The sequence below is a fragment of the Syzygium oleosum genome, unplaced genomic scaffold, assembly GCF_021117445.2.
Source record: "Syzygium oleosum isolate NSW1041296 unplaced genomic scaffold, Sole_v2.1 Sole_v2.25, whole genome shotgun sequence".
NCBI classification, from domain to species: Eukaryota; Viridiplantae; Streptophyta; class Magnoliopsida; order Myrtales; family Myrtaceae; genus Syzygium; species Syzygium oleosum.
Window position 1 is genome coordinate 1,006,208 of NW_026607509.1, and position 111,179 is coordinate 1,117,386.

At 41.2% G+C, this 111,179-nt stretch overlaps 11 protein-coding genes across 18 annotated transcripts; 4 read left to right on the plus strand and 7 right to left on the minus strand.

Annotated features, from left to right (window-relative positions):
• Positions 1 to 1,925: 1,925 nt before the first annotated feature.
• On the minus strand, positions 1,926 to 6,996 carry LOC115674553 (nuclear transcription factor Y subunit A-1-like). Its single transcript, XM_056302843.1, has 6 exons — positions 6,796 to 6,996; positions 4,755 to 5,067; positions 3,909 to 4,024; positions 3,548 to 3,619; positions 3,142 to 3,300; positions 1,926 to 2,594 (listed from the first exon to the last, which is right to left on the minus strand). The coding sequence occupies exons 2-6, from the start codon at positions 5,002 to 5,004 to the stop codon at positions 2,271 to 2,273; spliced, it is 921 nt and encodes a 306-aa protein (XP_056158818.1). The 5' UTR covers positions 5,005 to 5,067; positions 6,796 to 6,996; the 3' UTR covers positions 1,926 to 2,270.
• A 5,544-nt stretch (positions 6,997 to 12,540) lies between these two features.
• On the minus strand, positions 12,541 to 15,232 carry LOC115674755 (G-type lectin S-receptor-like serine/threonine-protein kinase SD3-1). Its single transcript, XM_030597254.2, has one exon. The coding sequence runs from the start codon at positions 14,980 to 14,982 to the stop codon at positions 12,697 to 12,699; it is 2,286 nt and encodes a 761-aa protein (XP_030453114.2). The 5' UTR covers positions 14,983 to 15,232; the 3' UTR covers positions 12,541 to 12,696.
• A 23,282-nt stretch (positions 15,233 to 38,514) lies between these two features.
• On the plus strand, positions 38,515 to 42,819 carry LOC115674742 (zinc finger CCCH domain-containing protein 30). The gene is made up of 2 exons (XM_030597240.2): positions 38,515 to 38,842; positions 39,974 to 42,819. The coding sequence occupies exon 2, from the start codon at positions 40,076 to 40,078 to the stop codon at positions 42,188 to 42,190; it is 2,115 nt and encodes a 704-aa protein (XP_030453100.1). The 5' UTR covers positions 38,515 to 38,842; positions 39,974 to 40,075; the 3' UTR covers positions 42,191 to 42,819.
• Positions 42,820 to 44,419: 1,600 nt separating this feature from the next.
• LOC115674743 (protein DETOXIFICATION 42-like) lies at positions 44,420 to 51,549 on the minus strand. Of its 2 annotated transcripts, XM_030597241.2 has the most exons (13): positions 51,082 to 51,548; positions 50,582 to 50,703; positions 49,298 to 49,519; positions 48,962 to 49,146; positions 48,618 to 48,753; positions 47,630 to 47,726; positions 47,415 to 47,515; positions 46,577 to 46,740; positions 45,676 to 45,747; positions 45,479 to 45,595; positions 45,284 to 45,379; positions 44,915 to 45,036; positions 44,420 to 44,743 (listed from the first exon to the last, which is right to left on the minus strand). In XM_030597241.2, the coding sequence occupies exons 1-13, from the start codon at positions 51,111 to 51,113 to the stop codon at positions 44,701 to 44,703; spliced, it is 1,509 nt and encodes a 502-aa protein (XP_030453101.2). In that variant the 5' UTR covers positions 51,114 to 51,548; the 3' UTR covers positions 44,420 to 44,700. The 2 variants fall into 2 exon arrangements, 1 of the variants encoding a protein (XP_030453101.2); XR_008814439.1 differs by lacking the exon at positions 44,420 to 44,743 and having other exon boundaries at positions 44,980 to 45,036; positions 45,284 to 45,369; positions 51,082 to 51,549.
• A 1,134-nt stretch (positions 51,550 to 52,683) lies between these two features.
• On the plus strand, positions 52,684 to 67,628 carry LOC115674741 (uncharacterized). Of its 3 annotated transcripts, none has more exons than XM_030597239.2 (24): positions 52,688 to 53,099; positions 53,210 to 53,310; positions 54,299 to 54,509; positions 54,896 to 54,977; positions 56,797 to 57,073; positions 57,333 to 57,435; positions 57,538 to 57,674; positions 58,847 to 59,020; positions 59,751 to 59,953; positions 60,046 to 60,189; positions 60,292 to 60,380; positions 60,693 to 60,840; positions 61,007 to 61,059; positions 61,536 to 61,591; positions 62,303 to 62,466; positions 62,856 to 63,046; positions 64,399 to 64,447; positions 64,542 to 64,614; positions 65,035 to 65,136; positions 65,339 to 65,435; positions 65,514 to 65,633; positions 65,709 to 65,923; positions 66,024 to 66,164; positions 66,945 to 67,628. In XM_030597239.2, the coding sequence occupies exons 1-24, from the start codon at positions 52,922 to 52,924 to the stop codon at positions 67,125 to 67,127; spliced, it is 3,291 nt and encodes a 1,096-aa protein (XP_030453099.2). In that variant the 5' UTR covers positions 52,688 to 52,921; the 3' UTR covers positions 67,128 to 67,628. The 3 variants fall into 3 exon arrangements, with proteins under 3 accessions (XP_056158799.1, XP_030453099.2, XP_030453096.2); XM_030597236.2 differs by having other exon boundaries at positions 52,689 to 53,099; positions 64,390 to 64,447; XM_056302824.1 differs by lacking the exons at positions 66,024 to 66,164; positions 66,945 to 67,628 and having other exon boundaries at positions 52,684 to 53,099; positions 64,390 to 64,447; positions 65,737 to 65,878.
• A 1,373-nt stretch (positions 67,629 to 69,001) lies between these two features.
• On the plus strand, positions 69,002 to 69,887 carry LOC115674744 (NDR1/HIN1-like protein 1). Its single transcript, XM_030597243.2, has one exon. The coding sequence runs from the start codon at positions 69,147 to 69,149 to the stop codon at positions 69,744 to 69,746; it is 600 nt and encodes a 199-aa protein (XP_030453103.2). The 5' UTR covers positions 69,002 to 69,146; the 3' UTR covers positions 69,747 to 69,887.
• Positions 69,888 to 78,189: 8,302 nt separating this feature from the next.
• Positions 78,190 to 79,155, plus strand: LOC115674699 (dehydration-responsive element-binding protein 2F). Its single transcript, XM_030597179.2, has one exon. It carries the CDS (start codon positions 78,190 to 78,192, stop codon positions 79,060 to 79,062), a length of 873 nt encoding a protein of 290 aa, XP_030453039.1. The 3' UTR covers positions 79,063 to 79,155.
• A 298-nt stretch (positions 79,156 to 79,453) lies between these two features.
• On the minus strand, positions 79,454 to 86,158 carry LOC115674698 (uncharacterized). 2 transcript variants are annotated; one of them, XM_056302930.1, is made up of 15 exons: positions 85,951 to 86,158; positions 85,718 to 85,822; positions 85,305 to 85,373; positions 84,638 to 84,727; positions 84,444 to 84,527; positions 83,966 to 84,130; positions 83,319 to 83,506; positions 82,799 to 82,871; positions 82,483 to 82,536; positions 81,884 to 82,141; positions 81,065 to 81,271; positions 80,851 to 80,954; positions 80,343 to 80,487; positions 80,033 to 80,167; positions 79,454 to 79,917 (listed from the first exon to the last, which is right to left on the minus strand). In XM_056302930.1, the coding sequence occupies exons 1-15, from the start codon at positions 86,047 to 86,049 to the stop codon at positions 79,741 to 79,743; spliced, it is 1,953 nt and encodes a 650-aa protein (XP_056158905.1). In that variant the 5' UTR covers positions 86,050 to 86,158; the 3' UTR covers positions 79,454 to 79,740. The 2 variants fall into 2 exon arrangements, with proteins under 2 accessions (XP_056158905.1, XP_056158906.1); XM_056302931.1 differs by having other exon boundaries at positions 85,305 to 85,369; positions 85,951 to 86,091.
• A 3,415-nt stretch (positions 86,159 to 89,573) lies between these two features.
• Positions 89,574 to 92,983, minus strand: LOC115674700 (uncharacterized). Its single transcript, XM_030597181.2, has 6 exons — positions 92,661 to 92,983; positions 92,502 to 92,552; positions 91,738 to 91,789; positions 91,601 to 91,659; positions 91,436 to 91,481; positions 89,574 to 89,915 (listed from the first exon to the last, which is right to left on the minus strand). The coding sequence occupies exons 1-6, from the start codon at positions 92,784 to 92,786 to the stop codon at positions 89,773 to 89,775; spliced, it is 477 nt and encodes a 158-aa protein (XP_030453041.1). The 5' UTR covers positions 92,787 to 92,983; the 3' UTR covers positions 89,574 to 89,772.
• Positions 92,984 to 94,844: 1,861 nt separating this feature from the next.
• LOC115674827 (adenylosuccinate synthetase 2, chloroplastic) lies at positions 94,845 to 98,790 on the minus strand. The gene is made up of 4 exons (XM_056302932.1): positions 98,397 to 98,790; positions 95,840 to 96,532; positions 95,379 to 95,690; positions 94,845 to 95,227 (listed from the first exon to the last, which is right to left on the minus strand). Exons 1-4 carry the CDS (start codon positions 98,706 to 98,708, stop codon positions 95,057 to 95,059), a joined length of 1,488 nt encoding a protein of 495 aa, XP_056158907.1. The 5' UTR covers positions 98,709 to 98,790; the 3' UTR covers positions 94,845 to 95,056.
• A 2,631-nt stretch (positions 98,791 to 101,421) lies between these two features.
• LOC115674725 (uncharacterized) lies at positions 101,422 to 110,131 on the minus strand. 4 transcript variants are annotated; one of them, XM_056302827.1, is made up of 15 exons: positions 109,982 to 110,131; positions 108,974 to 109,437; positions 108,627 to 108,720; positions 107,430 to 107,616; positions 107,215 to 107,344; positions 106,139 to 106,354; positions 105,970 to 106,056; positions 105,703 to 105,837; positions 105,318 to 105,431; positions 104,950 to 105,197; positions 104,767 to 104,847; positions 104,219 to 104,450; positions 103,213 to 103,311; positions 102,894 to 103,079; positions 101,422 to 102,022 (listed from the first exon to the last, which is right to left on the minus strand). In XM_056302827.1, the coding sequence occupies exons 2-15, from the start codon at positions 109,313 to 109,315 to the stop codon at positions 101,921 to 101,923; spliced, it is 2,253 nt and encodes a 750-aa protein (XP_056158802.1). In that variant the 5' UTR covers positions 109,316 to 109,437; positions 109,982 to 110,131; the 3' UTR covers positions 101,422 to 101,920. The 4 variants fall into 4 exon arrangements, with proteins under 4 accessions (XP_056158802.1, XP_030453072.1, XP_056158801.1 ...); XM_030597212.2 differs by having other exon boundaries at positions 107,086 to 107,344; XM_056302826.1 differs by having other exon boundaries at positions 107,086 to 107,344; positions 108,974 to 109,423; positions 109,982 to 110,094.
• Positions 110,132 to 111,179: the final 1,048 nt, after the last annotated feature.

Sequence of the window (111,179 nt, forward strand, 5' to 3'; positions counted from 1 at the left end):
ATGAGGATACTTAGTGAAGAACGGGGCCCGTTAATGCAGTTTTCAATTGGGTGGGCGATCCCCGTTGGATCTTTGAAGAAATGATGCAACTTACCAAAGCCATGAGTGAGGCTCAGAATGCAACACATTGATCGGATTCGGCCAACAGCTTTCGGTGATGGAACTGGGAAGCTTCCTAGAAATCGACAGGACAACTCGAACTGGAATCCGCCACCCAGAGAAGTTATCGTGCAAGTGGGGCACAGACAGGCCTCAGTGGGCAAGTGGGTCTGTTTGATTGCCCCCAACTTTTTTCCTCTTTACTAGCCCCCCCGGATGTGACTGTGAATCTGCCAGCTTCTCACGTCTCGTGAAGCGACCACTTCCTCCGGAGCATACCAGACGAGGCACACGTTACGCGCGAGAGAAGCAATTCAGGATGGCATTGATTGAGAAGTAACCGGGTAAATAAATAAAGTGTCCGGATACCGATAACAGCATAGAGTTTTGTGGTAAAAAATTTACCTATAATGGATTGTGCAGTGTCGTACAGTATCCGGGACACTATAGCAGAAAGGAAGAACATAATTTTATTTGAGCGAGCTCGAAGCATGCAAGACTAGGCAGGAATGGTACGCGAGAGTATTTCCGAAACGCCGAGGATGGAAACCACGGACTCTTCGATTAGTGACAAATCGAGAATGATTTGTAGGCTTGTCGTCGGTCTTTTTAAGGTGCTAAAACCAATTTCGGGGGCTCCCTTCTGTGAAGTATCGTGTAGTGTGTCAGATAAGAATGGCAACATTTTGTGCGTTAATCCGTTGGGTCTTGAACTTTCAACTCATACACGAGACACGTCCTCGGCATCCAGCGCCAAGAAAGTGGAGTGTTCCTGAATCTGAATCCTGGTGAATAAAATTGCCTTCATTGCCACCGAAAGAACCATTTGATCAGACCATCAATCTTACGGGCAACGGATAATTGATCAGGTCGAATCCCTAAACTCAGGAGCTGTCCGAAGACAAAAGGAGGGCGCAAGTTACGACATGAGTCCAGTATAACCATTTGTACAGACATCAGAACTAGAAGGTGACAACGAGATTGTTTCGCGTTAATTGGATTCGGCAACTAAATATCTTTCGATGAAAATCGTTCTTTGAATTTATTAGAGGAGATAGTTTCTATGGTGATTCCGGACAGGAAATATCACGGGTAGACAAGAAAATTAATAATCTTACTTCAAATGGAACTATATGTATATAAATTGCCTCGGAATTTAATCGACGACAAAGCTTGAGAACACAAAAATATGACGCCGGAATTTAATTGACGATGCGAGTCTATAAACTAAAACTATTGTACAGAAAAGTAAAGATAATTGAAAAATAACATGTTTGTTTGTTTGTTTGTGCGCGAGCGCAAGCCTGCGGTAGACAAAACCGCCGTGCTTATAGTGCTTGTGTCATAATCGTCCCTGAGCATCTCTCTGCGGTTATAGCCTTCCTTATCTCTAAAAATTTTGTACTCACACTCTCATGATGTCATGATCTTGTCCTCAAGCGGTTGCTCCCTTAAAATCGTGTTTTGTTACTCCATGACTTCCGACTTTGTTTCTTCATTCACCGGTGGTTTCAAATTTGAAAATTCATAACTGCTTCCTTATGCCCTCTAGGTGTTTGACCTTCTCTGAATGCCTCAATCGGCAATGCGTCACCCTTTTTAATCAATGTCTTTACTGTCTATCGCTAACCATACGTCATCGTATATTGGCAATTGATTAATGGTCATCGATGTACGTTAATATCGGCAATGATTCTTATAGTCATCGATAATGGCTCCCGTGTTCAATGATGACCTGCGCTCTAATCACGTGCCTGTTAGCCTATCCATGTTGACGACTTGGTCAACTTTTGGTGCGAACAAAGATATTAACATGATCACGCGAGTGACGATAAACATTTTGGCCTCTTTTCTCACAAGACTAAAAGACGGGTCGGTCATTTACGCTGTACATTAGAAGCACACCAATAGGCAACCAGTCCTGTGGCTCTGCATGCAGGATGCTGCTGTCCTCCCTTATGCCACTATCGATTGCTACAAAGCTTGAAAGAAAAAAGTTTGAAACTCGAATGTTTTTCCCACGGTCTTGGAGTAGCGAACCTGATTGCCCAGGGTTGTGCCATCATGTTCCATTTCCATGGTGCTGCTGCAAGAGGCTGTTCAGAGCTGTTTCCCGTCGCAATCTCCTCCAGCACATCATCCGGTGGATACAGGTACGAGGACAAGTGAAATCATGTATGATTCGGGAAACGGGTGATGCAGTTACCACTATGGTTTGCCCACGTATGAAGCGCATTTTGAGCACGAGGCAGATTTTCTTTGCTAATGAGACTGGTCGACGGGTCCTTGTTCGAAGATAGCAAGGAAGGTGCCGGTTTGGAGCTCGACAGATTGGATTCATTGGCTGAACCAGTTCTCCTAGAATCGCTGCCGATGCTACCTTCAGAAGTTGGATTAGTTGCAGCATTGTCTAGCTTCTTGGTATTTAAAAAGCGGCCTCCACAGCCTCTTGCTCTTCTCATAGCATGCAGATGTCGGGACTCGTGAAGATAGGGCTGGGAGGCAAGCCAATACAAGGCATCACCATGCGGAAGAAGTTTGTGATCAGTAAAAAGAACCACAAATGTCGCAGAAAAAGAGTCAGTTTACCGTACTTGTTTTACAAGTTACATGGTAGTGGCAGCTGCCATTTTCTCTAGTTGTTATGTTACTCCAATGCCTTTATTTTTTTTTATTTTTTATTTTTTTTTATTCTCCTTTACTTAAATGAATTTTGCAACAACTATATTAAGCTAGAAGTCCTTTCACATTCCTTAGTGAAGCTGCACCTCTCTGACTATAATTAATTCATGTAAGACCAAGACAAAGTTGACTAAGATCATGACCATAAACAACTGCAATACAGAATCTTCCAATTCATAAGCTCACTGCATTATAGACTCAGGTCGAGCCTATTCAAATATGGCATAATATTTGGGGCCAAAGAAGGAAAAGGGTTCTTGCATGAAAGTATGCAAATACTGGTAGGTTTTGGATATATAGTGTTGTTTAGGGTGATGAAGATTCTATTCGATTAAAGAAAGGGATACAACGGAGAATTACCTTTCTCGCTCTAATCAACTTCCTCTCCAGCTCAGCCTTGGCTCGCGACTGCCTTCGCCTCAAAATACCATGGTACTGCTTGGCATTCACATAAACAGGTTCCTCCGCCATAGGCAACACCAATCTCAAGGAATTGACCCCGAGATACTGAGAACGTGCCTGCACATAGTGCAATCGTCAATCTCATCAGTAATCCTCTATCTGCGTACAGCCTCTATGCCCTCTCACAATCAGCTCAAGGCTTGAAGTCTGAGTTCATATCTACCAGTTGAGTAGCACTAAACCAGCTAAAATAAGGTTGTTCATCATGGTATCATGCCATTCGTGCTCGTTTTGAGGGTCTCAATAGTAGGCAAAGATAGTACTAAGCTAAATGTTCTCAACAGCTGGCAAGAGGAGCACCTACCGATATCTGAGGTCCATATGCCGGCGTAACTCCATCATGGTATTGCTCAGAATATTCATATGGTCCACATGCCTGCATGGAAGTTTCTTATTAGAAACGAGGGGTAACCTTTCATAACTATTTCCAGAATATCCCTTATTTCATGTTTGGAGACTTCTTCCAGCTAGAAGAAGCCTATTGAAGTGCTCAATTGATAGGAATGAAGATTGCGGTGCGTGTGATTAACAGTTCATGAATCTGGCACTGTGCTACACATGGGAGGCACGTTATTGCCACACCACTACTCCCACAGACAAACAAGATGGATGTGTGTGTGTGTGTGTGTGTGTGAGAGAGAGAGAGAGAGAGAGAGAGAGATTACAATCGGGAGGCAAACTTGCTGGGACGGAGGTGTAGCATAGTCTGTCGATGTTGGTAGCAGAATCGAGACACCATCCATTGAATGTATCTGCTCTTGTCTATAGACTTCTGCCATCGTTGCCCATGTAAATTATAAAAGCTCATACGATCATGAAGACAGTAACAGTCCTTTTACTCTTACTTGACAAGCTAATATATCGTTGTAGAACCTTAAGGCCATGAGACACTCACATACTCAAGTACCTAGAAGCATTTGAGGAAAGTCAAGTCGACTTCTTAAGCAACACATTCCGACCCAAGCGAACTAATTTCACGAGCTTTATCTTGTAAACTTGCAAATAACTCTAGGAGATTGTAGTTTCCACTAATATGTAACTAACCAATCCTATGATGTCGGTGCACAAAAACCAACACAATATACAAATACATTCATTACAAGATCCGCGCAAACATACTTTCATGCCATATTCCTCACTCTCATAGTAAGAGACAAGATTTTTAATAGTCTACCGCAAAGATATTAACGGCCATCTTTCCAGGCCTGTATAAAACAGGAAGTCAGGTACAGGGAAAGAGTTCGAAGGTCTCAGCATCTAGACATTGCACATGTATAGCATTCGGCGGTTTAACTAATGCTTGTGCATACTTGAAGTTGAATTTTAAACATGACATAGCATGCCATGCAACAATAAACGTTTTCCTTCAATAACTTGGCATATGAGAAATAACATTAACAGTTAAAGCCACAAGTAAATGATGTGCTTGATTTTATGACTTGTCCAGCGAATTGCCGTGTGTAAAAATTCAATGGCCATATTTTTTTTTTCTTCAAACGCAGTGACATTACCTGATTGGGATACCTCTGCAGGATGCCTATGTTTGTCATCATTGCGAACCTCTGGAACACCTGTTGACCGTAATTCGATAACTTTAGTCCCTAAACCGATGTCTGAATTTTTCCATGCCGACGGATCATCCAAGCTTTTCAACATATCCACGAAGGGAGCGTGATGCCTCGTGTGGGTATAGTATGGATGCAAGCTGCCTCCATTTGAATTAGGATCTACTTCTAGTTTGTTACTCGTGTTTCTTTCCATCTTGCTTTCTTGTCTGAACTCTAGCACCAGCAACCAGCGGAAGAGTATTCACGGCAATAGTTCCTGCAGAGATGTGGGAAAAGTTTAGCTTTACGGAATTACTGATTCCAATGCAAGAATAAAATTTGCGATCCATAAGAAACTCGTGCAACGTCCTTTAAGATGGTTAAACAATTTGAATTCATCAACCGGCTCGGTGTTTGGATCAATTTGTAGGTCTAGGTGGGTCGGTGGCCTTGGTGGGAGTTCCCTGTATATTCCGCAACTAACACTGGAGAGGAAGGTAGCAATAATTCAAATCTCTGAATCTCCTCACTTGGATCCCTAGATAAATTCAGTTTTGTGTGCTTTGCCTCGAGGTGCTAAGCCAACCTATGGTGAGAGGATGTATTGGAGTATTTATGTATTGAGAATGATGAACAACAAAAATTTAGTACTAACTACACTTCCATCTACAAGTTTTAAGCTTTTAAATAGTTGAAGAATAATCCCAAATATTCCTATCCTAAAACTCGCGTGTCCAAGACATATGAAATGCTAATGACATTTCTCAAATCAAGCACTCGAAAACTTTATAAAGTACATCATCTCCAATCCTACTGGTGAAAAGAATTAACAATGTGGAGTCGATGATATACTCAATTATCAACACTAATGACTCCTAAAGCCGAAAGCGAAGAAACCGACGGTATTCCTAAACGAAAACATAAATCAAAAGCTGTTGCTAAAACACCAAATACGAATCATGCCATTTTACTCCCACTTAAGCTATCAAAAAGAATAAGAATGTTACACGCGTTGTCTAATTGGAAGCAAAGCAAATGCATGGATCACAACGGAACTTTAATTTTATTGCACTGTTAAGAGACAACCTTATTACTTGCAAGTGTGACCTTCTTAAACAGCTATTGTATAGATGAAAGAAAAAGCAGCTGTTGTATGACCTAACATCCATTTAATTTGAAAGCACAGAACTCAGGACCTCGAAAGAATGCAGTTCTTAAAAAAGTTGAAGATGATTTTCTGCTAAACACATAAACACGTTACATTGAATAGCTAAGAGCACTTCACATTGGATTCTCCCCTCAAGTCATTCAAGCACTAGACCACACCAATTCAATGTTCGCAATTCTGAATCTGTTTCGATTCGATTGATTGCCATACAACTAAAGTTTAAATTAGTAACCAAATCATGATATATATTGACACTCGGTTTGATCTAAATAAACACCAAACCACATAAGCAAGCAATTCATCTGAAAGATAGCGCAGAAATTGAATTGGGAGGGATCAAATCATCGCCTCGACTGATTTCTGTTCAACTCATGGCATGGAGAATAAAGGAAACCTACTCGCGAAAAATCCATTGTATGCACTTAAAAAGGCAATAGCTCCTTGATCCTCGTAGACATATGCACACCCACATACACACGATAACTCTCCACTGATCCAAGTACTAAAAACCCCATGCTATGCATGCAACAAGCGTACGTACATAATCGTACGCCTCATAACTTTAATTACGCTTCAATCAAAACATGGATGGCACACAAAGAACACCACGCAAAACCAGCAAGAGAGACGATCATTCGGAAAAATTAAAGCCATAACATACCAAATCGCCTAGCGAAGTTCTTGCGACTCCGAACTTCTTCCATCAACAAGAACTCCATCGACCCGAGTTTTGTCTCCATGCACGAAACATACATACATACATACATATCGACTCCACAGGAAGAAGAAGAAGAAAGAGAAAAGGACCAAGCAGAGGGAAACTCAGGAGAGTCTTACTGCTCCGACTCAGCACCACGACCAGCCAAAACCCAGAGTAGCTTCTCACGGTGGACGACGACGACTCGATCCCAGCACAGCAGATCGTCGATGATTCCGGCAGGTTAATGGGGAGTCGAGAGAGACAAGTGCAGTCTAGCAGCACAGCATCACATCACTGAGAAACACCAGCAGCGACCCAAAGAAGCAAAATGGGAGAAATATTCCATCAATTTCCGCGAGTAAATAAACAAAAGGGAGGGGGGGGAAATTTTAAATTAAAAAAAAAGGAAGGAAGAAAAGAACAAGCAAACGGAGGGGGGGTTACGTTGAAAAGTGAATTTGTGATTTTTTATTTAAATTTATTTTTCGAGGGGGGATCTATGAACGGACAGGTGGAGGTGCCCCGGGAACCACGTTTGGCGCTGGGCGTAATGACGTCAGTGTCCTTTTGCTTCCCCGGAGGGGCCAAGCCCTCCTCCGTCATCGGCGGGTGCATCTGACGTGATCTTCTCTCTTCGGTGACGTCATTAATAAATAATGTAAGAAATTGCGCGCGCCTATCCATCTCTCTTCCGTGGCGTTCACGGGAAGATGAAAGCGAAGCGTGTCTGATCGTTTCTTGACGACCGAAGAAAATCAGCTGAATTTTTTAAAAAGAAATAAGAAAAAGAAAAGAAAATCGTTGAGATTTTATGGGGGTCCTGAATAATTAAAAGGGTTAATACCGCGAAAAACCCTAAACTGGCACACCTATGATAAATTTATTAAAAACCCTAAATCGGTACGCTCAAGGCATATTGGCTCTCCGATAACTTCTGTCAAATTTTACCGTGAAATTGTTGGACTAGATAACTCATAAAAAGTTCACATGGAAATCCATATCGGTTTGGGTTAAACTTGTCACGGATTTATCAGTTTATGATTTTTTGTGAGGGTAAATTTATCGCAAATATATCAATTTGAGATTTTTCGTGGTTTTAACCCTAATTAAAATGGTTATAAGTCAATTTCCCATGCATATAGTCTAACCCACCCTAACGCTAGCGGACCTTTGTCGAGGGTGGTATAAGTCAATTACATGTGATTTTATAGGCCGAAATCCGTGCAATTCGTGTTCTTGGATTCAACGATGGCAAGTTAAAGAAAATGGGCTCCTTTGGTAAAAAAAATTGATTAGTGTTGTAATCAAGTCGGTTACTTGTGGAGGGGATTTTGACTAGATATGAGTGGTTTGTGAAGTTGGGCTACCTGCCTTTCTTAGATCATAGCGGTGCGGACACAATGTTCACGAGCTACTATGTTCATATGGGCAGTGCATCAATTCATTGATTGCCTTGAAGAAGCTCTTTAGTGATGATGATGGTGATGTTGTGCATGCCCATTTGAATCTCTGGCGCTCATTTGCTATTCATGGAAATGACAAGACAGATGAAATTGGAGTTTTTCCGATCTGGAAATCCTTCGAATTACCACTACTTAGCTCTTTAGATTTTCGTTTTTATGCTTCTTACGACGGCTCCTCGACCTGACACTCATCGTTAATTGGGTCATTGCCTGATTATCAGAGAGAAGACTTTCTTTTTCTTTTTCTTTTTCTTTTTCTTTTGATCCTGAGATAAGGCTTAGTAAGCTTTCGTTCCGCACTCATATTAGATGTTGTGTGACAGATCAATTGAGCATTTTGAACATGCATCACAAACAAGATCATGATTAGGTGTATGGTATTGAATCGATCCTATCAATGAATGAGTGCCGATCACTATCTTTTCTATAATAGAAAGTCGAATCAAATATGGATTGGCAAGTTGGGCAGCTCGAGCTCAAGATGTAATAACCTGATCTAATGAGGGTGGAGAGTGATCGCCGGGCAAAGGGTATGGACAAGCATTAGCTACTAGCAAGCTTCAAAGATGTGCGAAGAATGCAAGAACGAGTCGAACTATGCAACGTATAGAGGGAGAGCAATTTATATGTGAAAATTGAAATTAATTTACAATCGCGTCCTTTGATATAACGGCAATACTGAGTTTTGGAACTCAAAAACTAAGCGTATTTGGATGGAAGTACTCTTAGGAATGTGCTCACTTCGGCATAAGACGGGCCAAAATGGATAATACCTCGATTGAGTTAATCGAGAGTCGTCACGTAAGAAAAGAAAAGCTTGCTCGTTGTTGCCCATTCCGCACTCTATTGGGATTCAATTTTACGTGAGCTTAGCGAGCCGCTAAGTCCATAATCTTATGTCTAATTTAAAAAAAATCAAATATTATATTGAAAGATCTTTATTTTTTTTTTTTAATTTTGTGAATGATTGATTCGTCACAGAGCATCATGTCTCAAAACAGGTGGCCAAGAAAGAGAAACTAATGAGGTCATTAGCACCCAGCAGGAGGGGAAGGTGGGGGTTAAACCTGTCCCGATACATCATAATTAAACTGTTAATCACGCTGATTAGCGTCAACCCAACCTCGATCAATCAAGAAAAATCCGTTTTTTCTTAATAAATCGGCCAACTTCGAAAGCAGCCGTGTACTGTTCCCGCATCATGTCCCCCCCCCCCCCCCCCCCCACGTGTCCCCGGCGTGGAACGTTCGACTACAAGGACATGTGGGCCCCCCCCCCGCCCCTACACGGCACGAGGCCGGGACACGTGGTGCCCGATCCCGCGAGCTACCGCGAGTTAACGGCGACGGCGCCGTTAGGCTGTCGTGGCGTTAGGTGACAGGGCTTGTCCTTTCGTACCGGGCGGGGGGGACAGGCCACGCGCGGATCTCGCGGCGGCGACCGCGCAGCCCACCCACGTGTCCCCCCCCGAGCCGGGAGCGGCGACGGCGATCGCTCCACGCGGATTATTCGTAGAAGCTTTGGGAAAAAGGGGTGGTAAAGGAGCGGGTCCCGGCGGCGGACCACGTCCCCCCCCCTCGAGCCACGAGCGACGACCGTTGATTCTACAGTTTTGAGCATCGTCCGGTGCTTCGGACTCTTGCTCCACACAGCTGCAGGCTGCAGGCTGCAGGTTTGGACCACGAAAGGTGGCAACTTTGAGTTGCAGTACTAATCCTGCCCGCTTGACTGCTTCCGAACCTCGTAGACAGTACGTGTCCTACCAGAGCGGCGAGGGTTCCCACGAATCCTTTTGCGAATTGGTTCTCCCAGAGCATGCGGCGATGGTCGGATCGAATGAGAGGAGCCCCGTTTGATCTTATACATTTCTTAAAGTTTCGTGGGACACCACATGCTGCGTAGGAGTCGTGTATAAGAGGCACGTGAACGTAATTCCGACCCGTTAAAACTGAGCGGAATTGGTCCTCTCCACGGACCATGTAAGACCCCCCCTCCAAAACCTTCCGAGAGATTGCCCAGTGTTCAGGCACCAAGTGCATGTAGACGGGCACGGGTCAGGTTTTCTGTTCATGGGCTTGCCCCATCCGTGCTCGACGGGACGCCCCCCAAGGAAGATGATCAAGGCCTGTCCAGCCAATCCATTGATTAGGTCCGATTGTGGCCGATCATTCGACCCCTGCACGGCGCGTGATTTCCGCAGATAAAGAATTGCAAAGCTTCGAACGATTCGCAGGAAAATCTCAGTAGATTTTTTTCCCTCAAATGATTTACTACTTCTCCAATAAACACGAAGTCCTAATCGTCCGAAGAACGAGGTAATTCTACCCTGATCGTATTTTACACCCGAAATGCCAAATTTAACTGAAAAGGTATCAACTTTATTTTCGACCATAGAATTTTCTAGAGATCGATGTCTCGCTTTCTGTGATCATCCCTGTGTCAAACTTCCTTCCATGAACGCGTAGACATAGGCCTCCCATGAAAGCAAATCAGGAGTTTATGATTTGCAAACTCTAAGCATCTCCACACCCCCACCCAAAGCTATTAAGAAACTAAGCAAAGATCTACAAGAATGAAAATCATCTGCTACTTAGCTTATTTACTAAAGAGTCATTCAACCCATCATGAACTGCCTAATAGAGTTGACAAAGCCAAGAAATAGAGACAGAGAAGATCAAATAGACATGGAAGTTTACTCGGTGCATGCATACGTTGTTCAAACCTCTTGCTTCCACTCGCTCGTGTATGTTCCGGTAAAAATTTAAGCAGGAAGAAAAGTTTGCGGAGATTCACCAACCAGTTAAGAAGAATCAGACTTGCAGGCGCTGAAGCAAACGCTGGAACCCATAACTCTCAGCAACCCACGCTAGCAGAAGCAGAACCATATCAATCAACCCTACAAAACTACCAAGAACTACTCTCATCCGGCCTAATCTCGCAGTGTGCATTTTCGGTGCTGTCTATGGCCCAATCTTCGTGTTGAGTACCTAATTGCAGACTTGAAGTTTCAGTCGCCTCCTAACAAACCGAAAGGAATCAAAATATCCAGAAAAGGGCAGATTATGTCTATACATTACGGAATGCAAAGAGGAAGAACATGTCTATATCAGGGTGAGTGAAGAAGGTTGTAGGAGATTTTCTCAACGAGCCATTCGGAGCCGACAACGCCCTCCTCTTCTTCATTGGAGCTGGCGGACAAGACAAGATCTCCGGTATTCTGAACTTTTCGGCTCTCGGTGTACAACAATCCATTAGCGGGACATCTGTGGTTTTGCCAGGAGGTGCCATTAATGAGAAGCTCTCAAGCGTTGCTCTGCTTTTAGCGATAAATGTGAAATGATGAATCAGTCGGAGGACCGCAATTTTAGAATTTAACACGAAAGGAACGCAAATGGCTAATATAGAGTCGCTCGTCTCGTGGAACAGTTGGATCATTCATGGATTCTAGTTTAACTTTTGGGCCAAATAAAGAGTGTGACCTAAGAAAGAAGCGCCATTTTAGTGTTTTCAACCACGACTGCTTGAAAGTGTTGGAACCTGGCGACAACAACAATCCAAAGAACCTCTGTTTTTATCTGTTTGAATATTTGGGAAAGTTTCTTCGTTCTCTCAAAGTAAAACCCAAGAGAACCCTACAGCAGCAGCTAACTGCTTCCACTAACTAGCTGAGTAAAGACTCATTCAAAACTCCACCAAATCTAGATAAGAGAGAAGCAACTTTTCAGAATAATCCCATCATTTGTGACATAATACCAGTATGAAAAATGTACTCTTTCCACGAAAATTCGTTTCACGCATTGTCACAGCTTTTCTTTTGCGGGTTTTAATATTATCGATCATGATCAGATAGTGATCATACATAAGTTAGTATCTGCAGCCGAAGTGCCTTACAAAAAGCTGTTCTTTTATGATTAGTTCTTACTTTTTATCTGGTTCCTGTCATGCAGGGCAAAGTCAGGAAACGTCAGCTGGTAACGAGGGGACATGAAACCAGATGAAAGAGTGCATCTTCATACTGAGACATCATCGTCCGGTTTAGTCACAGCTAAATGTAAAGAAGTCCTTGTTTAAAACGTACACAAAAAGAAAATTATGCCAATCAGGACTAAGTTTCTCAAAGACTCCACCTGATGATGCATCAAGAAATCGAATATTGATTCGTACGTAATTGATCGAACATTCTCAGGTTCTGCACACTACCGGGTTCCAGTACTATTTTTTTTTTAAACCATTGCTTCATCTATCTTATCTATGGAACAGATGGAGCAGCAGCACCATCAATACCAAGAAAAAACGAAGCAGTGACATGAGAGTGACAGTTCATATAAAACACATCCACAAATGCACGCATGCGCGTGTGGAGAGAGAGAGAGAGAGAGAGAGAGAGAGAGAGAGAGAGAGATTTTACAATTGCTGAACTTGAGAAGAGATATCAGCACATTTGCTTTATACAAAGATCTTATACACCCAACAAGGGCAAGTCAATCAGAGGCCTAATTCCAGCTGAAAAGCTTAGTCAATCCTACCACAAAAAAGAGAAGCAAGAAGGGAAAAAACTTCAGAGGCAACAAATTTCTATGACTCTGAGCCAGACCTGGAAGATTCTTCTTCCTGCAATGGCCTCTCGTGAGAAAAAGGAGGTGGTGGGAGGTCAACCGTCAAAGTACCCTCCAACACCTTAACAACCTCCCCCATTGATGGTCTCAACCGTTCATCGCTTTGTAAACACCAAAATGCAATCCTCATGACCCGGTTCAACTCTTCTAAGCTAACCTCGCTCTTTATTCTTTTATCTACCACCTTCTCTACCTGCCCAACCATCATTTCATTGTAAGCCCACTCACTCACGCTCTTGTGATCTCGACATCCGCTGACCAAAGCAACCACCAGCTTCCCAAAATCCTCCGCATCACTCTCGGCCGATATGTCAGGGCTTAGTGCTTCACTGTGAATTATTGAGAGCCCAAACTCAGAGACCTTGGCATCTAGATTCTCGTCCAGCACAATGTTTTCACATTTCAAGTTCCCGTGACTTATAAAGTCTCTACATTCTAAGTGCAAATAAGACAGTGCCTTTGCCACGCTCAAAGACACTTCCATTCTCTTCTTCCAAGTTAATCTCTTACTCAGCTCAGGGTCTTCGATGTACTTCTCCAAAGAGCCATTTTTAGCATATTCGTAGACCAAGTACCTGTGAATAGACTCGCAACAATAGCCCTCCAACTTTATGAGATTTTTGTGATGAATGCTTCCCACTCTCAAGACTGCAGCTCTAAACTTCCTCTCAGCCACAGTTGCCTCCACGTCTTTAATTGCAACAGGCTGCCTATTTGGGAGCATGCCTTTGTACATCTTCGGCCCAATCTGATGCTTAAAGTTTCCAGTGAGTTCTTCAATCTCCATGAATGAAAACACAAGCAAGCTCTTTGAGTAAGGATCTTTATAGGCCAATGCGGGTTTCTTCCAAATCCAGTTACGCCTTTTATAAATATAGAACCCGACAGCCAACTGAATTGCAAGAACTGTAACGAATGTTCCAGATGCAGCTCCGGCAAGACAAGGAATGCAAAGCCTATAAGATTTGTTGACAGGGATAGGCGCCGGAGACGGTCTCGGACGAATTGGGTCAACGGCAATTGGGTCCAAACACTTCTTAACAAAAGATATCGAACTTAAAGATGGGTCCGTATAACCAGTGATATAACGAGAGGTCTTGACTAGGCATTCTGCCGATCCATCGTTAGTAAATGTTGCAGCTGTACAGAGTGGGTCCTTCAGGCACAAATCTTTGCATTGCTGTAGACTACTTAGGACAACTGAATCATTCACTGGATACATCCCATGAAGAAAAGTATGCTCATAAGAAAGCATGATAGAACCAGATTTGCATCCCTGCTGATTCGGAAGCAGACATTTCGGGTAAGTCGCGGAACCAGACTTAAATGGGCACACACAATCAGGTAAGCCTGAACTGTTGAAAAAGCATATTCCATAATCCCCACAAGTTGCAAATACATTGCATTGATTATCAACCGCTTGCCAGACTGATATCCAAGCGGCTGAAGCTTCTCTCCATGAGTACATACGTAGATTACCATCAGTATCTAGCCTGAGAAATCGAAATTTCACGGTCTCACTGTGATCTTCCCCGAAAAGAGAAAAAATAGGCCTTGAATACTCATTTAGAAGCAGCAGAGCTCCATTAGCCATGAGGACAGCACTAACATTTGAATTCGAAACGCTTCCAAAAGTCCAATATTTGATATCAGACTCCCATCTCAGTTGTAACTGACCAGACTCATTCATATAGAGGCTGTAGTAACTAGACATTGAATTCACCTTCTGTGCTCTGAGTGTTTCAAAGACCGATAATGTCTGCCCTGGGAGAAGTGTGTTAGATGGACTGTCAAAACTCTGCCAAACTCTGTCCCCCTTGTCATTGAGAAGGACAAAATTGCCGTTATCATGTAGAACGGCCGAAACTACCGCCAATTGACTTGTTTTACTGCTCCAAGCGATGGTGCTTACCGAGGAATCAAACAGGATGAGTTCTCCATCTTGGGTGAGCTGAAAATAAGACTTGTTTCCAACCATGATGTCAGCTCCAGCAGCCCAAACCACCTTTTGCTCATAAGCAGGAATAGATTTCGAATTGAAACGGATGCCGACGCTATACTGAAATGACTGAGGTGAGCTGTTATAAAACCCAAGTGCGAAATCCCCATTGGAGGAGACCCAGAAGTTATTATCTTCAACAGAAAGTTTTGAACCTAAGGGAACCTCTGAAACCACAGTCGAAGGTAGCAGGAACCCAATGGAGAGGTAAATCCACAAATACCAAAACTCAACCTGTTTAACCATACTTAGATGCTAAGATTTGAGAAGAAGGTACATACATGTACCAAACGGCCCCACAACTAAAGCTTCAGGATAAGCCGAAGTGACAAGCACCAGTCAGAGAGTAATCATGTAGAATTAGGCAAGATGATGACAAACCTCAAAATTGTCAAAGCAACCGTAATGCAGATGGTAGCCAACAATAATTCCAAGAAAACGGCATCTTCCGACCACAGCAAATCAACAAGGAATTTCTCCGACGTAGGAGCACATTCCGAAGTGACAAGCACCAGTCAGAGAGTAATCATGTAGAATTAGGCAAGATGATGACAAACCTCAAAATTGTCAAAGCAACCGTAATGCAGATGGTAGCCAACAATAATTCCAAGAAAACGGCATCTTCCGACCACAGCAAATCAACAAGGAATTTCTCCGACGTAGGAGCACATTTCAAAGATAATTAGGTGAAATCAACCGAATTTGAAGAATCCCATGGCGGTTTCAAGGTGAAGCGAACACAGTTCAACGGGAAAATCCAGTCGTCGACGTTCGGTACCTGAAAAGGCAGTCAAAATCAGCACCCAGAATCAAGAAGCCATCTTGGACTACATAGCCTGGCCCTATGTAAGTAAACAGGCATAGGGCTCCACTTAATCATCAAAGACTTGAATCCAATGGAACAATAAGGGAGACGAGCTCACAAAACACAAAAGGGTTACAGCATTGGTGACATGTGGAGGTTGAAAAGGGGCAATTTTTTTAATAGAAACCTAGACAAAAAAATAAGGGATTCGAGTTGAAAATCAAGCACAACAAGGGGTCCCAATCAGTGCAAAACCAGCTACTCCCTTGCGTAATGCCGTCACTTTCATGCTACAGAAGATAGACTGTTGACGGGGAGACTGTTGACAACCAAGATTTCTAGAGGGATAAGTAGAAAACGTGATAACCCAGCAACATGCACAGGATCAAAAGTCAAGAATCGAAGCGACCCCATCGACATTGGGATCTTACTCCTGCGCACGAAGATCACGAGGTCGAGACCACTGAAACGTTTCAACAGCTCATCTTCAAGACACCCGACAGAGACTGTGAGGAGGAAGAAACATGAAGAACAACAGCAACCAAGCCACAACAATCGGCGGCTACAAGACGAAAGCTGACTAGATATTCACCCAACTCAAAAGCGCAAATGCAAAAGGCGAGTCAAGAGCGCAAGGGCCTGACCTGAGTATAGGGCAACGGAGCCCCGACCAACAACTGGGTCAAGAAAAAGGAACCCAGGAAACAAAGCGCTCCCTCTCTCTCGACCGAAACACGAAAAGAGGAAAAAAGATTCTGGGGACAGAAATGTGGGTGGAAAAGATAAGCTAAAGGGGCTTCAGAAAACGGGATCTTTTTCAGAAAACGGACGGCAATGTGGCCGGAAAGTGGCCGGAGAGTGGCCGGCCGCGAGAGAGAGAGAGAGGGGGGTAGGGAGCAGCAGAGACCAAGAAAGTACTCTCAGAGCCAAAGAACCGAAGAGGGTCGCTGTGTGAAAAATGTGGGGACGCCGAGTCAAAAAACACAATGGGGATGGTCGTCCCCTGTTCTTTATTACACGAACAATATGGGGGGGTCGTAGGGGGTGGGACCGTCTGATATCCTGGGGAGTGGGGGAGGATTAGGTAGGGTTTCCCCCACACGCACAGATGCGGCTCGTGAGGAATCCAATGGGGGCGTGCGCTCTTTTGCGTTTCGGCCACTCGGGGAGAGGGAGGAGGAAATCGAGCTTTTGGACACACCCTGTCCCTCGACCTTTTGGTTCTTGCAGATGTTCAGCTGAAAAGGAGTTCGTGTTGGAACTTGGAATCCCCTTCCCCTTTGTTGGCCTTCCTTTCCGCCCCTTGTTTCAAAGCGAGAGAAAGCAAAATGAAGAGCGAATGTTGTGCGAGGGTTTCTACCATGAATGAGTACTTTCGATAGGTCAATCTCCCACAGCATAGGATTAACATATGCGATTAGCTTTTCTTATGACGAAGCTTAAGCCGAACACGACCCTCGAGCAGGTCTCCACTTCCAACTAATCATGCTAAATTTAATGGAAATTAGGTGACTACACCAACATCCTAGTATTAGACAAGAGACCAAGTAGGCGAGGGACAATACAATAAGTAGCTCGTGCGGAGAGTTTTTTTCGCTCATAAGTCGGATTGTGTTTCATTTGAAGATTATATATTCCCGGGGGGGACCATAACCTTTGCTATATAGGCAAACTTCTGAGGTATAACAATCTCCTATTTTATTATTACCGTCCAACGGCTGAGATTCATCATCTAGATGATCTTCCAGTCAACCAGCATCGGCATGGTCAAACTGGTTCCTGGGGTGAGTATTAAAACTCGCTAGTTCCAATTTAAGGTTCAAAGGTTTTAGGTCATGCTATCTTCTACCATGCACCCAGCGGAAAATACCCTGTCAAAAGGGTACAGCATGCCTTGTATAGTTTATCTTGTGTAAGTAAGTGTACGCGTACTTAACTATTTCTCTTTTTCTTTATGAAATTTTCAAATTTGAACGTTTGAAAGCTCCGAATAATCGACAATCTCCAACCCAATTAGAAAGCACAAATCTCCAACCTCAAATCCGCAAACAATTCCCCGCATGCTCTCGTTCTTAGCGAATTCGCAAATAGCCTCGGAACCTGGAAAGCTAAAAGGAGGGGCAAGCAAAACCACGGCTGGGACCAAGCAATTAATAATGCAATCTATCAAATGTGGAACAATGTCATTCAATGCACAAAACAACCAACAATATAACTCCACGTGCATGCATTTATGATACGAATTTATCCGAAATCCAACTGATCGTGTCAAGTAAATCCTGCCATCACAGTTCGTCTAGGGACAAGGCCCGTAAACCCTATCCCGCTAGTTAAGCTCGAAAAAATCATGATGATCGCGACCAAACCCCCGAAAATCTTATCGGTTGTGATTGGGTCCCCAAGCAGTACTGGTCTTACACAATTATGAATTTCGTTTTCACTTGGATAGTGTGTAATTATCACGTAAGTTGACGTCAAGTATAATTCTAAATGATGTATAATCCGTAATTCAATTCATCGATCCGAAAATCCAGGCGCATTGGAACATAACCGTTGCTTTGTCCATTTTTTGAAATAGCATGTTGTGAAGTATATGATATTTATACTTTTAGTTAAATACATGTCATGCTATAGATGCGGACCTCGGCATCTCTTGAACATAAAACAACTAGGGGTATTCCCTCCTCCTGAGAAAGACAAAGATACACGGGAAAATTAGGGGGTTGAGCGTCCGGGTATCGGCACGTCAGCCCGCCAGGTGTATACACCTGAACATGCGGGATGGCCTAGTTGGAAGCTTAGCCTTCCCCTGTTTTGATGGGGTAACCCAGTAAATCCACTAATGATTCAAGGCAAGCCCCTAGCTTTTTACCGGCACGTCAAAATAAGAAACGTAATCTTATCAGCCCACCAAATATATACATTTGGACAGGGAAAGCGGCCCCAATTTGAAGCTAAAGCTTTCCCGTGCTTTGGTGAGATAACCTGGTAAACCTCACCGAGGATTCAAGACAGGTCCCTGGTTTTTTACCGGGAGGTAACCAACTTTTATCAAATATACATCATGGGTTCTTTAGAAACCATAAAAGTGATAAAAGTCGCTTTATCTCTGTCATCCATCGTGTCACGACGCAATTAATCATAGCCGCGAATTTCCCTTGGTCCCTAAAATTCAATTAAAAATGCTAATCAAAAGAGTAATATTGACGCAAAATCCCTGAATCTTCCTCTCCCCTCCATAAAGCCGCCCGCATCAGCGGAATTACGAAATTGTCCCCGAAAACCCAACTTTCTGTCCTTGGGACTACTTAATTATTAAAATATAAAAGGCCGGAAATACTTTAGCATGCCCCAGTAATCCGGAAGTGATAATTTTCTCGAGACAATAAATTTTAAATCTAATTTAGGAAATTTCAATATAAAATTACTCAACTCAACGAAAATAAATTTCTAATATCTTACATGATTTCGAAATATTATGCGCCCTTTCAATCAAATCAATTTAGTTGAGTCACAAAGTATCTCAAAACGTTGCAACAAAATTGTAATTTCTGAGATTCACATAAAAATCAAATGTCATGGAATGTAGAGGACATCTTGCCGATTTCAACGGTGAAGACGGCAGAGAAATTCGATTTCAGTGTGTACGATGTAAGCAATTAGAGATTGCCGCGCTAGAAGAAATCCTAACAGAGCCAAAAGAAATCATCAAAAAAGTTATAAACCTATTGTACGGGTGTCAATTCAATTCAAAACCTTTTTATTTGGTCAATTTAGTTAATATAGTTCTTTTGGCAAATTTTGATTGGAAATCGCTAGCATTAATGTGACAAGGCCAACGCTGACGTTGGTAATTTTTTTTATTTTTTCTTCTTTTTTTCCCGTAGTGGCTGGCGAGGGCCACACTCGCTAGATCTGGTAAAGGCTCGCTTGAGCAAAGGCGTCGCAGCCCTTGCTGGATTCGATGAGACCAAAGGCCGTGAGGGTGGCCCTCACCTAAACGGCGAGGGTTGAGCTTTCACCAGATTCGGTAAGGGTGGTCATCACTGAGGATCCTTGAAGGCAAATAGGACAAAAAGAACAAGAAAAAAAAAGAAATTTAGGAAATTTTCTTTTAAAATTTGCAAAAATTGTCCATGCCAACATCAACCATCTTATGCCTATATTAGCGATTTCCAGCCAAATTGACCGGAATAATCACATTGTAAATCGTCAAAAGGTTTATAATTTAATTGGCACAATTACATTCTCGTACTGTTTCTTGTTCTTTTCTTATTTTTTCATTTCTTCCGAACTAGATTGGGAGCTAGATCTAGGAGTTTTTTTCTCTCGATTTAGTTCTAGATTCAAGAGTCTGAACTCTCCGATCTAGTTATAGATCTAAAAGCTATTCTCTCCCTATTTACATACGGGAGTTTAATAATGTTTTCGGGAATTCGATACCCCGTGTTCTATCCATTTGCAGGTTATCTATCTCCAATTTCAGCGGTGATCGTAGGAAGCGTTTCACTGAAATACGAAGGTTTCCTCTTCTTAAAGTTAGATATGTGTTTATTCAACCTGTCTTGGTTGTCTCTATACGGAGATAGTGTAGAGGAAGCCGAACCAAGGCGTGCACTGCCAACTGACAATACCGTAGTTGTTGGAGAAGGAATTTCCATTATGTGCTCATCATTGACAATGATACAAGATCCAATGATCAGTTGCCAATTATTTTGATTGACAAATCTGTTTTTATGAAACGAGTGTGTGCTTGACCATGCCAATGCATTGTTGATTCTCCTTCTTCTTCTTTTTCTAGATTTAACTTTGTTTTGTAGTATTTTGGATTTTGCTTCACTTCGATTTGCTTTATCATAAAAATCTATATATACCTCATTTATCCGTTTGAGCAATGAATAACATTTTTCTTTCGACCAAAAATAAATTTGGCACAATTAAAAGGTTTAAGACTGAATTGTCCGCTATACAATAGATTTACGACTTTTTGGACAATTTTCTAACAAAACCCATATTTTCTTTTGTTAACAAGCGCCATAAACACCCTAATAAAAACCGTTTTGTCATTTTCAGTGTACCGTCTTTCTAGCGGTTTCTTATCCAATACAATTAACCGGTGCCCTAAGCACCCTCGTTAATTAATAAGATACCTCGAGAAATTAATCCCTACTGTAAGCACGAGGGGTTTGGAAAGAGGACAAATAAACGATGGCCAAGCATGCCAGAAGGACAAAAGGCTGCTGTCACCAACTTCTATATTTTTTTTTCTGCGTTGTTGTTATTAGCTGTAAATAGGGAATCGAGATGAAAAAAAAAAAAAAAAAAAAGGGAGAAGGAACGTTGGTTTCCTCTCAACAATCGACGACGATCTTCATGGATGTCTTTTTCCCTATCGAAATCATGAATCATTGCTGTTAAAAAAGGAAAGAGATCGTGGAGAACAGCGGACAAAAACATCAGTCGCTGCCGCCTCGTCCTCATCGAAGCGCATCTTCTTTTGTGATCCAACAGTCGCCCCCTCGCAATTTTCAAAGATACGTAGATACGCCCTCAATTTGCCTCCATGACTTTGGGAGGCTCTCTTTTTTTTTTCTTTCTTCGCGTATTATCCTTGAATGACTTTTGTCCACGTTAAAATTATTAAATGCTAAATCGCACATTTATCTAATAATTAGTTATAGTCCCACTCAAAATCTCACGTGGTATCAGAGCTGAAGGTGTTGAGTTCGAATCTTTTCAGGCATTTATTTGCCTCTCCAAAAAGGTAGAGCAAAAATATGAGAGTTAGAGATGGTGCATATCAAAAAAAGATTATACCCCCTCCCCATAAAGAAGGATGCGGTTCGCAAGAAAAATGAAGAGGTATTTTTCCTTCCATTACTTCTCGGAGCTACAAAACCTTTGTTAATCGTTCAATCAATCTTCCAATTAGGGTGTCGCGAATATCAATGTTGCATATATTTTTCAATTAAGTTCGCACGTAAGTGATGTCCATAGTTCAAAACCTGTCGAGCAAATACGTGGCTTGAGGCGGGTATGGTTTGGGATGAAAATGTAGTTTGCAAATATAAAAGTGAAAATGCCTAACGCTTTGAGGCCCGAACGCATTAGATGTCCGCTCTTAGGTTGAGCAGTAAGGGTACAACGGGAAAATGTAGTTTGCAAATATAAAAGTGGCATTGTCCAACATTTTTAGGTCCAAACGCATTAGCTATCTGTGCTCTTAGGTTGAGCAGTAAGGGTCCAACGGGATAGGTGGTGAAGTAGCCTTTTTTGGCAGTCTCTAGTACATCCACGTCCTTCCCTACTGGGATCCACGAGGCTGGTCCCGGGAGATTTCCTCATTGTCATATGTGATATGACCATGGACAATTCAGACAACCAAGGGCGCGAATGACAACCATTCTATTTCAGAAATCAATTTATTGCCAGAAATAGATTTTTCTATTTCTATTCCATGGACGAGTTTCTGAGCAAAAAAACGCGTTTGATAACAACATAATTTTTGTTTCCAAAATAAAAATTTGTTTGATAACGGCACAAAATTTCTCCCTCCCAGACCGGCGAGTGGACGGTGGGCGGGTGGCGACGGGAAGCGGCAATGGACGGCGGCGTGGCTAGTGCGGAGGACGGTGATAGGAGGCAGCCGGCGTCGAGCGGCAGCGTGGCTAGTGCGAAGGAAGGTGATAGGAGGCAGCCAGTGTGGCTAGTGCCGAGGACGGTGATAGGAGGCGGCCGGCGTCGGGCGATGACAAGACGTGGGCGATGGCGGGACGCTAGCGATGGTCAGTGGCCAAAGGCGGCGGATGGCGGGAGGTGGCGGCCGACGGGAGGCGGCGGATGGCGAGTGGGTGGTGATGGGCGAGTTGCACGTGTCTATAATTCATTCCCTAGTCACATCGGTTCTGCTGAATATAATTACAGGGAACTCCAGATGATTCCATGCCAAGAAAATCATATTATCCCAGAAGAAGCATGAGATCACACCACACATGTTTCGTGGGATCACGAAGGATCTTCATCTGCAACGAGACAAGCACTTAGAGAATACGATCAGGCACAAGTACAGCTCGGATCATCGCAAGATCAAGAAATGTCAGACACAGGAGATCCAGCATATTCATCTCAGGATCCATGGGGGTGGACCACTCTCTCAAGACCCATATGACTATGGACCATTGTCCTTATCCGTTGGACTTGACGCCAGCTCTGCCTCTCACTACTCACAGCTAGGAAATTGGCCCAGCCAGTCTTACCTGAAGAAAATCCACAGCCAAATCTTGGCATCAGAATGTGGAATGAACTTCTATTACTACAAAACACTCCAAATATAGCACTTCCAGACCTTTCTACACATACATTCTCTTCCTCGAACCAAACACCAGTGATTACTGAAGATAATTTTGAACAAATTCTGACACGGAGACAGATAGCAGAATATGAATGTGCAAATAGCTCGGATTATGATTATAACTCTAGATGGAGATAAACTGGTACTGTTTCACTCAACCGGCACTGTTTATTGTAGCATATAATAGCCGGGTACTATTTGAGTACTGTTTCACCTAATCTTATGAATAGGTTTTAAGTGTCCTACGAGTGTGTTTTAGGTGTGTTTTGTTTTATATGGACAGAAGTCCAATAATGTACCCCGTTTTAGGTGTGTTTTGTTTTATCCGAACCTTCGTCCAGCAATGTATTCCCCCCACGCCTATAGAAGGCCATGTAATCCTTCAGTTTGGAATAAGAGGGAAAGTTATGAAATTCCAGAGTTCTCGCTTGCCATGTCTCTCTAAAAATCCTTTTCTTCAAAGCCTGGTATGATCCTCTAAGAAATGCAGCTTGGCCAGTTAGGCCTAACATCATCCTGGTAACTCTGAGCGTCTATGCTCTGAGCTAAATCTCCGGGTAGTTTTGCAGCTAAAAGGCAGTCCTAAAGAGCTTGAACAAGAGGTTCGCCCGTGCGGGATAGCATACCTGCTGTAAACTGACTGTGCAAGTGATAAGAAGAATTTTTATTTCTCATTTTTGTTCCAGAAATAGAAAAGTAGAAAATTTTTACTTCTCATTTCATTTCCAAACCTATTTCTGAAATCAAAATTTGTTCCAAAAATAGAAAAATGAAATTGCGTTACCAAATGGATTTCTATACCAAATTTGTTTCCCAAAATAGAAAAATAGAAAAACAGAGAAACAGAATGGTTATCATTCGCAGCCTAAGTAGCCAAAGTTATTCGAGACAACCATGTCTTTGGGCTCGTTGAAGGTTAGTTCTGAAACGCTCGTTCTTGCAGTAATTCGGATCAGACGCCAGACCCGTTTGGCTTGGCTTTTCAAATGCAACTTGGGGGAATGCAAATACCTTTAGGTGAAAGCCACTTGGGGAAATGTAAGTGGTGTTTGGTAAAAAAAAATTTGTGAAGCTACTTTGGCCTAAGTAGTGTTTGGTAAATTTTTTTTTGCAAATAGCTTTAGCAATTTTTAGTTTTAATATTCCGGTTTTGTCCCTATTACTATTCATCTTTTTCACCGGCGAGGGTGGCCGGCGAGGGCAGATCTGGCCGGCGAGGTCGCCCGACCCAGGCGACCGCCCAGGCGCCGTCGCCTGGGTCGCGCGACCTCGCCGGCCCTTCGCCGGCCAGATCCGCCCTCGCCGGCCACCCTCGCGGTGAAGAAGATGAACAGTAACAGGGGCAAAACCGGAATAAAGAAATTTGAGTGAGGGCAATTTGGGAAGGGAAAAATAGGCTTCAGCATCCCAAATGCTAACTTTCGGCTTTCCGTTCCCCAAATGCTGAACCAAACGGGGCCGCCATGATCTTTCAAAAATTGATCTATATTCGGAGCAACCAACCATCCTTCAGATGGCAAAAAGAACCAACACTGTCAGAGCTTACGAGAACCATCTTCACTTTGTTGTATAGCCTTGATGTGAGGCCCTTTGCGTGGCCCAGCAGACCATAAAGCCCATGAAGTATCAATGGGCTTTCGCTCCTGCTCTCCCGGCTCGCTACCGTGGGGAGGGGAGCCTCCCTCCGCTTCACCAGCTCTCGCCCTCTGTCCGGTCGCTGCCGTCGAGCCGATCGCCCGGTATTTGCAGGCCTCCTTTCGCTTTGGATTAGTTTGGTATGCACGAAATCTAGCCTTAAGTTCCACCTCACGACCTCGTGAAAGGATTTTGCTCGGGAGAACCAAAGCCCGAGCTTTTTCCTCGATCTCGAATCTTCACTGTGAATGCAAATGCCGCGAGAATTCGGGCATCTACAGTCCCGAAGAGAGGCGGCCTCGAGAGATCATTCGAGTCAGCGGTGAAGGGTGCGTAAATCGGAGTCTAATGTACCATCATTGGTCCGTTCCATGATGTAAGATACCTTCTTCTCTTCCTAATTTCTAATTGATCAAAGGGTGCGTAAGCGTAAGCGATGCGATGGACTTCACGGGACGCAGATGAAATGCGAAAGCAACTCTTCACCTAATGGGGTTAAAAAATCAATTCTCCGATTGCAAATTCGAGCTAACTGTACTCCAAATCAAGATTCTCAAGCTTCACTAGAGAACACATGTTTAAAAAAAGAGAAGAAATTCCTAGAGAATCACGAGGTTAGGTAAATACCCCTAATAATACGCTTTTTCTATTTTATACTTTATATGCTTTCAAGATTAAAGAACCCAGAGATTAGGTAAATCCAATTTATATATTTTTGTTTTATAAAACCTGGTCGTTCAACGCTGGTCGACGACCGATTAGTTGATCCTTTATCACGAGTCCCTATCTCGCTGTTCACCGGTAATTATGAAGTCCCATCGATTCCCAAATCCGAAGCTACTCGTGAAGGAATCGACGGCGGCGAAATCGGACCCTAGACCTCCCGCTTTTCCTCGGGGGAGGCGCCGGAACTCTTAAACCGCGGCAACCGACCCCGATCGGCCGGCCGGCCGGTGTGCATTAAGGGTGAAGCTCTCTATGCAAGTGAAAATTTGGACTTATGGAGCGGTGCAAGTAGGCCCGGAAGGGGCTGAGTCATTCATTCGTGATGGTGGGCTCTCTCTTTAACATCAAAGGAAGGAAGGAGGGTATTCGATCCCCCAAGTACTTACAAAAGCAAAACCTCTGGAACAACGAACACCGGAACAAACGACCCTTTTGTTTTGTCTTGGTTTTCTTAGGTTGATTAAGGAAAATTAATCATGGTACTTAGGACGGGTAATCTTAGACGCGACCGAGGAGGCCGATGAATCAGGCGGGCGCGGGTCGCAAGTCGCGACCGAGTCGAAGCACGGCACGAGGCGAATGAGCTTAAGGTTTCGATGGTCGTTTTGTGGCTCACATTGCGTCATCTGGTTGAATCATTCTACGTAGCCTTGTCGCATTTATATATTGACTATAGCTTCCGTGCGGCATGATGCGGAAATGACGAGTTTTGTTATGATTTTTCCAAAGGAGGTAATCAAAGAAGAGAAACGAATTCGAAATTTTATATAATCTCGAGAATCGCCGTTGAAGATAAAGAAAAATAAATAAAAGAAAAAAATAAATAAATAAAAATTCGAAAAATAAAAAATAATATTAAAATTTTAATTCAGGGTAAATTTGTCACATATATGTACAGGTTGGGGTTTTTTGTGGTAAGTTCATGGTAAAATTGTCACGATGTACCAGGTTGGGGTTTTTGATGGTAAAAAAATAGTTCGGGGTAAAATTGTAACATGACAATCTTTTGGGGTTTTTTATGATCAAAAAAATAGTTTTGGGTAAATGTGTCACAAATGTACAAGTATAGGGTTTTTCGTGGTATTAGCCCAAAAAAATAAAAGCATGGCGCCACTTGTCTCTTTTTTTACTTTAGCCGCGATCTCGAGATTAGAAGGATTTTTTCTCGAGTCATCACAACACCATTCGCCGTGATTCGTGGTGTTCGAACCCCGCTTTCATCACGAACGAGTGAAGAGGATTTTAACTCGAGGAGGGCCACCCGCATAAATTTCCCTCGCGAGCGCTGCCCGTCCACACTACCAACACTCAATCCGGATGCTCTTTTTTTCCGACACGCGTCGATCGACCAATCGAGAGATCAATAATTCCCCCCCCCCACCCCTCTTCTCGCGCGTACGTCGAGAGGCTCGGCACGTGCGGATACCCAATCCAGATGCTCTTTTTTCGATACGCGTCGATCGACCAATCGAGAAATCAATAATTTCCCCTCCTTTTTTTTCGCGCGTACTTCGAGAGATCCGGTATGTGCGAATACCCCAAAAAAAAAAATCTGCCTTTTTTTTTTTTTTGGTGTGGGTCTGAAAAATAGGGACCTCATTGAAAAGCGACAGGGGAGAGGAGTGAGGTCCAATCCAAGTCCAACGTCAAACGAGCATGTCTCCAATCTTAGAAAAACAACCGTTCGCCATAATTCCGCGGGACCTCATTCAGACGAACCAATTAATCCAAAGAGGGAAATAAAAAAAAAATTTATCAAAAAAAAGAGGAGAGAAATTTAAAGGGGGGAAAAATAGCGAGCCGATGACCGGATAAATCGTCCCATGGCGACCCGTCGACGGCCAGGATCGTCCCATCTGGGGAGATATTGACCATTGGCAGAAAGTGGGCCTAATTCCCTCAACGACCCTCGACTTTAGGTCGAGTGCCAAATCTGCTCCAAACTTTTTTTTATCTAAGAAAAGACCCCAAATTTTAAGCCCGGTCTGAAATTTCCCCCGAATTTTGTTTTGTGTAAAAAAAATCACCGAAATTCAATTTATTTTAAAAAATATACCCCGTGATCTAGTCCTAATTTGATGTGGCACTTCCACGTCGATAACAAATCTACATCAACAAAGTAATAGGGCTTTTTTTTAGAGAAAGAAAAATTCGGAGCAAATTTGGACCGAACCTAAAAATTATGCTTCTGTTTAAATTAAAAAATATTTTTTTGGTGGATTTGTTATCGTCCCTAACTGTCATATCTTATAATGGTTTTCAATTTTTATTGGGTTGGATTTGTTATCAAAGTAAAAATATGACGTCGATCTGTACCCATCGCCTCATTATTTTGCCGACGTGGATTTGTTATCAACGTGGAAGTGCCACGTCAAGTTGGGACTGGATCACGGTGGGTATATTTTTTGAAAATAAATTGAAATTTGCCGACCTTTTTTTACACGGAACAAAATTCGCGGCATATTTGGGACTGAATCTAAAGTTTGAGATTTTTTCTAAGATAAAAAAAAAATTCATGATAGATTTGAGATCGTACCTAAAATTTAGGATATTTTTCGAGATAAAAAAATTCGAAACAGATTTAAAACTTAACCTAAAGTTTGAGGTTTTTTTTTTTTTTATGGAATTCACCTGCAAAAAGTGTGGGGGGTTTTCCGGTCCTTCTGGAACCTCCCCCTCCCCCCTCACTTCTTCGAAGTTCCGATGCTACGGGTCTGATACTCTGAGCTCGTCCGCACGATAGGAAACCCCCTCCCCCCCTCCTCACGGGTGATTGATTAGAACCGTCGACGCAATGGGATCGCGACAAGTGTTCCGCGATGCTCCGCATCGGGGCCCCACTTTTGGTTCCCGCCCGAGGAGCCATCCCCCACGAACAAAAAAAAGAAAAAAAGTAAAAATAATATATATATATATATATATATATATATATATATATATAAAGTAAAAACTCTTCGTCTTTATAATCGAAGGACACGGAGCGCAGAGATCCGACCACTGATGGAGCCATCAGTTAACCTACGAGCCCCGTGAAGTACACATGAAGTAGTTAGGCGCCCTTTTTGCGAAAAGTGATTGACAAAATAATTGCTTGCATCGCTCGTAAAAATAAATGAACGAAGAGCATTTTCATCGTGGCCCGAAAATCTTTAGACATAAATTATTATCGGCAGTGAAAGCATTTTTATTTGCTGGTTATCTTAAGTAGAACAAACTATTATAATCGTGTATGTTTCGCGAAGTAAATGAAGCATGTTAACGTCGCGTCTTCGGTCCGTGTAAGTGGTACTGGCTCGAGATCAATTTCGCAAGCGGCCAATGGGAGGAATTGATCGGGCGACATTTAGTTTCTGAGCTGAAAATTTTCGCCGCGTCCGATCATGCTAACCCAAGTAGTTAATGTTGTATAGCTCTTGTTAATGCACGACGAAAAGGCAGCTGTGCCTCAATGCAACCTTGTGCCACTCAAGTGACGCGTTTTTGCCCGGTGCACAAGTCGAGTGTTCTCTTTATTATGGTTTTTTTACATGGAAATAAAAAAAGGGATAACGACACAAATGATATATGAATTTTGGTCCAATATGTAGTTTGGTCCTTGAACTTTTAATTTGTTCAATGTGGTCTTTGAACTTTGGCTCGATGTGCAATGTGGTCCCTGGACTTTTGGTATATATTCAACTTAATTTCCGAACTATATGAAAATGTTCAATGGTATCTTTCCAGTAATTCAAGTTCATGGATAATATTGAATATTTTCATATAGTTTAAGAACTAAATTGAAAAATGTACCAAAAGTCTAAGGACTACATTGAACAGATTGAAAGTTCATGAAATACGTTGCACGCTGGGCTGTAGTTTAAGGATCATATTGAATAAATTAAAATTTTACGAACCACATTGCTGTCGTTATCCCAAAATATAGAGCAGGTGCAGTGACAAGATCAAAAGTTAGATTCACCTCCACCACATCAAATCCTAAACGAATTTTGCACCGCAACATATTCGAACACCATTAAAATTCAATCACGTCAGTGACGTCGCTAGGCAAATAAATCGCATTATTTGGTAAATAATGTTTTAATAACAACACTTATACATCTAGTGTTAATCTAAACTTAATTAGACGAATGAATTCACGTCAGCTTATCGCGCTATAAAATTACGGTGGAAAATGAACAAGTCCACATGTGATCACAAAATGAGGATGTAGACACGTAGTGAGAGCTTGCTTTTGATCACAAGGGCCCACCTGCACCACAAGAAAGTCACTTTCAAAAGTATCGACCTTTAGGATTTTAGTGGGGGCATCGGATTTGGGTTCTCGGTTGGATTTTTGCGAATTTTCCAAAGGCATATATTTATTTATAGTCATATGAAAAGAAAAGGGGTATTGTCACATTCTTGGGTACACTGTTTTCCTAACTGTGCAAAAAGAAAAAAAAAATAAAGTTGGGTCCATTATCTTATCTTAACATGCAAGTGCATGGAGAATTAGTGCTCCTTCGTGTCGACGTCGATAGAGATAGGAGATGACGATGCTAAATCACGGAATATGTTATCCTTGAACTTAAAAAAGAAAAAGAAAAGAACCTTATCGTTTATTGTTTCGAGCAATAATATTTAATCGGTATATCGAAAAATTAAGTAAGGAAGAACCTAGGATTACTGGTCTGGAGACATGTGCTTTTATAATTCTTTTTTAGGTCATCTACCCTTTCCTAATGATCATTTTTAAAAGTACGATTTGAATAGTAATCGATCGAACTTGAGAAGACTTTTTTTATTCGTTGGAATGAAGATAACGGAGACACTACCATCTTTGCGTGAGAACTATATCTTGCCAAGCTTGAGCTTTTTTGTTTGTTTGATGAGTTAGAAACAAGTCCTAGAGAATCAATGAGGCTAGTTGATAAGCTCGAGGGACCTTTCTTCCCCCTTCCCTCGAAAAAAACACGGGCAAGAAGTTGGGTCGACTCTCGTTTCCATCTACGCTTTCTTCGACTCCACTAGGAATAAATTTTAACGTGATCTAGAAAATCTTATTCTCATTCATCCAAGTTAATTATTATGCATCGAGTGGTGTGACTATTCATTCTTCTTTTTTCTTCTTTCCTTTATAAAGAAAAAAAAATCGAACACTTTGAATATAATAATTGATTTAAGTGGATGCGAATATCGTGTCACGTAAACACGCGATCTCGAGATGATTAAGAGGGGCGACGACAGGATAGATCTGGCAAACTTTCGAACATATCTTGAACCTAATAAAAAAACTCCAAAAAAGAGTACCTGACTCAAGGTTTTGTTCCAAATTCCAAACCCACTTCATGCCTCCTTTTCTCTAATCGAAACACTTTTAATTAATGGGGGAATCTCTAAGACAAGAAATAAATGATAAATTGACTTAATCCAACACATACTCCATCCACCACGAACATGTCTTGAATTCATAACACATGGAGATCATCGAAAGAAATCGTGCACTCCCTAAATTATTCAATTGAACCCAATCTTGATGCAAAAAATTATTAAATCACGAGCCAACTAGGCCTGTTGTTAACTAATCTAATGAATTTTCTATATAAAATGGATCCGCTCCACTTAGGGTCTGTTTAGTAACGTTGTTCTTAGAAATAATTTTTTTTTAGAAATAGTTTTTTCTATTTCTATTCTCTATACAAGTTTCTGAGTAAAAAAACGTGTTTGGTGACCGTACAAAATTTCTATTCCTAGAGTAGAAAAAGAACATAAATTTGTTTGGTAGGACAAAAAATTTCAACTCCCAATTTTTTCATTTAATTATAAAATTGTCGATAGAGACTTAACAATTCATGTTTGGATAAAATTGGACTAGAAATAGAATAAGAATATATTATGATATGGAATTGGATGATCTTAATACAATCATAAAGAAAATTTCTCCTTATAGACAAAATAAATACCCGATGGTGGTCGAGAAAATTGCAGTTTATGGGACTTAACAATTTATGTTTGGATAAAATTGAACTTGAAATATAATAATAATATATTATGATATAGAATTGGATGGTCTTAATACAATCATAAAGAAAATTACTCATTATGGAAAAAATAAATATTGAGTGGTGGTCAAGGAAATTGCGGTTTAGGGTGTAGGATTTTAGAATTTGAGGTTAAAGGTTAAGGTTTTAGGATTTCGGTTTTGAGGTTTTGGGTTTGGGGTTTTGGGTTTTAGATTTTGGATTTTATGATTTTGGGTTTGGGGTTTAAGTTTTAGAGTTTCGGGTTTGGAGTTTTAGGGTTTGGGTTTAGGGTTTATGGTTTTAGGGATTCGGGTTTTGGGTATTGGGGTTTGGGATATATGGTTTATAGTTTAGGGTTTGGGGTTTATGATTTAAGGTTCGAGGTTTTGCGGTTTAATGTTTTAGGATTTAGTGTTTGGAATTATGATTTTAGGGTTTAGGTTTTAGGGTTTGGAGTTTTGGCGTTTAGTGTTTCGAGTTTGGGATTTTAGGGTTTGGATTTAGGATTTGAGGTTTACAAGGTTTGGGGTTTGGGTTTAGTGTTTTAGGGATTTGGGTTTTGAGGTCTGGGGTTTTAGAGTTTAGGCTTTAGGGTTTTTCATTTTAGTGTTATGGGTTTTAGGGTTTGTATATTGAGGTTTAAGGTTTTGGGGTTTAGGGTTTAGGGTTTAGTATGGGAATATTTTGTGAAAGAGGGAGAGCCGATCTTATTTCTCTATTGTTTCTTTTTTTGTTCTAAAAATAGAAAAGTAGATTTTTTTTATTTCTTATTTCTGTTCCAAATCTATTTTCAGACATTTTTTATATTCCGGATAACACAAAAACTAACTGACATTACTAAACAGATTTCTATTCTTTTTTTGTTATGGGGAACAAAAAAGCAGAAAAATAGAGAAATAGAAACGTTACTAAACAGACCCTTAAGTTCCATTGTCAAGCTCCACCTTAGTTCCCATTGTTAAGCTCATGCTCCTTTTGAATTGACAAGATTCATCTCTACTCCATTCGTCCTAGACTCACGGTTGCGTATACATGCAAAGACAGAAAATTTTGTTGAGTGGTATTGGATCTCTCTCACTCCAAGAGTTAACTCGAAGGGTGACATTTTCCTTCACAATTACAAACTAATCACCAACCCCTTCTACAATTGATTTTGGATAACCCAACAATCTCCCCCTCACATATCGAGTTATGGGCCAAAGCAAAAACAACCCGTCTCTCCCGTGTGACTGTTGAGTCTAAACTTTTTGATAACCTAGGCTCTGATATCAGTGTTAGCTGGTCTTAAACCTCTCTTACCCCAAAAGCTAGCTAAAAGGATAAGACTCTCGGTCACGTTGATAAACTGACCGCTAACCTTTTTGCACAACCAATATGGGATAATCCTAATGGATTTGACTTTTCATTTCTTGAGATGTTTGTCGATATCAAATCATGTCTCCAACACCGGTTATGACGAAGTGCATTGGAGGGCTCGACGCCTTGTCCCGAAGGGAGATTGTCAACAGGGTGCTCGAGCTAAAATTATCATATATAAACTCGAGCTAATGAGCTTACTAGCGATTGCTCGGTCCTTTGTCAATTGCCGATGCGATATTTCTTGTTTCGACGCACCCACAATGGTCAAATTAATTACAACCTAGTGCGAAAGAGAAATGACGAGTCATTCAGTGCTAAGGTTACATGGAATACAATGCATTGACGCCCACCAAATGAAACTCGCCTTGTTCCAAAGTCGTATCGGATTTTTCTTTTTCAAATCGAGTCTCGTACTAAACCTACCACTCAAAAACCCAATTGCAACCATTCTCCAGTTCAACGATAGCCAAGGATGCATTTGTTACGCCGAAATCTTCACAATAAATGAAAATACTTTTCATGAAAATCATTTTAAAGGAAAATTTTCATTTGTTTGGCGGTTTAGGGAAAGCGATTCCCTTCTTATCAAGAGGAAAACTCGTTTTTCTCCGATCTAAGCTCGTTGTTTTTAGTCCATGTATAGCGTTTTCCTAAATCGATTAGTTTTCTGATCATCCAAACCCCAGAAAGTCAGGAAAACAATTTCCCAAATTTTTTTTTTCAAAAACAGCTTTCATTCAACCAAACGGACCCCCGAATTGTAATCCGGAGGCCAATCGCACCTCAGACGGACTTTTGAAAAGAGAGGGGCAGAGGCATTGATGAAATTGGGTCCAGCGACAAGTTGCATCATCCCCACCTTGTTTTGGACCACATCTCCAGTCGATTTCACCTATGTTTCCCATGGACTTGGATGCCCAATTTGATTATTTAGATCGCCAGATACGTTTGGCCAACCTCGTGGGGTGGCAGTTATTTTCTGTTGCGATGCCGGCGACAGATCCAATGCCCCTACCGTCTGGTTGTAATTGGGGGGGGGGGGCGCAGCATTTGCTTGCCTAGGAGAGCAAGCCTGGAAGTAGTTAAACGTCCCCGTTTCGGCGAAAGGGAGAGACTCCGAGAAGACGACCAGCAACAGCAACAGCAACAGCAACAGCAGCAACAAGAGATGTTCATCGTCACCACCAACGTCCCATGATTTCAACCTCACGTGTCGTTCTCTCGTTTGGTAATGTCCCACGTCCCGTGCGACTCGACGTTTTCTATCTTTAGCGTGATCTCAACCTTTTTTTTTACTTGAATTTCGGGGTCTTAGCCGTGACTTGACGTTTTGGTAAATTGTCGGGAGCCTCCTTTGTAAGCAATTTTTCTTTGTAATTTTTGGGAATTTGGGAAAAAAAGCCCTGTTGAAATTTTTTTTAATGTGATTGCGAAATGCGATTGGGGTGTAAACCTTGGAGTCGATACGACGAAACATTGTTTACAACCAAATCCCAAACCTTTAATGAGAAATGCAATTGCCATTTCAACTCGATTGAGTCAGTGAAAATGCGATTAAGAATCGTATTGCATTCCCTTTTAAGATTTTAGAGAGTGCTTTTCCCTTCGAATTTTGTACTTTTCTCCTTAGGAATGTTTCGATGGTCCTTTAACGTGTAGATTTCGTGAATGAAAATGCCTGAAATAGACTCTCGTTAAATTTCGAAACCATTCGATAAGTAGTCTTTTTAGTGAGTCAAAATGTTAAATCGATGCGCCACTTGACTATATTCAAGCATTTAGCATTTCCTTTCTTATTCATTTGCCTCTATATTAATTTGCAAAATTGAAATTTGGACGGGAGAAATTTGACTTGCATCTCTCTCACAATTGTGTTATTTGCAGGTTGTCAATATACGGACCGCGATTAGTCTCCGGTCGATGATAGATACATATACAATGCGATTCTATCATGAGGTGGTCGTTTATTGATAGTTCAAAGATTGCGACCTTTTTCCCAATACAAAATTAATTACACAAATGGTAATATTGGTCTTTCAACTTTAGTCTAACATGCAATGTCGTTTTTGAACTTTTAATTTGTCAAATGTAATCCATGAACTTTCAATAAATATTCAGTCTAATCCCTAAACTATATGAAAACGTTCAATATCATTCTTATGCTAATTTTTAAGTTAACAAAATTTGTTGGTTTGGCTTCCAATTTGCTAAGTTTGAAGGGTGGACAAAAAAAATAGCGTTACACATTGATTTTCCATATAAGATATTAAACTCAAATTAATATATAATAATACACATCATCGAATAACGTGAAGAATCATTTTTTCAAATAGAACAATTTAAACAAATTAAAATGATTATTATATTATAATTTGAGTTGGATATCTTACCTAAAAATAGGGGTGTCAAACGGGTGGATTGGGTAAAATATGGTCCTACCTATATTGATCCATTTAACCCGTTTTGACCCATATTCATGTATTGTAAATCTAATGACCCATAGCCAACTCATAACTGACCCAACCCGTATTCTAAAAGACTTTAAAATCCAATTTAGGAAAAAACTTGTTTCTTATAATATTTATATTGCTAAAATGCTTCAATGCAATATAAAATAAGTGAACAATTTTTATAATTTTTAAAAATAAATTTTAAATATTTATATATATATTTTTTCCTTTTCTTTTTCCTTCTTCTTCGGCCGGCCGCCAGTGACCGGCCGTAGGCAAGCTCGTCCAAATCGGCGAGCTTGAGCTCGTTGGACGAGCCTCGAGCTCGCCAAATTCTAGTGAGCTCGGGCGAGCTCGAAGCTCGCCTATGGCCGGTCGCCGGGAGAAGAAGGAAACAGAGAAAAAGAAGGAAAAAAAAGAAAAATAAAAGAAAATTAAAAATAATTTAAAAAATGCGATTTTTTTAAATATAAAAAATAAAAAAAATAATTTTTTTAAATGACACTTAAGCTATTTAGCCTACAAGGTTACAAGTTAATAACTTAAATGGGTCAAACTCATATTCAACCCATATTTGACCTATACAAATTCGGGCTTTAATGTTACAAACCCATTTTGACATGTTTTCAAAATTTCAAGTGACCCATATCCAACTTGAGCTCACTAAAAATGAGTTAATAAATGGGTTTCTGATCCATATTGCCTCCTCTATCTAAAGAATCCATGTGTAATGGTTTTTCTTTTGCGCATCCTTCACTGGATTAGGAGCCAAATTAACAAAGTACGTTAACTCGAATTAATGAAACGATAACACTGGACATTTTCATGTAGTTTCAGGGATTAAGTTGAACATGCACTAGAAATTTAGAAAGCACATTAGATGAATTAAAAATTTAGGGGCGACATTCCACGTCATTCGCGTCATTTTCCCTCTTTCCAACTTTCGTTCCTTTTCAACTCATTAGAATCATTTTATTTGAACATTTCCATGCAGTGAATAAACCCAGGGTCATCAAAAACAACTCCCGTTAAATACGGGAAAAACCACCAAAACCCTAAACTTTACCATCGTGACATTCGCGTCATTGTCCCTCTTTCCAACTTTCGTTCCTTTTCAACTCATTAGAATCATTTTATTTGAACATTTCCATGCGGTGAATAAACCCGGGGTCATAAAAAAACAACTCCCGTTAAATACGGGAAAAAAAAAAAAGAATCAGTTTATTTCCCTTTCGTTTTTCTTTTTTTGGGGGTCAACTGCGGCGGCTGACCAAAGAAAAAGGTTTCCAATTTCTCTCTTAGAAAAATCCCTTCATTTACTTATTTATTTATTTCCTCTTTTCTTATTCGCACGACAGGATTTTTCTCTCCCCGTCTCGCCCTCTTTTTCTCAACGCACCACGTCACAAACTCCCGACTCGCTAATATTTTCCTCAATAATCAATCAATTAATTATTATCGAAAATAGTTATCTCTTTTTTTTTTCCCTTTTTTTTTACGTCTTTAATCCTCGTTGGTTGCTCCGTGCCTTTTTTTCGGCCCCCTGTGATTTGACCTCACAATTAACCGGAATTGACCACTGCCCTCGGGTCCGCGACCCCGTAGCACGCTTCTGATTGGCGGACGCCAGACCAGCCCCAATTCCATTCCAGTTTAATCCCGACCCCCTTCGCGCCCGCTTCCCCCCACCGGCGCACCGGCCCAGCCGGTCACCTCGGGCCCGCTCTGGCCCCCCCACCTAACCGGTCTCCCCCCCCCTCCCTCCGCGTACTTTTCCACCTCCCCCACCGGTCCCCCCAAGCGTGGGGAAAACTTAATCACGTGCTCCCGATTGTACGTGAATCCCACTCGAGTTTCGACCAAAATAATTAAAAAAAAGGGGGCTAATGGCACGAAATACCCAAAACTAGTGCGATAAATTTTACCCTCTTTCAATTTTTGTTAAACTATATTAATATCACGAAAAATTATAAACTGATAAAACTCTTGACTAATACATCCGTCAATTATCACGTCTCATCCAACTCAGCAACTCGACGGTAAAATTTTCAATGGATGATAAATTTATTATGAATGTATCGGTTTGGGATTTATCGCAAATGTATCGGTTTGAGATTTTTTTGTGGTATTAGACCCCGGAAAAATTCACTTGAGTTCAGACGTTAGATTGTACGATGTAATATTATTATCGGTAACTCGGATGTATGATTGTAGAGGCTCTCCCGTTTGAGATCTACGAAACGCCATACAAAGGTACTAAATTGACGTAATATTATTATGTAATGCTATTATAATAAATGAATATGATTATAAATTAACTTTCACTCAAGATGAACGGAAACGTGTCAAGCATGTTCGATTTCGAATTAATTATGCTGTGCCGATTTCGGTCAATCAAGAGCTAGTTCGGGCAATTTAGATGGCTCTCGGTATTTGTACTCAATACACGACGAGGTAATTTAGATTAGATCGAGCCCAATTTTGTTAGCCCGGAATTTGATCTTTGTTGTTTTCATCGTCAAATTCGAGTCGTACTTCCGTGTCGTGGCCACTGTGCTCCCGGATCGTCGACCTGCCCCGAGTCGCCGGTACTTTCTGATTAAATGCGTCGAGGGGCCAGGCCTCCGTGCTGACGTGTCGCTGACTGAGTGGATAAGGCGGGGGGCTCCTCGCCAGAGCCCCCGCGAGGACAATCTCGTAAAATGCGAGGCGATTCAACGCCGGGGCTCCACGCGGCGCGGCCGCGTCCCGTGAGCTCGACCGCAGGGGATCGCGCCCCCCACCCCCCGACCCCGGAATTTAACCTTCATGTGGGGTGAATTTGGGTTGAATTTCCACGTAATTTGACCTAAAGACGGACCGGGGGGGGCGGTGGTGGTGTGGGGCCGGGAGGGTTAAAATAATAATCTCCCCAAACTTTACCCAAACGACACCGTCCCGATTCACCCTCGCCCAATCGGATCTCGCCACCTCACCGATGGCATAGATCCCCGCGGCTCGCATTTACGGTTTCGCCCCCGGATCCGTACGCGATGACGCATCTGCCCTGGCGCCGAGGATCGGAATTAAATTAATTCGCGGGGGATTGATTGTCAGTGAGTGCGCCTGCTTCTCCTTTCTTTAAATTTTTTTTTTTTTCCCTTCAGATTCTATTGGATGGGCGATTTTATCTAACCCCGTGAAAATTTTTTTTTGTCTTTAAAAAATTTTAAAAAATAAATGACAAAAAGTAGGTCAATAATTTTCTTTCTCTTTTCTTTCATTTTTTTTTCCCACCTTTCGCAATCCCTTTTTTTTTTTTGTGGGGCCTAAACCTTTTTTTTTTTTTTTGGGTGCCCTGCGCATGATGCTGCCCTTGAAGAAGGAGAGGACTTGGGAAATAGAGACGGAAGACGAAGAACGAACAACAAAAGAGGGTCTGTGTCTCCGTTCCTACTCTCTCTCCTCTCTCTTCTCTCTCTCTCCTTCTCCTTCTCCTTCTCTCTCTCTCTCTCTCTCTCTCTCTCTGCTGGTTCTAGCAAAGTCTCTTCCTTGAGAGACAGGGTGGTGTCTTTCTCTCTCTTCATTGCGAGCTTCTGAGAAAGTTTCATTCTTTTTTCGTTTTTTCTTCGTTTTGCCCTTCTGGGTATCACTGTGAAGCTCGTTTTTTCTTTTCTTTTTCATCTGGGCAATCTTCCCCTCTCTCTCCGTGCTTGCTTGCTTTGGACTGAGGGGGCCAGTAGTAGCTTTAGATCTGCAAGGTCTCTTCTTACTCAGTGAGCTGGGCTTAGTTCAATCGGTAAGATTCGCTTCGATCGCTCTGTGGTTTTCCCCTCTGCAAGATCTCTTTGCTGTTTTTGGGTGTTGTCGTTGGTGGGTCGCATGCAAAGGGTATCTGGTTTTTTGGCTCCATCTTTTGGTTCTTTGAGATGGGTCTTGGTGGGTATTGGGTGGAGGGTTTTTCTTGTTCTGCTGCGAATCGAACTCTGATCTGTGCCGCGTTGGTTCTGAGAAACGCTGTGTCTGTCTCCGTCCTTTGCCTGTTCTTTGCGGGTTCTTGTTTTTCCGCTTCGACTGTTCTTTTTTCCTCTGCAAATAGGGATTTTGCTGTGGATTTGCGTGAGATCCTCATTGTTGTTTCGCTTCCTCTGGTTTTACCTTATCTTGTCATGTGTGATGAGTGTTAATTTTGTTGTTGTGCTGACTGGTACACAATGAAGATGGGTTCTTTATCTTTTTTTGGGGGGGCCAATATTGAAAATAGGTTTAGCCAGATGTTCAACTGCGGGTCGAGTTCTTGTTTCAAACAAAGATTGGTTCTCTTTTTTTTGAAACGTGATTATCTGTTTAGTTCACGAATCTGTGGAAGTGAAGTGATACCCGTACTCTGGAAACATTGGAGAAGGTGACGATTGTCGCAACCGGAATATCGATTTAGGCTTCTAGTTCTGTCTTATTGATGAGAAAATGAAGAAAAATTCGGCAAATGCTTAGTTCGATTGTTGACTTTGGCCCCTTTTGATGGCCCTGGCGATTGAAGCGCCTGCTGATGAACATTCTTATTAGGAGGTTTTTTTTTTAGTGTTTACTTTTCATAGATGGTTACTGATGTCACTCGATTAAGTTTCTTAGGCGGCTAACCATATTGCCTCATGTAATATGGAGTAAGTCTGTATTCTAGGGCTTCTTTATTAGATTGATGTTGCTGAAAGTGCCAATTTTTTTTTTCGTTACTCTTCAACAGTTCAGCCTCTTAGGTCTGAAATCTTCTTTTGTCATCAAATCAGTGAGTCTTTTTGTCAATTTTTTTTCTTGCTCGAGTCATTCGCCTTCTATGCTGATGTTGTTAATGCCTCGAGCTTTGGTCTTGGTATTCTTATTCACTATTCACGCTGACGGGAAAAGCTTATAATTTCCTCTTTACTTTCAGATGAAGGAAGCATGCGCAAGTGATTGGTGTGGGTAATATTCTGCATTCGATCTGCACTGAAGTGTCCCCTTTTTCGTGAGGAAGAAGATCCTGTTTTGAGCCATGAGTCAACTGACCATTCAGACTGAGGACACTTTTGCCAGCTTGCTTGAGCTTGCTGCCAACAATGACGCAGAATTTTTCAGACGATGCGTGGAACGCGAACCTTCGAGCATAGATGAGATTGGGTACTGGTATGGTCGTCAAAAGGGTTTGAAGCAGATGGTCAATATGCAAAGAACTCCTCTTATGGTGGCTGCTACATATGGTAGTGTTGATGTAATGAAACTCATTCTTTCCCTATCTGATGCTGATGTGAATCGAACCTGTGGCACAGACAAAAGCACAGCCCTTCACTGTGCTGCCTCAGGTGGCGCTGCGAATGCTGTGGATGCCGTGAAGCTGCTCCTGGCAGCTGGTGCTGACCCAAGTTTAGCAGATGCTAACGGTCACCGGCCTGTGGATGTTATTGTAGTTCCTCCAAAGCTCCTTTCAATTAAGTTTACTCTTGAAGAGCTCTTGTCCACCGACGGATCTGTAAGCGAACGCAATCTGAGAGTGTCCGTAGCCTCTTCCAATTCAACCTCTCCCCCACTTTCATCTTCCCCAGAAAATGGTTCCCCAGCATCTGCTAATTGTTCTTCACCCAAGAACCCAAAGTTAAGTGATATTCCTGTTGCTTATGCATCAGAAAAGAAGGAATACCCTGTGGATCCATCTCTTCCAGATATCAAGAATAGCATTTACTCAACGGATGAATTCCGAATGTATTCTTTTAAAGTGCGCCCTTGTTCACGAGCTTACTCCCATGATTGGACGGAGTGTCCCTTTGTTCATCCGGGGGAGAATGCCCGTAGAAGGGATCCAAGGAAGTTCCACTACAGCTGTGTCCCTTGCCCCGATTTCCGGAAGGGTGCTTGTAGACGTGGAGATATGTGTGAGTATGCTCATGGTGTTTTTGAGTGCTGGCTCCATCCTGCCCAGTATCGGACTCGGTTATGCAAGGATGGTACGAGTTGTGCTCGGAGAGTGTGCTTCTTTGCCCACACGGAGCAAGAGATGCGTCCATTGTATGTCTCCACTGGTTCTGCTGTTCCATCTCCTCGCTCAAGCACCTCTGGAGCTGCTGCCATGGATTTTGCTGCAGCCATGAGCCTCTTACCTGGTTCTCCATCGTCAGTATCCATCATGTCCCCTTCACCCTTCACTCCTCCCATGTCTCCATCTGCTAATGGTATTTCACACCCATCTGTACCCTGGCCCCAGCAAAATGTCCCAACTTTGCATCTTCCCGGAAGCAATCTTCAGTCCAGCCGCTTGAGATCTTCTCTTAACGCGAGAGATATTCCTCAGGAGGATTTTGACTTGCTGTCAGATTATGATGTGCAACAGCAGCAGCTCCTAAATGAGTTATCCGTCCTTTCACAACAATCGATGGGTGCTAATTCATTGAACCGTTCTGGTCGGCTGAAGACTCTGACCCCCTCAAACCTTGATGAGCTCTTCTCTGCCGAGAGCTCATCCCCTCGCTACGCGGATCAAGCACTGGCTTCTGCGGTTTTTTCGCCAACGCACAAATCTGCAGTCATCAATCAGTTTCAGCAGCAGCAGCAGAGCATGTTATCACCCATCAACACAACCTTTTCTCCTAAAAGTGTTGACCATCCTTTGTTGCAAGCGTCTTTCGGTGTTCAATCCGGGCGAATGTCCCCTCGGAACATGGATCCCATCTCTCCTATGAGTTCTCGTGTGTCAATGTTAGCTCAACGAGAGAAGCAGCAGCAGCAATTACGCAGCCTAAGCTCTCGCGAGCTTGGTTCCAACTCAGCTGCCATTGTGGGTTCCCCCGTGGGTTCTTGGTCGAAATGGGGGACTACAAATGGGAAACCTGACTGGGCTGTTAGTGCAGATGAACTAGGTAAGCTTCGCAGGTCCAATTCATTCGAGCTTGGGAACAATGGCGAGGAGCCCGATCTTTCATGGGTTCAATCACTCGTTAAAGAATCTCCGACCGATATGAAAGAAAAGCTTTCATCGACTCTCTCTGGTGGTCCAGCCCCCGCTTCATCTGGTGAGGTTCCGAGCATCAGCTCGCAGATGGAATCAGTTGATCACGAAGTGTTGGGAGCATGGCTCCAACAAATGCAGCTTGATCCGCTCGTGGCGCAGCAAAACTAGGTTGTTTTTTTTCCTACATGGCCTTGAGGAACTAGACAGCGGAAAGGTTTTTTGGTAAATACTATGTTTTTTCTGGAAATTTTTGATGGTGGTGGTGGGTCTGGAAGAAGATAACAAGGCAGGGAAGGGATAAGTGAAGTCACTGGAGAAAGGGAATTCATTTTTAACCATTTTATCATTCTATTACAACAGAAAGTAGGGAAAAAATAGGAAGACCCTCTGGGTTATGAAGAGAAATTAAACCCAGGTTTGGTGTTCTCCTTTCTAATATTTCCAATTTTAGGTCCATATTACTGTCATTTCCTTTTTGCCTTCTTATCATATTTCATCAAAATGGAACTGGGGGACTAATGTTTGTTCCATTCTTTTGCTCTTTTGATTCATTTGCGCCCTTGACGAAGAAGATCAAAAGAGAGTTTATGAACATTTTTCTTTTGAGGATTTTTTTTTTCAATCTTTGTGAGGATGAAACTTAGAGGGGATATGATATGTCTCTGGTGTTGTAGTATGAAACCAATAACTGAGTTCACCAGTCACTGCTGGTAGTAGAGAAAGTGGAGACGCTATGATCGTTGATGTAACAATCCATCAAACATTTTAATACCTTTATTTTTTGTTTCCTCATGTAATCTCTTTTGTGATTGCCCTCTCTCTCTCTCTGTTCTTTAAACCTTGAAAGCTTCTTCGAAGTGTCTTGCTTGTCGATCAGTTAATTATTCAAAAGGGTCATGGAAAGCTGTGCTGTCGTGGATTCCCATTTTACCCTAAAGGATCACACTTTGGGACTGGTATGTGGATGGGTGAAGCTCTATCTTTTCGTGGTGAAACCAACCATTAATGAATTCTTTAATGAGAACACCAGCGGTTTGCACTTATCAAGAACGCTTTCAAAGAGATTGGTGGATCTTGCCTCAGTGGAAGATGAGGTTGGAGGCAAACATTATCGTCCTTGATTCGTTCCCCTCTCCACGTGGGTATCAAATTGGATGTGACAAGTTACAAGGAATGTTAAATTGTAAGTGGCCCTTAGGAAAAATTTGCTCTGATGGGGAATGCAGTTGGCACTCTTTCTGGTATCTAAGGGAAAAAGTGGGCACGCCATCTGCATTTTGAGATTGCTTATCCTGTTGGGATATGGGCCAATACATCGCCCATCATTCCTGATTAGATATAAGGGTCGCACATGATTACCACTATCACTTTTCTGCGTCGATGCCAAGATCGGCTGAGAAAGCAGTTTTCCCTCGAAAAGTCATGGCTTTTGCACTCTTTTTTTTTTTTTCTTTCTTTTCCTTTGGCAAATCTGGGGAGAATTAAACAAAGACAGAATAGACAGACAAGGATAAAAGGTTGAGAGGAGTAGGTGTGCGCGTCGAGAGGAAATTCGAGTCACTCATTTTATTGGGGGGTGACACCTTTCGGTGCCTTTAGGTTCTCCAATCTTCTGACAAAGAGGACAGAAAGAGAGAGAATGATCTATGGAAATATCAGAGAGGGAGAGAAAACGACCACCACAACTCGAAAGAGAATGGATGGGATTGCGATCTCATCTGTCCTTTTATTTTTTCTTCCGTGGGATGGCGAATGTGAATATTTTCATGGCATCAGATTCATAGGACAAAGTTCCTAGTCCTAGGTCTTGATGTTGGATTTCTAGGTTAGGTTTGTCCCCATGCATCTTGTTTGGTAGCTAAAAAGCATCGATTTGGACGCCCACAGCAACATGGCGTAGTGGTGGAAACAAGTCTTCCCAATTTCACATTTTGGCTTTTGGGGGGTTTTACTTCGTTCAACATGGCATAGCGGTGGAAACATTCTTTCTAATCAAGGGGCGTGTATGTGCACGGTTCACAAGCGTTCTCATTTAAGCTTACTCGCAAAAACTGTTTCTGCTCTACGATTATCAAATCTAGGATACAGCAAGTGACCATGATTTGGTTGTTCAGACGTTTGAATGGGAAGATAGTATGCCAAACAGGCTGGTTTCGAATGTCCGTTCCTCGCACAATTTTAGTTTATGATTTGCCTCAAAAGAGCACGCATCGAATGATCCAACCTGACCAGCTTATTCTCTAATTATCAGAGGAAAATTGCGCGAGTGCTTCGTAACCTGGAAACATCAAAATTATAACTCTGGTTCTATATAAGTTTTGTCTAGGGTAAAACTCGAACGGTATCAAGATAGGAAGTCCAAACAATTGGTCCTTTGCCAATGATGAGACCAGTGGATATGCGAAATAGAACGACTGATTATACATGGTAAAAAAAGGTCTCCCCCGTCCCTTCTTTTACAAGCTACCGTCTTTTTCAAGTGAAAGACAATTGCAGAACACTTTCTTGCACTTCAAATTGCGGGGAACGATCTAAATACAAGTGTGGAGGTATCACGTCAAGGAAATGATGCAAAGATAGTATCACGTGATGGTGTGCGATTTCTCTGCAATCCAAAGTGTAAGGAAACTATGTTGGAATGCAGAAAACCAAATGACGAATGAAGGTCGAGGCCGCAATTAGTTCTTTAGAAATCCCCAAGGTCCCATCCCAGCACCGATCCTGCATATTTCCGAAAATCGGTGTTTGGTAAGATGAGAATTCTCATTTGTAACTAAAATTATCAGTAATGCGACTAAAGAGACAAAAAATTTAGAGAGCTGAGATGTGTATCTTGTGGCATCTAGAAAGAGATACAAGGCGCAAAGAGCCTTTATAGAAACAGAGCATTACCTTAAGAAACCAGCAAATGTCCTCAAAGTCATATAGATGGTCAAAGCAATCCAAATCCCTATAAAACCGTGAGCTGAGGACAGTGAACACAAACATACAATGCTCACTACAGACACCAGCACCTGCAAGTAAATAAAACAAAAGAAGTTGAGAGAGATAGAGAGAGATGCGCCGTTTAATTTTCTCAAATGTGAAGGTAACAAGTCCCTTTCTTTTTTTTTTTTGGTCAGAAACAAGGCCCTATCTTACCTTACCAAAAAAAAACAAGGCCCTATCTTAAAAACTATGCTTTCGTACATATGCAATTTCATTATGCGTGAAGCAGTGCATAGTATAATCTCTAAAACAACAAGATCTTCAGTCGCATACCATTGAGTAGGCTGCATATGCAAAATCAGACGCGCCATAGTTGATTCCGTCGAAAACAAAGGCTAAAGCGTTGATGGGTTGAGTCACTGCAACAAACTAACAAGCAAAAGTTAAAAAAATTCAGTTCCGGTATAACTCAGTCTCGGATGATTTGGAAGAATTTTCTTGAAATTCAAGGTCAGGAAAGGGAGATACCGGAATCCCCACACTAATAAGATGTAAAACACCAGCGTCTTCCGTAAATAATCTGGAAGCAAACTGTAACACCGCGACAAGGACAACAGAGAGAACTAGCCCCATGGCCAAACCCAACTGCATATCAAAATCAAAGGCGTTTCAGAATATAGAGAGCTGACAAAAGCTACTCCGTCAGGATAAATATTTGAATATACCTGCAATACACGAGAAGCTGTTGACGTGGCCTTCTCGTAATCTCCCCTAGCGAATGCACTTGCAAGGATTGCCTGAGAAAAATAAAACTCATCTCAAACTACTTGAGAAGAAAAATTGGAAATAGTTTCACTAAAAAGAAACTTAAGGCTTTATCGGGGAAAACATAAAATTAGTCCATAAATATTATGGTTTACAGTGCACTCAATCAGATAAGATGTATAGGTCTGAACCGAGGTAGAAGTTATGAGATTCAGGCACCAGCATTATCACCTCAAAATCTCCAGGTAATTATCCTCAAACGCTTATGTGATCCTTCAATTAGATTGTAAATCTCCCAGGGAAACTACAGAGCTCTCTTGCGAGCACTTATTCTAGACTAATAGTAGAACGGTGACAAAGGAGATAGGTAAATTACTGAGCCAACAAATACCCCAACCCTTAAGCTGATGCAGTAGAGCAAGTAGATGGAAGAAAACAGCAGAGACGTGATGAAACACTGAGTCAAGTAACTCTTGTTCAAGGAATTGAATTGAGAAAGCCATCTAAGATAACTTCTTCCACTAAAACATATTCCAATTAGCAACTTTCAAGTTCTAATACTTGCCAAAAATGCATACCTACGTCTGTTGACATTCAATAATGCATCATTCATAAGATGGAGCAACGACATTGAGAATACTAGGGAAGACTGTTTCTGCTGTTTCCAGCATCTACCATTCGATGCTTACGCATCACTTTACATCCTCAAAAAAAAAAAAGATCTTCAGGAAAACTATGCATGTTCACCAAGGCATTTCTTTGATTTCGATGAGACATCACTTGTGACATCTCTTTTACTTGTTTCAACCATTCATTTTCTGTTTTACCGAAACATAAAAACTTAAGCCACTCATTTCTTACTTGTCCAGCAACAGCCAATCCGTCAGCAAGCAAAGAGGTTGCAAGCCAAATTTGCAGGCAAACTTGGAAGGCAGCCATTGATGTTGCTCCATGCCTGGCAGCCAACGATGCTGCCAGGGTAACACAAAATGTTACAGCAATCACTCTCACCAGCAAGAGAAATCCTGGAATAAAATGCACAGAGATAGGTCAGCTTAACCACTAAACCAAAATTTCATCATTTATTACAAACATTTGTGTTCATCCATATACCAGACCCGTCTACTTTCCACAAGATATGAACACGAGACAAGTTTGAGAAGAAATGATGTGAGAAGGAGCAAATCAGGACAAGTCTGATATAATTTCGTCATAATCAGAATTGGAGAAATTAGAAATGCCAATGAGAAAATAATCCGACTTTTTAGTACTTCAATGAATATTAGCTGTCATACAACTAACTCAAACAAATACACAGAGAGAAAATGTGCCACGGCATTCAATGTTATGTTTCTCATCTAATATGCTTCACAAGCAGTGGTTATATCCTTTTTATTTGCATAACTTCAGCAAATCAACTAATCATGTCCTTGGTTATCGTTAAAAGAAAGAAAACCAATCGTGTCCAATCTAGAGAAGAAACTCGTAATACCGCATAGAGAAAATGGCGTTGCCATCTAACAAGAAATCTTACATATTCATTTATCTGTAGATTATCAAATTAAATTTTTTTATTTGTAGCTGCATCATTCATAAGATTAAAAAGAACAATGCCGGGTTTTGACGAAGATGAGGATGGACTTATAAAGAATAGTAAAAACCAAAAAAATACAGGAGCTGACAAGCATATAAAATTTACCGTTCCTCAGGAATCGCTCAAATTTGAGATCTTTAATGCTTGGAGGTAATAGATCAACTTGTGACATTAATTTCCACAGCAGTATAAGTGAAATCAAATACCTAAACATAACAAGTTACCGTGTCAGAGAGTAAAACCACCTAGAAAGTTGCATCATTATCAGGCAAAAGTGAAATCACAGAAGGGGAAAACGTCTATATACATGCAGAACTTACTGAGATATAACATGGGCAATTGCTGCACCGCTGATGCCCATCCGGAGAACAAAAATAAAGAGCGGATCCAAGATGATGTTTGAAGCGTCACCCACCACTAAATGGAAATCAAAAACCCTGAATTAATCTTTAAAACCAATTAAAAACATACCTTTGAATTGCGATAATAACAAAAATTGTATACATTGAACTTCTGCTGATGCAAATGCTATATGATGTGGACAATACATTTTTGTGAGTATCTAAGTTAAGGAACTCAATATCCATGGCCCATTTGCTGGCCCCTCCACAGTGATAGCAATTCCAAAAGGTAATATCTAGTAGGCATACCACACTAGATGTGTCTTCCTAAATATCTGAGAGACAGGAATTTATCTCATGATCTTGATGTGCCCTCTCTGAACCATTTTATCAATCAACATCTTTGCACAAAGGCTGGAGCTGAAAGGTTTTATGAAAGAAGATTTTATTCACCGAAAGTAAAAAATAAAGTACAGCAAAGCCAAGAATTTATTCCTTCAAATAAAGTGAGCTTTGCATCATTGTCTCTATTCGACTCTACGTATAAATATGCAAGTTTTCATCGTGGAGGGAATGCCATGAGCAATGAATTTCCTCATGCTTCAAAACGTTGTAAATGCTGCTTATAACCAAGCTCTTGCTTCTTTAGGGTACTTGGTGAAAGTCAAAACCTCAGAGGTCTGAATGCATACATTGAAGCAATCAGACCCCGTTAAATATATCTATTCAAATGGCTTTTTTGCCAACACGGATAACTAAACACACAAATTGACATGATATAGCAGACATCCAAGCTGCTCTGTAAGAGGCAGAAAGCAAAATCTGCATTCCACAGAAGACTAATGCACTGGCTTCCTTTCTTTGGATGCCCGCACATATCCATAGCAATACTCAATTCTAGTTTGTGCTGGCACCAAAAAGTCCACGTAGATAAAAGAAAGTTTGGCAGAAGGAGCCTTCAGCTCACCTGTCGCATACAAAGGAGTTTTTGTATCCTTAAATCCTCGAAAGATTCCTTGCATGGCCAAAGAGAGAAGAACAGCCGGAGCACCAAGTGACCTCAATGTTAGGTACTTTTGAGCAGGCATTAGCATGGGCGAGTCCTGCACCAAGAGATATCCCTAGTCTCAGTATGATTAGCCACATGTGCCAAGTTGAAGGAAAAAAATTTGCTGGACTAAAAGTTATAATCCAAACCACATGGACTGGAAAAGCAGATCAGTTTTGAAAGTAGAATGACCGAATCTCCTCAACACAAGGCACAATGGGTTTCCTCATAATAAGAGCATAACCGAAAAACACAGAACTCACAGGCTTCACGCCCATGTAGTTTAAGATTGGCTTGGCAGAAAATATGAGGAACAAAGTTTGCACTATCCCAAGTACGCTCCCGATGACCAATGCCGATGAAGCTGATGGAATATGTCTTCTCTTATTGTCAAGATTAGCCATTTTATCGTAACTAGTACTAGTGGATGATGACTCGCTGGTAGAATCTGCCAAAAGAGAAATTCGGTTTTCAAACATGTCAAAAAGTGGCACTGATAACAGACAATCAAAATGACCAAGCAGGAGGAGCCTTAGTTATCAATGTGCTCTCGAGGAATTGAGTAGGCTCATGAGAAAGGCGATCTAAATAGAGCGTACCGCTCTGAGGTAACAGCTCTTCCATTTCAACATCGCTTTCCTTGTCAACGGGAAACCATTTGTCTCCATTTTTGTTTTTCTGTCCTTCAATATGCAATTGCTCTATGGCATCTTCTTCCGCAACGAACGAAGTTGTAATACTGACGAGAGGGAAAATTGTAATCTTCGACACTTGATTAAAAACGGCAATGGCGACTCCTACAGCTGCAAGCTCGGTCGGACCTGCATATATCCCACCCAAGATTTCGAAGAGAGGAAGTCACAATGTGAAATGGCAAAGAGATGTATTTAGTTACTGACAGTCAAATGAAAGAAATATAGAGAAAAACATCGGGTTTTGCAGCACATTAGAGAGAAGGCACATAAACACAACAAGAATGCACATTCTCCACAATGTTTTTTTTTTTTTTTTTGGTAACCCAGGGAACCCCCGCACGGCCGATAGCCGGGGGGTAAACCCTGGGGGCGACACGTGCTAGCCACCACACACGTGCCACCGCTTAAGTCACCCTGCGGCGCCCGGAATTCGAACGCTCAACCTTTTGCGAGAGGAAGCGCGCCCGCTCCAGCGACGCCACCCAGGCGGGTGGTCATTCTCCACAATGTTTTTTTTTTTTTTTTTTTTGGTAACCCAGGGAACCCCCGCACGGCCGACAGCCGGGAGGTAAACCCTGGGGGCGACACGTGCTAGCCACCACACACGTGCACCGATTAAGTCACCCTGCGGCGCCCGGGATTAATTCTCCACAATGTTCAACCTAACATATTTGAAGATTGAAGAAATGAGCACAAGTATATTAAATGCTTTCGAAATTCTTGAGTGTTGAAACATACAAGTGCAAATTGAGAACAAATTTATGAAGTTTCCATCAATTTTTGATACTCCTAAGGCCGTTCCAATGACTTTGAGGACCTACAGAAAATGAATACCAATAACAGACAAAACGCGTCTTCACATTTCATCTTAGCACACTCTTATATACCAACAGTGTGGGTATTTACTCTCAAACAGAATCAACACCAATTACAAAAATATTAGCATGATACACAAAGCACCGTCAGTAAAGGCATGATCTGCATGAATTATCCAGATTCAATCAATAAGATCGTATGTTCCTTAGCACCATCGCATCACTAATTGAAGCGCTCTTTCACTCTTGGGAAGTCAATTGGCAGTGAAGAGATGAAAGCTAGGCCATGAGATGTTACAATAGATATGAAGCAAAAATATGTATCACCCAACAGAGTATCCTGAATAACTAAAAAGAGGAGCTGATGACCGACCTATATGGCCAATGAAGGCCGTATCAATGAGAGAAGCAACGGGATCTGCTGCTAAAGCCAAAGCTGCAGGGAGCGCAATCTGCGCTATCTCAACACCGAGCTGATCTTTCTTGAACACGTTTCTGACCACCGCATTCCAAATGACAATTAGGCATGACATATCGTATACTGGACTGAACGATTTGTCGGATATAAAACTTCTCCAATGACAAGAAATGAATAGTAAAAGCAAAAAGACCAGTGATCTTTGACAGGGGAAGCATACGCTTCTCACACCACTTAACCCTAAATTGCCCCGACAGAATATATGGAAGTGGTCATATTTCATGCACAAAAACTTGCCCTATTTACAGTTGTGGCAACACCTGGCTGCCAGCCCGGATTACAATTCGTGAAACGAAAGTAGCAACATCAGCACAAACAACGGAGGAATTAGATTGGAAACTGGAATTTCACTCAAGGACATCAATAAAAGATGCGTGGGTACCGAAAATGACTACCTCGCGTCCTTGAAGAACATAGACAGAGTCATCTCCCTAACGTTCTTCCTAAGACGGGAAACACCCTCCACCAGGATCGGAGTCTCAAGAAAATGCGGTCTATCCCCACTTCAAGAATCACCGAAAGTCGCCCATCTTTCAGCAAACAAGAACGAGGAAGGGGAAAAAAACCAAGACCCGACTTCAAACCAGAGAAGAGCGCAACGAAACCGGAGAAACAGGAGCCCTCCGTGGAATTAACAGGGTCGAGCCCTTGCCACTTGGGAGTCTTACGGAACCACTGAGGGACGATGAGCCAGGCGATATGCAAAGTTCAAGAAAAGGTTCAACGCGAGAAGGAAGCGAATTGACAAGGAGGGTGGAACTAACCAAGTTGACCGTGGAAACGAAGCGCGAGCGAGCCTCCCCCAGATGACGACGCCCAGAAAGGCCCGCGAAAGCGGCATTACACCGGCGGTCTGAATGACGATTACAGTAAATAATAGCCAAGCGTGCGATGACGGTCAAATCTTTCGTTTCGTGGTCGCAGAAGATGAGAAAGAAGCGTCGAAAAGATTGCCGCGGGAAAAATCCGAAATGAACCGTGCGGCCATGCCCAGTTGCCAAAGTACCATGCATCACCCGCGTCTCTCGCCCTGGCGCAACGGATTGTTACGTGATCTTAACTTAGCTTAAACCGCAAGGCACATGTCCGCGGCGTCAAGACAAAGTAATTTCCAAAGGATTTGAGGATCGATCAGTTGATCGAAGTAACCAAAGCTAGATAGAGAGATTCAAATACAACTATATCGTTATTCAAAACAACACATTGTTTTGTGTTAGCTGTGAAAATTTTCAATTTATGATGGTACGATAAAACCGTATATAGCTTTTTTATAGCAAGTATGATATAATAAAATGGAATTCTACGGGTTCGGTCTGAGACATGACAGAACGTTAAAAAATTCTTAATTTATGACGATACGGCGTCGATAATAGTCTAATTTCAATTGGGCCACAACCAAATCTTCCCCGGGCGAATTCCTAGTTTGTCCAGCTCATGGCTCCATGCACTCGGCCCAGAAGACAAGGGAAGGAACTACTTCTATTATCCAACGGTTCTTCTCGAATCCCGATTGACCAAGGTGACGACGTGCGAAATATTGTGCACCAGATCGATTTTACGAAACGAAGGCGATAATGAAACTATACTTGAACGAGGATTTCTTTCCTTTTACTATGAGAAAAGGCTCTCAATTCCATTCGAGATGTAACCTAATTCGGACCCGTTGTGAAACCGAATTTGACTTCTATCGCAGAAGCATTTTCCTTACACATTGGGTTGCCCGATATTATAAACTGTGAACCTACACAAGCCTAATGGTAATAAAAGTGAGTGACGACCCGTGCCCACCCTTCCCCTACTCCTTCGCCCTTTCTTACCCTTCTCTACCTCTATCCTGCCGGTTCCATCGACCCACTCGGAAATCGGACTGAACCGGTGATCGAGCTCACGGGCGAGTCCGGTAATTAATGGGCAGTTCCTGATTTTCATTTTGTGAAATGGGTCCTTGGGTGGGAACCGCCCCGGAAACCTATCACTCCCGATGCACCGTCCGTCACGTATCTAAGAAAAACGTTCGAAAGCTAGAACCCACGAGCACATAAATCAATTCTCGACGAAATCTCAACCCAACTTTTGCCTCCAAAACCATTTGCTCGTTTTCCGTTCGCCGGCCGGCGAGAAGAAACCCGATTTCTCACAGAGCGGGACTCGCTCAACTCGCTCGCCCCGGGTCGTTCGTAGCTTCTCTTCGCGCGCCGAACGATCTCACCTCGCCTCGCCTCTCGACCGGTCGCGATGGAGAAGGCAGCGGCGGAGGAAGGAGAAGAGCGACGGTTGCTATGGCGATCGAGCTCCGAATCCATGGCCTCCCTCGCCCTCGGCAGAGTTCTGACCTCCCTGCTCTCCGCCCGCCCCAGGAAGCTCCGGGACGCCGCCTCCCGCTTCTCTCCCGAGCTCCGATCGCCTCCGGCCGGTGCGGCGCGGGGTCTCTCTGTCCGCCAGTTGCGCTGGTCGCGGCGCCGCTTGCGAGTGTTTTGGTGCCGCTGTTTTGTTCCGTGCTCATCTCTGTTTTGATGCGTACAGGTTCTCTGGACGAGTCGCTGTTGTTTCTGCACCAGTACGTTAAGGACGCGGCCGAGAGGAAGGAGCGGTTGGACCAGGTTCTCGTTCCGATGTTCGAACACGTACGTGTTCTTGCCTGGACTGTTGGTTTGCTCGAGCGAATCAATTCCCGTTAGGCTGTTTTGGTTCGAATTTATTCTCTGCGGTGCGGTTTTTTTGTGCTGGAGAATACTTGCTCGTGCTGTTTGGGGAAAAACCTATTGTCCTTCCTGATCGACCGAGTTTAGTGTGTTTGCATGCTGTGAAGCACTTCTCACTTTCAGGGCTTTTCGTTGCTCGGGATCTCTATTCAAGAAGGATGTTGGTTTCGGGCAAATGGGTTGCTGTCTTCAGCTAATTCTGTTGCCTAGCAATCTGTTTCATTTGATTCTTTTATCTGCACACCTGGACAGTTCTAATCAGTGTGTGGATGTTATTGGATATTTAAGGAGTTCCTGCCTATTGGATTGGATGATGCAAGCAACTTTTTTCATAAACTTTGATGTGATTTCACCCCTTCCTGTGTTTGAGATGCACAGGAGAGAATTACTTACTAATTCAAGCTTCATCAGGAAAGTGCCTTTAAAATACTGTGTTTGACGAGGGATGCATGGGTTCTTGAGAAGAAAGGAGCTGTAGTGGTCCACCTGGATGCCATGAGTTAATAGAAAGCTGGATCTATTTACCTAGAGAACTACATAGATTGTTACAAGTGGACTGAAGGAGTGTGTTAAACCTTTCTCTATATAGGAACAAGATGTCATTTTATTTCTCTGGAGTAATAGATGTGTTATGAGTGAATCGGCTAATGCTCAATATGCATGCACGGATATAGGTCATGTGTCATCTTGGTGATTTTTTAGTTTGTCTTTTAATAATTTCTTCTTTTTCTATCATTGGCTCTTTTTTTTATGAGGTAAGCATTTTACTTCATTTTTTAGTTTTAACTTATTTATTCTTTGTTCTTGCTTCTTACATTCTGTGAGCTTTGTTGTCAGTAAAATCGGTTACTTTTCTACTTAACTGCTGTCATATCTTTCACTGTTACATGCGAAGCACTTGTTTTTGCAGTCACTGAGGAGCAAAGAATCAAGACACTCTGGCCAAATCTTGATACTTCTCGACTGGCTCGTTCAAGATGAGTTCCTTTTCCAATATTTCATGGAGAATCTCGCTGACATTATCTCTAGAAAAGAAGATCGTTATATATCACTGGGCTGGTGTACCCTAGTACGAGGTCTTTTGGAATTTGAGAGTGCAATCAGCCAATATTCACTGGATGGTAAGGTTACGACATGCCCATTCATGTTAAGACGAAGCACTTGCACATACCAAATCATTTTCAATATCCTTGTTTTGTTTGTGTGCATCTGCCTAATTTTTTCATCCATCAAAATGCATTATTGTGATTGGAATTGCACTCTTATTCCATTTCGTGTAGTTTTTGATACACTTAGAAGAGGATGTAAAAGTCTAATAATCTGAATCTTTGGCAAATTTATTTCTTTTGAATTCGGTAAGTTGCTTTAAGGATCCATTTCATGCAAAAAGGTTTCCTTTGGCATTTCACATTGATCTATGCTTCATCAACGAAAATTTCTTTTGTTGAGATGTTACTGTTAACGTTATTGTTGATGGTGGAACTCCCTTTTCAACTTCCGATGGCAGGATTAAGGAGGAAGTATTATGTGATTCTGGTGATGCTCTGTCCATGTATTTCGCATCTTTCTTCTATAATGCGCAAAGGAAGGTATGTGTCTCTTCACTTCTGAATTCCGTGACCTGCACCAACGACTCAATGCTCGCTCTGTAAATCTTAGTAATGTAAAACCTACTTTGCCTGTGAAGTATTGATTTGTTCGTTTCTTTCAACTATTTTGGTTTTCCAATACCAAGTTGATGTATTGGCAGGCCATTTTTAGGTTGCTTTTCCCTCCATATCTCTTGTAGTGGGAAATGGGTGCGGGTTTGTTTTTTCTAGTGCCTTGAAAAATCCAAGAATCAGTGCTTTCTGCATTGAATACATTCTCTCTTTTCTTCATTCTATCACAAAAATCAAAGGTCTATTCTGTTGGAATTTGTGAGAATCCTTTGTGAATGTGCTGATGAATATACATGTCTATTGTTTCCTGTTCATATTTGTTGCCAAACTTTTGTCGGTGCACCTAAAGTTCAGTTAAGTGGGACATGCAGGAATTCCTCAAATGGATACCAAGGAATCGTCCCATCTAAATATGGATATTGGTTTGCTTGTTGATTTACATAGGCAGAAGGTCGTGGGGGAGTGGAGGGGGGAGGAACAAGAGTTCTAAATTCAAAATCCAAAACTTGCAAAATTTTCCATGGGGGAAAGAAATGGTTTCAGATTTGCCACACTACTTCTTGGTAGAAAAAGTGTAAGAAATTTAGAAGATGTCCCCCTTTCAGAGTTAGAAACAATTATTTCCATTAATTCCTTCGGTGTTACTTCTAATTTTTTGAGTTTTTGGTGTCAAAACTTGATTAAGTAGAAGTTTCTTTCTGAGCCAGCTCACTAAAATTCTTTCATGATATGTAATGCTGGATTAGGGAAAAATTAATGTTTGTCGACTGGTGATATCCCACCAGAAATTTTGAGAAAGCAAGAATGGAAAAGGAAATTCCAATAAAAAGTACCCAAGCCAAAATCTTTTATTTGCTATCGGATTGCAATTGTTAAAGTCCTTTCCCTTTGGAACCCTCTTATCCATGCTAATGAACAAATTGAGTCTTTAAAAATTGTGGATTGTTTATACTGATAGTTAAAGGGACAACTCTCTTTTTACACCTCTGGTTAAAAAACCTGCCAAAAAAAATCTTTCACTCTTGTTATCTGTGCTTGTTCCTCTGAAATTGGCTTTTTACCATCTCCTTCTTGAAAGTTATTTGTTTGCTCATGCAAAAGAATGACAAATATATGTGCTTGAGGACAGGTAGGCATGTATAGCGTTTGTGTTGCATAGAGTTATGAGATGCAAGACAATAAAATTAGGAACTTTTTCTTAAGTTGGTAGCACTGGTCTTGCCTAGTGGACTTGCTCATTACATTACAAGGTAACAATGTCACAAGTATGTGGGAGGACCATCCAGTGACAAATGCGTTCCCTAGATCCTAGTATGAAATTTGCTTCAAATAATATGCTTTTGCAGCTTGGAGATTAGTTTGGTAAGTTGTCCAAATATTGTAGGATCTGAAGAGAGACGGAGAGAAAAATACTAAAAGACTACATCTTGTCATTAACTTAATAGAAAGTGTGCATAAGATGGCTAATTACCTTTTCTGTCACCTACTTACTATTGACTAATAGCATTAAATATACCCCGAACGAGTCACATAACACATATTCGTCTACTATTATGTTTTAAATTGAAAGAAACCATCGTCATTTTCTGCAAACTTTGGTTGTGTTTTGAATTATCTCCATGTCTTAGATTCATTATTTGTTGAATGTTGTGGAAGCTATCTCATGAAGTGTCACCATATGCCCTCAAGAAATTTCTTTACAGCCTTGCAGAGCGTTAATGTTATCCTTTGAAATGCTTTTTTGCAGCTCCTTGCAAGATGGATATGAGTTACCTTCTCGTCTTTCAATTTCCGCTGCCGATTGTTTTCTAGCTCTAACCGAAGCATTGACAAGAAAAGACGAGATTGTGAGCAACCATGAAAGTTATGTAGATTCGGATGTATCTATAAACACAAGCAGGTTTTTGCCTGCTGCTGCTGCTGATGAGGGAACTGTTGGAATCCCAAAAATGGAACTAGAACCGAAGAACTTGCTTTCCAATCACCTAGATGAACTCGTCAATCTGGTGCAGCTGCTCTTTGCTGTATGTCTCTTTCATCTCCTATATGTAGTTTAGATTGTGAGAGAATGTCGGATCTAGTTGGTTGTTGGCAATGTCGTAGTTAGATTTCTTTTTCCTTGACAGTGGCTGAAGGAATAAGAGAAACGATAATACAAATTTACTGAAAATCATAAGTGCATTGGCATGTTTAGTTACTGAAGGCTTTTGGCTTGGGCTGGTTTCATTAGTCAATATTCTAGATTTGTCCTTATTTACATAGAGTACCCACACTATGATGCAGTGGAGCAGAAAGAGCCGAACTTTACACGCTAGAGGACTGGAAGGAGTTCTCAAATGGTTACTGGATATTAAGAAGCACTCTGGTTGCTCCCAAAATGAGGCAGGTGCTTTACATCTTCACTTCTTTTGAGGTTTTTACTGTTATTTGTTTTTTTTTCGAAATTTTCTGTAACTGATTATTTTGTTTCCTATAACTTGGAAGACAGACTTAAATATAATGAAGACTCAAGAGCTACTACTCTCTTCATGTTGGAAGCATTACAGCCGGTTATTGCATTTGGAAGATCACAGGTTCTCTCAGCATTCTAAAGCATGGTTGGAACAATACTTATCTGGCATTCAGGTTATTGGAACGAGTTCAGTTTATGCAGCTTTATATTTTTCCATCATCCTCTCTCTGTCACTTGATAGATACCTTAGAAACATCTATTAACGCTTCAGTAATGCTGTTAGTTGGTTAAGGAACTCTTTTTCCCAAGCAAGCCAACAAGTTTGTCCTAGAAAGTAGAGATTATTTAGAGCCCATGTCTGTGAGGCACTGAAGCTTAAGGAATTAAATTCAGTGGTTAAACTATTAGTTATAGGGCAAACTGATAAGATAGTCCTGGGTAGAAGGTCCCACTGAAACGTATTTCATTTCAAAGAAGTTGGATGATTTGGGTTTCGTGGTCATCCCATTGCATCGTCATTGGTGTGGGTATCTTATTTCTTTACTCTGATGATTGGTGAGACATACTCTGTATGTGTATTACAATGTCAATACGGATTTATTGGGATGACCTTTTGTATATAATAGGCATTTCAAAAGGCTTATTAATTTCTTTGAATCGAATTTTATTGGTGGTGGAAGTCATGTAGATGGACCACGAATTAAGTTAAAGTCATTTTGTGTCATTACAAAGCAAATATTTGGTGGTGGATATTTGCTTCTTTATGAAGCCATTTTAGGCGGTGGTCAGTGGAGCATTTTCCTTGTTGGAAAATCTCAAATCTCTAGCTGGTGATATCCACTCAAGTCGACAGCACACTTCATTGGTTACCAGAAATTCTTTCAAGGAATGGTCACAAAGCTCTATAAATACATGGGCTCATGCATAATCTTTAGAAGGGAAGTCCAAGTCATTAGAGAAAGAGTTTAGTTGTTTCATAAGTTGAAGTGTTTAGAGAATAATTAAAGACATAGAGACTTGTGGTATCATAAGAATTGTGATATTCCTGCAATCTAAATAGCGAGGTGCACGCTATTTGGAAGGTCTGTTGTAATTTGGAGCATAGCTATATCACACCTTTTGCACTTAGTAAAGTACAGAATTTATCTTTGAGGATAATATTTGCACGCCTCAGATGTTCTTGTTTTCTACATTTTCTATTTGTAATTCTCAAATTTTCACAACACAACGAACATGAACTTATTAGTCAGAAATGATTTCGCTTTTATTAGAAAATTAATCATTTCTTAGATTTCCTTTTGGCGTCATATCCGGCTTGCTCAGTTGCTGCTACTCAAACATGCAGTCCTATGCAGAGAGATGTTCATACAGGCATGAGGAGTATGATGAGGGTGGGGCAGAGACCAGAAAGTTCTTCCTGAATTGCTTATGTCTTCTATTGGGTCGTCTTGTTGGCAAGAGGTTTGAAACTACTGTGTTGGAATATGGATCGCAGATATCCCAGGTTCTTTTACCTCAGGTACTTATGTTGGAGGGTTTCAGGAGATTGCGCTACTTTTGTATTTGTAAGCTGGATTCCAAGTGATCAATTGCTTAAATTCCTTTGGAAATTATTAAGCAATAACTTATGATAGTGTTGGAGTCTATTTTAAGACAAATATGCACTCTGCAGTATTGCTTTCAGATACTTTTTGAATTGATAAAAGCTCATTATGGGTGTGGGTACCCTGGCAAGATATTATCTTGAGCTAGGCTTGTGGATTATGTAATTTTCTCAATTGATTTTGAGGTGTAACAATGTAAGTTCGGAGACGGCGACAATGAGTTGTCTTGCCGGTTTTTCTTTGCAAATAATAATACTGCTGTTTTGGATAGTTGATTTGGCGTTGTTGATGCCGGCATGTAAAAATATTTGTAAGTTGTCTGAATGACATTAACTTGAAAAACTTGTTATATTGTTTTAACATTCGATATGGTAAAATATTTCTTTTGTGGCCAAGATTATGATTGGAAAGAGTTTCTGATTTGCTATCAAATATGAATCAAAATGAAATCCTACTCAATCAAAATTGTGTGGCAAAGCCATGCTGTGAACTATTAGCTGAGATATTCATGATTGAATGTGATCAAGGTGTTTAAGATATAGTGAAATCACACTTCTTGTTCAACGATACTCTGCTGGTTTATATCGTGTTGGGTTCACTTTATCTATTTGTAGCTAGACCGACATACTGCCTTTTCTCCTCAAGCTAAACTGTGCAGAAGAAGATGTGATAGATGGGATTGTCTGCATATTCAAGGAGACCATTTTCAAGTTGAACTGTTCTGATGAAAGCAGTCTTGTAGAAAAAGAACAGTTCAATGCGGTGCTCCCTTTGCTGCTTCAGCTTCTGGATGAGAGGGATGGAACAGCTAGAGCTGCTGTTACGCTCATTGCAGAATACTGTTCCATGTACCTTTTCTTTTCTTTTCACTAATCAGTTCGGGAGACATAAGTTTTTAGTGTTCATGTAATTATAGGGGATGTTGATAATGAATTGTCAGGAACTCGGAGAATCACTGTGTTAAAGAAGTTATAGATCGACTTGCTTGTGGAAACACTATGCAGAGAAGAAATGCCATTGATGTCATATGCGAACTGATAAGTATATCATCAAAGACAGCGAGTGGACTCCCTCATTTGAAGTGGTAAGATTCTGCTACTTGACCGATTCATGATTATTCTCTCTCTCTCTCTCAGCATACTTCAATCTGTTATTCTTATTAATCTTGTGTTTGGAAAAATTACAGGGAAGATATAGCAAATGGCTTGCTGAGATGCCTTAGTGATGGAGATTGTACAATTTGTGAACTGGCATCTGATTCACTTTCTAACATGGGTAAGTTCGATGACCGGGTCTGCTCTTGGCCTATATACCCTGTTGGGTCACTCTATTTGAGAGTCCTGTTCAAGGACATGCTTTGAACTGAGAAATGTATTATGTCCCTTGTATTGCTCTGGACTTTAAGATATCTCTCCCTCCTTGTTGTACAGCTAAGTGGCATAATGAACATGTGAATCTAATGTTTTCCTCCAAGTTGATGCTTACTATTGTTCTCCATGATATATGCAAACTATGTCAGTTATACATTTTCTGATAATGACAGTCGTCTTGATGATATTCCATATTGATTGGTTTGACTTCTTGCAGAGCCTTCAATAGTGTTGCCTAGATTGGTTCGAATCCTTTATACTTCAGACAGAACATCGCAGTCATCTGCAAGGAAAGCATTTATTGGGATGCTTAGATCTCATAAACAGAAATCTGAAGTGATATTTATGCTGCTTGACTGCCTTAGGTCTCTCTCTCTCTCTCTCTCTCTCTACATGCGCCCACACACGCACACTGCGCACACACATGCAATTCTCCTTTTCACTGTAACTAACACATTGTCCTCATTATTTCAACATTATCTTTTGGATGTCCTCTTTTTGACTGTAGTATGTCTTCTGTTTCTGTTGCAGCAACCTCAATAGTAGCTTGGAAATTACCAAAGCTACTGGAGAGAAACTTGGAGGTGTGTTTCTATGAGGATGTCGAAATTCTTCTTTTAACGGCCTTGATTGTAGACATTTTTCATTTTATATTATGCTCTAAAAGTTCTTGTTGATGGTCCACATTAGCCACTAAAATGCTGTGATCTCACTATGTCAGATAATTCCCTTTTAGCAAATAGAAGCACTGACGAATTTTCAGATTTTTCCATTTAATAAGTGAAATTTAATGGGTATTTGTAAATGTTCATTGTTTATGTGTTTTTGTTCTTTCTGTTTCTTTGTGGTGGAAACACTATCTGTGACAATTATTTTGATGGTACACATGAACAATCTGTTAGCAGTTTCCACTTTTCACATGCTTACTGAGAGCAGTTATAAGAGAATTCTCACTACATCGAGCATTTAATTCTCAAAAATTCTGCTGAGTGGAAGTTTGTATTATTCTTTTGCTAGAGAATTGTAAGCATTCAAGTTCATCTCTCTGTGGCACTTGCAGAATCAAAGTTGGAAGCTGATCAGGTACTCAGGCTGACTCCAGAGTGGTCTGACAGTGTAAGAATATTACGGCGCTATTCACATATCCTTGCTTATGTTAATAGATATTAAATCGAGGTTCCAATTCGAAAGTAATCTTTTCTTTTGTACTTCTCTGGCTTATGCACATTACATATACTTAGGTTTATCATTTCACTTTCCTTGCCTCATGGGAGTACTAAATTCTCTCCGCTTTTACAATTAGCCAGCTTTCTCTATTGGCATGAACTGTATATATTGATGACATTTGCACCGATCTTTTTTTTGGTCGAAACATTTGCACTGACTTTTTTTTTTTTGGTCAAAGTTTGCACTGACATTTGCACTGACTTCATCAGCTAGATTTCTCTAGTTTTTTCTACACATTATTCTTCAATGCATCTAATTCTATAAATGGGGAGTTGGTATGCCTTGAACTGAGGGTATTATGCAACTGAATGAACGATAAATGAGGGGGCATCTCGTTTTCTTGCTACAATGGTTTAAAAATGACTTCTGGTATTGATCATGCCTTTTTAGGCTCCCAGGACAACCATGCCATGTGCAGGTTATTTGCTGGAAGAGAGCCATTTTTTGTCCTTTCCTAACATTTTCTTAGCCACTTTTTCATGCAAATCAGACAATATTTTGTTCTAATAGCTTAAATGTGATATTATGTCTATATTTCCAGCTTTCCTTTTTCCCGTTTCGCTTTTTTTAAGTTTAATTTTTATTTTTTGAATTTCACAGGTTGAAGACTGGAAAACTTTGGTTGGATCCCTGATCGAGAAGATGTTCAGTGAGCCATCAAATGCAGTTCTTGTGCGGTTTTTAAGTTATATAAGCGAACATCTGGCAGATGCCAAAGATATAGTGCTAGATCGCGTCCTGTTATGCATGCAAGGACAGAAAGAGTATGTCTTTTAACTGCCTGATTCTCATTTCTTCTGCTTTGTCCCTATGATGCAGCCTGTTTTCAAAGTTGTCTCCCATACACCACCAACTTTCTTGGTGGCTATTTCTCTGTTTTCCCTAAGTTTTAGTGTTAAGACATGAAGAGGTAGTTTGTTAACAGACATCATAAATTTGAGGAGAACCTTCTCTCTTCTCTCTCATCCCTGCACCTATGCACTAATATTTCTCCTTTTGTGCTAAGTGCACTTTTACTCTGTCTTGTTGTCTTTTTGTTTATTTAAGGAGATTCTGGCGAGATTATTTTGTTTCCGATGTTGTTTATTTCCTTGTAGCTTGCTATATGCTTTTCTTGCAGTGCGTTAATTACTCCCCTAGTTATATTTGGCAGGGTTGACGAAAGCCTGCTTGCTCTGAGGGATACCATCAATTCTGCAAGTTATGATGCAGAGAGAATGCAGAAATCACTGTTTGAGCGCCTTAGCCCCCTACTCATTCTTAAAATTCTTCCTTTGAGAGTATTCAACGACCTCAATTCATCTATTTTGTATGGTCAACTTCTCAACCAAGACAGTATGCATGGTACGGTATCTCGCTTTCTTAGACATGTCCTAAATTCTCAGTTAATATTGTTTTGTTAATCCCCTCATATTAGTATGTAAGTTTTTTAAGTGCATGGGTTGTGGGAGTCGCTTAGGCTTCTTGGATGAATTCATATCTCTTCTAAAAACTCATAAGTTTTTCTTTTCCTGTGCAAATCGTCAAGAACTTGTTGATATATATGCACTATTCTTGTGATTCCAACTTCCCACTTAATGCATTTTCACTATGAAGTCGTAGCTAGTGGGTAAGAGCATTATTCGGAGGCAGCAGATAGCAAGTTGGAATCACATCATCTCCACTCAGACTAATTTAGGAGCTAGACCCATCATCCTATGGGTGTAGCCCTGCTCAGTGCATGTGGATCCCAGGGAGAAGTTGTGCGCATTTGTGGAGATTAGTCAGTCAATCCAAAGTTCGCACACTTGTGTTATAAAAAGGAAAGAGAAAGAGAAAGTGGAGTGCTAATGTATTTATTATCAGTAGATGTTGATGCTGATATTAAAATTAGCAAAACATTTAGCAAAAAGCAGCAAAAAAAAAGAAAGAATCGTAAGCTGGTTTGGGTACAACTTTTTTATATGTTGAAGCAAAAGTTTGTTTGCAGCCCTCTGTTATTTGGCAGACAGCAAGCTCAAGTTCTTTTATCTTAGTGTATCCAAATGCATTTATTACATGTAAATTTGTCTCACTGTTGATATATTCAGTAGCCCGCGAGTAGATGGACATTGTCATTTCCTTTTTTGAAAATAATATTCTTCTTTTTGTCACACTCTTCTTTGGCTATGATTGTGAAATTTGTCAGCCTTTTCTTGTGATTTTATATTTTATTTTTTATTCTTCTATTTGTTTGATGTATTTTATTAAGTACTAATTTCGTTTCCCCGCAAAATTTAACGTTTATTATCTGCTGGTACAAGTATTTAATTTGGTTTTTGTGAATTATGATGCTTAATTGGAACATAATCTGACTAGACCATGGAATTTGTCGGTAATAACTTGCTCTGAGTAAAACTGTGTCATCTCTACTCAATCTAGTTTGGTTTGTCCTGTGCAAATATTGGTTCTTGTTTACATCAAATTGATGCTTTCCTTTGGATTGATAGTCAATATAGTGAGCGCCTTGAGTTAGGGGAATCCTGATTGTGACTCTTATTACCCATCAGAAAGACTAGTTCAATCCAATGTATTCCCATAGTCATTGTCTCATTATGAGCATTCCACTACCGGTGAATATGAGCCATATACCGTATGATTGATCTTTACAAAATTTGTTCCCCTTCTCCTTTGATTTGTTGTATTCTTATTGTCTGAGGCTGTTGCAGCAAACGCAGGCACTGGCATCATTGATGATGGCTGTGTTGCTGCTCTCCTTCTGAAGAGGTAGATCCCTGATATGATCATTATAAGGTTTCAACTGCCAGAATGAGAATTTAATGTTTCTAATCTTGTCTGTACATGGTGCATAAAATTTCAGGGCATTTTCCAAGATTGAATTTGAAGATGTTCGGAAACTTGCAGCTGAACTCTGTGGTCGTCTGTATCCTCTGGTGAATATCAGCTTACAAGCATATATTTGTGATTATGTATCCATTCACACGAAGTACGGGTTACAGGGTCCATTTTCAGTGATTACTCTGACATTGAGTCACTCAAATAGGATATCAGCATAGCTGTCCATGAGTACACTCGAGCTATCTATATTTTCCCGACCTATCAAATCTTTTGAGGATCAGTTTTGTCCTCTAAGCCAAGATGCCTTTATGTATGCTAGTTAACAGCCTAATTAAATGGGCTAGTTTTGGAAGATAGGTAGTTTAGAGGGTTTCAGAATTGGAGTACCTACTTTTGCTTTATATATTATTGTTGCTTCTTGAGTTTCTCTGGAGAATGTAACAGGAAGAAATCAAGGTGTTTACATACCGGTGGTTGTTTTCGTAAAAACTCTAATTTTTTTTTTGATTTTCCAGGTACTTTTTCCAATTATACGCTTCCATCTGGAAGATGCTGTGTGTCATCAGGACATACTAAAGATAAAGGCTTGTTTGTTTTCAGTCTGCACCTCTCTTGTGGTAATGTGCTTTTAGTGTGTTTGGTTGACCATGTCATTTTCTTAGTTTATGTGCAACTCGCCTTTTTTTTTTCCCTTTAGAATCTACCCATGTGCTTTAGTTTAATTCATAGCCTACGTGATGCATTTGAAGACACCACTTTTTTGTCTGCTCTTTTTGAGGTTGAGTTTGGAACCTTACTTGCTCGTATTTACACTAGTAGGTTAGGGGCGGAGATCCTACATTTGATCATGTGATGCTCGAGATCATAAAATTTCTTGAAGTGGTTCTACGTTGGCCTTCGCTTGATGTTGATGATGGTACAAACATATTTTGCTATTCAACCATCATATCTTTTGTCGTATAAGTTAGAGACTTGATATTTCCTTTCATTTCAGTTTCGAAGGCACAGCATGGATGCATTGATTGTCTAGCGCTTATGATTTGTGGTGAGCTACAATCCCCAGAATTGTTCAGTGATTTTGACTTGAGGAAAATCACCTTTTCTAGGGGGAAAGGTAACCCAGACTTCTTGTCAACTGTGTGATTTTGTGTTGATGATTTTAGGATTTGACCTATGGCTTGATGTGCAGGGAAAACTGACTCTTGCTCTGTTCTCAGTCATGTAATCTGTCAATTGATAGCCAATGAAGTTGAATCCACTTCTGGTTTGAGCAATGAGCCCTTGGCCCTACCATTCCGATTATGCATGGCTAATGTTCTTATCAGTGTGTGCCAGAAGATAGCAGAAGGTGGCAAGAAATCCTTTTCTCAAAAAGCAATTCCAGTTCTCATTGATACTATTGAGGTACACTTTATTATATACGGTATTGAAGTTTACATATGAGCTCAGCTCTTTGACGTTTTCCTATAAATGGGATAAAAGGATACCAATTATAATAATGCAGGTGATACAGGATGCTGAGATTAGAGCTGCCTGTATTCAGGTTTTATTTTCAGCAGTCTACCATTTAAAATCTGCTGTGCTTCCTTATTCATCTGATCTTCTGAAGCTATCTCTAAAATATCTTGAAGAAAGGACAGAAAAGGTACTGAGATTTATTTTGCATATATTTATTTGAATCTGTCATCTACTTTTTGTAATCTGCAACTGCAACGTATGATCACATTTTTTCTCCATGAGTTTCTTCCGTCCTCTTGCTGTGTTTGTGTTTCCCCCGTCTCTTTCTCAGTGAAGTTGGTGACATGAAATATTGCATGTTATGATTCAAACGCTGACATGGGGAGGCTTTACTGCTACAAAATGTTTGTAGAAAATGGCCAAATTTGCATGTAAGGCGTGAAATGTGTTGATTCCACATGAATCCTTACCTCACTGTCCTCTGAAATTTTTAATATGAAAGAAGCCTAAAGAATATAGGCCTAGGAAAACATGATATCGGTCTGATAGACAATCTGTTGAAGTCTTTATGTTATACAGATGTTTCTTATTGTGATGAAGCCAGTTTCTACATACAAACTGTGTGTATGCAAGTCCCACCAGAGCTAAACCCAGTGCTTTAAGGCTATTTACAAAGTAGTTCATAATTTGCTCTGATAGAGTAGTTTAACTTGCTCTCCTTGGTGTGGTGAAAATGTTGGAGAAGACATTTTCCACTGATTAATATGCTGAATTCATTGTTCAAATTCTTGTTCCCTCGTGACAAAAGCTCTCACTTCTATTGGAATAGGAATGGCTATTGTAGTTGGTAGATGGATGAGTGCATGCTCATAATTGATTTGCGGTTTCTATTTAAGCTCCCTTTGTCGCGAGGGGGAAAATTTAGGTGTCGACACCCGTCATGTTGAAAGGCTGTAATTTCTCTCAGGAAAGAATGGCTGCTGCAAAACTAGTGGCATCTCTTATGGCTAGTGAAGATGCGATTTTGGTTAGCATATCAGGTGGACTAGTGGAAGCAAGATCTGTACTTTCAACTCTATCAAGAACTGATCCTTCAAAAGACGTACGAGAAACATGCAAAAAACTGGTAATGTGCATATCGTCCTCTTGAATTTGGTCCCTGCACTCATTTTCTTGGGCGAAAAGTGCTTTGTCAGACTGCTTGATGAAATTCATCTCGCAGCTGCACTGCACTTAAAGTTATCTTCTTCTCTTATATTGAGAAGTATAGAAAGAGCTGTTGAGAGGCTCCTGTGAAGTTAAATAGGAATGCCCATCTTCTTAGGTGATGATGAAATACAAAGTTTTGGTCGTATCATCATACCTTCAGATAGTTGTAAGTTAAAGAAAAGTTAATGATGGGCCAAGCTAGTTTTCGGTTGAAGTCACTTTTTTTTTTTTTTTAAAGTTAATTTTCTTTTAGTGTACTGCGCCGTTTCGCCATGAGTAAGTCGGCATTGCAGATTGTCTTTCTCTGTGACCAAATGTACTTTTATACGTCAAGTGACATGGTAACGAATACCGATGCCTCACTCATGACTGAGATGTGCATGTATCTTTATGGTCTCTTTTCTTGTGTTTTGTAATGGTGTGATTTGTTAATTCTGTAGTAGTCCTAAGGTTTGTGATGTTGCGACAGAAATATTATACCGATTCTCTCATCAAATTGTGACAGTTGATGGTTAACGTTGCTCCCTGCACGGTCCCATTTATCTTTTCGTTCGTTCTTCTCGGTTCCTGCTTCCGCCTTCCCGTTTCTCGCTCTCATACTGATTTGCGTCCGACGTAATGAAGCTGCTCCAGTTTCCCAATTTCGCGAAGTTCGGAAGCTATTGGAATGCACAAGTACTTGGTGCTTAGCAATTGCTATCTTGAAGAAGAGAATGGTATCTATTATAACCCGTGATATATCCAATGTCATGCGTACAGCCATCTCACCTCATAATCGATTTTTCCATTCTGTTAGATGAAAGATGGGCCAAATCCTATCAGATCGTCGCGAACCTTGTTTATCGTTGAAGCTTCTCCTTATAGCTTTTCATGAGCCAATCATGGCTGATTACGATGCCATTGTTTTCCGTAGAACTTATCCCGCTTATCAGCCATTGCTGCACTCGTGCACACACTAGCATAAATAAAAGGATGTCGATCCGCAGTACACTGTAGTTCCTGGAATCTATAAAGTATGCTATGTGGAAAAAGTAGGCAAAAAAAGGTGGTTGAAGCATTTATGCCTGACAACTTTATTCTCTCTTTTGAAACGTTGGACAAATATTGTATCCTTTCGAACTTGGCCTGAGATTGAGATAGATAAGTGTAAGGTGAGGGAAAGCCGAAACAATCCAATGACAAGGACCAAGAACCCAAAAACAGTGACGGAGAAGTGGAACCGGGAAAAGGGGAAACGCCTTTAAATCGTAAATACATAAGATAAAATATAAGGTGGGGTAGGAAGGCAAAAACTTCAGTTCCAAGTGAACCCGACCCGACTCTTCTTTTAACTTATTATTTTCTGTTCCACTTGTCGAGAAAATGATACAAATGATTCATAAATTTTGATTCAATATGCAATGTGATTCTTGAATTTTTTATTTGTTTAATATGGTTCTTGAACTTTTAATTTGTTTAAGATGATCCTTTAACTTTAGCTCAACGTACAATATCATTCCTGAACTTTCAGTCTGTTCAATTTAGTCGATGGACTATATGAAAATATTTAATGTTGTCCTTGAATTTGAATTAATGAAAAGACAATATTGAAAATTTTCATATAATCAAAGGACTAACTTGAACATGTAACAAAATTTTAGAGACCACATTAAACAAATTGAAACTTTCCATTGCGCTAAAATTTAAGGACTAAATCAAATAAATTAAAAATACATAAATTATATTATATATTGAATGAAAATTCAGGACACTTTGCGTCCTTATTACCCACTTGTCGTGCATATTCCTCTCCTTCCTCAACACTCTTCTCTTCTTCACTTGCCACGATCACACACACCCACCCTCTCTCTCCCTCGACACAATAAGTCTTTCTCACAACCTCACTACCTGTTTCCGCAACAGAAGAAGAGCACCACCACCCACAAGAACCTCGCACAAACCATCCACTCCCCATCCCAAGATGGCCGGTGTCGGGAAAGTCCCTTCCAAAAATGCACGTCGATCCGTGCTCGTGGCCGTCACCGTCCTCCTCCTCCTCGCCGGCGTCACGGCCCTTATCGTCTACCTTGTCAACCGCCCCGAGCGGCCCCGCTTCTCCGTTGTTGGCACCGCCGTGTACGACCTCAACGCCACGTCCCCGTCCGTCATCTCCACCACCATGCAGTTCACGCTCCTCATCAGGAACCCCAACCGGCGGGTCTCCATCTACTACGACCGCCTCTCGGCCTTCGTCTCGTACCGGAACCAGGCGATAACCCCGCCGGCGTCGCTGCCATCGCTCTTCCTCGAGACGCGGAGCACGGTGGAGATGTCCCCTGTGCTGGGCGGGGCGGCGGTGCCCGTGGCACCGGAGGTGGGGAACGGGTTGGAGGTGGACGAGGCGTACGGGGTGGTGGGGCTGAGGGTGATGGTGTTGGGGAGGTTGAGATACAAGGCGGGTGCGATAAGGACGGGGCATTACGGGTTTTACGTGAGGTGCGATGTGTTGGTGGGTTTGAAGAAGGGCTTCGAGGGTCAAGTGCCTCTGCTGGCCTCTCCTCCATGCAAAGTTGATGTGTAGAAGTGCGATTGTACGTGAAAAAGTCGATAAACTAGGCCTTGCTTGTAATTAAGTTTTTACAAGCTTGCTTGCTTCTTCCTCTTTTGTTAAACTATGTTAAGCAAAAAATATACGTTGCAGCATAACTTTACCCTTTGAATGCATGATTCTTTTCTCCCCCCTCTTCTTCAGTTTGCTAGGGATGAGTTAGGTCAATCTTTCTATATGAATTGTGAATGAGCGGAGCTGCTGCTGCTTCTTCTTCTCCTTCTTCTTCTCATGGCCACCACCTCCACGAGTCTCCGATTCTACAGGACCCACGTAGGGAGATGAGTCAGCGTCAACACCGGACACGTGTGGCCAACCATGCTGTTGACCACGTAGTGTTTGTTGTTCATGTCGTCTTCTTCAGTTTATACGCCATGCATGTACCTCATGAGCTAAGTTTATCTCTGGTGAGTTTCTGTTTCACCAGATTACCCATCACTAATACCGCTAGTAAATTCCAACCATCTAAGCCAATGGTTAAACACTACTGGTCATGGCCAAAAACCACAAAAGTCGTGCTGGTTGGAGACGTATCTGCAGCTACCGCGAGGAAGGTCATCATCCACATGCATTTCCCACGCAATAACGAACATCTTGCAAGTACAAAACTTCTAACTCGGGCATTGTTACAAGTGGTGGGTCGCTTATTAAAAATTTGCCTAGGTATCAGGCAAAAGCTCCAATCCAAAATGAGGGGCGCTCGCCGTTAGAAGTTCGAACATCACGAGAGCGACAAAAGCAAAAGCAATAAGATGGTTGGGCTCCGACCAGCCCGGCCCACTCGTGTAATCAAACAATTACAGGCTTTTCCGGGTTTGTTTGTTTGTTTGGTTGGGTTGCAAGGAGGTCCAATTTCAAGTTTTAGTTTATACGTATTGGTCCCACTAATCCAGATCTATCCCCATGGCATCGTTGCCTTTAGGTACATGAGATCTGATGTTACAGATGTTAATCCTACGACATGATTGATTTAGCAAATAGACGTGGTTCATGAGACCGATGACAGGAGAGATTGCCGGATCACTTATCATCCGGGTGATCTCGGCTTGTGCGTGTACGTGCGATTCGAAGCAGTTCGCATGTAATTGGTGAGATTCGAATGTTAACCTCTGGTTCATCGACTAAAAATCCTCCAACATCTCAACCAACTCAGCTGCCATCGAGGGAGGTGTTCCATCTTACGAAGGTTGATAGTACGACGTGATTAATTTTCGCAAATGGAAGTAACGATGAGCCCGGGGCGACGGAAAGATCGACCTTAGCGAAACACTCATATCATTTAGGCGATCTCGGTCCTTGTCGAGGTAGCTTCCGGCATAAAGAACCCAACTACGGCTAGGTAGTCGGTGACGACGAAATAACCGATACCGTAAGTCACGACTAGGCCTATCAAACTCGATAATTCATATCAACAGTTCTCAATTCATTCTCACGAGATGAGCGGGAATCCAAGCCCCGTTCTCGGGACTCAACTCGGCGCTCCGTGAACTCCAAATCTAGATTATCGTAAAAATCCGAACCCTAGGAGTCCGTCGATCGACGAGCTACAACCGGAAGGCACAATCGAATTAAACTTTCGGTGATTACGTAAGTGGCGGTGGTCTCTCGAATGGGATTGGTCATCTACCCTATTCTCTGGAGGCCACAAAGGAGAAAAACCCACTAAACGCGCCGCCGGTATGATCTCCGCCGGCCGGCCGGCCGGCCACGTCGCCAGTTATGCCAAAACAAAGGGTCCACGCAATCATCTTCTTAGCCACTAATGACCATCCATTTGAAGGGAGGAGATTCCACTAATGACCATCCATTTCCCCCGACTTTGGGCCCCACCAGTGGTTGATCACTCTTGGGATGCATTTGATTTATAAACTACTATTATCCTCTGCATTTCTTTTCTCTCTCTTATTACTGCTCAAAATCAATTTTGGGGGCTAAAATTACTTTTCGAAAAATTATCTTTCTAATTTTAATTGCGAGTGTGCATTTTCTTTATTTTTTTTTATTTTTTTTATCATAGATGGTTCTGATTTTTTGTTGACCGATTGTTTTCATCAAGCCGAACGCGCCGAAAGTCTAGAAAATCAATTCCCGGAGAATTTCTTTTGCTTATATGAACACGCCCGTAACGACAAAAGCTGCGTTGAGATTGTAGGAAAGAAATCTTTTTTTTATATCGGGTTAATACTGTAATTAGACGGGACCCACGTGTTGGTCAACCTTGACGGGTTGACTTCCTCTGTGCTCTGGATTTCAAAAGTTGGCATCCATTTGGGCCAGAATCTCTTCATCATTTCCAAAATTTTGGTCAAACTTCAGGCCCCCCTTTTTCAGGTCAAAGCTCTTCCCAAAAACAAATTTAGAAAGAAAAATAAAAAGAAATTACCTTCGAATTTCGTCCCTTTAATAATCGTTATCTAACCTTTTTTAATATCTAAGTATAAAAAAAAGAAGCTGGAATTATAAAGTACGAAACCATACCTTCTCTCTCTCTCTCTAAAAATCCAATCATCGTACGCCTCAACGCCCACCATCACCCAATCAACCTCCCAATCTCTCTCTCCAACGACGACGGCGACGGCCGACGACTCCATAAGCTTCGCCGGAGCTGCGGACCGCCTCGCCCGGATCAGCGACTAGCGACGGTGGTGTTGGGCCCGGTTATTATGCTGCAGCTGTTCCTCGCGGTGGCGTTCTCGGCGGTGCCGCTGACGCTCTACGTGCCGCCCATCAGGAGCCTGAACCTCTTCGTCGAGACCGTCGAGGAGCTGCTCCGGCAGACCACCCTGTACACGCTCAGGGCGTACCCTCGCATCCGCCTCGCCTTCACCCGCCTCTACGACTCCCTCATCCGCCTCTCCAGGTAGATAGGCAGGCAGTTCTTGATTTTCTTGGTTCTTGTCTTTCTTGTTCTTGTAAATTCGGCCGATCGTTAGCCGTCACACGGTCGGAATCGATTTCAATTGTAATATCTCAGTTAGGGATTACGCACGATATATAGCTTCCTTCTCCGGATCTCGATTCGTTTCTTTCGTTCGATCGCTTCTTCCATTGAAGCTCTGCTTCGGCTTGATGAAGGAAGGGATCTGAGGTTGGAAATATCACAGCTCGCCATTCTTTTTGTATGTTAAGCAAACGAATCCATTCCCATGTGGGTCTTTCGTCTTCTCTTCTCATTGCTGTGGGTGGGGGGTTGATTGATCCCGTCTTTTCTGGGAAAGCGAGATGAGATTCTTGATAAGATCGTGAGGCTGAGCTTTGAATTTCCAGGGCACTGTCCATTTCTCTGTCACCGCCCCCCTCATTCATTGTACTTTCTATGAATAATTAATGGAGATGGGTGGATTGACTTTGATGTTCATGTGGTCATCAACTCATTACGCATTACGGCACAGAACAGAAGCAGGTAGGAGGAGGATGGGTTTGGTGGGGGCATTCATGCACCTAGACCTAACCTAGTTTTTCTTTTCCTATGCAAAGGATGTCATTGGGATGGACCCGATGCAAGAATTTGATGATGAGAAACCCATGTGGGTGAATGTAATAGCATCACGCCGTGAATTCGAGATCGTTGTTTGTCCTGTCAGACACAACCGAGCAATCGTTTTTCTGGTACAAGCAGATGAGGCACGATGTCTGCATCTTTGCTTACAGTGGTTTCTTGGTCGTGAGCGGCAGGACACTGGCGCGAATTCTTGATCCCCTGTTTTTGCCGTGGAATTCTCTTTATTGGAAGAGAGTGACGAGGGGGAAGCTCGTGGCTTGCAGCCTTCGTCATATGACTGATGTGCTTGAGACTTGAGAGAGGCGCTTGATTTTTGTTTCTTTGGTTTGCTTAGCACGCTTTGAGATGGTATTGAACGCGACCCATCTGTTCGTTTTATCAATCCGAGCAGCTAAAACAGATACTGTTCTAGAATTTGTCCTCTAATGAATGTAGTCTTCGCCCATTTCGTACGCCTTTCGGCTTCAAGGGCTTGGGCTATGATTTGATTGGCTGCGGATGCATCGAAAGATTTCCTGTGTTTTTTCCTTTCGGGAAGTTGTTAATTCGTGGCATGACGGTCGGCACCGCCACCACTGGTCTGGTGGGGGCCAGCGGACGTTCGCCGCCCACCGCCGCGAGTCACGGAATATCCCGACCACCTAGACTGGTGGTTGGTCGGTTGGGTCTCGCTTGGGCCAATCGCTCCACGGTGGGCTCCTGGTGTATCCCCGATGGTTCTAGACTCGAGTGCCCGTGTTGGGCGGTGGGTGTAACGATAATGCATAGGCGGCATGTGAAGAAATGGGTCAATAAGATGCGAGATGAATACAATATATTAACACGAGGCGATCGAGGTGCATATCGTGCGAGTCTTGTGATTGGTTGATTACATCGTATCAATCGGGCAATGGAGATACAAAAATATTTTCTTCATTGCTCCGACCCCGCCGTTTGTTGCCTTATTGATCGAGTGTTGATTGGTTGGGATCTAAGTGCTTGCACGGTTTAAGTATCCAATTAGGTCCTTATTAAAGTATGTGTATGTGCCGGTCATGCTTAGTAGATTGGTGGGCGTCCGCGTCAGTAATTTTTTATCATAATTTTTTGGCCGGAATGGCTAAATTGACAGATCGTTCAAAAATTTAAGACTAAATTAGCACAATTAAAAAATTTAAAATTACATTAATCGTCGTACCGTTGAAGACTTTTCGAACGATTTTGTCGAAAGCATAGAGTGCATGGTCGGTGGACCCCGTGATTCGAGTTTCTGGAGTGTGTGAGGACCACGTTTTTGTGACGACCTTTAGCATGGCTTTGCGGAGTACGTCGTGTCACCGCACGATCCACAGGTTGGAGAGCAACGTTTTATCGGCCCCAAAACAATGGGCTCCGACACCTTCGCGAATCTTTCGCTTTCGTATCCAAGTCCCATACGTAACTCTAAGCATTTGAACACGATCCCCTAGTACTGCCATGTGTAATTTTGCAATTTGATGACGTTTATCGAAGCGCCCTCCGTCCGTCCAGTGCTACTACATTCGGGCCAGAACAACGAGCTGCGCGACCTTTGGACTCGAGTGTAATTCGAGGTCTTACATAGCTGATGCTAATCCTATGTTTAAGACTTGATCATGGTCATGGTGGCGCGCTAAGGCCGCCTGAGCCAACAATGCTCGAAGCGCGATGTGGACAGACTCGGACCTCTCGGGCACGAGCTCGCGAACCGGTCTTTCTATTTTTATATTGTTAAACGGATGGCTAAGCCTGGATAGAGTTTATAAAGCCCGATGTCCCATTCGGTGGCCCATTGATCGAGTGCATACGTACGTTTGGGATGAAAATTTGAGCAAACTATGTAGAATTGGGTCGTCATGAAAAAACGGAAGAACGCATGGACTGAAATATAAGTAATTTTATAAGTATGGAGATCACGTATGCTCCACGTGTCAGTTGTCGGAAATTACTAAGCTATTTCCGTAAGATTTAGTATAGAACTTATGGCCTTCGACTGTGGTCGGAGAATTATGGAAACTTATCGCAAAGGAAAGTACGGGGGGATTCCTATTGATCATTTCGGAAAATGCCAGCAAGTTTTTAGTAGGGACAGACGGAGACTTAAGTGAACCAGGCACATTTATGGCCTTTTTCATTGATTGAGCAAATTTTAGGTACTTTTGAGGTAAATTTATTAGAATTCTGAACAGTCACAACTAGAGGTGATCATTGAGCATGCTTGGGCCGGGCCTAATGTGTTGCCCAAATTTACTCATCATATAAAACTTATGTAAAAATTTCTGGCTGGAGGGAGAGTGTGCCTAGATTCTCTAAGCATTGCCTAAGCGACCTGTTTACCTCTCGGGACTCTCGGGCTTGGCGGATCGCTCACCCATTGACCATTTCTAATCACAACAAGCAATGGTTGCTGGGTCGTGCCGAGCTAGTGCCCGTGGTTTGCCGGGTGGGCTTGGACCGCCACGAGCCCAACTCTTTTTTTTTTGTTTTTCAATAGTGATTGAATGGTCATACCTAAACATAATGCATCAATTGTTTATATTAATTGATTTTGTCACTATAATCAATTTAAAGAATATTAAAAAAAAAAATACCAGGCCCGGGCATTACGTGCCCCGGCCTAGGGCGCGAGCCGGCACGGCCCGTCATTGTCACGGCCTGAATGTACCGGGGCCACGCACGGGCTGGCCCGGGCACCGCCCGTGGCCATTGTTAATCCCAATTATTAATTTTTAAGGCATAAAATTCAGAAGGGATGGTTCCTACCGCATTTCAAGGTGTGTCTAAAATTTGTTCCCGATTTGCTGCGGATCTCAGTGGATCAAAACCTCGTGGGAGCATATCTTTTTCGTCTCACCTTTTGCTCAAGTAACTCCGTGACTTTCATTCTCTGAACAACGGCAATAAGCTCCACCAATGAGTGACTGAGAGTGACTCCTCACAGCTTCCTTCTACGAGAGAGAGAGAGAGAGAGAGAGAGAGAGAGAGAGAGAGATGCATGGGATAAAGGTGAAGCCCCGGGTATCAGGAGGGACGCATCTGCATGTGAGAGCTCGAGCTCGAGCTCGTGAAAGTGGAAAATGTGGTGAGGTGGGGAGCAGCTCCTTCCTCATTCTTGAAAATTCATGCATGCGTCCTCTCTTCTCTTTCACATATGACATAATTGACTCCCTGCCCTTCCATCCATTAATATCTATGGAATCCAAAGCGAAGCAGTGTCTCATGCTTTACTCGAACCGTCGTCCCCCTTTATCTCAACTCAAGAATCTATCATCCCGTGCACGTAGATAGAGTCTGGCCAAACTGTTGTGCGCGCCGGAGTGTGAGCTGTCGTGATGTCTATATGCGTGATTACCGCCATTAACAATGTATCGTGTATTATGATAAACTCGAATAGCCCCGTCACATGCGCGAGTGCTATCAGCAAATTGTTGTGGTCAGTAGGATTCGCCCGACATCTACGTGGTAGTAATGGGAATCGGTTTTTCTATTCAGAAACATTATCGGATGATGGTCTTTTGAGCCAAGCTTAAGAGTCGAATTGTTTTTTTTTTTGGGGGCTGCAATTGACTTGACCTATTAGGACGAGCCTATTTATGCGCTCTCTCTCTCTCTCTCGATTGCGAGATGCCAATAAAGAGAGAGGAAGGCTAATTTGACTTTCACCAGCTAGCCGTTCACATTAAAGATCAGAGGATGATATTCATGAAGGGTCACAGAACAATGTAAGAGAAAGCAGCTACACGCGATGATGACTCCACTTGAGCCTTCTTTTGTCCCTTCCTCGAAGGTGAAACCTGATTACCATTCATATCTCTGACTTCGCTCGTGCTTCCGGGTTGACTTGTGACTCCTGACTGGACGACCAAAGCTTGGAAATTCATCTTCTTCTTGAGCACGACGATGACCATTACAGATCACCTCTTGGAGCTACAGCAGTTGGAAGAGAGGGCAGTGAGATCGAACATGTTCAGATGATGAAGTGAGCTGGTTTTACTAGCCTTAAATGTGCAGACATTATCTTCCCCGAGAAGATAAGAAGATGATAACTTTGTCTCCTATTGTTAATACAGACTCATAGAATATGATTGGCTAATCTTCGTGAGAATTGTATCCTTCAAGAAAGATAATCATTCCACTATTTAGGTACTCATGTTTTTGGATGTATATGTTCATCCTCCTCCAGAAACCATAAACTCCAGAGACAAAGGATGAGAAAATCACTAGTAAGATTACATTTAAATGGAGAGATGGCTCCTGGACAATAATGTTTTCCAGGCAGAACACCCTAAGCCTAATCCACAGTCCTACATATGTAGTGAGGTCCAAACTATCAAAGTTGATGTCTACACACAGGTAAATGTTGCAGTCTTTCCTTCCTACACTCACATAACAAGCTAGTGATATTGCTTATGCACATTTTACTAAACCTCGGCTAAGCAAATATTAAGCAACCAAACGGGATCCCGGCTTTCGGCGCGACATGTTTGACGACGCGCGTAAGCGTCTGCGTGTGATCTTAATTTGTGCATGAATATGCACATTAATTATTCGATTAACAAGATCATGCGCAAACACTCGTTCCCGAAATGAAGATTTCATCCATAAAAGCAATTAATGGAGATAAAGCGTCAAAGCAACAAGAAAAGAAAATTTAATCCAAGCACATAAAGGGAAGAAAAAGGGGAAAGTTTGAAAATAATAGGAGCAAATATGCTCTCTCACTAACGGTCACAGCCTCATGGGCTTGACGAAACTTTTCCCTCGAAACGTGACTTCATTTAAACCCAAAACGCCAACCCCCCCAATCTCTACATATCCCGCGCCCTTTCACCACAGAATTCTTGCACTCTCACTCGCTCACTTCAGTTCACTTCACTTCACTTAGAGCTCACACTCTGCCTATAGAAACAAAGAAAGATGGAAAATTCAAGAAAATCTCCAATGAAACCATGGAAAAAAGGCCCTGCGAGAGGCAAAGGCGGCCCTCTGAACGCCTCGTGCTCGTACAGGGGCGTGCGTCAGAGGACGTGGGGTAAGTGGGTCGCAGAAATAAGAGAACCCAAGAAGAGGACCCGACTCTGGTTGGGCTCCTTCGCCACTGCCGAAGAAGCGGCCATGGCTTACGACGAAGCTGCTCGGAAATTGTACGGGCCCGATGCTTATCTCAACCTACCCCACCTCCACCATCAACCGCCCCCCAACTCCTCCATTTTATCATCGAACAGGTCTCTGCATCACAAGTTCAAATGGTTCCCATCCAAGAAGTTCATCTCCATGTTCCCTTCATGTGGACTGCTCAACCTGAGTGCTCAGCCCAGTGTCCATGTCATCCACCAGAGGCTGGAAGAGCTCAAGAAGAACGGAGGCTTTGGTGGCGCAGCTTCTCCTTCCTCATCTTCCTCGAACTCGAGAATCGACGCTAGGAGGAAAATCGACGTGGAAGTCGGTAAGTCAAAGGAGAAGGAGGTCGAAATTTCGTCGGAGAATGCAGTGGTGGCAGGGTATCAGCAAGAGAAGCCTCAGATTGACCTAAATGAATTCCTTCAGCAGTTGGGAGTCCTGAAAGAAGACAGCCAGTCGGAAGAAGTTGTTGACGTGAATGGAACTGAGGAAGGTTTGTTCAAGGATTATGAACAAATAGTGGCTTTTGATGAGAAGGGATTCAATTGGGATAGTTTGATGGAGATGCATGGTTATGCTGATCAACAGGTTTATGCAGAAGGCAGCACTTGCCAGGTTTATGATATTGCTGAGGAGCTCACTTTGCCTTCCACCATCTGGAATTTCTGAAAGGAGCATCTGACAGTGACACTAGGAAATAGTCTTCATACGGATCATTACAGAGTTCAATATGAGAGAGAGAGAGAGAGAGAGAGAGAGAGAGAGAGAGAGAGAGAGAGAGATTTTTTTTTAGTCTTATGATCAATCGGAATACTGACAGTGTAGAATGTTGATCCCGCAATTTTCAGCATTTATTTTCACCTTGCACTATATAGTATATACTTCAGTGTTTAGACCTCATGAAGTCACAGAAAACTTGAACAGAAAGCTTGACTAAAGTTAGAATACAGTCATCGTGGTTCTATAATATTCCGCTCTCTTGGGTGAGAAATACTAGCTGCGTTTGGTAGTCCAGAGCCTAAAAGAATCAAAATGCTAAGACTGCCAAAAGAGAGCTCAGTAACCATCATAATTTAATTATATTTGAAAACAATTGCCATCAATATCTCAATATGCAGCGTTAGACATAAGCATCATTAAATCAAGATAGACTACTCAGGCTTGGCGACCTTCAGATTACTCCGTAGACTCAATTCACAATAACATTCTTTTTTCAGGTGCCGAGATTCAAGGCCCTAAAAATTAGTCCAAAACCTGAATGACAAGTACCCCAAAGGACTCCGACCAAAAAAATAAGTACCCCAAAGGACAGCAATGACAAAGGCTACACCTAACCAGACAGTTTGCTTATTCGTTGCAATACTCTGAGGCACTTTGATACTCGCCATGCTCCTCAAAGTACTCAATTAGTCGCTTCAAGAATCCATCACTACTCACTGTTTCGGTATCACAGATGAGACAACACTGTCTTCTTGCCCGTGTGACAGCCACATTCATTCGCCTGCGGTCACTCAGGAAACCCACCTGCAATGAAAACAGAAATGGAGATGCAAAAAATATTTCTCCATATCGGTCCTATGCTGAAGTAAAATGACTCGGGAACAGAGAAACAGACTAATGGATTATAAACAAGAACTACCTCTTTCTTTGAATTTGAGCGAACCATTGAAATAATGATTGCTTCCTTTTCCCGACCTTGAAAACCATCCACTGTGGAGATTTCCATATCCTTAAGTTTATTTTGATTGCCTTTCAGCATCTTCAATAAAACCACCTTCAGGACCAATGAGAGGCATAGTGAGACTACTATGTATTAATCAAACATGACTTGCATGCAATCACATTATTCAGTAGTTCTGGTTTGGAAAGAAGAAACATCCTAAATAGTTTGCAATTTTCAACTTCAATCCACATCAAACGTAAAGGTATCTTTGGCAAAGATCAGGTACCTGTGCAGCATAAGGTGTTATGACTCCAATATCAGAAGCATGGACTCCAGAGGAAACAAGTCTTTTTGCATGAGCAATCGCAACCTCAGCTTCGCCCTCGTTCAATGTGCTTTCCTCCTCATCTTTCTTTTCTTCCATGTCACACCTAGAAATCCACAAAAGCAGACTGAAGTTTTCAGAATGAACAATCTTACTCTGTATAAGTGACGCAATGAAATGAATAATTTGTTATTATACTGAAACAGCTTCAGTTGTGGTAAGGTTTGTATCGTCGCAATTACTTGTTCACATTTTGATGATACCATGATACTTGACTAGCTGTCATTTGCAATATTTCTTTTTATATATCTCTGTTAATCTACGAATGGTGAGATCGTACATAACAAGTTTGCCTGATACCACAGACAGTATATTCGATATTGTGATTTCAATTTGCAGTAGGGAAATGCCAAACATGGTTTGACCTCTGGAGAAAAACACATAGGCAAGCATATAACGACCCACATACCCAGCTATGTCAATGAGAAGAAGGGTCGGTTCAGTTGAACTTGATGACTTCACATCCTCAAGATCAAAAAGCCTATGGGCAGCAACGCTAGAATGAGCTTCAATCTGTCACAGATATTCAACTAATCAAAATCAGCAACATAAACAATATTGTTCATTCAATAAAATGAAGTTCTCTTTCAGAAATCTATTCTTATCATTAATCGAATAAGCACCTTACTGTCGTAGAGCTCCTTCGAAGACCAATTCATGATGAGCTCATGCATGCGGTACTGAACAGTAAGCATGGATGTGACTTCATCTCCATATAAAGTTGCCAGGCGTTCAAAGAGTGTTCTTCCTAAACCTTTCTTCTCAGCCTCAACACTTTGGATGGTCGGTGGAAGCTGAAGATGGTCTCCAACAAGTATACATCTAGCACCCTGAGACAACAACATAGATCTTATAATGGTGCTTGAGTGCCGGCATCACTAGCTCTTCAGATTCAGCTGTCCTATTTTAACATTGTCTCCCATCCTTGCTGCCTGAGATTGCTGTTAATTTGGAAAGGGAAACCTTCCGCTCACATGAGACTATAAGATCCTAGTTTGAGAGCATGGTCATGATTTTCGCTTCTATTTCCACTTGAAAATGAAAAATAGTGGTGAAACTGCTCTAGGTGACATTTGAGAAATTGCTTTCACTTGAAAATACAGAGAAGTGTTTCTGAATTTTTGGCTCACCAAGTGAAAACAGATTTTTTTATTCACTCTTTCAGCAGAAAATAAATAACACAACCGAACACGTTTCATAATTTGCATTCTTGTTGAAAATTTCTTTCATGAACCAGTGTTCAAAATATGATTTTTCTATTGATATGCACACAAGCTACCAAACAATTAAGCAAAAAGATGGCTGTTATTTCTCCCTCAGGACAAGGGCAAGAACATAGTGTTTGACTGCAAAAAGAAAAGAAAAAAAATGTGCTCTGTCCAATAACAACACAGGTATTTCTACTCAAGTTAATATTAATATGCGTCACTTCAATCACTTACCTTCAGTATAGCTAACCAGCATGCTATCTCAAGCGCCTGAGCTGCTTCATCAATTATGACTAAATCAAATGATGTTTTTTCCAACTTTCGAGAAAATGCACCAGTCAATGTCGACAATACCACATCTGCGTTCTTAATAACGTCTGTCACAGCAAGCTGCTGCCTCTTGCGCTCTTCTTTTGAAAGAGCCCTAAGCTCCCTCTGAATGTCCCTCCTGGTGTGTTTTTCTTTGGTTTTCAGCAGCTTCCCATTCAATGCCTAAATGAAGCCCCCAAAAAAGTACATAAATACAAGAGTTTGACTGGAAGGTAGGAAAGTAAGAAGAACAAGAAATCCAAACTGAACCGGGACAAAAAAATTTTAGCATCAATTCAGTCCGGTCCAATTTTCAAGTGATTGAGCCCTCAAACCTTAAAAAACTCAAAAGCTAAAATGAATTGTAAAATATTTTCCTCCCGCTAACCCTCCAATGGCCCATTAGTATTTCAGATTCCCAAATGCTCAATGTCTCTCGTAACACCATTTACATGAAGCTAATAGTAAGTATATAATCTTCAAGCACCATCACACATAAAACTTCCATCTGAATTTGTTCATACCTTCATTTCCTTCCGGATGTCGTTTGCAAGCGAGCTATTATCTGCTCGGAGGACCTATTAGCAAGCAAGTAGCCATAACAAAATGAGACTGAGCTGGTGTAATGTCTATATTCCGCTGCACCAGCTGTAGGCCACTAAAGACAAACTAAATGGAGGCAAATGAAGGATAAAGGATCTACAACCAGGGACAGAAGTATGAATAAAGTAAAATTAAGACAGTAGTTGAAGCTCCAAATTATCTAAGCTTCTCTATTGGCATACAAACAAACTCCCTGTCATGTCCAGTTAAGGCAGTACTTGAAAACAACTTACACACCTGTGCATCAAGTGCACTATCCAATACTTGAGGCAGCAACCGTGCAGGATGTCCCAACCTCACCAGCTTCACTCTGGTATTACAAAAGGAAAAGTTTCAGAAAGAAATGGAATGAAGAGCTTTAGCTAGGTAATAGAGGTCTCAAAAGTGAAGAACTCAAATTCATGTCACTCATAGGATCTAAATTATGAAAAGTTAAGACAACCACACTAGATGATTTTCCATCAATCGACCGAAAATTTTCTCACTTCTAGAACATACAGAAAGCATCAACACTTATCACAAACAGTAGCCATCAGGGCTGATCTATGATGGCTAGAATTCCTTTGAGATGCCCAAAATTAAGAGAAGCCAAAGAATAAAATCGAACATCTAGATAAAACAGAAAATGCTTGCTTAATGAATGTTTAAAACCATATCTCAGACTTTACATGTAGAGAGAGAGAGAGAGAGAGAGAGAGAGAGAGAGAGAGAGAGAGAGAGAGCTAGTTAAGAAACTTAAGATCAAGAATTTGAATACCTGTGAGAAGCAAGTCGCTCAACGATGTTATCAACAGCAATATTTGAAGCCGCACATGCAAGGATTTTTGATCCACGCTTTACTTCCTGTAAGATAATTTCTACCACTGTTGTGGTTTTCCCGGTTCCAGGAGGACCATGCAGCAAGAATACATTCTTCGACGACAAAGCCTTGGATACGGCATCTTTCTTGGGAGAAAAAATGGTGACAATTTTTAGTCTAGAAACATGAAGCATAATGAAGATCAACAATGAATGCATAACATCAATAAAATATCTTCCCACACAAAAGAAAAATGCCTGAAAAGAATTTACGTACCCATTGGAACTTCTTTAGTCAGATCAGACAAGTGAAATCTAAGATAATTTCAAGTTAAAATTATGCGATGAGAGATTTATATCAGCTCTCATATGTTGTTCCTTTTCAGAAGTAAATTATAGCTCTTTAGAAAACGCAATCTCTCATGCACCAAACTACAACAACCTCAATGGATGAAGCTCAAAAGTGGACACGACTTTATCTTTAAGTGTCTTCCTGGCAATAAGTCAAATACATATGACTTTATATACAGCTAATCAACCAATCCAACGAAAATTGATGCTGAAACAAATAAAATTAAATATTTCTCAGGTGCTAATGGAACATACCTGAGAATGATCGAGGTTGGTGTTAAAGGGGCGGACTGCAGTATCTTTCTTTGAGAATGCAGGGGGTCTTTCTCCAAAGAGAACAGGAACTAAATCGGCAGCTGGCCCCTTATGTACACCTTTACTTAATTGTATTAGAGCATCCTTCAACCTTCGGTATGTCACCTGTGTGGAAGTCGTAAATAGCATCAGTTGATAGTGGATATTCATCTGATACTAGAGAAAGGATCTGTTGAATGAGAATGCTAATGACAGGATCAACTTCCCAGTCTCCTGTGTTTTCTCTCCTACAGATTAACTTAGCAGCAAATCAATCATGAATTGTCCTTGAAGACTACAAGTTAAGGAACCAATCATCCTAAGGGAATTTATACATATGGGAGATAAATAAGTTAGTACAGAAAATCTGGAATGCAACAATTAAAAGAAAGACTACTAGAAATGATCTCTAATCTAAAATTCAGCACTTTCACCTTACCTCATTTGCAACCTTCTCCAGTCGCAGGGGGCTATTCAAACCCTCTTCAGGTATATCATCAAAGGCCACAGTAATAGATGAATCCTGAAATATATTCCCGGCAGAACACAGAACTAAAAAAAGGTCAGATTTGAGTGGACCTTCTAAGACTTAAGCATTTATCAACACAGCAATCTGTTTCAGGCTAAAATTACCTTCAGGCGGTAAACTACACCTTGCCCAAGAGAAGGAGATCCTAAATCAGCCTTGTTAGGTTTTAGAATGACCACATCATGAGTGCCAAACTGCAACCAGTGAAAAGTTTAAAGAAAAAAAATTTGAAAACTAGGCCATTGAAGACAAGCTGATACAAGGGAAGCTTGGCATGGGTATGCATCAGTACCCTGTGGTTTGGATGAGGGGGGGAGCATATTTTTTAAGATATAAATTATGCATGGAAAGCTAATTAAATACTAATACAGATACACAAGATACATCTTTTAGGTTCCTTTCTAATGTAACCAGTACAAATTTTCCCGTACTGTGGATTCATGTCCAACAGAAATTTATCTGTGCATAAATAAAAATTGTCCCAACATCCGAAATTTCCATCCAAAAGCATCTGTATTGCTGTCAATGATGAGTTCATGGAGTAATCTAGAAAATGGAAAGTACAATGAAAAGGAATCTCTTATCCACAAAGATGAAAAGAAACCCAATACGGGTAATGTTGTTCTGCACGAACATCGACTATTCAAATAGAATTAGCTCAGATCGGAGAGGATCATGCTCTTCAATATGGAATACCCAAAAAAAATGCATATGAATACACCAGTAGATGAAGATAAACAAAAAAATCACTTCCATCTATGGAAGGCTCACCTTGTGGGCAGGAAGGACATCCCCTTTCGTGGATTGGAATTCAAGGAGCGTTTTCCCCATTAAACCTGTCTATTGAAGAAATGAATCGAATCACACAGCGCCCTCAATCCAGAAAAATTGCAATTGCCACACTCTATGCTGAGGATGCACCATACTAGAAAAGTTCCCGAAACTATAGAAAACTACCAATGAGGCGCTCGGCTAAACACTTCACCACGCCCACACCTCACTGCAGCTTTCAAACACATATTGCCACAAGCAACACACGACAATGCAGCTACAGCTCAGTTACTGGCAATAGCGACAGCCATACCGAACAGACTCTAAGATACTAAAGGCAAATTCAATGCGGATAATTTCCATCAATTCCGATTAAATCAAACAATTAACAGAAAGAAAAGAAGCAAAAGGACCTGGGCATCGACGCATTTCAAGTTGAGCATCACGGACCCCTTCCTTTGAGCAGCGTCCAAGCTTCTGGCAGCTCCTGAGCTAATGGAGGCCGATATCTCAGCTTCCTGCAATTGGGTTCACAACAACCGTGAGCCCGAGCGATGTCACATCGAGCTCGGAACGAACGCGAGCGAGTAAAGATTTCATTTTTAGAAAAACGACGAACTGGGTGTAGCGAGAAAGCGGGAAGGACCTTCTCCAAATCGATCAAAGGGGACATGGTGGAGACGAACTGCTCGAGAGAAACCGAAGCAGAAGCTGCTGCTTTCGTCCTCGTCTTCCCTCCCTCCATTTGCTTCTTCCTCTTTGCTCTGGCCGCCGCTTGGAGCGGGAGAACTTCCTCGTTCCGTGTTCGGTTTTTGCAGGGTTGTTCTTCGTCTTGTGCTCGACCGCCCGTCCGATGACCGTGTCTCTTTTTATGTTTTGTAAAAGGGAAAATGACACAAACAATACCCGAACTTTGACTTAACGTATAATTTGATTCCTGAATTTTTAATTTATTTAATATAATTCCTAAACTTTAACTTAATATTTAATATGTTCCCTGAACTTTCAATTTGTTCAATGTGGTCCCTGAACTTTTGGTACATGTTTAATATAGTCTCTAAATTATATGAAAATATACAATATAATCCATGAACTTGAATTGATGGAATGACTATATTGAACATTTTTATAAAGTTCAAGAACTAAATTGAACATGTACCAAAAGTTCATGGATCACATTGAATATTAGGCTAAAGTTTAGGGACTACATTGAACAAATTAAAAGTTCAGATACTAAATTGCATATTGAGTCAAAGTGACACAAACAATACCTGAACTTTGACTTAACGTATAATTTGATCCATGAATTTTTAATTTGTTCAATATAATTCCTAAACTTTAACCTAATATTTAATATGTTCCCTGAACTTTCAATTTGTTCAATGTGGTCCCTGAACTTTTGGTACATGTTTTATATAGTCTCTAAATTATATGAAAATATACAATATAATCCATGAACTTGAATTGATGGAATGACTATATTGAACATTTTTATAAAGTTCAAGAACTAAATTGAACATGTACCAAAAGTTCATGGATCACATTGAATATTAGGCTAAAGTTTAGGGACTACATTGAACAAATTAAAAGTTCGAGACTAAATCGCATTGAGTCAAAGTTCGAGACTGTTTTGTCATTATCGCTTTGTAAAATCTCACTTCTAGTACCCCAAACTAACGCTTTTTTCCACTTAAGTCCTTAGACTTTTTGTTTATCGGGATAAGTGCATTAGAAGTCTTAAAACTTATTATGAAAGTACAATTGAATTCTAAAACTTTCCAAAAAATGCAATCGAGCCCTAAAACTTATCAAATTGATCGTCAAATTGATCCAATTTAATCCTTTTGTTGATTGCACTTTTTGAAAATTTTAGGACTTAATTAAATTTTCGTGATAAATTTTAGGACTTCCATTACACTTATCCCTAATTTATCTGTCTAAATTCTTCAACTTATCCAACTTTTCTAATCAAGTCCCTCTTGTCCTAATTTGATTTGTCGAGGCTGAATTTCCTTGAAACCTATTTGACGTGAAAACTCGAGTGCAACGTTCGTGCTTTGTAGCCAAACAGAAATTAAGTGCATTATTTTTCTCGTGTTATGTGTAATAATGTTCCATGATAAAGCCTTTGTTTTTCCTAATTTGTCGATTTTGTCTCTTTCTTTTTATTTCTTTCCCTTTTCCTTTCATCATTTCTTATAATTAGAAAAAGGTAGTTTGCATTTTGGTTATTATTGATTGTCACTTTGCTGTTGTTTCATGCTTTGATTTCAATGTTCAATGCGCTACAAAAATTCTAGCCAAAATTCAGTCAATTTCACACTAAAATGCCCACATGATAAATGAGCGGCCAATTTTCTGCGACATTACCATCAAGACAGCTCGCATACCTCCGTCCTGACACGAGAAGCAAAATGAAACTTCATGAATGCATCTTGAGCTCATGACATAGTCGAGAAGCTTTCTTTTTTCCTTTATTCTTTTACTAAAGAATCAAATGGGTAATGAGAGTGAAAAAAGATATGATAGGATTAGCGACCAACTTATTTAGAGTGATGCAAAATGAGTGTAACACTTTACAATAGAATTTCGAAGGGAAAATACCAAAAAAGTTTTAAATCTATTACATTAATATCAATTCAATCATAATCCTTTCAATCGAACTAATTTAGTCCCAAATCTTTTTACATTGGTACCAATTCAGTCAATCCGGCCAATTTAGAGCAGAAATCGCTGATATGAACGCCCGCCGTCTTACGTGACACGGCCGACGCTAACTTGATAAATTTTTTATTATTTTTTTCTTTTCTTTTCCTTCTATTTTTTTTTTCTTTCCTTAGTCTTTTTTCTTTTTTCCTTATTACACTCCGCTAGTCGCCAGCCGGTAGAGGTCGCGCCGGCAGCCTCGCCAGCGGGGTAAGAATGTTTATGAGGTTCCTTGTGCCTCTTTCCTTCCACCCAATCACAAAACATTAAAAAGGTGCATCAACCATGAGGAGAGAAGCTTATTTGTCATCATTCAGCATCTTTCTAGGTAATTGAGGAGTTGTTGGGACGCAGAATTTTGCTGAATTGCCAAACGCAAACATTAGTTTTCCTGCCTTATTCAGCGCCGTAATTAACAAACAGAGTCAGATTCGTATGTCCTTTTTCCTCTCTGACAATTTTGTCTTCTGGGACTGGAACATTAACGGGGTCGGTCGTCCTACTTACTGAAAACAATTCAAAGGGAAATATTCAAACTGCAGATCACGTGAACGCTAAGATGACAATACCATCAGAGGATTGGTATTACGCCCCTCTTCATTTCCTGTGAGCATTTCACGGTTAAGCTTTCGTGTTTATGTCGAAGTAAGTAGAGGCAAATTCATTACCACTGATTAAATAAGAATTAACAGAACCTAATCTTGGCCTCCCAGTCATAGAAAGCCGTTTCGTAATTCCATTTTCTGTTCTTCCTTTCTATTTTACATATAGTCCACCCATTTTGGCCAGGATATCTCAAGTTCGAAGTTCACCTGAGCTTGAGACATTGCATTTGGTCGTGCCTTGATATAATCTCTAGACCAAGCCATGCGATTTGGTTCGATAAGTATGTAAACTAGCCAGGGAAGCAGACAATGGGAATTTCAAGAAGGAAAATTGGAAAAAAAAGAGAAGTGTACAAAAGAATTCTACAAAGTGGCCTCCGATAGACTTCAAATAGATAATTATAGGCAAGGCCACACCGATCACATGTCAAGAATTAGTTAGCTTCGCCCTTCCCACCAAAAGAACAGTCCTGAATAGTTATAGCACTATCATCACCTCTAAACACCACGTCGTCATTCTTTGAATAAGTCGAACCAATAACTTTTCCCAAAATGACTCACATAGGCAGTTTGTTCAAACCAAGTTCTTGTCTGAAATCTCGGTGAAAGCATTCACAAACATCCCAAAAGCAAAAACATCATTTTTTTTAAATAAGTTATCACAAATGTTGTTTTTGCAATTGTCTGGAAGAAACTTTGCAAGTCAAGGTCACATGCTCCGACTATAGATATTGTCTACACAATTTCTTCTCTCTCACTAACAACAAAGCAAATTATGTGCTAGTTACACCGTTCTGTGCAAACTACATCCCAACACACTTTTGGATCTCACAGGAAGATTGCATGATTGGATGATAGATGGATAAAATGAGTACACAAAACACCGTGTGATCAAACAAAATTCTAAGGCAAACCACAATCAGCAGTACATGCAATGAGCAACACTAGGACATCAAAATGTAAAAAAACCTTGCGTAGAATCATCAGCTTTGAGCTATTCCATATATAACACGGGTTGCTGTCAAACACAACCCTTTCTATTCAAATAAATAACAAAGAGATGAAGCAACTCTACACATCTATAGAATTAAAACTCCATAATTACAATATTGGAGAACGATAAAACAAAAAATTTATATGTATGCACCTGCACAAAATCATTTGACCTTTCCTTTCTGAGTTTGAGAAATGTGACCTTCCTCAATTTTCCGAGTGAGAAGTGAAATCCAATAGTGAGATGCACTTGAGGCAGCGTAGTACGAGGTCACAGTGAGTTGAGCAAACTTTGGGAGGGCGTAAGCTACAAGATCGAAAGAGCAACATTATTTACATGTCTAATAAGCATGAAAAGTACAATTCTGAAAGGACAGTTCAATGCAGTTATTGGGTATAATTGCAATGCCACGAAGTAATCAGCCACTTGCTCCATCTATAATCATAACCCTCTTACACTCTCGATAGAAAGTGGTTGTGTAATTTGCTGCTTTTATTCCTTACTTATAACAGCACAAATTCCCTCAGAAAAAATAAATAAAAGCCAGGATCTTCCTAGATTATTCTATGCTTTTCACAACAGAAGATCTACATCCCTCTCACCTCAAAAGCAAGAGTTAAATACCAATAAAACTCTGCATTACAAAACCAAACTAAGAGCGCAGATAGCTCTGGGACTCCATCAGACCTAATCAGTAACCATTGTCAATAGCCTCGAAAGGACAGTCTGGACCAAACTAAGGCCGGTGAACTTTGCTGCTTATAATATCAGTATTAAAAGGTGAAAGGGCTTTTTTCTGTTGATTACAAGGTAAGCTCAAATTTTTTATTTCAAACTCCAGAACATCCCCATGCATAGCAATCCCTCAGATGCTAATTAGCAGCACTAACTATATCCAAAAGTAAATAAATAAATGATAATGCTGCCCACACAACCTGCAGAGAAAGGCATATGTGGTACATGTCAATCTATTAACTTCAGCTCCATATGTGGCAACCAAATCACAGGGTGTAATAAGGAGAATCAACAGCTAGAAGAATGCCAACGATTTTAAACATTCTGTAGTCTTTCTGACAGAAGAGATGCAAGAATAGCTGCCGGATGAAAATACTTATCTCGAAAGCCAAAACCTTTTCTGATCAACCCTTTCAACAACATTTCATTAAAAAATGTACGGAATCACTTTGCCATGAGGACTCAGACAAATATGCAATAACGAGTGTGCGAGTGGTCTTTGTGGGGGTGCCCCTAATAAGTAAGACTCTTCAAAGACGCCTTCAAAACACTGAAGACGATATTTTTCTGACAGACCAAGAGAATCAGATCAACAGGACATCATGGACGTTGTTAACTTATATCAGGGGATATAAATCTGGGCTCCTACTACTCTACAAGAAAAGTAAGCTGTTTAAAATGAAAGAAACCAAACATTTGCAAATCTGGGTCACTATATCAGTTACCATGAACAGTGTTCTAAAGACCAAATTTCTCTGACACAAAAATTGCTAACAAGGAAGAATAATCTGTGCATGCATTTTATTGGCAATATTCTGGGTAATGCCAGTGTCTTTAATATGTATGCATTAAGTAACTTCTACACCTGAAAAATGCTAACAAGGAAGAATGATCTGTGTATGCATTTCCTTATGGTGATATGAATTTATCGGCAATAGCATCATCCGGGTAATGCCAGTGTTTTCAATATGTATGTATTGAGTAAAGGAACCTTCCTAATTGCTATATGGTGGAAAACAAGAGTGGGTCAGCAAAATCAATACAAACCAATACCAGCCCATTAGAGAAAACCCGGAAGAATCTGTTCATACCTCCAAATGCAGCACTGGCCCCAGAATAGAGCAACAGCGGGGGAAGCTGCGATCAAAGAAGGCAATGCACTCGTTATTTACAAACACTTATGCAGCAATGGCAAGGGAGCCTGAACAATTCGAATTTAGAAAGTACAAAAGTAGACATCGAAGTCTAGGAAGTACCCCGACAACAAAAGGAAGCCATTTGGGTCCTCTAACACGATTCTGTATGAACGGGATTCCTGTTTCAGAAGGACATTAAATGGAGGATAAAATTCAGAGCTGAGATGTAAGAAGAGAGGTAGAGAATCTCACATTACCTGTATTAAAACTATGAACAGCACTAAGCAGTGCACCTAGACCAGAACCAGCCTGTCGAAACAGAAGAGATTAGTGAGAACCAGAAGTAGCTAGAGACGACCATCTAAAGCACCAGTCTCCTTAAAAGACAGCATGATACTGCTCAAGTGTGCCGAGCCACTTGAGCGCATAGTTCTTTAATTACAAAGAAGCGCCCAAGTAAGAACTTTGTGATGAAAACATTGAGAAACGTAACAGTAAAAGCCTATTTTGACTAATTATTGAGGAACGAGGCCTACTTTACTTAGCTTAAACAGCCACACGGTCCATAGTCAACATCTTAATTTGGCCTTCCAAGCAAACGGAGTAAAAGCATCATCGCGCTTGGCTTTACAGATCAAGGAACGTTCAAACAGGGGATCCAAAAATTCACCAAATCTGATAATACTTTCCAAAACTCAAAGCTTTATTTGCGGACTTCCACTATTAATCGGGCGGAAACCACCCCGCCAACTCCAAACGGCCCGGAACAACCGAATACAACCAGCGGAAAACAGAGGCCCCCCCACATTCCCCCAAAAGAATCACAACACAGGACGGTAGCGTTTTTGCAAACAGACAGAGGAATTCGAAACTACTCCATGCCAACATCGAGCAGGACTAAAGTCTCTTCCGATTTTTCAAAAGACGCTAGGGATTTCCCACCAGGAATCGGAAACTGGCACGCACAAACAGCACCAAATTGACGGAGTACAATCGAAGAAGAAAAGAAGAGAGAACTGACCACGGCGGTGGTGTCGTGCAGGACAGGAGTGATGGTCCACTCGCCATTCCCCTGAAAAAGAACACAAGCGAAACGCGCGATTCAGTACACGGACAACACAAACACACACGCACAAACACAGGAACACAACAGAAACAGAGGATGCAATGTCATGGTTACAGCTTGGGGGTTCAAGAGGGAGAGGCAGCGAGGGCAGCGAGGGGATCCGAGGCCGGGATTGATGGTGGGGTCGTGGTACAGGTCCCCGTTCCTCAGCTTCTGCTCGTACACCTCTCTCGTCCCCATCTCTCTCTCCCCGATCTCTCTCTGCAACAACACGACCACCTGCGGTTGCAGCGAAACTCACTGCTTGTGCCGCTGCCGCTGCCGCTTTCTGGTTCTCTTCTCGCTAAAAGCGCACGAAAGAAAACCCTCTCCGAAAAACATAAGGCATGAGCCCCTCCAAGAGTCCGGTCCGAATGAATGTACCGAACGAGCCGGCGTGGGTTTTCGTGACTCAAGAAATCTTACATATTGATCCATAAAAAAGAAGAGAAAAAATTGCACCAATACTCGAGAGATCTTATTATGTATGCCAACATTTACATGAGAAGAATCTTTTTTAAAAATTTAGTCAATCATAGCGCTTGATATTAGCAATTTCTTCGTTAGATAAGTTAGACAGAACTAACGAAAGGACTTAATTGCAATAATTCGATAATTTTTAAGGCTTAATTGCTCTTTTTGTAAATTTTAAAATTTTTAAGGGTTAATACCACGAAAAACCCTAAACTAGTACATTTGTGACAAATTTACCCCAAACTATTTTTTTGACCACAAAAACTTAACCGCACCGTGACAATTTACCTCGAACTATTTTTGACTACCAAAACCCCAAACCTGCATACACCGCGACAATTTTACCCGACCTAATTTTTAATATTTTTTTATTTTTTTTATTTTTTTCTTTTCTTTCTTTTTCCTTTCCTTTTTTTTTTTCTTTCATCTTCTTTATCTTCAACCTATGGTGGCCGCCGGTCCGACAACCTGAGCGAGAGACGGGCGGCGAGGTCGGCCCCGCCTGATCGCCGGGCGAGGCCGACCTTTGCCAGAATTGGCAAGGTTGGCCTTGCCCACCCCTGGTGAGGTTTGACCTCGCTAGTTGCCGTGAGGGGTCATCCTTGCCATCGCCGGGCGAGGCTCGCCGCTGCCATACGGCGGGGCCGAGCTCGCACGCCGACGCGAAATCCCAACCGCCTCCGCTCAAATGCGATCGTGAAGCCGCGTCGCTCCGAGCACGAAGCGTTTCTCTCTCGATTTTCCCTTCTCTCGATCGAAAGACCTAGGGCGCCATGGCTCGGCATCTCTCTCAAGTGCGGCGATCAGGCGCCCTCTTAAAGTCCGTGGAGGAAGCTCAAGGGCACGCCGAGCTCACCTCTCACTCCAACTTCTCCGAGTCCACTTAGGCCGTCCTTAATCTCGTCTCAGCCCGCGGAAGCCCTACCGATCCAAGACGATACGCCGAATCTCCGCCTTTGTGGCGTTCGATCTATTGCGCAGCCATTGATTTGGTTTCGAGCGACGGCGAGACAACCCTCGCTAAGAATCACTGGCGAGGTCGAACCTTGTGAGGGTGGGCAAGGCCAACCTTGCTGGGCCAGGCAAGGTCGGCCTCGCCAGTAATGGCCGACTGGCGACCGCCGCCGTCTCGGCTGGTTGACCCACGACCGGGCCATAGGTTGAAGATAAAGAAGATGAAGGAAAAAAAAAGGAAAGGAAAAAGAAAATAAAAAAATCGAAAAATAAAAATAATATTAAAAATTAGGTCGGGTAAAATTGTCGCGAGTGTACGGTTTGGGGTTTTGGTAGTCAAAAAATAGTTCAGTGGTAAAATTGTCACAGATGATGTACACTTTGGGGTTTTTTGTGGTCAAAAAATAGTTTGGGGTAAATTTGTCACAAGTTTACCAGCTTTAAGGATTTTTCGTCATATTAACCCAATTTTTAATGCACTTTGTCCCTAATTAATATATTATTTACATTGTCACATTTTGCGCACAATGGTCGCGATATATTACCGTTGGTATCTGACGTTGCATTATTTACGTCAGGTGTGGTACTACCACTAAGATACGTTTGATCAAGTTGGTTACTCATTGTCCTATTACTCCAATAATTAGCCACTTAAGTGGCTAATGAGCTATATTGAAGTGGCTAATTATTGGAGCAAGTGGCATCTCACAATTGGAGTTCGCTTCTCAGTCAGAAAATCGAGGGAAGTCACACTTCTCGAACGCGAGTAGGAAAGCTCAAATTATTGTGGCTATGTCCTTTGCTCATTGCCGTGCGAAAAGGAATAGCTGATTTCGGAAACTAAGCTGGACATAACCAAGAGAAAGCAGCCACCAGCAACAATATGAGTATACATGATTCCCACATCATGAACCCACACAGATAATCTTTTAGCCAAGAAAATTACGGGAGAACAGCGCAAAATTTTCCATTCAAGTGAAGATACATTTTCCTGTCTCCAACGGTACACGAATCCAGCGTGATGGGGAGGAACAGATTCTTCATCATTTGTAAATAAGGGCGTCCCGTCCAGGTCCAACGCCGATGTAATGGATCGGTATACCCACGAGCTCTTCGATCCTTTCCACGTACTGCCGTGCAGCCTTTGGAAGGTCAGGGTAGCTTCTGACAGAAGAAATGTCACACTTCCAACCAGGTAAATCCTCATACTCCACCTGAACACACGAAAGGAACATACCAAACAGACATTTGAATTATTCTCTTGACTCCGCAGACTTGTATATGTGCTGTAAAAGTTAAATTACTTTACTTATAGGCTACAAACAGGACACATCAAGAAGTCAAGTGGATGATGAGAAGGCTTGCCTTCAATTGCTCGAGGAGACGCAGATCTGCAGGAAATGATTCAATTGGTGTGCCATCCATTTGTTTATAAGCAACCCCCAACTGGATTTCAGGAAGATCGGATAGAACATCCAGTTTGGTTAAATTTAGAGATGAAAAGCCATTAATCTGACAGCAGTACTTCAGTGCAACAATGTCAAGCCATCCGCAACGACGAGGACGACCAGTAGTGGTGCCAAACTCCTGCCCAGCAAATCTGAGCAGGTCGCCCCCTTTACCCAATATTTCTGTTGGGAAAGGACCGGAACCAACCCTTGATGTGTATGCTTTAACCTGCAAAGAAAATTTGAAGTGACTAAATCAAACTTCCCTTGCAAATTACCGACTTGAGCACCACTTGCATTTAAAGAAACAGGACGAAGGGAAAACACTATTGCAGCAAATTTGCAGAGAAATATTCAATAACATTAACAGATACTCACAACTCCAATTAGATCACCAAGGACTTTGGGTGCAATGCCAAGACCGGTACAGATTCCACCAGCTGAGGGGCTTGAGGAGGTTACAAAGGGATACGTTCCAAAGTCAATATCTAACATGGTAGCTTGACCACCTTCAACTAATATCTTTTTCTTTTGTAATATGGAATCATTCATGAAATGCACAGTATCTGCTATGAAAGGCTCCAACCTTTCTGCATATCTCTTGTATCTTTCTACCTCTTCCCGGAGCATGTCAGGACCATAATTAAAGCCTTGAAATCTTGCAGCTGCATCTGATAATAAAAGATCAAGCTTTTGAGGAAAAGTATCCATGTGCCTGAGATCGCTCACTCTGATTCCATTTCGAATCATTTTGCTGGAGTAACAAGGTCCAATTCCTCTTTTGGTCGTTCCAATAAAAGATTTAGCAAGTTCTGCTTCTCTAAGACCATCCACTACTTGATGGAAATCAAATAGCAGATGAGCACGATCAGACACTAAAATCCTTCCCTTGCAGGAGACTCCATTGGCCTCTAATCCATCAATTTCTTTAAATAATCCAGGCAGATGCACTACAACTCCATTTCCAATGACGCATAGAGTGTCATCATTAAGAATACCTGATGGAACAAGGTGAAGAGCAAATTTCTTCCCCTCTGAATTATAAATTGTATGCCCAGCATTAGCTCCACCCTGGTGTCAAAATATCTTCAAGGTTCAAAATAGAAGGTACTTACACTCAACAAATTTAAGAAAAGCAAGCAACTTAAGAATAAGATAGCTCTTTACAAAATAGATGATATCGAAACTCAACATGCAGAAGAGAAGTAAATTTATTCCTCTAGAATCCAATGATCAGCTATATTTCTCATTACATCAATTATGCATTATTACAAAGACACCTGATAAAGTTCTGCACAGCATTTAGGCTCGACCTACTGTTCAAACTGACCTTTTCTTTTGGACAACATCAATTAGTAGCAGTACCTCACCGTTCTGAATAAGTTAATCTAACACGTAATTATCTGTTAGTTAACATATACTTCTGTTGTTTACTGCTACAAAATATAAAATGGAAAATGGAAGACCTGTTGTTGCTCCTCATCTTCTTTAACTGATTGAAGGGGAAATAGATGAACACATCAACATTCTAATCTTCAAATTCTAAGCAAGCAACATTAGAGATAACAAATGCATAGTGTACCAGCATCCTCTGTATGGCCTCATTTCAATAAATTACCATCCTCTCGGTAGATGGAAATATAACATCCACAATAAGAAAAGGTAGATATTATGATTGGACGAGATGGATGGTCACTAGTGCTAAAAAACAGATAAGCTACCTTAATTATCCCAAAACAGAATGTGGAACGTGACAACCTTCCAGTTATCTATTGTATGTAAAGATACATACGCACTTCCCTAAAAAAGGAAAAGATATCCATATTCAGGGGGTCAGGAGAAAGAAGACCATCACTAGAAAAAATGGACCATGAAAACCTTTCAGTTATCCATTGTAGGTAAAGATATTGACAACCTTGCCTAAAACAAGTCAAGGGTAAAAATATCCATATTCAGGGGTTAGGAGAAAGTAGAAAGACCATCACTGTACAAATAAAAAAATTAACCCTTGAAGTTGCATAAAAAGGCATGAAAGCCATTGGCATCAGTCTTCAGATACAACCTTAGTATCATTAACTCCTCAACAACAGTGCTCTTTCCAAGGTCTGATTGAGTCAAATCAATCGACCAATCAAATGCATTCAGTAGATATTATGTACTCCCTAGGCTCTTAATGCCAACCGGCTCAAGCATTCCATCATTGCCACGCCAACAACCAATCAAAACAACAGCACCGTCTAGGCATCTCCAGAAACCTTATCAGTGGAGCAACATGATGTTGCCAATGAAACCAGCCAATTGGTTTCACTGTACAGCTAATTTCTTGCATATCGCAGCTGCCACCACATTGACTAAGCTACCAATCTCACAACACTGGAGATTCTTTCAAGTTAAATCTTAAATAATTTTCGTAAATCCGACTTTTTTCAATGCAAGCAAATGTCCCAACCCAACGATGCTTATTAAAAGAATTTTCAACTCTCCGTTCCGAATCCCAAGACAGAGCTGTAGACCACGATCGAGGTCATCTGGACCTCAAGTTGCCTCCTTTCCCTCCATCTCAATGAATACACACCTAAATGCTCTGATGTTCTTACACCACAAATCTAATGTATGCCATCCGACTCCCTTCCAAGTTCATCCCCGACTATCACGAAATTTACTCTTGAATTACATTCTTTAAGCATTCAGTTGCTGATTTCTCAGAGGTTCCCATGCTCCTTATAATCATTCAAGTCATTTCAGACACTGCATGCTCAACATGTCAAATCCAACGGCCTGATCACTATCTAGTTCAAACAAAAAAAAGTATACACTGACGTTTCCTTCTCGAAAGTATAAGCGCATGGACTCCGTGACTTCACTCAAAAGACAAAAAGGCCAAGCGTCACGTACTCGTGCGACTCAAAGAGTATAAACGGATGCCGAGACTCACCTGGCAACGAGCGACGATGTCGAAATGGCGGGCCAAGATGTCGACGAGCTTGCCCTTGCCCTCGTCGCCCCACTGGACACCCAGCACGCCGGACACCTGGCTCAGCCCCCCGATCCGGCTCGCCGGCGACTCAGGGGCGGCGCTGACGGAGGCGGCGGCGGCGGCCCGCGGCGGCCTCGCCGAGCAGACGACGGCGGGGCAGGGGCGGCGGGCGAGGAGGGGAGAAGGAGGGGGCGGCTTGAGGGGGGCGAAGGCGCCGTGGAGAGGTGTGGAGGCGGGGTTGGAGTCGAGCCGGAGAGCAGAGAGGTTCATGGTCGGAAGACTCGGAACGTCGACTGAGAGAGAGAGAGAGAAAGAGAGAGTAAAAAAGCGATTTTTATTCTTTGGAGTTGGACAGTGATAGTGTCACCCGTGGAAGCACGAGGAGACGAAGGAGCGTGTGTGTGTGTTTTTTTTTTTTGTTTTTGTTGGTCAAAGAAAGGAAGGTGTGTTTTTTTTTTTTAACTTTTGTCAAAAGAGGAAGGGCGGCTTTAGATACATCTATTTATGTTAACCGGTCCTATTGAGTTTAATTTTGTTAAGCATAAATTGATATTTAACAACACATTTTTCAGAAAGATTTGATGGTTTCTGATTTTCTAAGTCGTTTTAGTTCAAACAAAATAAAATTATTTCATTCTTTCTTGCATCTAATGGCAGAGGACAGCTTATTTTTCCCTCTAAAATAACAAAAGCAAAACTTTTCCTTCCTAAAATCATGCATGATATCCTCAAAAACCTCATATTTTAAGTCCAGTTCCAATTCTATACTAAATTTTTTTTTATCTCGTAATAAAACCTCCAACTTTAGATTTAATCCCAATTATGTTGTAAACTTCTTTTGTCCCATAAAAAAACCTTAACATGAGGTCTGATCCCAATTTACCCTAAATTTTTTTTTTGCCCCCGTTAATCCTCTGTCCAAAATTTCTTTTGACAACCGAGAATTGAAAAACCCCCGAGCGCGAGTTCTCCGACCATGAGTGATGGAAGACTCATGAGTATGAGAGATTGCCTACTGAGTGTAAACTCGAAAATCACCGAGCGAGATGGAAAAAAGACTCTCTTAAAAATAAGAGCAATTGAAGAAGGCCCACCCTAATTGCTACGATGTCTTCTTGGATCTGAAATTTAGGAAAAACTTGACAAATGGCATGGAAAGACCACATCATTAAGTGGGATTTTGGATGAATTGTTTACGGGGCATAAACAGGACTCAAGCAAATGTTGGTGGTTTTTTATGAAACTAAAAAGAGTTTAGGGTAGAATTTGGACCGAACATAAAGTTGGTGACTTTTTACAAGACAAAAAAAAGTTTATAGTAAAATTAGGACATGATCAAAAGTTGAGGATTTATTATGAGAAAAAAAAGTTTATAGTAAAATTGGTACTGGAGCTAAAGTTGAGAGTTTTTTAAGATATTAGGCCCCTAAAACCACGAAGATTTGAAAAGAGATGAAAACAAGAAAAGAAAAGGAGAAGATCATGACTAAACTTTTGTTTTTCTTGTTATTCAATCAGGAAGAAAGTTATTAATATGAATCATGCCCATAGATTTTTTTTATGATAAAAATTAATTTTGAATACGAAGAAGCCGTAACTAGCTAATTATTGACTTCCATCGGAATCACTTAAATTTAGACAAATTTGATAGATTCGTATAAATTTCACGTAAATCTCATCAAATTTAACGGTTCGAATTCACTTTTATCTATGCTAAGTAAGGTTGGAGATGATTTTTGTAGTTTCCCCTTGTAATAACTTCTCGTTGTCACAAAGGCAGGATTATTCAAAATGGACACAACATTGATAAGGTGTATATATCATAGTTTTGATGAACTCGCGACGCCAAGTCGAACGTCATAACTAATTCATAAGGCATTTTCTTGGGGTATGGACAATAAGAGGATTTGAAGTGTAAATATTCTTCTTAGCATGGTTTTGTCTGCTCTAATCACACACGTTGAATAGATATCGACACAATCGTTAGACAAGATAACTCCAAATCGACAAAACCCAAAAACGGTTGTACTGTTTACTACCGGCATCTATTAAATGTATATAGCACGATTTGAAATTGATTTCCACGAATAATAAGCAACGTCATCAGATTGGATGCATTTGAATCACAAGAGTTGCACGGGTTGGTTGCATAAGAATATGAGTTCAATTGTAACGCGCCAAACCGTGTATCATTCCGGTTGACATGAAATCAATCATCTTATACATTAGTCCGTCCTAATGGTCCGACCCCTTATGGACCGGCTAAATCCCTAAAACCGGAGTTTTAAACCACACACGAGAAGCGTTATGATCTGCAGCTGTGATTGCATTTGGTACATCAACTTGGATTTTCCAAGAAATTCCTGGATGAGCTAGGGGGTTTGGCGTTGGGGGCACGCCGATTCTACGATTCGTTTTGTAGGGCCTGCGCGCTTCGGCTAGGCCTGGCCAAAACTTGAAAAGGGCTACAAAGAGTTGGGATAATCTTATAGCTCAAACGGATATCTAAGTGGGACCATTTCTTGGTACATGTCCATCACCCGAATCAGATAAGCAATTTCAATAATTTCAAGAAAAAATATAAGTTTTCTTCTGCACTTTTTTTTTTCTAATTTGGATTTCATTTTCATGTCAAGGTGGTTGAGCATACTCGAAATTTATGATCGCCGAGTTTAGTGCACATTTTGGCCGACATAAGTTCCTGTTTCGAAATATCTGTCAACAGATGAATATCATATGCGAGATGATTTCTTTTATCTTTTCAAGTTGTCGCATCATGGACACTTTTCAAAAACATGATTTTGGGCCTATCAAAAATCTATCTCATGCTTGGAGGGAGTCCTCATGAGAGTCTGCCAAGACTTACCCTGGTTGCTAAAGGGCACTGGATGAGTGGATCTTCATCTATCAGGAAAGGAAAGCTGTAGTGTTTAAGCTCAACCGAACCCTTCATTCATTCCCACAAAAGAAAACCTTTCATTCATTTGCTCATGAAACAATTGCATAGATAAAAAGTGTTTGGGATTCTGAACTTCTGTAATCAAATATGTCTGAAATTATTGGGACTACCCTCTGGCTTGGGCTCCCGTATAATGATATCGAGCAAGGAAGGGATCTAGCTTTCTGTTTATGATGACTACTGACTGTGAAAGAACCAATAAATATAGACATTTCTTAGAAAAATTGAGATACTTTCCTCTAATTACTGATCATGATAGATTTTACGTGTGAGAAGGGAAAAAACGCCTGTACTCACGTTCGCCTTTGTTTAGAAAATATGCCGGAGTTTGGCACCATCTTCGCAAAACTGTGGTTCTCGGGATGGTGTGGCACTGCATGCACTTTCTTTAATCCAGTAAGTCATCAGCATCTGTAGCTCATTCGAAGAAGAGTTGTTGCTACTATCTGCAGTTTCTCTTCTATTGATATACACTCAGCTCCCGCAATACCCGAGAACTCCCTTCAGGGATTGATATGGTAATTCAGGTGGTTTTCATGAGGCACTCTTGTGGCAGCCCAAACTCCTTATTCTGATGATCAACTTGTTGCCTCCATGGATCATTGTGTAACTTATAGTGCAAGACCTTGTAAGGACAAAAATAGATGAGTCATTGTTCATCCTCATACACACGCACAAAAACTTGGCAATAATATGCAATATAGAAGGTACAATTAACATTTCCATACTCCTCATGATATGGAACTGGAGAATGTTCAAGAATGAAGATCATTGCAGTCTACTAGCAAGCAGCATGAAAGCGGCTACCACAATCATTTGGGAGCGTCAACATACATTGACCCACTTTGCTTCCACTAATATCGGCACAACTGCTAATGCACGGTTCTCAAAGTTGTGAATTTCTACGATGAATGGGCTGTGACAAAACAAATTACCTGATCTAGAGAAGGAGAAAACCTGAAAATTTTCTCTTCTGAGTTTCGTGGCGGTAATAGAAGGAGCGGGCAAGTTGTCAACAATGTGTGGACAGAGTTACACAGAGAAATAGAAGCTCGACCCACTTTTATAGTCAAAATGGGCGCAAGGATTTATAATTTGGTTTTTCTTGCTTATTTACACTGTTTTACATCCAAACCTCTTGGTTTTTACGTGAGGAATAGGATCATATCAATGATTTTGTTTCAGAGATAAGCTTTCCACGATCTTATGTTGATTTTTAAGCTTTATAAGAACAGGAGTGTTTTGCTAACGGTAAGATTAGCTAAGCTCACTAAAGTTGAAAGAACGTTTAAAGAAGAAAATAATTACATCAAGAACTAAGCAAATTAATCTTATCCACATTTATTTCCTGCCATGTGGCTACTGAAGATACATTATGTTCTTTTCCCCGTTGCTGTCCATGTTGCAACTGCTGTTGCTCATCCATGATAAGTCTTTAGTCCACAGGGCAACAAAATCTAACACGCATTTGTTTTGTGGTTAATATTAAGAAGTACCTGCAGAAATGTGGCAAAGACATCATCTTCACTGAACTTCAGAAATGCACTTGCCCAGTCGTCCACTCTACTGAAAGCATTTCTCTGCCTCTCAGCCTCTAGCAGAATCGAATCTCGGTACATGAACCTCTGCCAGATTTTCTGAACATTTGCCAGCTTGAACCTCACTTCTGTCTCATTGAATCCCTTGAAATGTAAATGGAGTGCCAAAAGTCATCAGCAGTAAGAGAAGTATGTCTTAGGAAAATGACATAGTATTAGTGTCATTTGTCCTACAAGTGTCCCACTTAAATTTGTTAGCATGAATTAAAACTATTACCCGCAGAATCTTTATCATGTCAGGAATTCCATCTTCACGTAAACGAACCGCAAAGCTTTCATAGTTGAGTACATTCTCATATGGCAAGTATATCCCATCCTGAACATGAAAAATTTCAAACAGAAATAAGAATAGAATAAATTTCGACTTTTCCACACAATAATTAGGAATGGGGACTCTCAAAATAGTACATGAATCGTTAAAAGCAGAACGAATGAAATAAGCAGGCTAGGCTGAAAATATAGGACAAAATTCAACTTGCTCTGAGATAATAATCCAATTTTGAACTGTATCATCTTCTCTTATTCATTGTCAAGTGATGGAGAGGTTATGATTTAGCAAAATGTGCTCTTAAGGGAACACCATCTTGCAAACAATTGAATCTGACTAGACAATCACTTCATGTTCACGTAGTAACACTAACATCAGATGAAGGAAATCAAATCTTTAAGAAGAACTAACATATGACAGTAACAGGACATGTTCTGTTCACCCTACTACAGTCACCCAGGATCTTCATGCAGAACTAGTTCAGTTTCATGAGAAAAACACTAATTAAGTTTAAGAAAATTAGTCTCTAAATCCACTGTCTGTGGCAAATGCACTAGGAAAATGTGCCAGTTAAAAGTAAAAACTGTCCAAAAGGTTAAAGCTCTTTGACAGAATAGTATTCCTTGCCATTCAAAACCTACAAGTTGCTTTCACAAGATATTATACTCTACTAATTCTTTTTTTTCCTGGCCAGCAATATTTTCTCTGCTATGTGCCAAATCTTAAGACCCACATTAGTAGTGTTTCACACCAAATTCAAGATCAGAAGATGCATAATAAGCATTTCTGATCTTGTCAACCAACCATATCCATATCCAAAGAAGGAATAGACCCAACAGCCCATGCTACCCCACCTTTTGCATGCCGAAAATACATACTTTAATTGAGCCCATGTGAAGCATTCTTTAACGTCCACGAGATAGCATCATCAGGAGAACAGAACAAAAATATATACCTGAATGACCACAGGAATGCATCCCTGCAATATACTATCTTCCATTCGACCGCTCCAACCATCTCCAGGCAGCACCCCACAAAAAATAGAACTAGCTAAATCCTCGTGATAGTTGTCAGAACGCAGTGGGGTCACTATCACATCTTCAGCATGCTGTCTCCCAAGCTTCCCTTCTTTGTTAGGGCTTGATCCAAATTCTTCTGCCAACTTCTGTCTGATACCCATGCTATAGCTGCAGATAAGGGGAAAAATGTAGGAAACGTGAGATAAGAAACTATGCCATGGAATTCACTTTGGGAAAGAAATCAGCAAGATTCACTAAGGTATCTTCATCTCTGCTCTCTCTCTGGCAAGCCGGGGGATTTTTTGCCCCCTTTTGTTGGAGGAGGTTGTTGGCATCGATGATGCTATCGAGACGTTATAGGTGTAGGAAATTGTAAGCTCGGTAAGGTTGGCTCATCTAAGGCACTTCCCGAGCACTATCTTCCAAAATGAAAACGCCATAACAATATAATGGAAGCATCTAAAAAGGTCCTGGGATTACTTACGTGTCTTCCGGCCTTCCATTTGCATAAGCTGGTCCCAAATTTCCATTGAAATAGAACAGTTTTTTCCTTTTCTCATAGGGCCTACGAAAGATTTGCATCGCTTAGCTATAGTAAAATGCTCCTAAATTCTTCACTCGGACAAAACTACAATGAATGAGAAATCTGATGAAACAGAACCCGAACCTAGCCCAAAGATTCAAGTTTACAGCATTTGCATCAGGGATCTTCCATGCAGGAAGAACTAGATCTTTATCAGGGTCGAAACATGGATGGTCCCCCTTTCGATCCAAAGAAATTCGATCCCAGTTATCAGCCCAGTAGGCTGTGGTTGAGTGGTTGTGCTTTGAATTTGTATTACCCCAGTGAACCAACATCATGCTGTTCCATATCTCCTTGGGGGCATAGCAAGCACCTTCATCCCAGGAAAAAGACTGCAAGGAGATACGAGAATCACGTGATAAGTATATGCACCAAGAGTGGCTGTGTTATAATATTCAGTCCCTTCCACTCTGTCTTTGTGTAGGAAAAGGGAAGAGTTCCTTATTATATACCCATATGTGGTCCTTTCCAGATGAACGGTTCCAAAAGGGATATTGGGAAACTATGTGATAGTATGCCTTCTTGTAAAAATCCAAGGTGAGAGAGCTCCTCAAACCCATATGGTCCTGATAAGTAGATACAAAGTTGCACAAACAATTGCATCACTACATATTCAGAAAAAAGAAGACAATCAATACTCGAGAATTTAAACACAGAAGCTCTTAAAGCACAGAAAAAATCGTGGTAAAAGAACAAACATCGGGTGATAAGTTCCCGTAACAGTCACGGGCTAACCTGAACAAATGAAGGAAAATAAAACGATGCATGAAAATGCACATAAGTCACATGATTATATCCTGTACCAGATAGGTTAAAGCAACTGCTAAGAAATTGTACCTGCATACTCAAATGAGGCGCATCATCAGCACGAGTAATTATGCATGAATCAAGAACAGGCACGAAGAAAAAATCTGCTTCTTCACCATTCAGTGTCCTGTGTGGACTAGCTAAGATACTTTCATAGAGTGCCATCTGCAATCACCAGAATAAAGATAATTGACTGTTACTACTGTGGAAGGATTTAGCTTCGAATAATTGGTAATATAACTACTAAAAAGAAATAAATCTCAACTTTTTCTACGGATATGCTTTATAATGTTCTACCTGGGAGCCATACAGCTGGTCTGTCCACAGAGTTGCATTCCTGTCATCATAGATTCTGTTGACACATTCAAACTTGAAGTGTCGTCCCTGTAGATTCCATCTAATTGTAAGAATCATATCTACATCATCCAAATATCTCAAGAAAAGAAAAGGCAACTCTCTCTCTGACCTCGAGAAGTAGACTGTTAAATTCTGGGGGCAGATCATACACGTATATAAGTGGCCTCTTCCTTCTTAGAGAAGTGTTGAGACGGACAAGAGTCCCCGTGAGATTCTTATTAGTAGGAACTTCAATTTGAGCTGGGCGTAACCATCGAGGCCAGTCTCCCACAGATGACACCACCGACGGAATACTGCAATCATCTCCATACCAACCATTCTCACACTGACAATTAGAACATGCTCATTTATAATTGCAGACCATCAACACAACAAGAATAAAATGCAACAAGATGTGGTAAGACTAATTTGACCTTACTAGTGTCATTAAGATCAACTAATAGAAAATGCATGTAGACCCAAAATTCACTGATGTGTACACAACAACAACGACACAACGGACAAGAAAAATGTTTTTCCAAGAGGTAGGGCACTTTTACATCAATAAGTTTCGTTAGACCACAATGAATGGAGCGGTCAACTAGGAGAGAAATTAAAAAAAAACTCAATTATTTAAAGTACTCTCATCTTATTACAGAAAAGTGGGATGCAAACTAAAAATGCTGTTGCCAGATCCATTAGCTGTAGCTCTCGTTCTGAAACATAAAATGTTTCTTACAGAATGTCCGAAATCCAAAAGGCAGAATAAGTGCATGCTGACTTATTGTCCATGCATTTCCATCCCCAGTCAAATAACTTTTCCATTATCAAGAACAATAAACAAGATCCGCCAATTAACCACCCCAGAAGATCTAGTGGAGCTATTAGCACAAGATGCAGAGGAGTTGGTGAAATATCAATCGTTTGCGGAGTGGCAAAAACATCTCTGATAAAAAAACATTTGCACTAGCTTATGTACTTTGTCACTTCGAAATTGAAAAGGATCGTCAATCAACTTGTCCTATTTGAATTCGAAATTAAGTTGAATCATCCTGCACATGAGTGTAAAACTTATACCTGACAGAATCCACCACGACAGTATCCATGTCCAGAGCACTGATTGATACAAGTGCACAGCACTGGCACTTCACAAAACCTACCCCATAGGCCATCATATTTACAGTCACACTCCTCCTTGAAATGTACCTTGGAAGAATAAACATCAGCTGGATCCACATTACACCATCCTGGCATACTACCATTCGTTGTGAATATATTCTCCAAGTCAGCTTTTGCCCAATCAGTTACTTTGGGACCTCCATCTTTAGAAGGCAGCCTAGAAAATATTTCCATCAGTTCCCACTAATTTAGTCCAATGGAACATGTGAAGCAATGCCCACATAGTCATTTCATATACTTACTTCACTTGAAACCCACATGCCTCAGCCACTGGACGGTTTGGATACTTGGTTCCTTCTCCACAAAAGCACATGGCTCTAGTTGTATCGCAGTGAGCAGAGCAAATTGAGACAACCCATCGCCCAAATGGTAGCTCCGATGATGCTGGGTAATTGCAGTCCAGATGCAATTTCTCGGAGCATCCTTCCCCTGTCCCAGATGGTGATTACTTTATTGGACAACGAGGCAACTAAAAGAGTCACAGAAAGGAGGGTATTTTCTATGATTACCCTCGTAGATTTGCTTACACAAAATAATTTGAGAATAAATAATTGGAAAGATAAGAAAATTATCCACAATATAACTTTGCAGCGGAAATAACCCCCAACTAGATAGAGCAGATGTAAGCAAAGACTATAGTGAATTTAGCAACAACAACATATTTTAAGGCATGAATAAGAACATTATAACAAAATGGAAAGCATAATTAACTCCAACATCCCAAATCTGTGAAGTTGTGGACATTCCATAAGTTTGGATGAGGTAAGCAGATCTTGTGAGACATTCCCAATAAATAAATCCTGGAAAATTTGGTAGTGTGACACACAGAAGTTCTCCATATTGTCCCAAAGCAGCTTGTAATACACATAAAGGCTATACATTCAAGCTATTAATTCTGCCATTTCCATTGTAAGGTAGATCACCAGCCATGAAGCCATACTTTGTTCACCCAATGTTCGAACTAGCAAATGTCATGGTTGCTATATATTCTAAATGCACCAACCCCAGGAATTAGCTAATGCCAGATCCAGATGTTATCCCTGTGCCTAAGGCTATGGGCAACACTACTTTTTAGCAATTTAAGTTCAATCGATAACAGGACAGGAACATGAAAGAAGAAACAGGACTTAAAAGAAAAAACTTAAAATGCTTTATATCTTAATTGCTCCATATGTCGAATACCGTTCCCCATGTGATGAATTCCCTTTCGCAGTCCCCAGGTGATGATTAAATTGATCAACTAGGCAGATAGGCCAGCAGGGAAGATTAGTCTTCCGTATAACCGGTAACTTCAGTGCAGATGATGTACATTTCATGGATTCTTGGTTAGATGTAGACAATGAGAGAACTAAAAGTAAAGGATAGAACGCCAATCATTAATTGATTAACTCAAACTGGTGTTATTGATGAGATTACAGAATCCTCGAGATGATACTAACCACTGAAACCATGAAAGCAACGGCATTGCCCTAACTCGTGGTTACAAATGCCTTGACCACTACAATCATCTTTGCAGCTCAGGCCACCTATAACCTGCCAAAACAAGAACAAGTTATAGACAAGAGCACAATAATGCGCGCCAACATCAACTTCTATCCAGCATTTACATAGAAAAGGAATGTGTTTGCAGTTTTCGATACTTAAGTATCCAATGATGCTGATGCCGACCAAGCTACTTTTGTTTATTAGTTCTAAGTATACGCAAGAATTTACACCTCTAAGCTGAAAATGCTTCAAGAAAATCAATCGTTGACAAGGAAGAGGACAAAATCTTTGTCTTAATTACCTCAACAACATTGACTTCCTCTGTTACAGAATCACAGCCAGATAGCCACCTACCTATCCTGGCCTTCCAAGGTGCACCACGATACACCACCGCGTAGTGAGAGTCGGCTGGGAATTGGTTATCCAGATTAACACGTGATTTTATTCCCTGACCATTACTCGTGCCTCCCTCACTCGATCCATTTAATGGCAGGCAAGAGTTTTGAACTCTTTGAGCACTTAAATAATCCAAAGAAGGTACAACGGGATACACGAATAGATGAACCAACGAAATCAATGCCACAATAGAAGCAATCGCTCCGGCCAAAGACCATGAGAATTTCAGTTTCTCAAGATGAAACATCCTTCAATAACAACTCGGGAACAACTTTCCAGCAGATATTTGAACTCAGAATCACCAGTGCAATCTCTGAACTCAAAATTGCCAGCGCTTCTCTATGCACCTGTCCGACTGAAAATTGGTACCTATAAGACCAATGCGATAGTTATCAAACAATGAATCTAGTAAAGAATGCTAATAACTTCACATAAGTATGGAGACTAGACAGTTCATTGACGAACTAGTTCATCATAAAGCAATTTGTATGCGTATGTCGCGCGCAATGTCCAATAGCTCGGCATGTCATTCGCATTGCAAAAGGCGACAACTTTTTCCAACCCCGGATATCGAAACAATTTCCAAGTGACACCCACAATTACTCGCGAACCCCGCGTCGAATTCCCCGCGTACGACCAATCACAAAGCAAGGCAAAAGAAAAAAACGAATTCCAACAAACAGATGACGGGTCAACACGAATGAAGCTGAGCAAAACTTCCAGCGATCAAAGAGAACCAACTGATCGATTCTCTCAGATCCAAAATGGACACTGGCGCACGGAACAAAACTCAGCTCACGACACCCGGAACACGAAGAGGAGGAAGAAGATGCTGAATCAACGTGACGACGCTGTCAAGCAATCACATGAAAGAAAGTCAGAGAGAGAGAGAGAGAGAGAGAGAGGAGCTCGCCATTTGTATACTGGCGCGCAATTTGCAGATTCCACCAAATTGCTCCCAAAAAACAATTGAGTAATCGCCGCCAATGATCGCCATGGATGTCAGCTGCTTCACAGATGGACAGAGAGAGAGAGAGACAGAGAGACCAGAGAAATTCCTTGTTATCCCCGAACGGACACGAGGAGGGGGGCGAAATTACCGCCCATGCCCCTCTCGCGTTGGCCTGTACGTGGGGGAGGGAGCCGTTGGGCTTGGCGGCAACCGGCGAGGGTAGAATCGTCAATCCGGACGTGAGCGTGAGCCGCGGGCTGCGAAGGGGAAGCGTGCGCGTGTAAAGACTAAAGAGGACGGCTTTTTCGGCTTTTTTGGTTTGGCCTAGTTTACCATTTACGTGCGAGATTGACCATCAAATTGATATAGTACGAACATAAGTTTGCTTTTTTTATGAAAAGGCTTGCTGAAATTTAAGTGAGAATTTAGGTAAATTAGCTTTGTTTCTCGCATTTAGCGACGTGTTTAATTATGATACATTAGGTAACCCTTTTCTTAATAGAGTCATTTGCATTTGATTAAAGCATATTGTTCGCGTCCGATCAGAGGTAAATCGTTCGTATTAATCGGCTGATGATGTTCGAACCTGAAGAGATCAGGCCAAATACGAATTGGACATTCTCGGCAATGGGGCAATAGGCTCAAGAGGTCATTTGTTCATCTCTGTTTCATAAATTCTTTGTTAAAACTTGAAAGTGTGTGAGTGCATCTTTCTCAATTTGTGTACTGTGTACTTGAGAGTTCTGCTAAACGAGTCTATTATTGCCGATGATTTTCAATGTAGATTAGCGAGTAAATGCATAAAATCCATAGATTCCATATCTACCACTGCATTAAATGAGTAGTTGAATAACGAAAAGACAAGTTGCTTGGGGACGTAACGTTTGTATTTGTCAGCTTATTTTAATTTGTACTTTTTTACTTTCTCTCTAAAATTTGAAGATAAAAACGTCTTATTTAAGATTCCAAAAGTTATGAAATATTCACGATAAGAATATTTTTCGTTTGAAATAACTAGTCAATAAAAAAATATTTTAATTACTGATAATAATTTACGTCTAAATATTTTATGAAAGATGAGAATATTTTTCATCCATTCATATTTATAAGCGATACGAGTGATTATTTTTAAAGAAAATATTTTTCAAATAATTTATTT

Bases quoted from the DNA above. Each gene is read 5' to 3' on its own strand.
- LOC115674725 (XM_030597212.2), bottom strand. From the start codon at position 109,315: ATGTTTCATCTTGAGAAACTGAAATTCTCATGGTCTTTGGCCGGAGCG. The intron at 106,057-106,138 runs GTCAGAGAGAGA...TGGAATCTACAG, and splicing joins TTAACAGTCTACTTCTCGAG to GGACGACACTTCAAGTTTGA. The intron at 104,848-104,949 runs GTTCGGGTTCTG...AATCTTTCGTAG, and splicing joins AACTTGAATCTTTGGGCTAG to GCCCTATGAGAAAAGGAAAA.
- LOC115674743 (XM_030597241.2), bottom strand. From the start codon at position 51,113: ATGACTCTGTCTATGTTCTTCAAGGACGCGAG. The intron at 50,704-51,081 runs GTAGTCATTTTC...TGCGGTGGTCAG, and splicing joins ATGTTCTTCAAGGACGCGAG to AAACGTGTTCAAGAAAGATC. The intron at 47,516-47,629 runs GTAAGTTCTGCA...TGTTATGTTTAG, and splicing joins ATTGCCCATGTTATATCTCA to GTATTTGATTTCACTTATAC.
- LOC115674741 (XM_030597236.2), top strand. From the start codon at position 52,922: ATGGAGAAGGCAGCGGCGGAGGAAGGAGAAGAGCGACGGTTGCTATGG. The intron at 60,841-61,006 runs GTCTCTCTCTCT...TTTCTGTTGCAG, and splicing joins ATGCTGCTTGACTGCCTTAG to CAACCTCAATAGTAGCTTGG. The intron at 65,436-65,513 runs GTACAAACATAT...CTTTCATTTCAG, and splicing joins TTCGCTTGATGTTGATGATG to TTTCGAAGGCACAGCATGGA.
- LOC115674755 (XM_030597254.2), bottom strand. From the start codon at position 14,982: ATGGTTAAACAGGTTGAGTTTTGGTATTTGTGGATTTACCTCTCCATT.
- LOC115674700 (XM_030597181.2), bottom strand. From the start codon at position 92,786: ATGGGGACGAGAGAGGTGTACGAGCAGAAGCTGAGGAACGGGGACCTG. The intron at 91,660-91,737 runs GTAATGTGAGAT...CTTCTGAAACAG, and splicing joins TGTTCATAGTTTTAATACAG to GAATCCCGTTCATACAGAAT. The intron at 91,482-91,600 runs GTACTTCCTAGA...CTTTGATCGCAG, and splicing joins GGCTTCCTTTTGTTGTCGGG to CTTCCCCCGCTGTTGCTCTA.
- LOC115674553 (XM_056302843.1), bottom strand. From the start codon at position 5,004: ATGGAAAGAAACACGAGTAACAAACTAGAAGTAGATCCTAATTCAAAT. The intron at 4,025-4,754 runs GTAATGTCACTG...TTACATGGGCAA, and splicing joins TGCAGAGGTATCCCAATCAG to CGATGGCAGAAGTCTATAGA. The intron at 3,301-3,547 runs GTAGGTGCTCCT...CACTATGTGCAG, and splicing joins CATATGGACCTCAGATATCG to GCACGTTCTCAGTATCTCGG.
- LOC115674699 (XM_030597179.2), top strand. From the start codon at position 78,190: ATGGAAAATTCAAGAAAATCTCCAATGAAACCATGGAAAAAAGGCCCT.
- LOC115674744 (XM_030597243.2), top strand. From the start codon at position 69,147: ATGGCCGGTGTCGGGAAAGTCCCTTCCAAAAATGCACGTCGATCCGTG.
- LOC115674698 (XM_056302930.1), bottom strand. From the start codon at position 86,049: ATGGAGGGAGGGAAGACGAGGACGAAAGCAGCAGCTTCTGCTTCGGTT. The intron at 82,872-83,318 runs GTATTCAAATTC...TTGTAATACCAG, and splicing joins GAGCGACTTGCTTCTCACAG to AGTGAAGCTGGTGAGGTTGG. The intron at 80,955-81,064 runs GTGCTTATTCGA...TATCTGTGACAG, and splicing joins AGGAGCTCTACGACAGTAAG to ATTGAAGCTCATTCTAGCGT.
- LOC115674827 (XM_056302932.1), bottom strand. From the start codon at position 98,708: ATGAACCTCTCTGCTCTCCGGCTCGACTCCAACCCCGCCTCCACACCT. The intron at 96,533-98,396 runs GTGAGTCTCGGC...TTTTGACACCAG, and splicing joins ACATCGTCGCTCGTTGCCAG to GGTGGAGCTAATGCTGGGCA. The intron at 95,228-95,378 runs GCAAGCCTTCTC...TCGTGTGTTCAG, and splicing joins GTCTCCTCGAGCAATTGAAG to GTGGAGTATGAGGATTTACC.
- LOC115674742 (XM_030597240.2), top strand. From the start codon at position 40,076: ATGAGTCAACTGACCATTCAGACTGAGGACACTTTTGCCAGCTTGCTT.